A 121,896-nucleotide genomic window follows, 5' to 3' on the forward strand; every position below is an offset into this window, starting at 1 on the left:
GGAGCAGGACTGCTGTGCATTGGCTGTGCATAGCTGGGAGGTTGAATTAGGAAGCACAGACTCCACTGAGCCAGAGGAAGATTGTCCTTAACTAAGATGTGAAGGTGTAACCTATTTTTCCTGTTCTCTGTATTCATTTTTAGTCAAATCGTGTTGGGGTGCACTCAAATCAAGTAAAATACCCTTTGCTACAAATGGCAGAGCAGAGGAAATGCTGGGGTGGAGGAGGAAGCACCTGGCTGGTTCTGCACGTTTCCAATAAAATCTGTTCTCTGCTTTATTGAAGGAAAGCGTGGACCTGGGCGAGATCATGTTTTCCCTTTGTTATTTGCCAACTGCAGGTCGCCTCACCTTAACAGTCATTAAATGCAGGAATCTCAAAGCTATGGACATCACTGGTTACTCAGGTGGGTGTTTGGTGGCTGAGGAGGACCCCCCTGCAGCCACATCTCCTCCTCTTCCCTCGCTGTACCCTCAGTAGATGGTGGGTGAACCATCCCAGGAATACCTGAGAAAGCTTTGTCTGTGTTTCAAGTGCAAACACAATTGTTAAAGTAAGCAATTTGTCGCTCGTTCCCCATCCCACTGGAGGGTTTGCAGGGTCAGAGCTCTGATCCATCTCTTGGCCTGGACACTTAGATCTCTTGGAACCTTTTATAGCCAGAATCAACTCTTTCACCCCAAGATCAGGAAAGGATCATGACCCACCTGGATAAATCCCACTGGAATGTGCACTCCCCTGTGCAGTGGCCAGTAGTCAAACCTGAGGAGCACAGCCACCCAAAAACTGTTTGCATTTGCAGTTTCAAAGAGCTGACTTGCAAATTTAACATGCATAAATTCTGGTTTTCATCATAAAATCCAATTTCTTTTCCAGACACCAACTTCAGAGTATTTGAATTTCATTGTACAAAAAGCAGTAACAACAGAGACCTTTGCAGAAAATGTTTCTGCTCAGCTGGAGCTTAATGCCATATGAAATGTCTGAGAATTGAGACTTCAGGTGAAGCCAGCTCAGCCTTTCAGCAATAATAATAATAATGCAGTGCTGGTTCTCTAAGTGCTGGTGCCTGAAGTTCAGGTCACCACCCACACCAGTATGAGAAATGGAGGATTTTACTGGTCTGCAAATAAACTTTTTTCTAAAAGTCCATTTGAAGAGCACCTCTGGCTCATGGGAACTCACAGCCCATCCTCTGATAAAGCTGTTTCTATATTGCAAAAGTAACAAAACACATTTTCATCAACAAAAGGTCTTCTCTCTCTTCCTCCCTAGATCCATATGTCAAAGTGTCTTTGCTCTGTGACGGGCGAAGACTGAAAAAGAAGAAAACCACCATAAAGAAAAACACACTTAATCCCACCTACAATGAAGCAATAATCTTTGACATTCCCCCCGAGAACATGGATCAAGTCAGCCTCCTTATCTCTGTCATGGATTATGATCGGTAGGTGGGAGGCTTTGGAGAGCTGGAGGGGAGAGCATCCCATTGGGTGCAGATTTTCCAGCTCAAATGCAATTTTCCACAGTGTTTTCCACAGCCTCGATGGCAGAGCTCAGTGGTATCCACCTGTCTCTGCTGATATATTGCTACAGTGACATTGATATTTATGGTTATGGAAAAATAACGAGTTTGGCAAGGCTGGTCCTTGCTTTATGGCATTTCCTTGAGCAAGTGCCATTTCCCCTTGGTTATTTATTGTCCTGCAACCCATTTTAGAAAGCAAATAATGTCAGCCCGAGCAGCACTGGGTGTATGAATTATGAATTACTGAAGCTGGGGTTATTCTTGCTGTAGAGCACTGCTCACACCTCTGTGTCTGGGCTGACCTGCAGAAATAATTTAAAAGCTGCTGTAATTGCCTGTGGTGATGGCAGGGCTGGGGCACACACCACAGCCCAGGCTCACCAACAGCAGGGTCCAGGCTTTGCCTGGCCAGGTGTGGGCAGCCGGAGGGATGGATGGATGGATGGATGGATGGATGGATGGATGGATGGGGGATAGATGGATGGATGGATGGATGGATGGATGGATGGATGGATGGATGGGGGATAGATGGATGGAGGGATGGATGGATGGATGGATGGATGATAGATGGATGGATGGATGGATGGATGGAGGGATGGATGGATGGATGGATGGGTGGATGGACATCAGCAATAGGTAGGTGCATCCCTGCATCCATTCATTGGGTGGACAGATGGAAGGATGGATGAATGGAGGGAGAGAGGGAGGAAGGAAGGAAGGAAGGAAGGAAGGAAGGAAGGAAGGAAGGAAGGAAGGAAGGAAGGAAGGAAGGAAGGTAGGTGATGGTGCTCCTCCTCTGCCGTTCCTCAGGGTGGGCCACAACGAGATCATCGGGGTTTGCCGCGTGGGGGTCAACGCCGAGGGGCTGGGCAGAGACCACTGGAACGAGATGCTGGCCTACCCCCGCAAGCCCATCGCCCACTGGCACCCGCTGGTGGAGGTGAAGAAATCCTTCAAAGAGGTGTGTGGGGTGTCCTTCCCTCCCAGTGCCTGTGCTGGGCGGGACTGGGCTGGCTCCAGGCTTTCAGAGAGCTCCTGCTCTCGCCTGGGATTTTCTGAGCAGAGCTGAGGGAATTTTCTCACCAGAAATGAACTCTAGAAAACAAGCACTTCTGTATTGCCTCGAAATAGCTCCTTGAGCTTGCAAGCAAGACTGAGAAGAACTGTATTTACAGATGTGACTGTTACATTTTGGGTTTTTTATTTTCTTTTTCTTTTTTTTTTTCCTTTTCCTTTTTAAATTAGAAATTGAGAGCAGTAAGGAAAGAGAATGCTGCTCTGATTGCAGAACAAATTGTCCAGGGATATTGCCTATTTCAAGTTTCAATTTTTCATCCTAAAAGATTTTTCTGTTGACTCATCTCAGCCTTTGAGGGAGAATAAATAGAACAAATGTAATTGCTCTAAGCATCTCCAGAGAAAGAGATTGACTTGATGCAGCCCCAGATGATAAAATAGGGCTGAAATGCCTGGGTACCATTTTGACCATCTCTGGCATTTTCTTCCCCCTTGCACTCCAATTTCTCACGCTTCTGTGGAGCTCTTTGCCTTTGCCTGATTTAGGTCATAATTTCTGGAGGACAGAGATGTGGAAAAGGGCACACACGCCTTTGACACTTCAAGTATGAGAACAAAGCACCAGCATTTGAGGCCAGTGATACGATAATAAAGGCAATAAAGCCTCCCACTGTATCTGGGGCTGAGGAGGTATTTTCCCCTCAAAGCCACAGAATAAGTACTTAACAAAAAGCATCTCATTTTCCCCTTGAAGCTGAGTGCTGAGCTGTGCTGAAAGGCAGACATTGAGCTTGCTGACACTCCACAGTAGTGAATTAGTGTATAAACCCCGTCTTTCTTTGAAATCTGCCATTTTCTCCAAAAGGAAGGGGTGGGGAGGCTCTGGCACAAGGTGCCCAGAGCAGCTATGGCTGCCCCATCCCTGGGCCAGGCTGGATAGGACTTGGAGCAACCTGGGATAGTGGAAGGTGCCCCTGCCTGTGGCAGGGTGTTGGAACTGGATGATCTTTAAGTTCCTTCCCAACCCAAACCACTGCATGATTAAGAAGTCAGTTTGTGCTCAGTGCCCTCTGTCCCAGCCCAGGTTGGTTACACACAAAGGAAAACCTGGCAGTTGGTAATTTAGCTTAAGACACAGTGGAGGTGGATATATCAGACAATGGACACCTGAAAATTCACCCTCCCTTGTTTGAGGTGATCTGTGAGCTCACCTTGAATCAGCACAGGGATCAGCTGTGCAGGGCTGGGGTGAGTCAGAGCAGAATTAAACCCTTGTGCAATTTGTGTGCCGTGCCAGCTCAGCCTTTGGGTGTTGAGCAGCACCAGGACTTCATTCCCCTTCCCCTGCTGGCCCTGGGCAGGCTCTGTGTGTCACCTCCCACTGCCACGGGGAGCTGGGGACCAGCAGCCACAAGGTTCCAGCAGAAATGGAATTGATCTCTCATTTAGTCTCTTGGCATCTGTAGCACCTCACAGTGTGACACAGCTGCCGTGGCTGACCCAGGAGCAGGAGTTCCTTCTCCAGGCTCCAATTTTTATGGCTTTACTGCACTATTTTTCAGATGCAGGTGGGCTTTTGAAAGAAAAACTGTAAAGTTTTTGAAAATCACTAAGAAAAAAGTAAAAAAAAGGCATTATTGTTATGATGAAACACAAAGAAACCAAGGAAGACATGGAAGATGACTCACCTTCTAAAATATACTTTGAAAACCATGGCTGAGCCCCCAAGACTCTGGAAAAAAACTGAGTGAATCATTTCACCCCTCAATGCACAGGTCAGGAGCTCTGCTTAAAAGGAAAGAAAAAGCCCTCTGATCATCTCTTCTGGTATTTCTGCCACAAACTGGTGCAGAGGGCCAGTAAGCAAATGGTTCTTGTGTTTATTTGCCCTTTTAGGTTTTAGCACTGCTGTCTGCAAATCCCCAGTGCAGCCTAAAAGAAAAACCAAACAGAAAAGGCACAGGCTCCTGGAGAGAAATTAATGGGAAATGGTATTTGTTGGTTACAAGACATTGTATCATCTTTTCCATGTTGTTTTTGGGTATCTTTGAAAAGAAATCTGGGGTTTTGGTTCTGTAATCCCAGCTCTGGGTCTCTGTGCAGCTGCTCCATCCTGCTGCTGGCTGTCTGTCCATCTGTCCTGAGCATGCTGGGGGACAACTGCTGGCCCTTCGTGCCTTCCTCACCTTTGTGGGGGTGAACTTGGGCTGTGCTGGCATCCTGAGCCCTCATTTCCATCTTCCTCTTTGTCTTCTTCATCTTCCCCTTCATCTTCTTCCTCTCCCAGCCATTTGTGCCAGGCAGCAGCAAAGGGAGCGTTTGCTTCCCGGCTGATCCTCGTGATGGTCTCTGTGTGCTCTGACCATCAGTAACAGCCTCTGGCTCCATCCAAATCTTCCCTGATTGAGTGCTTGACCTCAAACCAAGGCGAGGGAGCTGGGATTGAATTGTCCCTCTGATGTCTAAATGGAGGGATGGTGACTGGAGCTGCTCCAGGCACTGCCATCTGCCCTTGCTGTGACTGGGGTCCCACCCCCCTCCCCACCCCTCAAGGGGGAGGAAAGTGTGGGAATATAGAATTTCTTTGCTAACCAACACCCTGCCTGGTGTGCCTTGGAAAAGCTTTGGCCAGGAGAATGAGCTCCCACCATATTTTGACTACAGCTCAGAGTCACAATTTCTGGTGCATTTACCAGGAAAATGTCACCAGAGCTGTGCTGCTTCAAGAGGATGGCCCAGCTCTGAGCCCTTACCCTGCCACAGCAGGGATGGATGGATGGATGGATGGATGGATGGATGGATGGATGGATGGATGTGTCTGTGGTGTTGGACCAACAGCCTTCTCTTGTGCTAGGCCACGATTCTTTGTCCACCATGAGGACCTGGGCAGCTCCAGCCTGTCCCAGCAGCCACAGTGCTGGGCTAACATGGCCCAGCCTCTCATTTCTGTGCCAACAGCCACTTGGGCCCTTCCTCCACGAGCTGGTGCCGCTCCCTCTTTTCTTTCACTGCTGGAAAAGGCTCCAGTGAAAAGGGAAACACTTCGGATGCACATCATGCCTTTGGTTGCTCCATATTTATCAACAGTGAATAACAAACCATAATGACTGCACTTCTCTAATGACCATCATCATTACAGAGGGAACATGGAGAACATGTGCAAATGAATCATTAATTACAGGCTTTTAAGCGCTATCCTCCTCACACAGATGTTCAGAAGGCGAGTTTCTGAGCAGGAAGGGAGAATCCCTCTTTGTGGGGTTATTCTGGCAGTCAGTTCTTCCCCTCAGCACAAGCTGTTCCCAGTGTTCAGCCCCGAGACCCCGCTGGCAGCTGATCCCTCCCCGGGTCCTTCAGCCACCCCCACCCGTGTTCCTCCTGCATTCCTCCACCCATCAGCCAGGTTCAGGGGTGTGTGCACAAAGGGAAACAGAAAATTCCAGCTCGTTATTCCAGGATTTAAAGGGAACTTCTGAAAATGGGGATTTTCCCTGGGATCTGTGAAAGACAAACCCTGGAATCGCGGAGTCGCGTCATCAGCGCGATGAAAAACGGGTCTTTGATGCTGCCAAGTGCCTCTGACATTCAACATTTATTTGTTTAAAACATTGCTCCAGATAAAAACTGGTAACTCTCCTGAGAACCAAGTCATGCCCATAATAAAGAATAATCATTTGTCTTTAAAGATAAGCCCTTCCAGATGTCTGGGCCTGTTTGATTTTGATTGAACTGGTCCCAGTTTCTGACTGTTGGCTACACAATGCATGGCTCACCTTTTCTAATTAAATGAAGGAAAAGTATCTCCAGGTTCTTCTTTGGTTATTTAGACCTATCCTTGGAAGAGTTTTGATCACATTTTTGGAGTAGCAATGCTGTCATTGTCATGCAGACAGCACGAGGCAAAGAGCATGGGGAAGGCTCTGCCAAAAGCCCATTTCTGTTCTAATTTCTGCAATCTGTTCACTGGCAATTCTCATGGGGAGGTTGTACCCATATTATCAATTCCTCAGGGATTTTAGACAATTTTTTCGACATGAGAAACATAGAGGGAAGTGTTTCCTTACCTTAAGGCAGCTTTTTGGCAGGACAAGTTTCTCATCGTCTTCTTTCATTAATTTCTGCTCGGCCCTTCTGAAATACAGGCAGTTCCATGCAAACCATGCAGTGAGTTACTTTACACTGACTGGTCTCTCTGGGGAAGGAAATTGGCCAAATTGGCCCAATTTTTGACCACTCCAAACCCATGGAGCATCTGCAAGGGCCTGCTTGCCCTGCTCAGCCTCCCTGTGGGCACCAGGCTGCTCTTGTTCTCTTGCTTTCATTCAAGATGGTTTTTCCAAGGCAAGGGTGAGGTCTGGTTCCCCAAGTGAGTTTTCACCCAGAAAAATGAAATCCATACATGCTTAAACATTAATATCAGGCAGCAAAGAGTTTCTGCTGAGGTGGGAGGGGAGGGAATTGATCCAGGCAGTGGAAATCCTGACTCCCGTTGTCCCTGGGAGATGTTTATCATTTGTCACTGGAATTTAATATAACAAGATGGTGAGATAGGCAAGTGCTCAAAAGCTTCAGGAATAATGGGTTTGAATTATGATAATAGCCCCCAAGGCAGATGACAAATAATTTATGATCCCCTAAGTATGGCAAAAAAAAAAAATGTTTGCTCCATCTACTGAGTCTCTGATCTGATTTTCCCTTTGAGAAATGTCTCTGGTGCTGTGGACAGAGCTGCTGTGGAGTAAAATTACCAGACTGGAAAGACTCAAGTACTTCTGAGCTTAGACAGTATTTTTAAACCAAAAAGACAACAGCAATAAAGCAGGGAAAAGCTGAGAGCACTTTGTCTTCACAGCACACACAGACACTGTTTATTTTCCTTTTTTTTTTTTTGTGAGGAATCCTCACAATTGGGAATTGATTTACAAAGCAATAAAGTAAATTGTTCAGCAATTCCTCCTGAGTGGTTAAACATGGGCATTGCATAAATTGGAACTTGTAGAGCAGAAGAGAGCACAGCAGGGCAGGAGCTGGGCAGGGGTGGGATGGATAGGATGGGAAGGGATGGGATGGGATGGGATGGGATGGGATCCATGGGATGGGATGGGATGGGATGGGATGGGATGGGATGGATGGATGGGATGGATGGATGGATGGATGGATGGATGGGATGGATGGATGGATGGATGGATGGATGGATGGATGGGAATCCTGAGGAAAAGGAGGTGGCCAACACAATGCAGGATTGGGAATAATCCCAGACAATCTCTCCTGTTGGATTAACTTGGTTTCTCCTTGTCCCCAGTGGCACGGCCGGGCAGCGAGCTTCGACAGCCAGGGCTCCTGTCCCTCCCCCAAACCACCCCCCACACCGTGATCCGGAGCAGGGACAGCAAAATGGGACTAAACCAAGTAATTTTTGCACTTGGCCTTCAGTCTCAGTGGTTGCTGAGGGGCGGTGGCAGCAGCGGGACTTTCCGGTCTAGTTGTTCCTGCGTAAGTAAAGGTAGAAACCCGTTTTGTGGTCAAATATGTTTTTGTCTAATATGTCTCCCAAGGTGATGTTATTTTTGTGGTTTTTGCTGCACGGATCTGTTTCCAGAAGGAGAAGGTGGACTGAGACATGTGCTGGGAGTTGGTCTGTAAAATAACGTGTAAAATAGTTTTTAGTGTGTGCAAAGGCTGGAAAGGGGTGAGGAGGTGTCTGCAGAGAGCAGAGGTGGCCAGGACAGGGGACAGGGGACAGTGGCCACTGGAAAGCTGTGGCAGAAGATGGAAGAGACTCTTCCAAGCCAGCAGCAGCTCCATCCTCGTGGTCAGCCCCAGCCCGGCAGAGTGTCCCCGGGTTTCCTGTTCATGTAGAGGTGTCCATGAGCTCTTAGAAGTTTGTGCAGTGTGTACCCCATAATTCCTTTTGTCATATATAAAAAAAATGCTGTTGATTCCTCAGGAGGTGAACCCTGGGTTTTTTCCCCTGTATCTGAAATCTCCCCAGAGCTATTTGCATGAACAGTTTCTTCAGCCCCCTTTGTAGCTGCTGCTCATCCCCCAGGACATCCCCACGTTATCTGGAGTGGAGGGAACGGCGTGGCCACAGGTGGGATTCAGAACAAAAAGGGGAAAATGTTACAAAAATGGGTGACAGCCCTGCATGAGCACGGGGTCTCTATTTCTTATCTCATCCAAGTAATGAAGGGTGACCCAAGGGGCAAAGGAAAATACAGAAACATGACTGATGCTAAAAAAAGCTTCCAAACTTTTTTTCTAAAGACTGTCAGCACTTTCTTAAAGAATAAAGTTTCTCAGCCCAAGCCCTGAAGGAAGGTCAAGTTCTGGAAAAAAAAAAATGAAGCTTTGCTGGTTCCTTGGCTGCAGAGGCCAAGAATGAAGTTAGAATATTCCAAGCACTGGCTTTACAGCTAAATCAGCTGATCTTTATCAGCCAGCTGTGGATTTTGGACATTTTCTCATCCTGGATTTTTCTCTGAGTTAAGAAGTGTGTTAGTGCTGTTTGTTCCACCCTAATTAAATTAGGCAAAAGCAAATATTTTGGTTTGGAGGTGGACTTTGTGAGTGAGGCAGCCGGCTCTCCTCCCCTCAGGTTAGCAGGACTGTGCTCATCAGCCACAATCCTCAGGTCAACTCCAGTTTCCATTTTCCCAAATGTCACCACGTCACCCCTGGCTGCACATCAGGGCTGGCACAGAGGGGTGTCTGCATTGCTCCTGGGTGGGATGAATCCTTTGTTCAGTGAAGGGTAAATACATCATTCCTCATCACACCTTGTGTCTTAATTCTCTTTATGTGCCACATGCTATAGGAGCAGAAACTCAATAAAATGATTTGATTTGTAAGTGCTGCCCTGTCTGGTGGAATATTTCCTCCTGTGGGAGCAGGAATTGTGTGTTGTGTGGTTTTGGATGGGTGCAGTGATCACGGTGGGTGCCATAAAACGTGACAATGGCAGAGCCTGGCATGGTGTGGGGCTGGGCAGGGGCACACGGTGGCATTTGGGGCAGACCTCAGCTCTGCAGCTCCTGCCTGGGCTGGGACAGCCACACCACCCCAGGGACAGCCCCTGAGCACCAGCTGCAGCAGCAAAAGTGTATTCCAAGCACACTGCCAAAAAAAAAAAAGTGGTAAAACTGCATTGGTTTCCCAGCACAGAGCGTTCTGAGAGCTTCTGCTGAGGAACAAGGGGAGGACAGCCTTCCTGAGCCCATCATCCTTTCTGGGAATGTCCCGTGGTTAATTAAGGGGATGAGTTTCTGGCCATTAAAACTGATTGACTGGGTGGGTCAAACACTGGCCACGAGCCCCTGGAACCCTGGCTGAGCTGGAGGAGCCTCAGGGGAGCAGGGCAATGAGCTGGCAGTGCCTCTGGCAGGTTGGCAAACCAAAGGACAAGACATCCCCAGAAGAAGCCACAGCAGTCCCAGCTGGTGGCACTTGACAATCATTAATTGCAGCAACCCACTCAAATCCTTTTCTTCTCTAATCCAGGCTTTTTTGGTTTTGGCTTTCTCTGTATAATCTCCATCTTTTATCCATTCTCCTTGTTATCGAGGATTTAGTCAAAACATACGTGGGGTTTGACACAAAGCTGCTATTTTTAATCCTTGCTTCACACAGATAATCAATTTCCACTCAATACTGGCTGTCACTTGCATTGCTGGAAAACTGGATCTCACGTTAGTGAATAACACCCACGCCTGCTTGGCCCAACCCCCCCTTCATATATTTTAAATGCTAAGATTTTGCCACATCCCTCAGCCAGGGGATAATCAGCCCATTGTGTGTGTGTCACTGGGGGGATTGGTCACACTCATGGGGACGAGCTCCACACACCAGAGCAAACACTTCCCTTCCATCCAGGGGGGAATTAGAGCCCTGGAAAGGAGCTGAGCCCAGCACAAGTGCCATGCCAAGATTTGTTGAGTTGTTTTCTTGCTCCTCACTTGCTGCTCTTGACCCTGTAATAGCAACTCATAGAGACATTTCAATTATTTCCAAGCAAAATAAGGAGGGTCACCCCAGGGCCACGTCCCACAGGAGGCTTGGCCATGCTGGGGCTCCTTTGGAAGTCCCTGCAAAGGGGAGGATGCTGCTGCAAGCAGCCACAAATGAATAGTCTGTTTTATTGAGTAGTGCAAGCAAAATAAACACATGGAGCATTCCCAGACCTTCCTTTCATTTTTTTTTTCCTCCTTTCTCTTCAGTTTTAGTCTCCCAGGCTCCATTTCCATCAAGGACTGGCTGGCTGCAGGGAGGGGAGGGGACACTGCAGGGAGGGTGGCCGGGGTTGGTTTAATGTGGGACTCAGGGGGAAGGGAAATCCCACGGGTCCAGCTCACTGCAAGGGCTCAGAGGGCTGGGAACTGTCCCAGCCTTGCTCCCTCCCACCAAATGGACAACAAAATAAGTTGTATCTGAGAAAAAAAGGTGGAATGCATCCAGGGGGAAGCGAGTTGCAGACATGGAATTCCAGAAAGTTTTGGGTTGGAAGGGACATTAAAATCCATCTCACTCCATTCCCTGCCATGGCAGGGACACCTTCCACTATCCCAGGGTGACCCAAGCCTCATCCAGCCTGGCCTTGGGCACTGCCAGGGATCCAAGGGCAGCCACAGCTCTGCCAGGGCCTCCCCACCCTCCCGGGGAGGAATTCCTGACCAATATCCAGCCTGGGTGATATTCTCCACTACTGCCTTCCCACTGATCACATTATTGTGTCGTGAGGGTTTTCTCATACATCAGCAACACATTTGTTTGGCAAAGTGAAGAATCTTGTCATAACAATTGATATTTAGTCTCCAAATGTGGCCTTTCATTGCTAATTACAGAATGCTACTCAAAGGTTGGCAAATCACACACACCAAAAAGAAAAAGCCAGCAAGGAAGAAAACAACTGGGGCTTTATAAGGGCTTAAGAAATAAACAAACGTGGTCTTTAATTATCTTAGGGGAAAAAATAGCAGCTGAGAAATAAATGTAACTTCAGTATTGATGTTGAAGGGGGGTATGTCACAGCTGCCACAGCAAGGCTGTCCCCATGCAGGGAATCCCTTATTCTACAGGAACCTTTTGGGAACAAGAGTGGCAAAGCCCACCTGGGTGCCAGGAGCTGCAGCCAGGGACTGACATCTGGGGGTCTGGGATCACAAAGCCAGCTTGGTGGGATGCTGGGAGCAGCAGGGAGGGCAGTGCAGGGACACCTGGGACATTCCTGGATCTCTCCACTCCCAAGGGGGACACAGTGGGGACAGACACAGCTTTGTGGGCACAGGGCAGCTCCAGCTGCCCTGCCCCTCCCTGGGCTCAGCTCTGTGGCAGGAGCAGCTTTGAGTGCTTTGATTTTTGTTTTATTTCTTCACAAACCTTTTATTTACACATAGTTCTTGATTAGCCTGTAAAGAGCATTCAGTCAATGGGCTCAGTCCCAAACACATCCCAGTCCTCCTTCAGTCTTTAGTTCAAGCAATGTCAGGCCAGATAATTTTATCTTTGCTAGCAAGATAATAAATTAGACAGCAAATTATATATAGCTCATTGGAGAAAATTACAGCCCTGATCCTCGAGATCCTGATCTCAGTCCTCTGTTTGTTCTTCACTTTTACTACTTCTGTTATTTGCCCTCCTAATTGTGTCTCTAATTAGGCAACCCCAGACTTCTCAATCTCATTTTGCCAGAGGTTTTCTCCCCCAGGGGTCTCGTTGTTCTTCCTGCCATTAAGATTATCCATCAGTACAGTTGTGCACTTATTTAAATGCCAGGTCAGGATCTCATCTCTGCTGCAAGTTCCTCACTCGAGGATGTTCTCCCTGGGCCTGCAAACCCTGGCTGCCATTTCCAGGGAATCTCAGCTCCTGCATCAACAAGCCCAGGGGGCACAGGGGCTGGGATGCTCCTCCCTGTGCTGGATATCCCAGGAGAGCTGGGCTGTCTCTGCACGGTGCAGGAGATGCCAGCTGGATTAGGACAAGGTGGAATAAACTAGAGGAGAGGGGATTTAGTTTAGATATTAGGAAGGAATTCTTTCCTGTGAGGGTGGGCAGGCCCCGGCACAGGGTGCCCAGAGCAGCTGTGGCTGCCCCTGGATCCCTGGCAGTGCCCAAGGCCAGGCTGGACAGGGTTTGGAGCACCTGGGACAGTGAAGGTGTCAGGGTTGAAACTGGATGAGCTTTAAGGTCCCTTCCAACCCAAACCAGTCTGTGATTCTGTGACTCATTTGGCAATGAGAAGTGATGCAGTTTGCTCCTTTGCTGGGGTGAGCATCACTCCAAAATCCACTTTGACAAGAAGCCAGAGCTGCAGGTGAGCCTGAGAGAAGTAGAATTTGTCTCCTCTTTGCAGATGCACAGGCTTGGATATTCTGGATTTCTGTCTAAGAGCCAGAGGCATCCCAGGAGACCAGCCTGGCTCTCAGCAGTGCTACTTAAAAGTACAAGAAACGTATTTTTTTTTTCCTGGACTTTTCCCAAAGATAATTTGTAATTATATTGTACAGCTTTATATATATATATATACATTTAAGACAGTGTGTTAGTCATGCAAATGTAATTATATATTTTACATTCCCGTGTCATTTTTAATTAAAAATGAGGTATTTAAAGCATGTACATCTCAAAAATCCAATGTAGGCTGCTATTAAAAATGCAGTTGGTTAAAGCTAATGAAGTACCTGGACGGGCCAGGACAAACAGATCCTGCTCTGTTGCCGTGGGAACAGCCGGCTCCAAAGCACCGCGCGCCCGAAATACCGGGAAAAAGGGATGAGGGGACAGAACCAGCCCCAGTCCCAGCAGTGTTTTCCTGCCTGAAAAAGGGATGAGGGGACAGAACCAGCCCCAATCCCAGCAGTGTTTTCCTGCCTGAAAAAGGGATGAGGGGACAGAACCAGCCCCAGTCCCAGCAGTGTTTTCCTGGCTGAAAATGGGATCAGGGGACAGAACCGACCCCAACCCCAATCCGAGTGGCTTTTTCCTGGCTGAAAATGGGATCAGGGGACAGAACCGACCCCAACCCCAATCCGAGTGGCTTTTTCCTGGCTGAAAAAGGGATGAGGGGACAGAACCAACCCCAGCCCCAATCCCAGTGGCCTTTTCCTGGCTGCAGTGCCAGATGTGGCACATCTGTGCCAGATCCCTTCTCCTGGGGCTGGAGGAGCTGTCGGGTGTGGAGGAGTGGAGATGCCAAGGCTGGAGCCCCATGGGAATGCAACATCAATATTGAAGTCACATTTATTTCTCAGCTGCTATTTTTTTCCCTAAGATAATTAAAGACCACGTTTGTAGCCACATTTCTCTTCACAGAAAAAAGCAAGGCACAACTTCCCAAGGATTTTCTGGGATTCACATTCTCTGAACCTCAGAGAAAGAAAAAAACAATTCTTATCTCATTTACTGCGCCTGCGTTTTGGAACAAGTGGAATGCATTGTGGAAGGTTTTGTGAAAGATTCCCCTTTACCTGAAGATAATTGGTGATTGGATCCTGGTGTGAGTGTTTTGATTCATTGACCAGTTGAATCCATGTGTGTGTGTCAGGACTCTTGGGACAGTCACAAGATTCTGGGCAGTGGAGTTGAGTTGGGTGCTTGTGCAGATTCAGCTTAGATGTAATGTAATATAGTGTAATATAGTATAGAATAAAATAGTGTAGTAAAGTAATTAATTAGCCTTCTGGTATCCTTGGAGTCCTCCTCATCATTCCTCCTGGACTTCGGGCAAAAATATCACCGATACACGTTTGTTTATTTCTTAAACCCTTTTAAACCCCCAATTGTTTTCTTCCTCACTGTTTTATTTTTTCTTTGTGGTGCATGTGATTTGCCAACCTGTGAGTAGCATTCTGTAATTAGCAATGAAAGGCCACATTTGGAGATTAAATATCAATTGTTATGACAAGATTCTTCACTTTGCCAAACAAATGTGTTGCTGATGTATGAGAAAACCCTCACGACACAATAATGTGATCAGTGGGAAGGCAGTAGTGGAGAATATCACCCAGGCTGGATATTGGGCAGGAATTCCTCCCTGGGAGGGTGGGGAGGTCCTGGCTGCCCTTGGATCCCTGGCAGTGCCCAAGGCCAGGTTGGATGAGGTTTGGGGCAGCCGGGGGGGATTTGGGCACTGGGCTTTGGCAGGGAACAGAGGACGGGAGTGCGACCCAGCCATCCAGTCCACACATGCAAATACTTTTTCTGGCTCGTTAATTGCTTCTAAAGTGGAAGATTTCTCCTAATCTCCCATTAGCAGCTGCACATCCCTCTCCATTTCAAATTGCCGTGCTTGAGGGTTTGTGGCTGTCGGCAGGGACTGAGTGGAGGAGCAGTAATTTTTTAATTACGTCGCTTTGCCAGCGCTCCTCTTGGATGTCTGAGAGAAACGAGGGAGGACTTTGCTGCTGATTTCCTGGAGACCCCCCTGCCCCACCAAGTGTCCCTTTTCTCTGCTCTGCACCAGCCCAGGGGGTCCCTGGTGCCACAGTTCCAGTCCTGGGCAGGGTGAAACCCCCTGAGCATCTCTGTTGCAAAGGCACCGGGAGCAGCTCCCACCTCCCAGAGATGAATTAAAGGGCTTTTTCTGGGACGTGATAGTTGTAGGAATCAGCAGCACCTTCATGACCTGGGCTTTACCTCTTGACCTCTAATTGCTGCTCTGCTGGCTCCGCAGGGATGCTCCACCTGCTCCCGGAGTGCTGAGGGAATTCTCCCCTCCTTCCCCAGGATCCCGCACGGATGTGGGGAATTCTCCTCCTGGGGCTGCTCATTGGGATCACCGGTGGTGCCTTGGGCTGCTCAGGTGCCACACTGGGAGTGCAGACCCAGCTGTGTGGGGCTCTCCAGACTAAAGGAGTGGTGCTGCTGTGGATCAGGATCTTCCCAAGCTCATCCCTCCAGGACAATGCCACTCGTGAGGGCTGTGCTGCCCCGGGGCTCTCATGGATGCAAACAAAAGTTCCTGGCAGCAGGAATGGAGCTGATGATGCAATTAAAATAATTATTTCCTAAACCTGCATGTCCTGGAAGCCTCTGGAAGTGGCTCTTGCAGTGGGGAGGAGAATGGAGGAGCAGGCTCAGAGCTGCCTGGTTTGCCAGCACACAGCTGAGCATCCCAGGGGATGATGACACTACACCCCAGCTGTGCAAAATTTCATGGCATTTATTGGTACTGATGTCTCTTGATTAAATTATACTTCTTTCTTCATTTATTCTCTAACAAGCTGAACATTTCAATTTCCCAGGCAAGCCCAGGTCAGCAATGGGAGGAGGTGGCAGCTGACACTGATACTGGAGGGGGCTCAGTTGGAGAGGAAAACTTCTCATTTAAAGCTCTGATTTCCTGAAAACCTGCACTCAGGGGAGAATTGACAATTCAGAGCTGAGCTGAGAGCTGCAATCTCCTGCAGGAGCTGCTCACAAAGCCAAGTGTGGCTCCATGGCCTGTGTGGTGCCAAGAATCCCCCAGGCTGCAAAGCTTGGAGCAATTTTAGGTTAAAAGGGAATCATAGAATCATGGAGTGGTTTGGGTTGGAAGGGACTGTAAAGATTATCCAGTTCCAGCCCCCCTGCCATGGGCAGGGAATCAGACCTTTCATTTTTCCTCCCCTGAGCAAATCCATGGAAGTGCTAATCTTTGCACCATTTTCATTTACAAGGGTTAGGAAGTAATTTAGGAGAAATCCATTTAGCCGAGCAATTAGCGAGTCAATAACACCCTTCCGCATTTTATTAGAAAGGGAAAAAATTGATAATTTCTGTTTGTTTTGACCCTACCTCTGCAGCAATGGCAGCAATTTTCCTGGATAATCCCAGTTTCCATGGTTATATCTCCCTCCAGGACCTCGGCCACCCGCAGCAGGAGGACACAGCAGCATGGGCAGAGCCAGGGCTGCTCTGCTGGGGGGAAACTGCTCCAGTCCCCCCCAAATTCTGCATCCCCGGCCACTCCAACCTCCCCTGTCCTGCCTGCACCATTCCCCCTTCCCAGCCAGCACGTGGGAAGTCAGGAGGGCTGTGAACCCCAAATTTTCTGCTGCCTCCCATATGGGAATGAGGGATTTAGGGGCAAAGAAATAAAAAAACCTCTGCCTGGTATTTCTGGGGGCTGACTCACGATCCCTGAGCTTCAGCACTGGGAAAGAGACCCCAACCCTCCTTTCCCAGGGAGAGTCACTTCACCCCTCAGCACTTTTGCCTCAGGAAGAGGGATTAAAGCAGAAAATTCAGATCCATTCCAAAAAGGCACTGGGGAGCTGGTTTTGAGAGGCAAGAAATTAAAGCACTGCTTAGCTGAATAGCTGAGCTGGTATTTTTCTGTCCTCAGGAAACAACTTTGATATAACAGCATTAGTAATAATAACACCCCAAAGAAAATCCTGGTGAAATCATGTAGAGGCTGCAGGATGTGTGAAATCCCTGGGATGGGGCGTGGGTCTTCCTCGTGTCAGCAAAATCCTTCCTGGAGGGGATGGAGACACATTACCACCAACGGGAGCAGCTCAGGGAGAATAATCCATCTTGATCAAAGAACCAAAATAGCAGAAAAATCTGTTAGTAAATGAAACTGTCCAGAAAAATCTTGAAACTTGGTGCGTCACAAGGCAGCGCTCCTGACAGGGCTGTGAGTCCCAGTTTGAAGGCTTTATTTTTATTCCTCCTTTCCAGTGGGAAGAAAGGAAGGAGTAGACAACACTGGGAAGGATGAGAGGAGCCTGGGCATCCCCAGGCTGGCTGGGACAGCGGGGATCCAGATCTGCAGGGCTCCTTTCAGTCTGCAAAATTCAACTTTTAAAAGGAAATTTCAGTTTGTGTCCCTCCCTTTGGGAAGGTGCAGCACATCTCTGCCCAAGGAAGAGGGGAGTGCAGGGGGTGTGAGTGCTCTGGAGGGTTTGGGGGGGCTGGGGAGGGAGCAGGGGAGCTGATGGTGACACTACACCCCAGCTGTGCAAAATTTCATGGCATTTATTGGTACTGATGTCTCTTGATTAAATGATATTTCTTTCTTAATTTATTCTCTAACAAACTGAACATTTCAATTTCCCAGGCAAGCCCAGGTCAGCAATGAGGGGAGGTGGCAGCTGACACTGCTATTGATATTGATGATATTGATATTGATATTGATATTGATACTGATATTGATACTGATATTGATACTGATATTGATATTGATGTTGATGTTGATGTTGATATTGAAGGGCTCAATCCTGCCACGGAGGATTTGGTAGGAGCTGGTTTGGGGTCTGAGGAGGAGAAGCGGGGCAGGAGGAGGTGGGGACAGGCTGGACCCAGCTGGGGCACAATGTGCCCATCCTCAGATCTCAGCAGAGCTCCAGGATCTCCACCAGGCTGTGGGTGAGGCCCCCAGGGCTCTGCCCCTGGCCAGGCCAGCTCCAGGTGAGGGGCACACGTGGCAGGAAACCTCCCCTGGCACCCCACAGTCCCTGGCACCCCACAGTCTGTCCCTGCACCCACAGCCCCGGGGCCCTCCTGTCCCCAAAGCCACAAAGTGCTCTGCAGCTCCCTGGGCTCACTGCCAGTGCCAAAAAGAGAAATATCAGGGCTGGGCTGGAGCCACACCCCAGCCCCTGTGCCCCATCACAGATCCCCTGCCAGAGGGACGATGCCCATGGCAGGAAGCGTTTTGGGTGAATCTGGTTTTGCTTCCTCTGCACTTCCATGAGGAGATGGCCAGGACTGGCAGGGAGCTGCTGCCTCTCTGTGTCCCTCCTGGTGTGTCCCCAAGCCCTGGTGGCCTCCCAGCCCTGCTGGGAACCCCTGGGATGAGGGGGGGGGGGACTTGCTGCCTCCCTTTGCTGCTGGTGTGTGATGAGTTACACCTCAGCCAGATGTTCCGTGGGCAGGAGAACCTATTTGGAGTTAAAAGCCAGTGATTAGAGTTGCCAACCAGTCATTAAGAAAGTATTAAATGGAGAATTATCCCCCTCTTCCTGTTTCAATACAATGGGAGCTTCATAATGCACTTGTTTAAGTTGCCTGGTTTTAATTTTAGTTCCCCCGTTTCCACCAGGACACACTGAGCCATTTCACTTTATCAATAGCTCCTGTGAGCTGGAAAAGAGTCAGGGAGGGAAATAAAGTCAATATCCTTGAGAATGAGACAAAGGAGAAAAAATTAGCCCAAAGATCTGAGTTTCTCTTTCCCACTGATAACACAACTTCTCAATTTACTTGACCAGATTGCCTTGCAAAGAGGAGTATTTTTCAAGAGGAGCAGAGATGAAAGGGATTATTACTTATAGAGGCTCTTCTCTAAAGAGATAAAATATTTGGCAATTAAAGCACGGGGAGCTGCAGACCCCGGGGAAGGCTGGAGCAGCCCCATTAGCATCTTTTCCACTCACCCCTCCTTTTGGAAAGGATGATCCCAGTGCCCCTGGCTGGGTGTGGGGCCAGCTCGTGCTGCAGCCCCGGGAGGGGACAGGAGCAATCCTGGCCCCGGAGCTGCCCCCACTGGGGGCTGAACAGAACCACGGGCAGGGGAATGAAGGAATGAAGGTTTTCCACGGCCTTCTGTGGGGAAGAGGCTGCCCATGCCAGCCCCAGGTAACCTGCACAGGAGCAGGCAGTCTCTGCCTCTGGTGACCCTGAGCCAAGGCTGAGTTTTCCTGAAAATCTGTCAGTGCAGCAGGAATGGCTGGGAGGGCAGAGGCAGGGCAGGGCAGCTGGGAACAGCCACAAAAATCCATTTCCACACAGGACAGAGGGAGCTGAGGCAGCCCTGCCAGGGTCCCTGCATCCCAGTTGGATCCCTGTGTCCCAACAGGGCTTCTGGCATCCTGCCATGGTCCCTGCATCCCACCAGGGATCCCTGGGACCTGCTGGAAGTCCCTGCATCCTTCTGGAGTCCCTGCATCCCACCAGGGTCCCTGCATCCCACCGTGGTCCCTGGGTCCCATGGGCAGGGCTGGAGGTGCTGCTGCTCCCACTGGGGCTCTTGGCTAGGTTTGAGCAGTGCCAGGGTGGCTGGTGGGGACAATCCACACCCCTGAGGGCACCAAGGGCTCTGACAACAACTCCCCCAGCTGTGGCACAACCTTTGCTTTCTCCTAATGGGGCCAATAAATACTTAAGTAAAAAGGAATCGATGACCCCAGTAGGAGATGAGGAGTTCTGGCATCTGCAGAGCCCGTGGGCATCCCATGGCAAGCAGGAACCTGTGGCCCTGCTGCTCCTCTCTCCCACCCCAGCAGAGTCACCCACACAGGTCTCTCTGAGGTCCCCACACTTTTCCATGGCACTGGAGGATGGCAGGGACTCAGCTCTGGTGGGATGAGAGGGGTGACCACATCCTGGAGGCAGCCTGGGGACAATCTCTGCTCTCTGTGAGCAAGGACAGGACCCAGGGAAGGGCTGGGGCTGTGTCAGGCAGGATGAGGTTGGATTTTGGGAAAGGTTCTTCCCCCAGAGGGTGCTGGGCACTGCCCAGGCTCCCCAGAGAATGGGCACACCTGCAGAGCTCCAGGAGAGTTTGGACAGTGCTCCAGGGATGCCCAGGGTGGGATTTGGGGATGTCTGTGCAGAGCAGGGGCTGGATTTGGATCCTTGTGGGTCCCCTCCAGCTCAGGACATTCCTGATTCCAGGAGCTGGGAGCACCCAGAGCTTGAAGGGCCCTGGTCCCCGGCCGGTGTCACGATGTGCCTCCAGCTCAGAGCTGAGCCACCCCTGCTGATCAAACACGTGGGGTTTGTCTCTTGTTTGCCAGCAGATGGAGATCAGGCTGTTCTGCTTGACGGGAGTTATTCCAAGGATTAATTAGTTGATGTTTCCTGAAGTACTTTGAAGATGTGGAGTGTGAGATAAGTGCTGTGCTCTGAGCCCATCGGGTGCTGCAGTTATTTTGTTCCTTTTCCTCCTCATTCCCAAAGAGTTTGTACAAAACAAATCCCACAGGAGCTGGTGGGGCTCTGACTGACCCGGTTCAGTGAGTGGCACCTCTGCCCAAGTGCTCAGCACAGGGAGGAGCTGCAGAGATTCCAGAGGAGCCACGGAGCTGCTCCAGGGCTGGAGCCCCTCTGGAGCCAGGCTGGGAGAGCTGGGGGTGCTCACCCGGAGCAGAGATGGCTCCAGGTGTCACAGGGAAGTGCAGGACATGTTCCAGGCTACGAGATGTTTCTGGTGCACAATCATTACTGCCCCATCAATTTTAATTCAAGCTGGAGAAATCATCGGTGTAATTATTTACTACTGTGAGATTTCTGAAACTTATATTTCTGTTACTGCTCTTATTGATCTTGAAAAGGGCCATAAATTAACTTGACAGTTCACAGAGTCCTTCACACTTGGATAATTTCTCTGCTTGACTTGCACTGTGTGTTGAACTTTCAGCACCAGCCAATTACAGTCATTCAAAGTGTGTATTTGAAGATTTTTCTTATGCAACAAATTTGATTTTAATATCAAAGAACTTGAGGCAAATACCAAGTGCCCTCCATGTCGCAGAACAGTTTGGCTTGAGCTGGGCCCAGCTGGATGGGATTTAGGGCGGCAGGGGGGTGGCATGGCCACTCCACAGCCTGGGAGAGCAGGTGGCCCCGCTCAGGTGCTTGGCAATGGTGCTCCCCACAGGGCTGGCACCTCCCCGGGGTGTTCAAAAAGCAGCTTGGCACTGGCACCAGCAGGATGCAACCCTCATCCAGCCAGCCTGGCACTGGCACCAGCAGGATGCAACCCTCATCCAGCCAGCCTGGCACTGGCACCAGCAGGATGCAATCCTCATCCAGCCAGCCTGGCACTGGCACCAGCAGGATGCAACCCTCATCCAGCCAGCCTGGCACTGGCACCAGCAGGACACAACCCTCACCCGGCCAGCCTGGCCAATGGCTTCACTGCTTGTCCCCAGAACTGGGGGAAAAGGGACGTACATGGCACCAAAACACCTCTTAATCCACCCTCTGTGCTCCCAGGATGTTGTGATGGGAACAAACTACAGCAATCCTGGGTTTCTAGGGACAGAAATGGGGCAAATCCTGCGCCCTGCAGGGGTGTGGGGTGAGGGAGAGCACGGGGGACAGTCTCTGCTGGGGCAGGAAGGACATGGTGTGGGGACAACTGGGGCTGTCCCCAGCCCCTGAGGGGCTCCCAGCACCTGCCCTGTCCTGCCCCATCCCTTCTGGGGCTGCTCTGTGCAGGAACTCAGTGCCAGAGGAAGAGGGAAGGGGATGGGGCAACCCAGGGCCTTACATAAAGTGGAGATTCTGCGGCTGCAGGGGGAACGGGCCTGTGCTTCATTAGAAACAAACTCAGTAAATCAGCAACATCTGCGGCCTGCTGGCTGGAGCACCGCCCCGGCAGGGGAGGGAAATCTCCTGTTGTCCTCCCAGATTAAAGGATTTTGCTGTTTGCTCACAGTTTTGTACATGTAAAACGAGCTGGCCCTGACCAGCAGCCTGCCCAAATCGTCGTGTTCCATCTCTGCCCTAAGCCCTTCCAAAACCCTCAACCCAAAGCCCCCAACACAAACCTCTGCCCAGGCACCCACCCAAGGTCTGTCTGTGCTCGCTGCTCTGAGCCCTGCAAGGACACCCCACCTTTGGGAAGTGTTTTTTGGGCCGTCTCAGGGGCAAGGTGGAGCTTGGGGCTCTGACAGCCCTGCCCAGCACCCCACGCTCCCCCAGGCAGGCGGCTGCACTTCGCTGCGTAGTATTTATTCATTATATCAGAAAAGAAAACCTCATTAAATTAGTCCAGGACTCTGCTGGCTGCTCCCAGGCGGGGTCACCCAGTGCCGGGGGGTGGCTGGGGTGGGGATCCAGCATTTCCTCATTTCACAGTGATGGGAGAAGGGGCAGAGACGCCGTCCTGCGGGCCGGGGCGGGCCGGGCCGGCAGCACCCCTCAGACCTCCACCTTCTTCTTCATCTCCATGCGGTAAATGATCTGGTAGCCATCATCCCAGGCGTAGATCTGCCTCTCGCGGGGGTTGTACTTGAGGCTGGCGTGGGAGCCGTAGCGCTTGGGGAAATAGACCAGGGAGGCGTCCTCGGGGGCCAGCGTGCCGCTGACGTCGAAGACGCACTGGACGCGGGCGCGGCTGGGCAGGCGCGTGTTGTACACCACGTGCAGCGCCCCGCACACCACGAAGGCGCCCTCGGCGTTCTCCCGCGGGCACGGCGTGTCCCACATCTGCTCGATGTCCAGCGAGGCGGGGTCCAGCTTGGCCAGGCACATGTTCTTCTCGTCCTCCTTGGTGGCGTAGATGGCCCAGAGGCCCTCCTCGTCCGCCGACACCTCAATGTAGGTGGAGGGGGAGAGGCCGAAGACGGGGATCTGCTCCTCGGCCGGGAACACCGAGCTGTCCACCACTGTCTTGTTGGCCAGGTTGAACTTGATCACCTGGAAGGACAGGCCCTGCTGGCGGATGTAGTAGAGGTGGCCATCGTAGACGAGGTGCCCGGTGCCCACCCAGGGGTAGGGCAGCTTGATGCGGGCGGCCTTGCGGGTGGCAGAGAAGAGGGTGAACTCCCGCATGCGGGGGAAGACGTAAACCGTGTCGTTGGCGGTGCCGTCGAACACGTAGATCTTCTCTGAGTTCCCCGCAGCGTCCTTGGTCCAGAGCCCCGAGGCACTGCCGAAACGCTTCAGGATCTTCATGGCCCTGACACTGGCGATGGTGTCACTGCAGTCTGCAAGAGAGGGGTGGCTGTGAGAGCCTGGGAACAGCCAGGGACTGCTGCTGCCCCGTGCTGGGTTCTCATCCTGTCCCACCCGGACCCTCAGGCAACTGCCTTAGAAATTCACTGAAGGGGTTTAGGTGCATCCCTGGTGGCATCGAGAAGTTCCCTAGTGCACCCATGCCAAGGGCAGGGGAGTCACCCTCACCCCAGCCCTGCACCAGAGGCTTTGGGGATGCACAGGGCTCCAGCCCGGGGCTTGGATGCAGCTCCCAGGCTGGGGAGGATGCAGGAGCTTGTGCCAGAGACATCTGAGATGCCCTGCTGGGACACAATGCCCCAGCCCATGGCTAGGGGACACCTGGACTGGGGTGGGCTGGGAAGGGTCAGGGTAACCCTCAGACAGGACCATCCCCCTGGGGAGCCACGGCAGCCCCTCACCTGTGAGCTTGGTGTACTTCTCGTTCTTCCTCTGCTTGGCTGTGGCCACCTGCTTGTCCATCAGCGTCTCATCCACCTCCACGCAGGGCGGGGCGGGGTTCTGTGTCTCCAGGTAGTCCACCTCCCGCTCCAGCCGGTCCACGCGCACGGCCGCGCTCTCGGCCTCCGCCCGCATCGCCTCCCGCTCCTTCTCGGCCGCCTCCAGCATCCCCAGCACCTGGTTCTTGAAGTCCCGCAGCTCCGTGGAGTAGCGGCTGCTCTGGTCATGCCACTGTGAGATCCTCTCCTGGGGTGGCCAAGGGGACACTGAGGTCTCCAAAGCTCACAGCCCACCAGTGGCAGCTGTCCCAGCCTGCCCAGGCTGGGGGAGACTGTGGAGCCACACGGGGCTCGTGGCTCTGGGTCCCATCCCACCCTTTCCCGCTCCTGTGGTGCTCCCAAACAATGCTCCTGTGCTGCTTCTGCAACATTCCCAGACCCGTGATGCCCATTCCTGCAATGTTCCAAGACCCACGATATCCCCATTCCTGTCCTGCCCCAGATCCACAAGGCCCTGCTCTCCTGTGACACACCCAAGATGCCCCCATGATGGTCCTGAACTCAGAGAGCACCCCAGTCTCCCATGATGCTCCCAGATCATTGATGCCTTCCTTGCTGTGATGACCCTGTGAAGCTCCCAGACCTGCAATGCCCCTGCTTTCCCATGATGTTGCCAGACCTGTGATGTTCCCGTTCCTGTGATGTCCCCATGGCTCTCCCAGACCCACAATGCCCCTGCTTTCCCATGATGTTCCAATTCCCACGATATCCCCATGGTTCTCAGACCTGCCACTGCTCCTTCTTCTGTGATGTTCCCATTCCTGTAATCTCCCCATGGTTCTCCCACACCCACAATGCCCCTTCTCCTGTGATGTCCCCATGGCTCTCCCAGACCCACAATGCCCCTGCTTTCCCATGATGTTGCCAGACCTGTGATGTTCCCATTCCTGTGATGTCCCCATGGCTCTTCCAGACCCACAATGCCCCTGCTTTCCCATGATGTTCCCAGGCCCGTGATGTTCCCGTTCCTGTGATGTCCCCATGGTTCTGATGTTCCCATTCCCGTGATGTCCCCACGGTTCTCCCAGACCCTGCTATCCCTATCCGCCTGTTCCTCAGTGCTCCCACACCCATCTTGCTCCCCTGTATCCACAGCTGGGCTGTGCAGGACCCCGGCAGGGGCTGCCAGGTCTCCCCACACCCTGCTCCGTCCCCACCCCAGCTCCTGCTCACCCACCCCGCTCCCAGCCCCGCCGGCCTCCACGGAGAAGGAGGAGGAGAAGGGTTGGGATCGCCGCCACGGGGCGATTGGGGGTGCGGGGCGGGTGCGGGGCCCCGCTCGGGGCTGTACCTCCAGGAGGGTGATGCGGCGCTCCACGTACTCCATGAACTGCTGCTGCTGGGCGCGCAGGGCCGGGGCGAGCAGCGGCAGCAGCAGCAGGCAGCGCCAGGGCCCCATGGCCGGCAGCGGAGCAGCCTCCAGCTCAGTGCTCAGGAATGCTCCGGCCTCCCCAGCCCTTATTGCATCCAGATGTGCACAGGGAGGGGAGGCTGCTCCTTCCCCGCAGACCAGCCCCGGGCTCTTTAACCCCTTCGTGCCCCGCCCGGCGCGCTGCCCCCGAGCCGCGGGGATGGGGCAGGAGGCTGGGGACGGGCTGGGGACAGGAATTTGGGGTGCGGGGAGCACCGCAGGAGCCCCGAGCGAGAGGACACGTCCTCATGAGCCGTACTGTGGGGACAGCGAGGGGACAGCCCTGGCTCTTTGTCCGCAGAGGTGCCCAAAGCCAGCGGCCAACCTGAGCCTCGGCCACGTCCAGGTCTGGGGACAGGGATATCCCTGGGGACAGGGAGGGTGCCAGGGCAGCGGGTTTGTCCCCTGGGCAGGGACAGTGCCGGCACAGTGGGTTTGTCCCATGGGAAAGGGACAGTGCCAGTGCAGCGGGTTTGTCCCCTGGGCAGGGACAGTGCCAGTGCAGCAGGTTTGTCCCCTGGGCAGGGACAGTGCCGGCACAGCGGGTTTGTTCCCTGGGTAGGGACAGTGCCAGTGCAGAGGGTTTGTCCCCTGGGCAGGGACAGAGCCAGCTCAGCGGATTTGTCCCTGGGGATAGGGAAGGTGCCAGGCAGCGGAAGGGACAGGGATGCTGCCCCGGGGCCGTGTTTCAGATATAAAGGAGGGTATTCACGGCCCGGCAGAGCTCGGGCAGCCTGGACCAGATGTCTCCGGGCAGGCACTCCACGGTGTCCGGCAGCCCCGGGATCCTGCGGGCAGATCTTGCAGGTGAAAGTCACCCTGGATCCCACCGGGAAGCTGATGGAGGGCCTGGAGTGGGTCATGGCAGGAGGGGGCCCACAGTCACCTGCGGCAGGAGAACACCTCCTCAGGTGAGGAGCCTCTTCTCTGGCCCCAGCTGTCACTCACAGGCTCCGGGAGAGCCCCCTGGTCCTCCTGCCCCAAGCTCCTTATTTGTGTTGCTGTGTTCCTGTTTTGTGCTGAGGCTGGCAGTGAGCACTGACCAACAATTATTGTTAGCATTTGCCCACCAAAAACTGGGATGTGGAAGATGACACCAGCTCGGATATTTGGCATGGCCAGGAACCTGTTTGAACCCAGGGATGAGGTGAGGCAGCCTTTACAATTCACTTCTTGTGAGCTGCCCTTACCCAGACAAACAGAAATCAGAGCTGGATGGACAGAAATCAGGTTTAACATTTATTGCCACCACTGTTTCCAGCAGAGTGCAAATGTACCCAAACCCCAGCTGGACCATGGCAGCAGCAGAACCTTCAGAGCCAACTCTGGGCTCATCTCAGCTTTTCTGGACTTCACTCCTTTTTGCTTCAGCTTACCACAGTTAAGACAGTTATTTTTAAAAGCTAAATTTAATTTCTTTCTATTCTTCCAAATATGAAACTTGAAACAACTTATTAGTAAAAGAGCAAATCAAGCTTGTAGGTTAGAGCAAAACCCACTCCCTGCTCTGGCATCCAGCACAGCAAAAGCAGCCTCCCATGTACTGGTGATTATTTTTCTGGCTCCAGGCATGCAAACATAAACCATAAAATCACCCAGAGCCTTTTTAGAGATGCTGTGACTGCACAAACTGTGAGCTCACCAAAGGAAAGGTGAGTGTTACAGGGATCCAGTTTCATTTCAGTTTTCTAGTTCCATCTCTAGTTTTTTAATCTCCAGGAACAGTTTCTGTATTTCCAGCAGACTTTTCACTTTTTCTACAGGCATGCCGCAATCAAAGGTCGATTTAATGTAATGAACCTCTTGACACACATCAGCATCACCTTCTTTCATCTGTTAAACAGGAAAACAAACCCCAGAAAAGCCTGTGAGGATGGACTGCAGCAGACACAGAGCCACCCACAGGGGCTGCATCCTCCTCGGGACCAGAAATGAAAAGCTTTTGAGAAGTTTAAGCAGTTTTCATGTTAGAAATCAGGCAGCATCCACTCAGAAACTCTGCCAGGCTCAGAAACCTGAGACTCTGAGCACCTGGGAAGGTTGAACCATGGCAGGGTGGAAGTGGATGATCTTTAAGACTCCCCCCAACCCAACCATTCTGTAATTTCGTGGTACTCACACACTTGGGCAGTGGTGTCCAGCTGCCATCAGGCAAGCACGTGGCTGTCCAAGCATTTTCCATCATTCCATCATCTGGAAACTGGTAGCCAGGAAGGCACTCCAAGGTGACAGTCTCGTTGATCTGGTACCACTTTTTGTCACCCAAAGGGCTCTTCAGCCTTCCAAAGGGCACACGTGGCTGTGGACACAGGACTGGAAGGAAAACCCAGGGCAGAAGGCAGCTCAGCTAGAGGTCAGAAAGTAGTTTGGGAAGGCTGAGCCAGTGCAGAGGAACTTAAAATTGTGGAGGTGTGAAATCAAAAATACTTCTCTTCAAGAAGAAGGTGAAGGTCAGAGCAGCCCCTGCGAGGGGCTGTGAATTCCTTATGGATTTGCTGGTTTTGGCACTGTCTCGATCCAGGCATCCCCACGGTGGGGATGGACATTTGGCAATAAGGGAAGGGAAAGTCAGTGAACTCCTGACCTGTCTTAGACCTCCTTTACACACAGCTGTCAATAAAAACTCAACTATTACCTGGAAAATTCCAGCTTTGGGAAGGTTCTTCTGCAAAGAGAAGAAGGACTCAGGAAGCCCCAAGGACAGACAGAAACACCCCAAGCCCTCTGCTGTGCCCCAGGGGCCACAGTCTGAGCAGGGAGATTTTGGAAGCACCCCTAAATGCCCATCACATTTGCAGTAGAAGGGCACAGCTTCATTCACCCATACCACAGCTTGTTAGTGAATCACTACATCCTCCTGCCGTGGGGGTTTGGGACACTGAACTGAAAGGAAAATGCACATTAAAAATCCAGGAACAGGAGGTGGAGGAGAAAATGCTCACTCACCTGGCTGGCAGGTGGGCACGGGCGGGTCCCAGGTGCCATCAGCCTGGCACTGGCTCTGGGTAGCACCACGCAGCCCAAAGCCTTCCTCACAGGAGAAGTGCAGGAGCAGCCCGTAGGGAAAGGTGAACATCTGTGGGGTCATCCTTCCCCTCTCCACCACGGGCTTGGGGCACCGAACCACTGCGGGACAGAGCAGAGCTGGCACTGGGGGCTGGGGACAGCAGAACCCGGGCAGGGCTGCTCCTCCCGACCCCCCGATGGCCCCCGGTGAGGAGAACCAGCGTCTGGCACTTCCACAGGGATCATCCCCCCTCCTGTGGAGGAAGCAGCATCTGCAAGCAGCCCTGCTCGCTTTGTTCTGAGTGCTGGCAGTGCCCCTAGGGCTGGCTCAGCCTGATGCCGTGCCCTGATGCCATGGTGACCCCAAAGCACTCACCCCTGCACTCCGGGGCAGGCCCACTCCAGGTCAGGTTCTCCCCATCCTCGGAGGTGCAGTAGAGGGACTTGTCCCCGATGAGGGACAGCCCCTCTGCACAGCTGTACTTCACTTCAGAGCCGTAGGTGAACTGCCTGAAGCCCATGCCAGAGTGCTGCCCGTTGCTGATGGTGGGAGGGGGACCACAGACTGTGAGAGTAAAGGGAAAAGTCAGGCTTTCCTCATTCCATGGGGGAGGCAGAACGCAGAGAGGTAACAGGAGAGGCAGGTTCTCTGTGTTCATGCCAAGTGTTGCTCTCCTCACAGTCCTCCTTTCCTCTGGCCAGCTTTGGCCATGGCTGTGCCAGTGCCCCCAGTGTGACCCAGCCGAGGAGCCCACCCTCGGCACAGCCCCAGCACTGCAGCGTCTGTCCCCTCCCCTTCAGCCCCGTCCTTATCCTCTCTCTTTTCCATCCTGCTCCTAAGCAAGGTCAGGGAATGGTAAACATCACAAACCCCTTGAAGAATCCTTTCAGAAATGCAAGTCCCATTAACCAACACATTTCACCAGTTTTGGTGGAAGATGGAAATGCCAAAGCCCTTCCCTGCTGTGGCTTGGGCACCTTCTCCTCACACCTCACACGGTTTTGTCCCTGCTGTCCCTCCCCACGGCCGGAATTCCCAGCCCTGCTGCCGCTGTCCCCACTCACCCCTGTCACAGTGGGGCACGGGGGGTCTCCACATCCCGTCAGAGGAGCACTGGACCCTGTCGCTGCCCCGGAGCATGAAGCCGTGGTCACACTGGAACTCCACCTGCACCCCAAAGGCGTACTCGGCTCTCCTGGGGCTGCTCTCTGTCCCGTGGGCGATGGCCGGGCTGGGACACTGCACCTCTGGGGGACAGCACAGCAGAGAGCAGAGCTTTGCACAGAGGCATTCCCAGCAGCCGTGCTTTCCCGAGCCAGCCGAGCTGCCAGACACCTCTAGGCAGAGCTGGCAGGCTCAGGGATGGCAATTACAGGGTAAGAAGCGCTTCTCTTGGAAGGCAGAAGGATGTGAGAGCCCTGGCATCAGCCAGAAATCGCGCTGGGGGATGGCTCGTCACTGGCTGCATCCCTGAATCCTTGTGGAGCCGCTAAATAACCGGGGGGAGCTGCAGCTTTTCCTATCCAGGCACGCCACCTTTTGAGCAGCGAAATTACTGCCAGGCAGAGCCGAAGGTGCCGCAGAAAGCCCGGCCGGGCCGGCACACGTCATTTATTAAAAAAATCCGGATATTGATCTAGTACCGATATCCGACTGTGACCGACAAAGACTCTCTAACAGTTTAAAGTTAGAAAGTGTGTGTTTATTGCGACGCCAGGCAGCGTGTGGGATAGCTCCCAAATACACACGGCAATTCACAGGTGATTAGAGTCCTTTTATCTGTACAAGGGTTGAATACCCAAAATATAAATACATATTCTTCATTTTGGCAGAGCAGGGACAGCACAGAGCCTCAGCATTGCCCCAGTGACAAAGCAGGGCACAACACAGACCCTCAGCATGGGGAGCTTTTTTTCCTTGGTGGAAAACTTCAAAAATAAGTGAGGGACAGCAGCACCCCTGAGCTTGGCTGTGCGGGTGAAGAGAAAGGGAAAAACAGTGAGGAAAATTCACTAGAGAATGTGAACTGAGTGGGAATCTTCCTTCTCGTGTGCTTTGGTACCTCGTGGGTGTACCCTGCAGGAAGGGACAGCCCTGCCACGTTCCCCAGGGTGATCCCAGAGGGAATTCACAGAATCACTGGGTTGGAAGAGACCTTCAAGATTATGGAATCCAGCCCAGCCCAACACCTCAACTGAACCCTGGCCCCCAGTGCCACATCCAGGCTTTGTTAAACACACCCAGGGGATGGTGACTGCACCACCTCCCCGGACAGCCATTCCAGAACTTTATCTATTAAAAACTTCTGTAAAAACTTTTCCTTTCTGTAAAAAATTTCTTCCTAACATCCACCCTATATTTCCCTTGGGGCAGCTTGAATCCCACCAGCCAGCAACACTCCTGGTGATGCCCACCCTCCAATCCCCTGGGACAGAGTGAAAATTTTCCAGAGTAGAAATCTATGTTGGTTTAGGTGAAATGCATATCTTTGAATTAAGTCTGTAGCTTGCAAACACAGCTGTTTAGTCTGTCTGTTCTCGCAAAAAGCCTTTGCTTGGAGAAACTGCTTCAGCCAAAAGACAGAGATGAGGGAGGGCCCCTTAAACTCTGAAATAGATGGAAATGCTGCTGCAGGAGGCAAGGCAGGATGACCTAGAAGTTCTTTTTGATAAAAAAAATTAGCAGCAAATATAATGCAAAATCAGTAAAATAAATATGTATGAACCTATTGTGCAATTGCATGTACATGTATTAGAGAGGGAGATAAGAAAGGATCTGGAGTTCCCAGAGGCACGCATGTCATTTTAAAGAGAACAATCCCTGTCAGAACCCAGGACACCCCTCTGGGTGCCCCTGGCAGGGGGCTGGGGAGTCCTGGCAGGAAGCCAAAGACACCTGGGATTTCCATCTTAACCCATGGAGCAAATGACCAACAATACCCACAGAGACAGAGCTGTGTAGTGACTGCAGCGACTGAGGCAGGGGTTTGGGGGTTGATAAACATCCTGAGCAGCCTTCAGTAGGACCCCAGACCTGTAGGGTTTCCTTTCCACACAATCAAAACCTTCCCTGCCCTTCCCTTGGACCCTTGCTCAGGCAGGGCACAAGTGACTCAGCTCAGGTGGGTGACTCCAGGTGCAACAGCCTGACAGAAAAAAAATTAGGCTCTACAACAACTGCATGGCCTCTGTCACACCTGCCCATCACCAGTGTCCCCACGAAAAACTCCTCTTTCCATGTCTCCCATGAGAAATATCTGGGGGCTTATCACAAATAACAGACAAAATGAAACTCCGGCAGCTCTAACTGGGGTTTCTTCATGCCTGGCAGGTCACCAAGACAGAGTTAAAAACGTGTCAGAACATCCTGGTCCACATCCAGGTGCTGCAGCATCCCACACCTGCACTGTGCCAGGGCAGTGCCACCCATGCTGCCTTTGGTGCCATCCCCATGGAGAATATCTTGGAAAATATCTTCTTTGTGTCTCCTCCACGTTAATTATTGGCACCTCATTAGCAATGTTTGGCTTTGGCCAATGGACTGAGAAGCATCAGGAAGTAAAAGCAATAAATATTAAGAATAAAAGCAGTGTGCACAGGCAGTGCTGGTGCAGGGCTGTGCACCCTGGAGAAGTTTCTGGAAAGGTTTGGGTTTAACTGAATCCCCAACTTCCAGACAGAAACTGCTGCTTATTCCCCTTCCCAGAGACATTCAGCACTCAGCAGATTTCCACTTCTCCAGTTCTGAGGTCAGCCTGGGGGACGCCGGGCCATGCCCCAGCTGCCTTGGGCAGCTGTGGAGGCTGCCCCAGGGCTGAGGCATCACAGAATCAGTCAGAGAATCAGGGAAGGACATTATGGAAGGGACATTAGAGTTGGAATTCAAGGGATATAAAAGCTGGAATGGAAGGGACATTAAAGTTGGAATGGAAGTGATATAAAAACTGGAATGGAAGGGACATTAAACCCCATCCTGGGCAGGGACACCTCCCACTGTCCCAGGCTGCTCCCAGCCCTGTCCAGCCTGGCCTTGGACACTTCCAGGGATCCAGGGGCAGCCCCAGCTGCTCTGAGCACCTGTGCCAGGGCCTGCCCACCCTCCCAGGGAACAATTCCTTCTTAACACCCACTCTAACCCTGCCCTAATTCACCCTAAACCCATTCCCCTTTCCCTGCCAGGCCATCCCTGGTGCAAAGCCCCTCTCCAGCCTTCCAGGAGCCCCTTCAGGCACTGAAGGCTCTACCAGCTCTTCCCAAAGCCCCTGTGAAAGGAAAGCAGAGCCCCAGAAGCTGAGGAGGGAGGGGGGGACACTCACCCTGAGTCCCCGTGGGCTGCAGCCCCAGAAGCAGCACTGCCAGGAGCTGCCCTGGCCCCAGGAGCCCGGGCATGGTGTGGGCTGGGAGCTGCCCTGGGAAGGAGAGATCCTCACCCCTGAGAGCCTGCCAGGGAAGGGGAAGCAGCAGTGGGAAGTTGGGGACGGGGACACGCCGCTGACACCACCCCCAGCCTGGGGTGTGCGTGCAGGGGATGTGCTCTGGGCACAGGGGGACTGAAGGTGGTTTACAGCTCAAACTGCTCTGCAGCAGCCTGGCCTCGTGTCTGAAGCAGGTTTACAGCCAGGGCTGCTGTGGAAACATCCCCCAAACGCCTGCACTCATGGAACAGCACCTAACTGAGCTGTTGATTTACATATACTATAAATAAACCTATTTGTTATAGACACTTTGTATATTATTTGTACTGCATACATATTACAAAAATACTTCCCTTTACTACAGTTAGGACAGATTATTAAAACCCAGACAGAGCTGCCTTTACAATATCAGGTTTATTTTAATCTCTGGTCCCATCACAAGACACGTGGCCTGCACAATGCTTCTCCTTTTCTGGATGGTGCAGGAAAAAAAGTTCAAAACCATTCATTTCTTTCTGTACACTGTTGTTTGTCCTTGGGGCACACACGGAGATGTGGCACTTCTATCCTGCTTGGGAGGAATACCTGGCATTTTTGCTTTGCTAGGACAGAGGCTTTGAAGTTTTCTTGGTGATAAGAAAAGTAATTAGGCAGTGAAGGGATTGTTCCCACTAATGAGTGCAGCCTGAACTGGGCAGCACTGGGATGGACTGGAGAGGTGCAGCAGCTGCAGTGAGTGGCTCTCACCACGTTCATGCCTGTTTCTACCACCAAAATTCACTTTCCACTCAGTTCCTTCCTATCTGTGCACTGCCACTGTAGCAAACAGATCTAAATGTGAAGCTTTGAAAGGTAAAGTGATCCACAAACTGAACCTGGTGAGCTCTAAAAACTGACTCACAAGTCATTGACTCCTTATGTGACCAAATCCATGGCCAATTGTTAAATTTTGTCCTGGCTACTTCAGCATTAGCACAAATTACAAAGCGATAAAAATCCTCAGTCAGCATCATGATCCAACACTCAGAGGATGGTTCTTACAATCCCAGTGCCATCAGTCAGCTTTAGGTGGTGATTTTTAGCTCCTTTTCAAGTTTCTGGATCTCCAGGAGGAGCTTCTGGATTTCCAGCTGGGTTTTCAGATCCGACAGAGGAATTCCACACTGGAAAGCTGCTTTGTTTCGAAGAACCCTCTCACACACCTCACTTTTCCTCTTAAAAAGAACCAAAACAAAAGGCAGAGTGAGACTCCAGCGCAGGGTGACAAAGCAACTACCCTCATGAAGCTGGACCAAAGCTATTCCAGGCTACAAATGGGGCAAGAAACAGGAAAAACGGGGCAGCTGGTGGTACTTACACACATGGGTCGTGGTGTCCAGGTGCCATCAGCTGAGCAGGTGGTTCTGGAAGGTGCCCTTGCGTGCCCATCACGTTTGCAGTAGAAGGGCACAGTTTCATTCACCTCATACCATAGCTTGTTGAAGTGAACCACCACGTCCTCCTGCCTCGGGAGGCTGGGGCACCGAACTGAGGGGGAAACACACACACAAAAAAACCAATAATGGGAGGAGATGGAGGAGAAGACACCCTGCAAACTCTCTCTGTGACCCAGCAGGGCAGGGCTGTGCAGGGCAGGGCTGGCACTCACCTGGCTGGCAGGTGGGCACGGGCGGGTCCCAGGTGCCATCAGCCTGGCACTGGCTCTGGGTAGCACCACGCAGCCCAAAGCCTTCCTCACAGGAGAAGTGCAGGAGCAGCCCGTAGGGAAAGGTGAACATCTGTGGGGTCATCCTTCCCCTCTCCACCACGGGCTTGGGGCACCGAACCACTGCGGGACAGAGCAGAGCTGGCACTGGGGGCTGGGGACAGCAGAACCCGGGCAGGGCTGCTCCTCCCGACCCCCCGATGGCCCCCGGTGAGGAGAACCAGCGTCTGGCACTTCCAGAGGGATCACATCCTGTAGCCCCACATTTCTCTTCACAGAGAAAAGCAAGGCCCAATTCTTCCCAAGAATATTTCTAGATTTCACATTCTCTGAACATCAGAGAAAGAAAATTATTTATATTTTTTATTTTATTTAAGTTCAGCCATAAGAAAACACAATTCTTATCATCTGCTGTGCCTGTGTTTGTGCAAAAGTAGAATGCAATATGGAGATTGTTCACCCAAAGTGATGGTGTTCTGTTTCCTTGGCCTAGCAGGGCCAAGAGTGTGTGTGTGTGTGGGGACTGTTGGGTGACAGTCACGAGATTCAGTGCAGCGTGAGCAGCTGTGTGCAGGGCTGAGTGCTTGGCAGGTTCAGTTTCAGATGTATAGAATAATACAATAAAGTAATTAATTAGCCTTTTGATAAGATGGAGTCCTCCTTATCATTCTGCCTCCCCCTCATCGGGGTTCCCAGCACAGCTGTAACCTCCCCTCCTGTGGGAAGCAGCATCTGCAGGCAGCCCTGCTTGCTTGAACCCCGTTGTTCTGAGTGCTGGCACTGCCCTCAGGGCCTAACACCTCATGTGTGGAGACACAAGGCTTGATTCCATTTTCTCAGAAGACTGATTTATTATGTTATATATGATACTAAAATGCTACATAAAAACTATACTAAAAGAACAGAGAGAAAAGATGATCAGAAGGCTACAAAGAACAAGAACAGAATAGGATGCATAACAAAAATCCTGTGACTGCTCACAGCCTCAGGTGGCTGTGATGGGTCATCAACTGAAAACAATCCATGTGGATCAATGGAAGATGCACCTGTTGATTCCATAGCAGCAGAGAGTTATTGTTTACATTTCTCTCCTGAGGCCCTCAGCTCTCAGGAGGGAAAAATCCTAGGAAAGGATTTTTAATAAAATGTCATAGCTACACCCTGATGCCACGGTGACCCCAAAGCACTCACCCCTGCACTCCGGGGCAGGCCCACTCCAGCTCAGGTTCCTGCCATCGTCCGAGGTGCAGTAGAGGGATTCGTCCCCCACCAGGGACAGCCCCTCTGCACAGCTGTAGGTCACCTTGGTGCCATAGGAGAACTCCTTGCCATCTCTGCCAGAGTGCTGCCCAAAGGGGATTTGTGGAGGGGGCCCACAGACTGCGGGAAAAAGGGAATTGAGGAAGAAAGACATGTGCAGTGCAGTTATCACCTTCAGGTGAGAGCCAAAAGCGTTTCTGTGAAATCAGCACAAAGTTCGTTTCATGGTTGGTGTGAGGCAAATTCACAAGGAGCTGCTGCCTGGATTCTGGCCTCTTACAGCAGCTCAGGGCCACAGAAATATCAGAATAGTTCCAGTGGTGGCCTCCCCAGTCCTGAAGTGTTCAAGAGACACATGGATGTGGCACTGGTGGGATTCACTCAAAGCCTGCACCTGATGATGTTGGAGGTCTTTTCCAACCTTAATGATTCTAATTGCAGCTCTGGGAGGGGACACCTGGCTGAGGTTGTGTCCTCAGGAGCAGGTGCTGCAGGCAGGTCACCCACTGGTGGCAGGAGATCTCTTGTCCCCTGTGTGTCACACGTACCTTTGTCACAGAAGGGCACCTCGGGCTCCCAGCTCAGATCAACCCCACAGGTGATGGACTCGGAGCCCCTGAGGGCAAAGCCCTCCTCACAGGCCAGCCTCACCTGGGCCCCCACTGTGTAGTCACTGCTGCTTTTATAAACCTCCTTTCCATGAGGGATGTCTGGCTTTGGGCAATGTGGTTCTAGAAATAATGGAAAAGAAAGGATGTTGTGTGATTCCAAAAAGAACTCCAGTCATGTTTTCTATGGAGAACAGCTACCAACAAATCTGAGCCGTGGCAGAAAGTGACCATCCCCCAGGTGCAGGTCTCAGGCTGCCTCCGTAACCCTGAAGGGTCAGTGCAGGGAGTTCTCCATGCTCTAATGCTCCCTGCCCTGGGAGGTGGAGCAGGTTTTTCCCTCCTGCCTAGGTTTTCCTGAGTTTTTGGGGATGTTGCTGTGGTGCTGGGTCAGGAGATGAGCAGTGTCAGCTATTTACTCATTTTCTCCTGAGAGGGGAAATGCCTTGGGAACATCCTCTGCTCCCCAGCCTCATGTCAGCAAGGCAGCCCCAAACACAAACCACATCCCCTTCCAGCTGGGTAAATGTCTCACAGGGTTCCTCAGGAACCTCCCAAGCCTCCAGAAGCTTCCAACACACCAGCCCTGCACCCTCCAGACACCAGCTCAGCCCTGCCAAAACCCTGCCCTTTTTCCACGGAGCCCATCTGGACCTTTTGCTGCCTGTATATTCCACATTAGCCCAGGAGAAATAAACCTGGGGCCACCTGGAGTGGGGGAAAATTCTCCATGGCTTCTGTCACGCTCATCCCTCCACCCTGTCCCACCTGGAATGCACTCTGGCACTGCTGGATCCCATCCACCATCGTTGCCACAGTGGAGGGTGACGCTGCTGCCACGGCCTTTGAAAGCAAATCCTTCATTGCACGCCACCTCCAGCCTGTCCCCGCTCTCATAAACCTCCTTCACTTGCCACAGGTGCAAGGGCCTGCCATTTGGGATGTGTGGATCTGGGCAAGGAATTCCTGGGAAATGCCAAACATCAGCGAGGGTGAAACCACAGCAAAGCCAAGCGGGTGACAGGAAAGTTGTTGAGAAGACAAGGATGGATGGACAGACACATCAGGGCATTAAATCTGCCCCAAAAGCATTCCTGGGCTTTCCTGGGGGGTGGAATGTTGGTGGTGCACCCTCAAGACCACAGTGGGTGTTTTCCAGAGGTTCAAGGGGCTGTAAAGCAGAGCTGGCAAATAAAGCAAAGCCAACTCTGCAGCTGGGGAATAAATCAAAGGAATTCCAGGGTCAGCAAAGACCAAGCTGGGCCCTGGAGCATCCCCCTGTCCCCCAGGCTGTCCCACCCCACATGCAGCTCCTTCACACGTTCTGGCAGTCACAAGCAAGCCCAGGCACTCACTTTCACATGGAGCTGGGGCTTCGCTCCACACAAAGTCCTGCAGGCAGCTGATGTTCCAGGTGGTTTTCCCTGCTCGGAACTGGTGGCCCTGCTGGCACTCGTAGGTGACCACGGTGCCCACAGGGAACAGATTGCCAGCCAGCCTGGTTTTCATGGCATTCCTCACATCTGGGGGGTCATCACAGCTGCCTGGGGGTGAGACAGCAGTTTAGGGACAGTGCTGCATCACAGGGCCTGGCATGGAGGGAATTTGGGTGAAAACCACAGGTTCCCATTGTTCATTCTGAGATGTATTGAATCATCCAGGTTCAGAAAGGGGAAAGAGGGAATGCAAAAGAGATAAATTAAGATATACATTTTTTTTTTTTTCCCCCTGGAGAGAGATTTTTCACAAGGGCATGGGCTGACTGGACAAGGGGGAAGGGCTTTAAGATGAAGGAGGTTGGGTTTAGATCAGATATTGGGAAGAAATTCTTCCCTTTGAGGGTGATGCCCAGAAAAGCTGTGGCTGCCCCAACCCTGGAAGTGTCCAAGGAGAGGCTGGACAGGGCATGGAGCAAACCTGGGCTAGTGAGAGGTGTCCCTGCCCATGGCAGGAGGTGGGTGGGATGGCCTTTAAGGTCTCTCCCAACCCAAACCATCCCAGGACTGCAAGTTTGTACCGCATGGTGATTTTCACTGTTATAACAATCTGTCATTTCCGATCAAGCCGACGCTCCCTGAGCATGGGGGGTCCCAGGGGTGCTGTCCCTGACACTCACTGCGCTGGCACAGGGGCAGGGGGGGCTCCCAGAGGCCGCTGTCCCTGCAGGTGGAGGCCGGGCTGCCGCTGAGGCTGTAGCGGAGGTCACAGTCGAACACCACCGTGTCCCCAAAGCTGTAGTCAGGCTGGTACCTGCTCAGCAGCTTCCCATTCTCCACTCTTGGCTGCTTGCAGGTCACCACTGTGCCAGGGGAAGCACACAGGGAAGGAGCAGTTAGGCTCCAGCTAGGAGATATGAGGGTTATGATATTGTCCCAGATTGCAAGGCAGGGTGTGTTCTATTTGCCATCTGTCAGAGGTGGGGCAGTTGTCTTCTGTTAATTGGGCAGGTTTTCTTCATCTCTTCCACAACCAATCCTCCCTCCAGAGAGACATCTGCTGATAACAGGCTATTGAATATCACTGCATGACTGATAAAAATTACAGAATCCCATTGGGAGATGTGAGCCCAGGGGAGGAGCCAAGCATTCCTACCTGGATAGAATCTGAGATTCTGGAACACCAGCACGGCTTCTCCACTGGATTTCCCAGAGGAACAGCAGCTGCCTCTTCCCCTGGATCTTCAGAGGAAGACTCCACCCTTCTACAGGATCCCTGCTCCAGCAGAACCACCCCTGACACTGCAGGAGGGCTGCAGCCACAATTCCAATGGGACTGCTGCCAACACCCTGACCCACAGGGTGTCAGGTTGTGTTCTGACTCTGTCAGTGTTGTTTTAATTTACTGCATTGTTTATTTTATTTTTTTTTCCCCTAACAAATAACTATTATTCTTGCTCCCATATTTTTGCCTGAGAGCCTTTAATTTCAAATTTATAACAATTTGGAGGGAGGGGGTTTACATTTCCCATTTCAGGGGAGGCTCCTGCCTTCCTTAGCACACGCCTGGCTTTCCAAACCGAGATATATGGGATATGAGGGTTTTGAAAAAGCCCCCATCACCTTTTCCAGAAGGACTTAAAAGGGCCAGGGCAGCAGCAGGGTGGTGTGGTGCTTTTGTACATCTTGCCCCATGTTACAGCACGGGTTTTTAAGGCAAAGCCTAAAGAGAACCCAGGGGAGCAGGTTTGGGAACTCTTTGCAGCTGTTCTCTTTCACAGCAGGGAGAGGGATCCCCTGCCCTGTGAGCACAGTAAAATCCCATCCCACCTCCCTGCTGACACCGTGACCGTGAGGGGAGACCCCAATTCCTGTCACACTCAGGGGGTCCCATCTGCAAGAGGTGATTCCACTCCAGCAGGATGAAGAGGAGAGGAGGTTCCAAGGGAGGAAACAGCAGAGCAGGAGCAGTCAGCAGTGCAGGGGATGGTGCTGGGCTGTGGGAGCAGCTCACCTTTGCATTCTGGAGCTGGGCTGCTCCACACACCGTTCAGGTTGTCCCTGCTGGTGCAGAAAATGGAGGCCTCTCCCAGCAGGGAGAAAGGTCTCTGTCCCCTCCTGGTCCTGTGGCACTGGTAGGTGACAGAGTCCCCATACTCAAAATGCTCCTTGTCCATCCCACTGTGCTGCCCATTCGCTATTTCTGGAGGGGGTGCACAGGGAATTGCTGTGGAAGGAGGGGAAGATCATCGTGGGAATGAGAAGAAGAGAAAAAATTAATTGATTAGTTTTAAACCAAAGATCTGGCCAGAAAAAGGTGGAAACAGGAGGTAGCAGGAGGGTCAGAAATCAAAGGCAGATCTTGAGGAGCAGCACCAGCCCCAAGCTCTGGCTGGCACTGAGAGGGTTTGGGATATCCCAGGCTCAAATGCAGCTGCTTCACTGCCAGAGAGTGAATGAACATTTCTGCAGGAAGGGAAACACAGATTAAAAATGTCTTTCTAGGCTCCACCATGCCAAAATCCTGAGCAGATGCCAAACTGCAGATGCCACTGAGATGTCAAAATCCTCAGCAGAGGAACACAACAGCCTCTTTATCCAGCCCCAGCCACATCCCAGATAATTAAAGAGTAGATAATTAAGAAACTCTGCTTACCCTGACAGGTGGGAATATTTCTGTTCCAAGTAAGAACCTCATTTCTGAGCACACATTCAATCTCAGAGTGTCCAATCAGTCTGTACCTGTGTGAGACGGGGAGAGGGAATTACTCCACAGACTCAGTCCTGATGTGTTACCCACATCACCACCAGCAAGGTTTGGGCTCCTTTGTCAGAATTCCAGCAGACCAGAGATTGGTCAGAAAGTGTCACTTTCTTGAGGACACCCTGGCTTTTGACAAAAACATTTTTTTTAAATTTAAAAAATGACACGTTTCTAAGTAAATTAATAAACTTCATCAACTACTTACAGCTCTAAGCTCAGTATTCACATTTTTCCTTCAAAAGGACACTGAAACATTAGGAATGGTTTGAAAAGAGCCAGGAGGCTGAACCTGAGTTTGGGAAGAACTGCCTCAAAGCAGGAGATTAAGACACTCACAGTCAGTCCTAAAGCTCCCAAAGGAAAGCTTAAAAGGTATTTCAGTCAGGGTCTGCAATTACCTACATGGGGGAGGCTCTGACAGTAAAGGGGGGAAAAAACTTTGGAAAACTGTCTGGAGAGGAAGAAGCCCTGTGGCCCAGGTGCTCCTGGCTTACCCAGTGTTGCAGGTGAAGTTCACTTTGGAACCAAAAGTGAACGCTCCAGGCAGGACCAGTCTGCCATTGGCCGGCTCCCCGGGGTAGCTGCACACCTTGGCTGGGGACAACAGGGCTCCAGTCAGCTCCCAGCTCAGTTCTTGGCAGGAGAGCCAAAGGGTCGCCCAGTTCTGAGCCAGGGGATGGAGCAGAGACCTCCAGATGTCCCCTCCAGCCCGAGGTTATTGTGTGACTGACGGTGCTGGGCAGACCTGCCTCGTGAGCTGCTGCCCCTGGGGTCTGCAGTGACCTGGGGCGGCGTCTCTTCCCAGCTCAAGGACTCTCCCTCTGCAGCTCCAATGCTTTTCTAGACACAGAGGCTCAAAATGCCTGAGCAGAAGGACATCCTCTGAGTCAGCAGTGAAGCACAGCCGGCACCAGGGGTGATTTCAGCTCCTGCCATCCCTGCCAGCACCCAGAGGAACAGAGCTGGTGCTTCCCTTCAGGGCACTCATTGTCACCATCCCCAGGGCTCACTTTGGGTTCTGCTCGACAGCAGGAGCTGGCTGCATCAGCAATCAGAACCAAAAGGCACAGAATCACAGAATGGTTGGGGTTGGGAGGGACCCTAGAGGTGATCTTGTACCTACCCAATGTCACTGTCATATTTTCTGGAAAATCTCTTTGCCCAGGATTCTTCTCCTGGGAAGCTGAGAAGCCTCAGAGAAAAATGAAAACAATAATGATCTGATTTGCTTCTCCAGTGTTTTGCTGCTTTGGAATGTAGTTTGGACATTGTTTACCAACAGGTGGTTGTTTCATTGGTTGCATGTGAATTGTTTTTATTTATTGGCCAATTATGGCCAGCTGTGTCAGGACTCTGAAGGGAGAGTCATGGGTTTTCATTATCATTCTTTGTAGCCTTCTGTCTGTATCCTTTCTCAATTCTTTAATATTCTTTTAGTATAGTTCTAGTATAGCATTCTTTAATATCATATAATATCATAAAATAACAAATTAGCCTTCTGAGAACATGGAGTCAGATTCCTTCCCTCCTCCTCCACCCGGGGACCCCGAAATCACCCCAGCCAAGGGCAGGGACCCCCAAACACACTCACGTGTGCAGATTTCACTCGATCCATGCCACACCCCGTTCGCCCCACAGGTGAGGACGTTTGGAGTGCGAGCATTTCTGCCATAGCCTGGCCTGCAGACAAACTCCATCGTGTAGCCATAGGGGAAGAGCTCGGTGCCCTCCAGGCTCTCCTTGGGCTCTGCTGACGGCGAGCGCGGCGGGGCGGCGCAGCGACCTGGGGACACAGAGCCCGCGTCACCTCGGGGTCTCCTCTTGTCCTTCTCTGGTTGGTGTGGTTGGGAGGATCCCGAGGTGTGTCTCTGTTAAAAGTCTCTTTTCCCCAACCCAGCAGCCGAAGAAGGAGTCGAGAAGTCTTCGGTTCATGTTCTCAAGGTTGTTTATTATTTCTTTGTCTCAAACATTTTCTGTCTGGCCTGCCAAGGTCTGTTCTGCAGGTCGGTCTGAGGCACACTCTCACCTCTCGGGCTGGTGCTATCTTGTATACTAAAAACTATGTATACTATGTTTACAATTATGTTCCAATTCCTATCACCTGTGTTAGACAGTGACTTTCTACTTAAGATACTGTAATATTGGCTTTTCACAGATATGAAAATGGCTTTATATGTGTAATGTCAAAGTAAGTTTATTATAAAGATATGGTTTTTGTTTCTGTTGTTAATTAAGCTTAGGCATAGTAGTGAAATAGCTGATACAAATGTGCTTGTGTTAAAATGCCTGCTTGGATGGGATAACATCCAATGAACACAGGACAAGGATACTGCTACAGATCTGCCAGCCATCAGCACTCCCTGTCTAAGGCAGTGAGGACCAAGGACCAAAAACTGGAGGTGATAACAAAGGACTAAAAACCACAACCAAAAAATCCACATGCTCTGAAAAGGTGGATCCAAGGAAGAACCAGGCTAAACAATTCTTGGAACATGTAAACTTCTTGGGGAAAAGTTTGCTATGCATAAGGGTCCATGAATATGCAACAGGCTGATGTAATTAAAAGGTATTTAAGGGGTATCCCCAAAGATAACAGGGTGCTCTTGGCTAAGTGCCAACCCTAATAACCTTTGCTCCATGGTCCTCATTTCCCATTGTCCTTTACTAAACTTTTTACATTTTCACAGGAGAGTGAAGGTGCTTTTCACACCCCATCAGAAACATGCTGCCAGCAAAGCCAGGGGGGGTTCAGGCCAGATTCACCCCAGAGTTCCAGGGGAGGACCCCTCAAAGACTCCTCAAACAAAGAGAAGTGCAGCTTGTGGATCTCCAGTCCTGCTCCCCACAGATTCAAAGGCTGGACACAGAGTCCAGATGAAGCTTTTCTAAAGTCCAGATGAAGCATTTCTTCTCCCCACTTAGTATAAATTATTGCACTTTTCCAGCTAAAATAGTTTTGTACTTGCTTCCCACAGAAAGGGGGGGGGGAAAAAGGCAAAGGAAGATCTGATCACAAAGATTTACAGAGACCTTGAAATGCACAGGCAATGAGGAAAACAGAAGGATCCAAGCCTGGTAAAACCCAGGAGAAAGTTTTCCTCCAGGGGGTCTTGGTTTATCCTGGTGGACTCGTTCACTTACTGTGGACAGTGGCAAGGAGAGCAGCAGTGAGGAGTGACCCAAGGACAGCTGCACAGCTCCTCTGCCTCCCCAGCTCCACAGCTGACATGTTTATCCCTGCCTGGAGGTCCCACAGATGTCACATTCCCTTCCTGTGAAGACAGCAGAGGGGTATTTGGGGGTATTTATACTCAGCTCTATGCACAGGTCTGATTTCTGCACCCCTGAGCAGTTCCTACAGTCAGGAGGAGCAGGAGCTGAATTTATTTTCTGGAAATTTAGGAGTAAACCACTTTAGTTGTAGTAATAAATCTCTTGGAAGGAAATTCCTAGTCAGGAGAAATCCTGCTGGGGTCACCAGAAGAGTTCCCTAACAATGAGTCACCCTCAGGGAGAGAGAGAAGTATCCAAGCAAAAAGTTCCATGTCTATGCAAAAATTCTCTGAATAAAGGGAATATTTCAAGCTGTAAAGCTCACGGGTCAATCAAAACAAACTGCTTTACAAAATGGAATTTAAGTGCAATTTGCACTCACCTGGCACCCTTAGGGAGCTGGAAGAGCCCCCTCTGTGATATCCAGGGTCATTCATGAGCCTGAACCCTCCCAAAGCTCCAGAATCTCCCAGTGCCTCCTGAGAATGAGGGTCCCCCTCGCTGCTCCCTGCCCTGACCCCAACACCTCCCATGCCTGCTTCCCTCCTCTGCCTTTCTTTCAGCCCTTCTCACACCTCCTGCTTTAATCTGGTTTAATTTCCTGACCTGGGTGCTCCCTGCCCTGACCCCAACACCTCCCATGCCTGCTTCCCTCCTCTGCCTTTCTTTCAGCCCTTCTCACACCTCCTGCTTTAATCTGGTTTAATTTCCTGGCCTGGGCTCCTGCTGGAGCTGCACAGGAGCTCCAGCCCAGCTCCCTGGAGCAGCCCTTGGAGCTGCCAGGCTGGGAATTGTCTTACCTGGAGCTGTGGAGGCAGAAGATGGAGAGCCCCGGCGTGTTCAGCACTCACAGGATGGAGCAGGGACTGCTCTCCTCCAGCCCCCCGGGCAAAGGAGGAGTTTTACAGAGCCCACATGATCAGATCTGGCCCCACAGAGAGAAACTTCAATTCTGCAGAAAGCAGAGCTGGCCCGTTGACCCATAAATCATTAACTCCTCCCGAGCAAGAAGGAAGGAGTTTATTCCACCCCCAGAGCAAAACACTACAAAACTGAATGCAACCCAAGCAGATGTTGAAATTGTTTGGTTTTTATGTGTGGAGGTGCCAAGTCTGAAATCATCCTTGCTGAGCTGCTCCATTGGGACCTCGGGCTCACTGAGGGATGTCCTCAGGTGTGGCAGTCAAATTTTCTGGAAAAATCCCTTTGCCCAGGATTCTTCTCCTGGGAAGCTGAGAAGCCCCAGAGAAAAAGGAAAACAGTATTACCTCATTTGCTTCTCCTGTGTTTTGCTGCTTTGGGACGTGGTTGGAGATTGTTTAATCTAATGTGGTTGGTGATTGTTTCATTGGTTTGGTGTGAATTGTTTTACATATTGGCCAATTGGGACCAAGCTGTGTCAGACTCTGGAAGGAGTCCCGAGTTTTCAATATTATCTTTTAGCCTCTCAGTATCCTTTAGTCTCTCAGTATCCTTTCTGTATTCTTTAGTATAGTTTAGTTTAGTATTCATTAATATAATATAGATCATAAAATAATAAATCAGCCTTCTGAGAACATGGAGTCAGATTCATCATTCCTTCCTTCATCTGGGAACCCTGCAAATACAAGACTCAGGGGAGCTGCTTCACCCCAGGGCAAGGCCACCCTGAGGTCATCCCCTGTGGCCTCAGGAAGCCATGGCCAGCATTCCAAAAGGGGTTTCTGCAGCCAGCCCCACCCAAGCCACGGGAGCAGCCCCAGCTGGAGCTCAGCAGCTCACGAGGGCCCGGGAGCACCGCTCGGAGCTGAACACGCAGAGAATTCCAGAATTTGCTTGGAAAGGACCTTAAAGCTCAGTTCCACGGAAACCCTGAGATCCTGACCTCCAGGAAAAACACCCTTAAAACTGAGGAGAGAAGGGGAACAGCAGTAGGGTTTAAGAGCTCCCATTTTCAACTCAGATTCCCAAAGCAGAGGACACCTGCCCACCCCTGCAGCCCCTCTTCCTCCAAACACATCCCAGAGACTCCCCGAGCTCCTCAGAAAACCAGCACACAGTGGAGAGTCAGAGCAAACAATGGAAAAGAACAGAGTACGTTATCTGTGTTTTTTTAAGTATTACCTCATTTGCTTCTCCTGTGTTTTGCTGCTTTGGGACGTGGTTGGAGATTGTTTAATCTAATGTGGTTGGTGATTGTTTCATTGGTTTCATGTAAATTGTTTTACATATTGGCCAATTGGGACCAAGCTGTGTCAGACTCTGGAAGGAGTCCCGAGTTTTCAATATTATCTTTTAGCCTCTCAGTATCCTTTAGTCTCTCAGTATCCTTTCTGTATTCTTTAGTATAGTTTAGTTTAGTATTCATTAATATAATATAGATCATAAAATAATAAATCAGCCTTCTGAGAACATGGAGTCAGATTCATCATTCCTTCCTTCATCTGGGAACCCTTAGGTGATTGGCTTCAGGGGAGCTGCTTCACCCCAGGGCAAGGCCACCCTGAGGTCATCCCCTGTGGCCTCAGGAAGCCATGGCCAGCATTCCAAAAGGGGTTTCTGCAGCCAGCCCCACCCAAGCCACGGGAGCAGCCCCAGCTGGAGCTCAGCAGCTCACGAGGGCCCGGGAGCACCGCTCGGAGCTGAACACGCAGAGAATTCCAGAATTTGCTTGGAAAGGACCTTAAAGCTCAGTTCCACGGAAACCCTGAGATCGTGACCTCCAGGAAAAACACCCTTAAAACTGAGGAGAGAAGGGGAAGAGCAGTAGGGTTTAAGAGCTCCCATTTTCAACTCAGATTCCCAAAGCAGAGGACACCTGCCCACCCCTGCAGCCCCTCTTCCTCCAAACACATCCCAGAGACTCCCCGAGCTCCTCAGAAAACCAGCACACAGTGGAGAGTCAGAGCAAACAATGGAAAAGAACAGAGTACGTTATCTGTGTTTTTTTAAAGTCTCTTTATTGTAAATAAACACTGACAGAGATTTATGCTCAAGTGCACAGAGCACACAACACACAGCACGAGCTGACAGACACTGCAGCTTTTAAACATAAAAAAAAACACTTAGAAGGCAGCAGAGCAGGAAAGTTCACAAGCAGCTGGGTAAGATCCCTCTCACCAAACACTCCAGGCAGAGCTGCAGTGCAAACAGAGCAGGGGGACAGCAGGGGTGGCACTGGCACTGCTCACCCAGAGCCCCTCAGAGGGGCACGGGGTGAGGCTTGGGGACACCCCAGGGTGGCTCTGGCCAGGCTGGTGCTGGTGCCTCTCCTCCCTCAGTTCCCCCTTGGCAGCCAGCCAGGCTGGGTTGAACTCTTGTCCCCCATTTTGCAGTTTTTCCCAGAGATGGAGCAGTTTTTAGCTCCTTTTTCTCTGCAGTGACACACAGGGGCAGGCAGGTCCCACTGGAGGGGACAGCAGCCAGCTCCACCTGTGCTGCTTGAAACAGGGGCACAGAAAGTCAGGGGGTCACAAAACCCCTCCAGTGCTGGGGAAATGCTCAGGAAGGTGCCAGGCTCACATCCACACCTCCAAATCTACCTCCAAACCCACCTCTGATCCCACTGACAGCACCAGCTGGGCAGGTGGAGGTGAGTTTGGAGGTGGATTTGGAGGTATGGAGGTGGATTTGGAGGTGTGGAGGTGGGTTTGGAGGTGTGGATGTGGATTTGGAGGTGGGGTTGGACGTTTGGAGGTGGATTTGGAGGTGTGGAAGTGGATTTGGAGGTGGGTTTGGAGGTGTGGATGTGGATTTGGAGGTGAGTTTGGAGGTTTGGAGGTGGGTTTGGAGGTGTGGATGTGGATTTGGAGGTGAGTTTGGAGGTTTGGAGGTAGATTTGGAGGTGTGGATGTGAGCCTGGCACCTTCCTGAGCATTTCCCCAGCACTGGAGGGGTTTTGTGACCCCCTGACTTTCTGTGCCCCTGTTTCAAGCAGCACAGGTGGAGCTGGCTGCTGTCCCCTCCAGTGGGACCTGCCTGCCCCTGTGTGTCAGCTGCTGAGCTGTCCCACCAAAACCACCTCAAAAACCCCGGTTGTGCAACGTTTGTTTGTTCTGGGGTGTTTGCACGGCCAGTGCCAAGGAAATCAGGTGGTTTCAAGGAAATCCCTGGCACAGGGAGCTGCCAGGAGATGCCCACTGGCATCACCCCAGCCCTGCAGCCCCGAGGGCTCAGCAGGACCCTCAGGGATCTGCTCCCAAATCTGCTGCTGCTCTGCCCCAGACGTGTTTGCTTTAAACCTTCTCAAGGCTAAAACGCAGGAGGAAAAAGCTTTAATTAAAGCACTGAGGCACAAACACTGCAGAGAAGGATTAAATTCCATCCCACAGCCCCAAAAGGGACCCCCAGCCACTGACCCAAACTGCAAAACACCTGATTTTCAGCAGTGATTAAAAAAAACCCTCACAACCACCAACAACACATCAACAGCAACATTCACAAATCCCAGCAGGTAAAAATATAGATTTTTGTCTCCTTACAATCATTTACTGCTCAGTGACATGAACTTCACGAACTCTTCAGCAAGTTATCCCAGCATTTTTGTGCGTAAACATCCTACAGTGCATTTTCCACTCCTTTTTCCACAGAGCAGGAGGGGTTTGGTCAGAGCAGCCAGCCTGACAAGGACGGGTTTGTGCGTTCAGAGCACTTTGGAGTGTGGCAGTGAGGACTGCCATGGAAATCTCTTCCTTCAACATTTTTTTTTTCTGGTTTATTTCTAAGCACAAAAAGATTTAAAACCGAAAACCAGACCTGGGTGGTGAAACCCTGAGGAGAAAAACTATTAAAAACTCAGTTTCTCACCACCAAATTTCACCCCTCTGTGGCACAATCGCTTTAGATCAACAGGTTTTTCTGCTCCTCAGAAATCCTGAGGGGTCCAGATTTGTGCCTTGGTCCTCTCCATCTCAGTTTTATCAAATTACAGCTCTGGGAGTGTTTAAAACAACCAAGTTTGAGCTCAAAATACCCAAGTTAAACTCAAGCTCTGGGGTTGCTGAGCTCCTCCACAGCCAGGGCACAGTTTCCCTGCTGTGGGTATATCCAGCATTTATTTACACATTTAAAATAAGCAACTTCTGGGGCCCAGAAATGCTCAGAGAAATCCTGGAGTCACCTGGAACAGCAGGTCCAGAACAGCCTCCTGCTCTGTACCCAAATGTTCCTTTCTTCACCCAACCTGAGGGTGCTGCCCTTATTGCAAGAACAGCTGGAGTGGGGTAAAATGGAGTTTGGCAAAATGCAAGTCAAGACTTGTGGGAGAGAACTGAAAATTTGGGGTTTGGTGGGGATTTAAGGGAAGGATTTAAGTTAAGACACAGAGCTGCACCATACTCTACAACAGCTTAAAACTATGAAAGGCAGCACTGGGAACATTCACAGCTTATTCATAGGCAAGTTAAAAGCTTCTTGTGGGCCTAAAATTTGATGTAAAATAAAGAAAACTTTTAAAAATCTTGTGCTTCCTACAAACCATGCCCCTGCTGGTCTCAGCCATGCTCCCATTTTCTGGGGTAAATGGATAAAACACCCCCAAAATGCAGGAAAAATGAGTGAGAGGATGGAGTTTAGGTAGGGAGGAGAAGGTAAAATAGGGCTTGAGGTGGGATTTAAAGCACTGGGAGCTGTGCTGCCTCCAGAGAGGGGCAGGAGGGTTAATTCCCTCACAGGAGGCAGCCCGTGGGATGGATGTGCTGACCTGGGTGTCACATCCAAGCAGAAGCCTGGAACAAGCATCCAAGCAAAAAGGAACTGGCTCAGATTGGGGGATTCACACCAGCACTCAAGGAGGGAAAATCAAGCCCTACCTGGAGCTCCCTGGGTGGCTGAAAACCAGAAAAAAATTGAGTTTGAACTTGGAAATAACTTGGAAACGGAGAAATAAAACCTCGGGGATTTGGCCTGGAAACGCCTTTTCCGAAGAAAAGCTGCCTCAGTGAGCAAAAACATGACTATTTTGTCCTCCCACTGTGGTTAATTTTGGCACCTGGCCAGGAGGAAAGACGTGGGACACTATTCCAACACCCGGCGATGCGCTGGCTTAGGAGCGTTCAAAGCAGCTTGGAAAAATCTCCACAGGGAATCTTCTCCAGCCCTGTGGACAGACATTGCAGCATTTGGAAAGAAAAGACACAGACAGGCTCTAAAATCACAGTTCAAGGCAAGTACTGGCCAGGGTGGCTCACGGCGCCCCAGGGATGCTCCAGTCCCGGAGTCCTGGAATTCCCGCTGGATCCAAGGGGAAAGCAGGAACCCCTACACTGCTCAAGCGGCCATTCTCTGCAGGGAAGAGAGGAACAGGACAGGTCACAGCAGGGAAGGCAGGAGAGGGTAAAGCTGGAGGCAGCTCAGCTCTTGGAGAGGCGAGTCCAGCCCCATGGAACTGCTGCCCATGGCAGGAACCACCTGAGGATTTGCTTCATCCCTTCCATCCCAGCACACCAATGTGGGAAATGGGTGTAGTGGGACCCACGAGGGGTAATTTTAGGTGATTGGCTTTAAGGCATTTACAGCATGGTGTGGCAAAAAGCTGATAAGCCAAAAAATGCTGGTTTTGTAATTAGGAAATAATTTACTTCTGATCGTGATGGTGTGAATTGTAACACCTGCATTGTCTCACCCTTCTCATGAGACTGAAAATGGAATAAAAGTTTTTAAAACACCCCTCAGTTGCCCCATCTCTAGGTCAGGAAAGGGCACTGTCTGACTCACAAAGACCTGTTTCACTCTTTACATCACCCTTCAGCCTCCTGCCAAGCCCCCCTGAAGGGTTTTCCCATCTCAGCCTGAGCCCACACAAGCTCAGAGAGGTGGAGAAGCTCAGGAGAAAGGAGGCAGGTTGGTTACTCAGCGTTGCTCACTTTTATTTACCTTCTCCATGGGGAATCACACTGCCAGAACCACCCAAGAAGCATCACAGTGACCACCTTGCAAATTAACCACAATAAATACTCAGAGCTTTGACAAAACTCCTTCCTCTGCCTCACTCAGGGCCCAACAGACACCAGGAACACACTCAGACAGTGAAAAACAAAGATAAATCCACGATGCAGTGACTCCTGAGAGCAGCAATGCCACCACACCTTGTCCTGGGACACAGCTGGGACCTGCCCTGCTCAGAGCCATCCCATGTCCCAGTCCAGGGATGGAGCAAGCTGGGCTAAAACCACAATTTGCATTAGCCAGCACAAGCACAAGCCCAGCTGGAGCCCCTGGATCAGCAGGCTCAGCCCCCACTGAGGTCCCCCAGAATGTCAGCACAAGATTCCTTCTGCTCCATGGCTTTGTGTTTGCCCAGAGTGGTTTCCATGCAACACAAATCAAGAGAAATCCGACTTACTAACCCCAAAGAGAGCACACCCAAGCTGCTTGCAGTGGTACTCAGAGGCAAGCATTTCCCTCTGGAGGCTGCAAAGGAAACAGAGAAGCACAGCAGGGCTCGTGGTGCATCTTAAAGGAGACTGAAATAGGAAAAGCAGCAAAGCAAATGAGGAGGAGTGAAGCAGCCCCGAAATTCCCTGTTAGCCCAGGGCAGGTTTGTGTCGCAGCAGGAGGTGACAGAAGGCAGGGACAGCACTTGGCTGCAGTAAAAGACTGGGACAAAGAGGGTATTTGTAACTTTTCCAATCAGGTTTTAGCCCAGAAGCAAACTCCTACCCAGAATGAAACCCCCTGCCAAATCCCTGTGGCACTGATGGAAACCTGCGTGGAGCCCGACTCTGACAGACTGGCACCACAACTCCAGCTGGATGGGGGGATTTTGGTGTGTTGGGGTTGGTTTTGAAGGGGCTTTCCAGCTGTTTTTTTGTCCTTAATCCAACCCAGGCTGGCTAATTTCCACGCAGAAACAGAGCCCCTGCTCAAGATCCTGGGCAGGGTCTGGATTTCGGAGAGGACCCCGGTGATGGTGGGGAGGGGGAGCAGAGGGAAGGTACCACCTGGACAGTGACTTCCAGCTGTGGCTGCTCAGCCCCTTCTCGAGCTTCCAGGGATGGGAAAGGCCCTCGAGCTTCCAGGGATGGGAGAGGCCCCAGCAGGTGGAGGGGTTTGCTGCCCAGGCTGTGGTGCCGCGGGCGCTTTACGGTGTCGGCGCTGGCCCGCGGGGTAAAGCTGTTCCTCCTCATCCTCACAGGGCTCTGCCTGCTGGGGAGGTCGTGCTGATCCCACACAGAGGGAATCACCAGGAATGAAAAGGGGGAACCACAGTTTAAAGCCACGTCACACACCTCCAGCACCCCACCCTGAGTGACCCCGCATCGGGCTGTGCCTTCCCCAGCCCTGCACCAGCTTGGGAAACAACTTCATCCATCTTGGAGACAACTGGAAAGTCATTTTTCAGCAGTTTTACTTCCCTTTGGGACTTTTGTTTTGCTTAGGTGGCTCTGTATGTTTTGGTTTTTTTTGGTGTTTTTTGTTTTGTTTTGTTTTTTTTCTCTCTGCACGATCAATTTAGGGGGAAAAAGGAAGAAGCAAATAGAAAACTCTCCATTCTTCCTGTTCCTTCTGCCCCAAAGCAGCTGTGTCACCCAAGAAAAGCAAAGAGAAGCAGCCTCCACGTGGGCAGCAGTGATTTCCATGCAGGGGTCACAGAGAAGTTGGAAAAGTGATAAATCCCAGAGTGGTTTGGGTTGGAAGAACCTTTAAACATCACCTAATCCAACCCCTGGTGAGCAGGGACATGCTGGACCCACACAAATCATGCCCAATGTCCTCAGTTTGGCATCTGGCAGCTCCACAAAGCCTCCAGCCACAGCTGCAGGTTCCCAGTTTCCCCAGTCCCTCAGCACAAAAGAATAACCAGATCCCAGCCCAAGGGATCTTCACAAACTACAACAGAAAGCCTAAATGGACAAAACCTAAAATCAGGTGCACTCAGAGCTCCTGTGAGCCAGCAGAGCTGGTCTGTGCTCTCTAATTGGGGGAATTAATTAGAGGCAGTCACTGAGGGTTTCCCTGGCAGTCCCTTTGGAAAACAGGGTTTGCAGATCAAGGCCCTCAGAGGTCAGCAGCTCCCCCAGACTCAGGAGGTGGTCACAAGGTGGATGGTCAACAGTAACTTAAATAATGGCAGAGAGAGGATTTCAGAAAGAGAAAACTTCATCAAGACAAGGAGAAAAATCCACTTTAACCCTTTTGCCAAGTCTTTTTGAAATTACCAATAAGCACCAGCAACAAACACTGCATTGAAAACTGAGAACAAGACCTGGAGTTTAAATCTTATGCCCAAAATTTTCCCGTTCTGCTCCCTACAACAGCTCTGAAAAACATCCCCCGTGGCCTGGGAAGCACCAATGCACCTTGAAATTAATTCTGCTTTTGGGTGTTATTTCTGAAGAGAATCCTTCTGCTCACTGAAAGGCACCAGGCAGTTCCAGCAAGTGTTTAAGAGGGTTTGTGACTTATTCTGGAAAAGGTGGAGCCAGAAAACTTATTCACAGGCAAGTCAAAAGCTTGTTGTGGCACTAAAATTTGGTGTAAAATAAAGAAAACTTGGGGTGCAGCAAAACTTACTAAGTTGTGAGAGGGTTTTTCCCGGTGGGTGTTCACTGCTTCCACATCCAGGGTAATTGTCTCCACTTTGCAGCCTTCACCCAAGAGAAAGAGAGGTTTATATGAATAATTTATTTAAAAAATAGCAGGGAAATGAACAGGAATAAATTTCTGATTTATAAAAATAACCCAGCTCATAAATCCACAGTTCCCCCCACAAACAGAATTTTACACTTGGTGGTTTTTAAGTGTGAGAGCACAGCCCTGAGTCCTTTGGGCTGCACAGAAAAGCCAGTTTTAACTGACTGCACCCCAAGTTTGGAGGCACAGCCTTCCTCACCCACAGGGAAAATCCAATTGTTTAAAAGAGAGGCCAGGGGAGAAGACCCTGCACCTCCAGAACCCTTTTCTGTGTTAACCCTTTGTATGTTAACCAGGAAATAACCTCTTTATGCATTACCAGAAGCTTCTAGAGCATGGCCAGGTGCTGCCACACACGGACCCAAACCTGCCCTAACATCCCCACACACAAACCAGGAGAGGAATTACAATTAAAAAATGAAAATAAAGCAGGTATTTACCATAGGCAACAGGTGTGAGCTTGAGGATGGTGTGGAGGGGGCAGCGCAGGTAGGGCAGCTCATCTAGGGCACAGAAAGGTGGTCTGGGGTCACCTGGGATGCCACAGCCCCCCTGCCCCCTCCCCAGCCCCACAACAGCAGTGGGATGTCCCCACTCCTCACAGAGGGGTTGGACTAAACCCTTTTAAGGGTCCTTTCAACCCAAACCGTGCCAGGATTGCATGGAATTGTCCTGGGAGTGAGAGCCTGGGGATGGCACCAGACAGTCACTGCTGGCAGCCTGAAAATACAGGAAACCAAACCACAGGAGCTGGAAATGGGAGTGGAGGCCAGGCTGGCTCAGGGCACTGCTGGGCTAGGGGTTGGACTCCACCCTCCAAAAGGGCTTTTCCAACCCCAATAATTCCATAATTCCATTTCCAGTGCTCAGGGCCAGCCAGAGGAAACCTCTCCAGTGGCACATGGCTGGGAAAGCACCTCAGCAACAGCTGCCATGGGCCCACAGGAGACTTATTCTGAGCTGTATGTAAAAGTTCATGAAGTTTGTTAGAAGTTTATTAATGCCATTAAAAGTTTTATGAAGCTCTAGTGCCACTCACTGGAGCTTGCAGCAGACTGGAACCTTCCAGGTGTGTGTGCTGTGCAAGAAATCAGCATTTCCCTGGGGTGGAGCACTCCTGCCAACCCTTCCAGGCCACTGAGGCTCTTTAATTCATCAGAAAATGATGAATTTTTATTTTTCTTTGCATTAAAAACCCGTCCTTTACACATTCTGTAAGCACTGCTGCTGAAAAGAGCTCCAAAACAACATCTGGGCAGCAAAACACATCCCCAGGGAGCTGCTTGCACTGCTGCAGTGCAAGGGTTAAAGCACTGCTGAAACATTTCCTTTCCTCCTTTTTTAAACAGCTTGCTAAAAAAACCACCTTGTTAAAAAAAAATTTTAAAAAAATCTACACAATCATTCCAAAGCACCCTCCCAAAAACCCCGTGAGGGGAAGCAGGGAGAGGAGCCATCATTTTATTTTTGTACCTGCACTCTTGTCAAGAAAATAAGCCACGAGACACCTCATAACAGCCTGGTGGGAGATAACCAGGACGTTGCCTTGCCTTTCCAGCTCCATAATTACTGGCTCCAGGCGCTGCACCAAGTCCTGGTAGGACTGGAAAACCAAACAGGAATTGGTCAAGGGGTTGTGTAAACACAGGGTTAAACAGAGGTGGCAATTAACAGCGTCACATTCAGGGAAATATCAGTTAAAAGCAGCAGAAAGTTAAAGGGGGTTATGGGTCATGTGGTAAAAATAGTAAAAAAAAGACCCAAAAAAAGGCAAGAGCAGAAAGTGAAATTCAGTGTCAGAACCTCAGACCGTGGGAGGGCTCAGAGTACTGGGAACTCAATGAGTGCAGTCAGGAAAAAACCAAATAAAATAGTAAATGATTCATTTAAACAGGTTGTGAGGCAAAGCCAGCAATGACTCCAGGCCACACCCAGGGTAATTTTGTTCCCCAGATGGTTTCTCAGTGACAATTCAGGCCTGGGATGCAGAAACCCCCTGATGGTGTCTGAGGGCAGCACCAGCAAGAGGCCAAATTAATGGATGGAAAAGCATCATCTGCACACCCCAATGAGGGAAATCAAGAAACATTTCCCCCAGAAGAGAACTGGGGATCCTAATGCTTTCATCAGGATGAAAATTTGCAATTGTGCATTCAAATACTGGCAGAATAACCTCAAAGTGAGTCAGTTTTAACTCAATCCCATAAATGTTTGTTTCACTGCACTGTGTGTTGTTGTTGTTTCTTAGGGTCCTCACCTCTCATCCAAGATAACAATGAAGAGATTTCTCCTGATCCCCAGTGAGGGAAATCAAGAAACATTTCCCTCAGAAGATAACTGGGGATCCTAATGCTTTAATAAGGATGAAAATTTGCAATTTTGCGTACAAATATTGGCAGAATAACCTCAAAGTGAGTCAGTTTTAACTCCAACCCCACACATAAATGATTGTTTCATTGCAGTGTGTGTTGCTGTTGTTTTTTAGGGTCCTCACCTCCCCTCCAGGATAACGATAAAGGTATTTCTCCTGATCCCTCATGGCAAACTCTTCTGGATACTTGGCTTCAATTTCTGCATAGGTCATTTCTTCACAGACCCCCTGAGGGAAGGAAAAACTGGTTACCACAAACCTCATTTCATCAGAGGGCAAACAGAGAGGGAAGGAAAAGCAGAGGCTGAGATCAGGGTTCCCTTTATGGCATGGAAATTTTAGGTGCTGCATCTGACCCAGCCCTGCCCCCAGCTGTGGCTCCAGGGTGGTTTGGAGAGGCTGGGCTTTGGTTTTATCTCAGAACTAAAAAGGATGACATCCCTGGTGTTTGCCAGGGATGAAAAATGAGCCCTTGCTTCCCCAGCAACCACCCTGCAATTTCCTGAGAGAATCAGAGTGGGAGCAGCAACCTTTGCCCAGCCAGGAGGGTGTGACAGATGTCTGGGATGTTCAGTGTTCTTTTCCTCCTCCACACCACCTGGAATGTCCCCAGCAAGACCTGGCAGCTCTGAACACTCCCAGCCCTTCACCCAACCATCCCAAACCCCATCCTGGAAGGTTGAGGTCTGTGACACAAAAACATGGCTGTAAATCAACAGAAATTGTGGGGGTTTTGTTTGTTTTTTGTACTTTTGTTGGGGTTAAGATTGAAGGCACTTGGGATGACAGTTCATGTTTAGACTTAGGTGTTTATCATTTCTTATTAGTGCTACAGCCTTACAGCCATGAGTTCTGTAGTCTTTTATTAGTAAGGTATAAAATAGTAAATTATTTTTTGTTATAAGGTTTTTTAAGGCTAAACTATTTAATTAAGAAATGATACCTAGATTATTTTCCTTTTTAATCAATAACTGATCTCTCAAAGCCCATATTTAATTATAAAATACCACCCAAACCCATGGAGAAGAAGGAAGAAGAAGGTAAAGAAGAACAACCTGTCTCTGCCCTAAAACCTCCATCTTGCTTCATATTTATTACTATATTCTAAAACTCTAAACTCTAAATTTTCCACCCTGTGATATTACCCACTTCTAACCAACTACACACCCATAATCCCAGTGCTGTTAATCAATTCTGGAAGCCTTCTCCACAGCCCCAGGTTAAATGTAGTGTTCTCTTGTGGGTCTGTGCTTTTCAGCACAGAAAGTTTAAAATTCTCAGCTCCAACATAAATCAGCTGGGTTTATGGTGATTAATTTGGCTTTAAACATTACTCCCCACCCAAACCCATGAAGAAGAAGGAAGAAGGTAAAGAAGAACAACCTGTCTCTGCCCTAAAACCTCCATCTTGCTTCATATTTATTACTATATTCTGAAACCCTAAACTTTAAGTTTTCTACTCCGTGACACTGCACACTTCTGACCAACTCCACACCCACAATCCTAGTGCTATTAATCAGTACTGGAAGCCTTCTCCACAGCCTCAGGTCAAATGCAGTGCTCTGCACAGAAGGCTGAAAATCCTCAGCATCCAGGATTTCAACATAAATCAGTATTTATGGGGATTAATTTGGTTTTAAACATCATTCCCCACCTAGAAAAGCTGAGGTTTTTAAGCAGCCTGTCACTCACAGCATCGATCTCGTTGAGGATCTTCCACTGCTCGTAGAGCACCCCCAGGGACTCTGCTGTCTGGATTGTCCTCTTCAGCTGGCTCGTCCACACCTTCAGGTCCACGATCTCCTGCTCCTCAATGAACTTCTTCAGTGCCTGGGAAAACTGGGCAGAAAAACCCCAGGGAGGTTAGGAGTCCCACAACAAGCACAGAACCTGAGAAACACCAAAGCTAAAGCTTAAGGCATCATCTGTATCAAGTAACCACTCCAAGGCATCAGCCCTGGCTCCCACGGCACAGGCAGAGCCCCCAGGGCTGCTGGGCACACACATACCTGCTTCCCCCTGGCTGAGAGCCCAGAGTCCCCACCAATCCTGCCCACGAGGTTGTACTCGCTCTCCCCGTGCCGGCAGAGGTAGATGGTGCGTGGCTGGACGTGGATGTTCATCAGGTAATAGACAATTTTACTCTGGATGTAGTCCTGCACTCGGTTGACCAGGAACCGCTGGCCCACGTTGATCACTTTAATGAAGGAAAGGTCTCTGGAGTGGACATAAAATAAGAACACCCACATGGGTGGTTTGAAAAACGAGGCACGAGCACCTGGGGGTGTCACCCAGCTACTGTTCCTCTAGGAAAGGCTCTGAACTGCTGGCTTTAAAAATCCTTCCCTGGGAGGGTGGGCACAGGGTGGCTGCCCCTGGATCCCTGGAAGTGACCAAGGCCAGGCTGGACTGGGCTTGGAGCAGCGTGGGATAGTGGAAGGTGTCCCTGCCCATGGCTCTTAGGGATGGGCTTTGAGATCCCTTCCAACCCAAACCATCCTGTGATTCTGCAGCACACAGAGAAAAACCCCTTCAAATCTCACTTGGGACCTGTGATTCACCTGCACACAGCCACACCTGGGGAGAGCAGAGGTGTTGGAGCATCCTGACAGCAAAGCAGCTCATGTGCCCAAGGACAAAGGGATTTGCTTACTTGTCATAAGCATCCGGGTCCAGAGGCTGGTAGGTGACCTTGTAGCACTCAATCCTCTTCAGGAAATCGTCCATCACATTCTCCCTGTGCCTCTCTGGGTAGTCAGGGCTGGAAACTTTCACCTCCTGCCCAACAGACATTGTGAGTTAAGCAAACTCAAGAGGGAACAAAAGATGAATAACATTCCCCCCCTTTTGAAACAGATCCGCATTGTTTAACGCTGCCCTGAGGAAAAACCTGCTCCTGGAGAGGAAACAAAGGGCGACTCTTAAGGCACTGAAGTGGCTGGCCCTGACAGACACCGCTGGCTCAGAGCTCTGCCCTCCCTCCCTCGCCAGGACAGCGCTCCAAGGTCACCCATTCCCGGCTCCACTCGATTTCCACATTCTCACGTAACGGCATCTCTGGCTTTTAATAAACCTGCAAATCCCAGCTGCTTATTCCACAGGTGAAACGTGAGAGGGAGGCGTTTGCAGAGATCCCCAGGAGCTCCCTGAGCCCATGACCTTGCAGCAAGAGCCCAAGCTGAGCCCGGGAAGGGCAGCACGCACCAGGATATTGGCAGCGATGACCTCTGGATCATCACAGACAGACTCCACGAAAAACACCTAGGGAGGAGGCAAGGAAGCACATTTCAGAGTCAAACTCCAGAGCTCCTGTGCCAGGGAGCCACAGTGACTGCAAACTAAACGCACAGTTAATCACACACACAATTAAAGCACTACCTTGAAAGCATTTTCCTTAGCAAAATTTAAGATCAGGTCCCGGCGCTCGCGAGTCGTGTTGGTCGCATCAAACACCTGGCAGAAAATGAGGAAGGAGCACTGAGCAAGTTTATCTTCGGACTTTTTAAACCCCAAATCAGGTCCCTGAACACTCCAGGCAGCTTTGAACTGCCCTGATATAAGACTATTTTTAGTGCAGAGGATCTTACAGCTATTTGCCCGCACTCCTCCAAGAGATAAGACTTCACATCTTCCAGAGCCACCAGGGCACAGCGTCTGCAGGACAGAAATAGGGATGGTCACAGCTGATGGAAAGCATTCCCACAGCAAAGCTTCTGAGCCAGCAGGGAGGGATTCAAACACCCCCCTCACGCCCCTGAATTGCCCTAAGAGCCCCAGAGATCTTGGGGCACCTCCACTGTGACGTGACCCTTGCAGCCCCTGAGCTTTGTGCCAGCCCCAAACTCCCACACAGGATCCCTGCACAGGCTGTGCTGTTCCTTCTCCCTTCCCCAGGGACTCGGGGTTATTTTCCGCTCCTCACACACACAGCCTGCCAAGACTGCAGTGCCCCCAGCCCTGCAGGGACCCACCCAGCCCGTGCCAGGGGCTCACTTGCGGATTTCCATGGCCTCCTTGTTGTCGTGCCTGAAGAAGTCGTAGGACTTGTAGGACTTCACCGCCTCGCGCCGATACACCCCTAAATTAAACACTTCACACGCAGGAGAGGAGGGGGTGAGGGCGTTCCACTGGCAGGTGTCACAGCACGGGGCAGGGATGTCCCCCCACACACACACCCACCTTTGGTGGGCACCCCGATCCAGTTGAGGTAGCGGGTGAGCTTTTTGGACATGTAGGTCTTGCCCCTCGCAGGCAGCCCGATCATCACGATCAGCGTCGGGGAGTTGGTCATGTAAGAAGCCCATGCTGCAAAAAACAACCAACAAAAAACAACCCAAAACCACCCCAAAACAGCATCAGGGGCGCTGCACAGCATGAAGTGAGACCCAGCACAGCGTCACCCCATCTCCCGGGGATAAAGCACCTCCGTGCATCCCAGGACGGGCTCGCCGTGTGTCCCTGTCGTTAATGAGCGGCTGTGATCACTCTGTGCTCTCCAGGTGTTTGCTAATGAGGCGGACCGGCAGCACCGCTGCCTAATGGGGCTTGCAGTGTTAACAGCACTCACCGCCCGGGCAGCGCCGTCAAGGGCGAACGAAAGATGTTTTTAACAAAACGGTCACGTTCTCTGAGCGAACAGCCCGAGCAAGCTCCCGAAACGCCCGCGGAGAGGCGGATTTGGGGCGAAAAGCACGGGAGGGGGATGGATGCAGCAGCCGGGGGTTGGGGACAGGGGAACGGCGGGAGGGGACAGGCAGTAGGACGGGGACCCGCCAGCTTCGGGGGGAACGCGCGCAGCCCCGTCCCCATCCCGTTACTGGCTCCGTTTCTCTGCGGGCACGGAGCGCGCCCCCCGCCCCGCAGCACCGCGCACCGGGGCTACTCACAGCACTGCTTCTCGCCGGCCCGGCCCCGCGGGGCCCCGCCGCAGCCCCGCAGCGCCACCGACATGGCTCCGCGCCCCGCCGCGCGCCGAGCATGCAAACCGGCGGAGCTCGCGCGCGGCGGAGCGGGGAACGGAAACCGCGTCCGGGCACCGCACACGCGGGAAAAGGGGAGCGGCGGGGCGGGAAAACGGGCCCGCGTCACGCGCGCGGCGGCGCGCGCTGTATGCAGATGAGAGCGGGAGGGAGGGGCAGCCGCGCGCTGTATGCAAATGAGGCGTTTGCAGAGATCCCCAGGAGCTCCCTGAGCCCATGACCTTGCAGCAAGAGCCCAAGCTGAGCCCGGGAAGGGCAGCACGCACCAGGATATTGGCAGCGATGACCTCTGGATCATCACAGACAGACTCCACGAAAAACACCTAGGGAAGAGGCAAGGAAGCACATTTCAGAGTCAAACTCCAGAGCTCCTGTGCCAGGGAGCCACAGTGACTGCAAACTAAACGCACAGTTAATCACACACACAATTAAAGCACTACCTTGAAAGCATTTTCCTTAGCAAAATTTAAGATCAGGTCCCGGCGCTCGCGAGTCGTGTTGGTCGCATCAAACACCTGGCAGAAAATGAGGAAGGAGCACTGAGCAAGTTTATCTTCAGACTTTTTAAACCCCAAATCAGGTCCCTGAACACTCCAGGCAGCTTTGAACTGCCCTGATATAAGACTATTTTTAGTGCAGAGGATCTTACAGCTATTTGCCCGCACTCCTCCAAGAGATAAGACTTCACATCTTCCAGAGCCACCAGGGCACAGCGTCTGCAGGACAGAAATAGGGATGGTCACAGCTGATGGAAAGCATTCCCACAGCAAAGCTTCTGAGCCAGCAGGGAGGGATTCAAACACCCCTGAATTGCCCTAAGAGCCCCAGAGATCTTGGGGCACCTCCACTGTGACGTGACCCTTGCAGCCCCTGAGCTTTGTGCCAGCCCCAAACTCCCACACAGGATCCCTGCACAGGCTGTGCTGTTCCTTCTCCCTTCCCCAGGGACTCGGGGTTATTTTCCGCTCCTCACACACACAGCCTGCCAAGACTGCAGTGCCCCCAGCCCTGCAGGGACCCACCCAGCCCGTGCCAGGGGCTCACTTGCGGATTTCCATGGCCTCCTTGTTGTCGTGCCTGAAGAAGTCGTAGGACTTGTAGGACTTCACCGCCTCGCGCCGATACACCCCTAAATTAAACACTTCACACGCAGGAGAGGAGGGGGTGAGGGCGTTCCACTGGCAGGTGTCACAGCACGGGGCAGGGATGTCCCCCCACACACACACCCACCTTTGGTGGGCACCCCGATCCAGTTGAGGTAGCGGGTGAGCTTTTTGGACATGTAGGTCTTGCCCCTCGCAGGCAGCCCGATCATCACGATCAGCGTCGGGGAGTTGGTCATGTAAGAAGCCCATGCTGCAAAAAACAACCAACAAAAAAACAACCCAAAACCACCCCAAAACAGCATCAGGGGCGCTGCACAGCATGAAGTGAGACCCAGCACAGCGTCACCCCATCTCCCGGGGATAAAGCACCTCCGTGCATCCCAGGACGGGCTCGCCGTGTGTCCCTGTCGTTAATGAGCGGCTGTGATCACTCTGTGCTCTCCAGGTGTTTGCTAATGAGGCGGACCGGCAGCACCGCTGCCTAATGGGGCTTGCAGTGTTAACAGCACTCACCGCCCGGGCAGCGCCGTCAAGGGCGAACGAAAGATGTTTTTAACAAAACGGTCACGTTCTCTGAGCGAACAGCCCGAGCAAGCTCCCGAAACGCCCGCGGAGAGGCGGATTTGGGGCGAAAAGCACGGGAGGGGGATGGATGCAGCAGCCGGGGGTTGGGGACAGGGGAACGGCGGGAGGGGACAGGCAGCAGGACGGGGACCCGCCAGCTTCGGGGGGAACGCGCGCAGCCCCGTCCCCCTCCCGTTTCTGGCTCCATTTCTCTGCGGGCACGGAGCGCGCCCCCCGCCCCGCAGCACCGCGCACCGGGGCTACTCACAGCACTGCTTCTCGCCGGCCCGGCCCCGCGGGGCCCCGCCGCAGCCCCGCAGCGCCACCGACATGGCTCCGCGCCGCCGCTCCGCGCCCCGCCGCGCGCCGAGCATGCAAACCGGCGGAGCTCGCGCGCGGCGGAGCGGGGAACGGAAACCGCGTCCGGGCACCGCACACGCGGGAAAAGGGGAGCGGCGGGGCGGGAAAACGGGCCCGCGTCACGCGCGCGGCGGCGCGCGCTGTATGCAGATGAGAGCGGGAGGGAGGGGCAGCCGCGTGCGGTATGCAAATGAGATCTGGAGGGCGGGGCAGCCGCGATCTGTATGCAAATAAGACCGGAGGGAGGGGCAGCCGCGCGCTGTATGCAAATGAGACCGGGAGGGAGGGAGAGCCGCGTGCTGTATGTAAATAAACTGGGAGGGCGGGGCAGCCGCGCGTTGTATGCAAATGAAACAGGGAGGGCAGAGCAACCGCGATCTGTATGCAAATGAGAGCGAAAGGGCGGTGGGCGGGCCGAGAGGGGAACGGGAGCACGCGCGCGATGCAAATGAGATGGGACGCACAGAGCTCGCGCCTCTATGCAAATTCAGGCGGGCTATGCAAATCAAATGGGAGGTAATCATCGGGGAAGGGAGGGGACGGGAACTCACGGCGACATCTCGCGTTATGCAAATGAGATAGCAGGAGGTGTCCGGCTGCTTGAAAATTAAGTGGGCGGAGCCACCTCCTATATGCAAATCAGACGCCCGGCATGCTGTACCGATGACACGGGCGCGGCGCCCGGCTCTATGCAAATGAGCCGCGCGCTATGCAAATAAGCGGGCGCCGCTCGCGCTCCGCCCCGCCCGCACTCTGATTGGCCGCCCGCTCGGGGGTGGGGGGGGCGGGATCGGCGTGCTCTCGCGAGAGCGGGGTGGGCACGGCCGGAAGCGGAAGCGGCGGCGGCCGGTGCGGCGGCGGCCCCGAGGATGCTGCGGCTGCGCTGCAAGGCCCGGAGCGGCTCGCACGCGCTGCCGGGGCTGTCGCCGCACTCCCGCCTCCGCGACATGCAGGCCGCGCTCGCCGCGCTCACCGGAGTGCCCGCGCCCGCTCAGCGCCTCCTGCACGGCTTCCCGCCGCGCAGCCTCGACCTCAGCGACGGCGAGCGGCGGCTCGGCGAGCTCGGCATCCACTCGGGTGAGGGCCCCGCGGGGAGGAGGGCGGCGGGCGGCGCTCTGCGGGCTCTGCTGCCCCGCCGGCCGCAATTACGTTAATTAAAGAGGCCGTGGCACACACGCCCCTCATCAACCGGCGGTCGGGCCGGTTCCTGCTCCCGGGGGAGGCGTCAGCGCCCGGCTCGGCAGCGCTGCCTGCTCGCTGCGAGCGCCGCCGGTGCTTTGGCTGCGTCCCGGGGGTGCCGAGGGAGAAGCGCGCGGGGCTGGAGGGGACGGGGTCCGGGCCACGCCAGGTGAGTCCCGCGGGGACCGTTGTGGTGCCAGCGGCTGTTGGCCGGGGCTGTTTCCCGGCGGGATACCGAGCTGGGGGAAACGGGCGGACGGGGCTTGGAGCAGCCTGGGCTGGTGCAAGGTGCCCCTGCCATGGCAGGGGTGGGACCGGGTGATGTTTAAGACCCCAGACCATTCCGTGATTCTCTGCCGTGACCTTCAGCAATGACAGCACGGCCGTGTTGTTGTGTTGGAGGAGCAGCAGCAGTTTTAATTCTCCCCTTTGTGTCCCTCCTCCCCTCTGGCAGGTGACACTCTCATAGTGGAAGAGGACACCTCCAAACCCGAGCCCGGCTCGCCGGTGGTCGCCAAAAAAGCGATGTCCCAGCCTGTGAGGGAAGCCGTGCCTGTGCTGGCCAGGAGGGTGGTGCCAGCAGACAATTCCTGCCTGTTCACCAGCGTGTTCTACGTGGTGGAGGGCGGCGTGTACGACCCGGGCTGCGCCCCGGAGATGCGCAACCTCATCGCCCAGATCGTGGCCAGCGACCCCGAGTCGTACTGCGAGGCCGTGCTGGGCAAAACCAACAGGGAATACTGTGACTGGATCCGCAGGGAGGAGACCTGGGGAGGAGCCATCGAGGTGTCCATCCTCTCCAAGTTCTACCAGTGCGAGATCTGCGTGGTGGACACGCAGACCGTGCGCATCGACCGCTTCGGCGAGGACGCGGGCTACAGCAAGCGCGTGCTGCTGATCTACGACGGCATCCACTACGACCCCCTGGAGCGCCGCCTGCCCGGCTCCGACCTTCCTCCCCAGACCATCTTCCCCAGCAGCGATGACGTGGTGCTGGCCCAGGCGCTGGAGCTGGCGGATGAAGCCCGCAGGAAGAGGCAGTTCACGGATGTGAATCGCTTCGCCCTGCGCTGCATGGTGTGCCAGAAGGGACTGACGGGGCAGCTGGAGGCCAGGGAGCACGCCAGGGAGACTGGACACACCAACTTCGGGGAGGTGTGAGCTCAGCAGCAGTAGGAGGGTGCCATCGACTACCTCAGCGCTCCGGAATCAGATTCTGGAGTCCCAGATAAGCTGTTTGTAATGATAAAATTCCGTTCGCAGAGCTTGAAAAGCGAATTAACTTCATGGTGGCCAACGCGCAGGTTTGGGAGTAGGGGATGGGGAATAGGGATGGCACTTGGGCTGGTGGTGGACAGTGGCAGCCACACCTTGATTTCATCACCTTCTGTGTGTGTGTGTGTGATCTGAGCAGACAGACACAGCCAGGCTTGTCCAACACTGCTGTAAAATCCACCTCTGAGGTGCTGAATGTACATTTTCAGGGTAATTCAATGAATCTGAGGCTTTGGGAAACACACACGTCAGCATCACTTACACTGAGAATTGGGCTCTGCACATATGTGCAGCTCTCAGAGGGGAAACTGCTTGTGTGGTGCATGATTGGTAATGGAAATACCAAGTACCATATCAAAATACAATTTGTAGTGGAAAGAGGATCTCCAAGCTGCCCTACACCATCAGGAATAGACTGTGTAGTTTGTGTGCAGAGAACTTTAGGGAAAGCAATGGCCTCTAAGCTTTAAGGTAGCCTTTAAATTAATGAGTAGATGGGTAAGTGTTGAATAAAACTTATTAATCCTCCGTAGGTAGTTTTTAGTTGCTTGAAAAATAACTCTGAACCCCCTGGTGTTTACACTGCATCAGAGCATAAGCATGTTTCCTGGAATACTTGGGATTCTTCTTCATAATAGCATTGGAAATTCCTGCAAGAGGGAAGTGAGTAGTTAGGGAAGTGACTTAATTTGCATCTGTTAAATACATTGAATATTTTACTTGAGTAGAGCCAATCACGGCCATGGTGTTACTAAGCTGTTCCAGTTTCCAAATACTGTGAATGAGCACTTTAAGGTTGAGTTCTCACTCTTTGCTGGTAAAATGTTTTGCCCTCTGAAGGCCAGAGCCAGAAGGGAGGCTTGAAATTCCATCTGCTTTCTGCCTTAATGTGTTTGATTTGTCACCACTGACTGTGGAGTAGCAAGACTTTCATTGTGATAATGAAATATCACAGCTGAATATTCACATGAAAATAAGCTGGGGAAAGTGCCCCACTCCTTGGACTGTTGAGAATCAGGGAAGGATGAAATTGGTTTAATTGGAATATTTTACCTCACAGGGGGGTTGTGAAGCTTAACAGCAGGTGCTTTTGAGGGCTTTTAAAAGGTGCTGTAAAGGTGCATATTACTGAAGGGGATTTATGTTGTTTTGTTTTTTTTTTCTTTGAAATGCCTGCAACATATCCTTGTTTCTTGAATTTTAAAATATCCTTTGCCTGCCATTCTTCTGTTACTGTTTTGAGTGACCTTCCTTGCACTTTTAGACTGGGGAACAAGAAGAGGCATCCTCAGACTGAGGCAGAAATAAACCCACTTTGCACGTGGGTTTAACCTAAAACCCAGTTTGAAAGGGCTCTGTTCCCTCAGGCACCTGACCAAACTGGTGCAGCAACACCACCTTTTCTGCAAAAATCATATTTCTGGTTCTCAGCAGAGGCTCCCAGTTGGATCTTGAAATACAGGAGGGTTTTACTGAAGAAAGAACGTAATTACTTAAGTGCTTTGCTGAATTAAGGCATGAATAATTAAACAGCCTAGGATCACCCAGAGCACTGTGGACCTGGGTTTGTTTTTAATTCAGTATTAAAACACACATTAGCACTGTTGGGAGTTCCCTATAGAAAGCCACTCAGCTTCCAGTGTTAAACCCCACTCTGCTTTTAGCCTGTCATTAGGAAAAGAAGATTAAACCCCCCCAAAACCCAACATTAAACCCAGCCCTGTAGAAGCTGATGCTTAAAAACCTCCAGAAATACCTGACAGTTCAAAGGAACTTGAAGATTACACTGTGTTGTAACTACTTGAGCTGAAATACTGGCTAGGAACGAGACCAAGAGACTGGCAAGCCCCAGGTGTGCTCAGCTCTCCCAGGGAAGCAGGGACGTGCCTGGGACAAGGAGCTGATCCTCCCCTTTGCCATCTGTCACATGGACACAATACCTACCTCAGAGAGGTGCACCAGGTGTCTTTGAAACACAAGTGGAAGATCCATATTTATTGTCTGCCTTGACTTTGGGGAGCAACCCTTAGATTTTAGCTTTGTGTCCTGGATGGATTTCTCAAAGTGTGTGAAACCTTTTCCTTTTCCTTTTTTTTTTTTTTTTTCCTGGTATTTCTCAGTTGCAGTATTGGAAAAATGAGCTTTATTTAATCCAGAGTGTTGAACTTTGCTAGATCATGTTTGCATTGGGAATCTGCTACCAGAGAATCAGTTCCCTTAGAGGGAGATGTGTCACTATCACTGCTTGGATGTTCTCTTTTGTTGCCTAGAAAATAAAATCTCTTTGGATAAAAAAGATATACCTGTAATTCGTGGTTGTAACACTTGATATTGTTACAGGCTGACAAACAACAACTCCTTGATTGCAAGAAAAATTTCTCCTTACTCTTCTAAACTTTCCCAAACAAAAAGTGTTTCCATTATTTAAAACGTAAAGTCTGGATAGATTTAAAGTACAACTATTTTCCTTTTAAAAAAATTCTTATTAGAGTGTTTTTTAGTATGTTTTAACTAGGATTTTCCTGCTCTTAATGACACAGTCAGGGAATTATCCCAAAAATGGCATCCTTCTAGTGTTGGATGAACTCTGAATATCATAATGGGATGAGATGAGCTTCAAGGTCATTTCCAAGCCAAACCACTCTGGGATCCTCTGAAATATGGTACCTGAGATACCAGGGCTCAGCTGTAAAGAGAGTTTTGCATCCCTCCAGAATCTTTTATGCATTGAAATATACAATTTATTAAGCTGACTTTACAAATATTTCTGTCCAGTAGTACACAGATCTCTTCCATGGATGCAATAGAAAGACCAGTCTGGGGAGAAAATCAGTAATACCTGGAATTTCTGAAGGACAAACCTAATTCTCAAGTTCTGAGCAAACTCCTATCAAAAGAGCAGTTTCTGGGGAGAGCACTGAGAAAAGGAACATCCTGTTCCATGGTACATCTCAAATCAGCACCTTTCCCTGAGCACAGTCACAGGGGGGCCATTGTGACACTTTGGGGACAGTGTCCTGTGCCCATCCTGCTCTCCTGGAGAACATCCAGCTCTGGAACTGGGATCTGTTCTGGGGCAGCCACCCGCAGTGAGGCTGAAACCTCTGTGACCCCGCAGTGTTGGGTTTGCCCTCCTCCTCTGGGGAGGGGCTGGGGCTGAAGAGGAGAGCAGGAGGAGGAGAACAAGGAGAGCAGGAGGAGGAGAACAAGGAGAGCAGAAGGAGGAGAACAAGGAGAGCAGAAGTTCTCTGCTGCTGCTGCCTGGGGCACAGAGAGCCCGGAGCTGGGGGAGGTTCTGAGCAATCAGACTGACACACCAGTGCTGAATCATCTGTGTGTGGCTGATTTCACTGCAGAACCCACCCATGGGCCAGCCCTGGGAGCCTCTCCCTGCCAAGGAAACTCTCCAGAAGAGGAACTAAAAAGTTGTCAGCTTGCTGTTTGGAAAATTGCAGCTGCCATGCAATTAAATGTCTGCTTGCATTTTAAATCAAACTTTGCGTCCAGCTTTAAAACTGCCGTCAGGTTTGCTCCAAATAAAATTCCTTCAAATTGGGTGAAATCACTCCTGCTGTTCCAGCTGTGTGAGCACCAACTCCCCCCTGAAACAGGAATACAACAGAGGAGTTAACAAAATCAGGCTGTCCAAGATCCCAGTGCCCTTGTCTATTATGTTTAATTAAAGTTTTGAGGAAAATGTTGGGGAACTATTAAAGCTTGAGAGCTGCCTTCTCACTTCTGGTGTTAATGGTAAGCAAGCTGTGGAACACTTCAGCTCCCTTCTCCAGCCCCTTTCTGTGAAACAGAGACAATAAATAAATACTATATAAATAATATATAATAAATATTTAATAAATAAATAGAACCTTCTTTGATCATAGGAAGGTTTAATGAGTGCTGTGCAGCAGGAGGCATTAACTACATGCTATTTTCCATAACTGATTTGTCAGCACACAGGCTGTGCCTGCAATTTGGGTGAAGGAAAGTGCCCAAGAGTCCCACAGAGTCAAAAAAACCTCCTTACCTTGACAGGAATCTTATCAGTGACGCCGTGTGGATGCTTTTCCTTCAGGGCCAGGCCTGAGTCACTTGTGCCCTCGTGTTTAGGAACAGGGTGAGGCTCAGCAGGGCCGTGAAGCTGCCAAAGTCCTTCCAGGGCACTGGGAAGTTTTCTCTGCATCATTTGACTCTTTGCATATCCTTCATGCCATCTGTGTGAAATCACACCTTATTTTGGGTTGCAGCTATTTATATTTGTTGGAGGGAGAGGAATGTGGAAAAAGAACAGGTTCTTTCTGGGCTCCTGATTCAGAGGAGCTGGAGATTTCTCCTGGTGGATCCTGACACTTTCCTGACCCACATGGGGCTGCAGGCAGCCAGCTCTGCCTGTTGGACTGCCCAGACCGGAGCCCTGCTGCTGTCAGGACACCCCTGCCCGCGCTGCTGCTCGCTCACACCCTGCTGGCAGTGCAAGAACAAAATTACCCCAGCTTTGGTCGCCTCCCTCTCTCAGAGCAGCCTCAGCACCGGGCACAACTCTTCAAAACCCGCACAGCTCTAAAGCTTCCACTTCAAATTAAAACGAATTCATTAATTTACAGTCAAACCCACTTCATTCATTAATACCACGTTTAAACTCTGTCAATGCTGTGCCATCCAGCACAGCTCCTGAAGCGCTGGCACCAATCCTGCCCTCAGTCCCTGGTTGTGACAAGGCTCCAGCAGCTCTGGCTGCATCTCCATCCCTCACCTGCTGCAGGCCAGTGTGGGACAGCAGGGAGGGCTGGGGCTGCCTGGGGCTCTCAGCAGCCTCTGCTTTGTTGATTTGCTCTCCAGCACATGTTCCCTTCTGGAGCAGCACTTGGCTGGGCTCAGCATTGCCAGCAGGAGCCTCTGGCTCATCTGCTCTCTCTCCATCTTCCCCTGCCTTTAATTAGCTGATGTTTCCACTTCCCTGTTCTGCGGAGCAGGGAACATGTGTGGCAACAAATCCTTTTGCTAAAAATACCAATTAAAAAAAAAAAAAATTCATTGGAGCGTGGAAATGTGAATGAATCCGGCAGCTGTGTCAGCCCTGGAAATTTCCTGCAGGGTGTTTGTAGATTTGCAGTGAGCAGCACCTTGTCAAGCAGGTACAAATCCATGCTGAGTGGGGAATGGCCAAAGCATTGTTGATCAGCAATTTTAGCTCCAATTTTAACAACAGAGCCCAAAGTCAGAGTAAGAAGGAGGCTCTGCTGTTCTCTGCCTGCCCCTGCAGCTCCACCCGGGCTGGGGGTCGGTGTCACCCTGCACAGGGTGGGGACACCCGGGCCCCTCTTTGAGGAGGCAGCAGAGGTGGCACCAGGGGCTCAGGGCAGGAGATGCTGCTGGAAAAATGGCCCAGCAGAGGTTCTGAGAAGGTGCCAGTGTGAGGATGAGCCTGATGGGCATCTTAGGAGCCTTCAGCTTTCACCAGAGCCCCAGGAGCTGCCTGGGGAAGGAGTCCCCAGCGCGGGGAAGGAGCTTGCAGGGGGTTTTGGTGCCAACTGGGGCAAAAGCAGCTGCAGGTCGGGACAGGCAGAGGAGCCTCGGAGCTGCCCAGACCTGGGCAGCCCTTCCTGCAGCACGTAAATAAATCTGTGCCGAAGCTTCCCTCCCAAAACACTTTCTGCCTGTCTTTACAACCTCCTTCCTCTGCAAGCAGCAAACTTTTGGCCTCTGGGAAGCCAGAGTGAAATGCAAGTAGCAACCTGTCTCAGGCCAGGCTGTTTGCAGAGCCGAGCTGCGGCATCCCGGACAAACCACCCGAGAGCAGAAACCTGCTGGGGTGACGCGCTCCTGGAATAATTATCGTGTGCAAGGCTGGGCTCAGGGCTCCGCTGTCAGCGAGCAGCTATGCTGCAGAACAGGATGTCGGATTAAGGAGTCTGCGGCCAAAGCCGTGCCCAGGACAGCAGGGGACAGCAGGGAAGTGAAGGAGCTGGGTGGCACCGAGCAGAGCTGCCCGCAGCTGCCAGCTCACACCCAGCGCTCCGGGGCACGGCACCGAGCGGGTTTGGGGGCTCAGCCACGCCGGGACCGGGCAGGAAAGGTGCCTGGCAGGATGAATTGCGCTCGTCCTGGCTGCAGGTGAGGGGCCAGGGATCACCTGCCAAGCACCCACCTGGGCAGCGCAGCCTTATCTGCAGCGGAGAGGAGTTAATGTGTAACCCGGCTGTGTTTGGTTAGCCCAGAAAAGCAAAGAAGTCCTGGGATAGGCACGGCCGGGACGAGGAATTGGGCAGCACGCAACAACGGACAGCCTGGTAAAACAACGAAATAGATTTAACAGTAATTTCTGTTCCTGCTTGCTCTGTGCTGTCTGTGCTTTTCCTGCTGGGTGGGCTGGGGGGCTCCGGGTGCCTGCAGGGCTCTGCTTTGCAAGGGTGAAATGTGGTGGGGGATTCACCAGCGAAGCTGGACCAGGTGGTTTGGAAGCGGTGGTGGTGGGAGGAAAGCTGGGGAAACCTGTGCTCGGGACAGCAAACAGCTCAGGCAGCTGCTTCATTTACCTGTTGAGATAGGAGGAAATTCAGATCTGCCCCCGACCCCTTCCCCGTGAGCTGGGATCCATCCCCTGGGCTGCTCAGAGCTGGGATGGTGCCTGCAGAGGGGGGTTTGTTTGGGGCTGTGTTTGGGGCTGGCCAGGACAAAGCCTTTCCCAAGCAGGAGGCGTCTGGCTGCTGTTCCCCAGACAGCAAAACCGAGGTGTTCTAAGCCGGGATGAAGAGCTTGGAGTGGTGCTGGTTGAAAGAAAGTAGCCTCTTCTCTAAAGCAATTAGCATTAATTGCTACCCGGCTCCTCTTTGATGGCTCCGTGGGCTTTTAAAGGACAGTTATGGCAACGGCCACAAGAGCTGAGGGATCTGGCTTTTGGATTTTGGTAAAAAATAGCTTCTTCCAAATATGTTTTTAGTTGGGGAAGAGAGCTACACCACTGAAACCCAGCTATAAAACAGCTTTTTGAGTACTGTGTCTTTTAAATCAAATGCTCAGTCACGTTTTTAGTTTGTAGCTGTTACCACAAAGAAGGAACTAAAATCCTTCTGAATCATTAAAACTGGGGGTTTCAACACTGATTTTTCCCCTTTCCTGAGCTGGATGAGTGTGCTGGAGCCGTAATCACATCAGAGAACCAATGGGCAGGAAAAGGAACTTCTTGTTTCGGTGCAGATCCTCTGCAGTTCCCGGCGGGCTCGGGCTGGACTTTGCCTCCCATGAGCTGGGGCTCGCTGGGTGCCAAAGCCTTGGCAGCTGCTTGAGGTCCCTGCAAATGCTGGTTTTGAATGAGAGAAAATTATTTCTTTAGTGGGCTGGTGGTGGGGGGCATCCTCACGGAGAAAATGCCTCCCTGCTGGCCCCAAGCAGCTGCACACTCAAGTTCCAGCAAGGCTTTCACTTCCCCAGGAGGGTTTTGCTGTCTGAAATTTGGGAGGGAGACAGCCAGGAGCAGCACAACAACCATGGCCAAGCCTCCTGCTGCTGAGGAGTCGATGTAAACCTACAGATCTGCATCTCTAGTTTTGATATAAATCTAAATTTCACGTTGTGGATGTTCCAGTGCACAGCAAAACCCTGCAGAGGCCTGAAGACCCCCAAGCTCAGCTCTGCTTCCTGACAACTCAAATCCCTGGCTATGAAGAGATCTGAATTCACAGAATCCAGGGAATTGCTGTTCCAGAGCCACCACTTACTTCAACGTCACTTAAGCAGTAAATAATGCAAAGCTGAGACTGAAATATTGAACTCCTCCTGCGTGGAAGGATTAGGCCTGTCAGGGCGTGGGTGTTGAAATCTGATTTTTGCGGCGTATTCCAATTACAAAGGAATTCTTTCAGGGTCTAAGGCTCTGAACAAGCAGCCAGTTCTGCTCACTTATCGCTGGATCTAATTCCCTGATCCTGCTACAAGGGGAAAAAAAAGCAGCAGTGTGTTCCTGCCTGCAGGTTACAGCACAATGGGCTCCTCTGTCTCCTGAGGAGCAAATCCTCTCGCGTGGCTCCGTGTGTCTTGCAGGGGCTGTTGGTGTTTGTTTTGCTGCTCCGTGTGTCTTGCAGGGGCTGTTGGTGTTTGTTTTGCTGCTCCCTCTCGCCCCCACAGCCCAGTTCCCTCCCCAAGAACAGGGTGGTGCCAGGAATTCCCTCCCCAAGAACAGGAGACTCATTGGTGGTGCCAGGAATTTTGGAAGCTCGGTGCTTTGCATCCCTTCTGTGGGTGCTCAGCAGAGCTCTGGGCAGGGATAGCTGTCCCCTCTGCCACCCTGTCCCAGTGTGGGAAACCCAAATCCAGGCTGTTTGTGGGGCAGCTGCTGCCACGCCGGGCTCCCACTGGTGATGGGAGGTCTGGGCTGCATCAGGGGGACGCTGCTGTGAGCAGAGGGGACATTGGGGTGCTGCTTGAACCCCCCTGGGCACAGCCCCAGCCTGCCCTGCTCCCCACAGGCTGTGCCAGCCGTGTGCCCAAACACACCCAGGCGTGCCCCAAAGGCCCGGGGACACCTCCCTGGGGACACCTCCCTGGGGACACCTCCCCAGGGCCCCCAAGGAAGGGTGGCAGAGGCAGCTCTGTGCCAGGAGGAAGCTCCTGACAGAGCAAGGATGTGAGTAACCAGCAGCATTTTGGGCCAGCACGTTCACAAGTTCAAGCTGCAGGGCTGGCACAGGGTGTGGCAGAGGAAAGAGGTCCCATGAGTCCGGGCTGGGGCTGTGCTGGGATTTCTAAGCCAGGCTTACAGCTTTTCTTGTGCCTTACCCACCCCTCTGAGGTGAGCAGAGAGCCACTAACACGAGCTGGCTGTGCAGAGGTTACCCCATTCCCAATTATTTTGAGGAAAACTTCAAGGATGATTTTTAAAAGTCCAGCTGTGCCTTCTCCTGGAGACAGCAGCTGAAGATGGAGCACCATTCCTCCATCCAGCAGCTTCAGAGCCTGCCTGCCCTCCCTCCCAGCGCGTTTGAGTCACCCCTGGGGGAACCTCACAACTTAATGCTTCTCCTTTCTCCTGCTCCAGCCGGGATATTCCCGCCGTGCCAGCCTCCAGGGCAGCCCAGGCTATGCCTAGGAAGGAGCTGGGGATGGCTGGCTACAACTCTGGCAGCTGTGACAGCATGGTCAGCACGGCCTCCAACCACTCACAGAGGGTGAGTAACCCTGGGTGCCCAGCCCAGCTCGCCCCTCTGGGCTGGGCAAGGATTTTGGGCAGATCTCAGCCCAAATCTGCTCTCTGTTGGTGCTTTGGGGGCAGCTGGAGGCCCTGAGACAGCAGCAGGAACAGGTGGATTCCTGAATTCCTGCTCCAGAGCACTCCCAGCCTTCCCACCCTGCCAAGTGTGTGGGGAGCCCTCGGTGCTGCAGGGGCTGCTCTGGGCCAGGACAGATCCCTGGAGAGGGGATCCCTGGAGAGGGGATCCTGTCCCTGGAGAGGGGATCCTTGGAGGGAGGATCCTGTCCCTGGAGGGGTGATCCCTGCAGAGGGGATCTTGTCCCTGGAGGGGAGATCCTGTCCCTGGAGAGGGGATCCCTGGAGAGGGGATCCTGTCCCGGGAGAGGGGATCCCTGGAGAGGGGGATCCCTGGAGAGGGGATCCCTGGAGAGGGGATCCTGTCCCTGGAGAGGGGATCCCCGGAGGGGGGATCCTGTCCCTGGAGTGGGGAACCCTGGAGTGGGGATTCTCTCCCTGCAGAGGGGATCCTGTCCCTGGAGAGGGGATCCCTGGAGGGGGGATCCTGTCTCCGGAGAGGGGATCCTGTCCCTGGAGAGGGTAACCCTGGAGTGGGGATCCTCTCCCTGTAGAGGGGATCTTGTCCCTGGAGGGGGGATCCTGTCCCTGCAGAGGCTCCTGTGCTGGCAGGGGTGCAGGGGTCAGAGCAGTTGGGGAACTGGGTCACACTGGCTCCAAGCAGTGACAGCACCTGCAGGAGACAGCGAGCTGAGCTCCTCCTGCCCGGCACCAGATGAATTCCCAGTTAAGGCAGGGATGAGTTTGGATCATGGGTGTAGATGTGTAATTTTTCACTATCTGTCCATTAAAGCCTGTTTGTCTCCCAACACTGATCCCAAGATTGATGGGCTAATTACATCCTGCCTGGCTTGGAGCATAATTGATACGTGTGAGAGCAGCTCAGCCCTGGCAGCTTTTCCATTTGATGTATTGCAAACCAGAACCAAACCCTCTGAGTTTAATGGGGATGGAAGAACTGGTTGTGATACTGCATGGTAAAAGATTTGGATAAGGTGTCTCTGCAAAACAACTCCACCTGGGATAATTCCTGCCCCGTGCTTGTTGATCTGATGCACATTCCATCCTGTCCTGTGCCTCATTTTGTTCATGACAGATTGCAGGAATCACCCTGATATCTGATATTGCAGTAACATCTCCTGGTGCTCAAAATACAACAAAAATTAAACAACTCAGGCTCAGGAATGGATGGGAGAGCAAGGAGAGTTCATCACCTGCACAGAACCCTTCGGTGTTGTGGTGTTTTCTGAGGTTCAGCATTGCTGAGCAGTGCAGGTGTCTGTACCTACAGATTTGTTACCCATCTGCTCACATTTCAGTTTAAAGAACTGAAAATTAGAGGCCAAGTTCCCAAGTTCAGAATAACCCACCTTCTGACCCACAGAGGAGTCTTTTATATTAAAAAAGGCTTTAAGTATTTTTCTTATTTTTAGAGTTTGGCTAGTTTTCTGGAGCTGTAAATGCTCATAATTAAACAGCCACTGGCCAAGCAGCTGTCACAGGCTCTCTAAACCCCCCTGGAAATTAAATATAAATATATAAAATATTAAAATAATATATATGATATTAAAACATATATAATATTTATATATATGTATATAAAGTTATATATATGTGTAACATAATGTAAACCTCTCATATATAGTAAAAAGTAAACCTCTCTTTCTTATATATATATTTATATACACATATATTATAAATATATACATATATAAATATATATTTATATATACTACATATATATTTATATATGTATGTATATTATATATATATACTAGAAAGTAAACCTATTTCTTAAATATATTTTTATATATAATAAATATATACATATATATTTATATTTATATATTAATATTTACTATATATACTACATATATTTTTTATTTGTATATATATGTAGTATAAAGTAAACCTCTCATATATATTTCTATATATTTCTACATATATTTATATACACATATATATTATAAATATATGCATATATTTATAGATTTTATATGTATACATAACAAATATATACATTTATATTTATATTCACTATATATACGCACTACGTATATATTTATATATGTATATATAATTTTTTTAAAAAAACATATCTATGTAGTATAAAGTAAACCTCTTTTTCTTACTTGCTCTGCTTTATCTTCATTTTTTCCAGAGTGACAACAGCTATGACTATTTATCTGTGGAAGAGAAAGAGTGTTTGATGTTCCTGGAGGAAACCATTGGCTCCCTGGATGCAGAGGGAGACAGTGGGGTGTCCACGGATGACACGGACTACGGGGAGCCCTCCAAGCCCAGGAAAGGCCTTGTGCCCCGGGGTAAGCTGGAAACCCTTCTGCAGATAGGATTTTAATATAAAACATAAAAATCTATTTATTTCTTCCTCAAAATACTTTCATACAGGCCTTATTCTCAAGTAGATATATGTACTATACACATCTTATCTAGACATGAATATTTTGCAGAATTTTCTGATACCACAACTCAATGGCTTCAAAATTCAACAATATATAAATATCTTGCAGGGATCCTGCTCAGTGTCAGTAACCACATAGAATAACAAGGCCCAAAGAATCCAATTTCCCCAGCACTGATGGATCAGAGTGTGGGGGTACAAGCTGTTGGTTTCTCTGGGTCTGGATTGAAGGCATTTGAGATGATAGTTCATGTTCAGACTCAGGTGTTTATTGTTTCTCATCAGTAAAACAGTCTCGCTACTGTGAGTTCTGCAGCTTTTCCTTAGAAGTCACAAAATGGCCAAAAATCTCTTGTTACAAGGTCTTTTAAGGCTAAACTGTCCAATTAAGAACTGACACCTAGATTGTTTTCCCTTTTATCCCAATAACTGATCCCACAGAGCCCACAATGCAGACTTTTCTGCCCAATTACAAAATGCCACCCAAACCCAAGAAGAAGAAGGAAGAAGCAGCATGAAGAAGAAACCCAGGACAGCACCCTGTGCCCTCCATCTTGCTTCCATCCACAACATACTAAAAATCCCAAAACCTCAATTTCTCACCAAGTGACACACCTACACCACTCTCTGTAATCAATTTCACACTTTTGTGGATTCCAGTCTGTCTTGGAGTCTGGGAAACTTTCTCCATGAATGAGGGTCAAAGTCAGTGCTGCCCTGGGGGTCAGGGCACCCCAGAGGAGGCAGAGAAATATTCCCTGTGCCCTGGGTTTCCACATCAGAGGAGCTGGGGGAGCCCTGGGAGCCTGTGCTGGCCCACAAGGGGTGAGGGGTGTTCTGTGTCCAGAGAATGACTCCAGCTCCCTCTCTTCCCAGATTTGGGGAACAGGACTCCCCCTGCAAGCAGAGATCAGCAGCGTGGGGCTGAACAGAGGAGTGGTAAGAGCATCTCTGCCCCGTCCAGCTCGGCCCCAGCAGCTGCTCCAGGCCCAGGTTATTCCAGCCTTCCCAGGAACATCCCTGCAGCCAATGGAGCTTCTGGCAGCAAAGGAGGTGTCCACACGGTGCCAGCAGGTAAACCTGCCCAGGAGGTGCCCAGGGAGGGCAGGCTGGACCATGCCAGCGCAGGAAGCCACACCAAGTCCGTGATTATCCAACCTCCAGACCCCTTCCAGGAGGACCTGGAGTGGTCACGCAGCCATCACTCAGATGCCAAGGGGGAGGCGGCCAAGGAGACCAAGATTCGGACTTCCTGGGGCCACCTGGAGAAATCCACTCTGGAAGAGGCCCCTCAGGATCCCGATGCCAAGCGTGGGCCTCCAACCGCCCCCAAACCGCGGAAATTGCCACCAAACATCATCCTGAAAACCAGCAGGAACAGCCCCGTGCCGGAGCACAACCAGAAGGTAAAAGCAGCGCCTCCACCCCCAGCCAGCTCCCAGCCCAGCCCTGCCAGCGACAGCACTGCTGAGAAGGGGAATTCAGGCCACCTCGACCCCAAGGAGAAGGAGAAAGCCCGAAGGGAGGCCCTGGAGAAGCTGGGACTCTCCCAGGACAGGAGGGAGCCCAGCGCCCACCTCCATCCTCACCCTGGGGAGCCACCACTCCCCATCCCTGGGCAGCCTGGGCAGGGCTCCGTGCCGGGGATCCGCCAGATCCCCTTCAAATCCAACACCCTGGAGCGCTCTGGGGTGGGGCTGGGCAGCTCCATGGGCAGCGCCAAGGAGCAGAACGGGCGCGGCAGCAGCAGCTCCCTGGGCAAGATGTCCTTCATCGAGCGCCTGGCGCCCAGCTTCCTCCGCAGCCGCGCCCGGCCCGCCTCCCTGGCGGCAGGGAAGGACTTCGGCGGCCTGAAGGAGCAGGAGGAGAAGGACAAGAGCAGCAAGAGGAGATCCCACCCTCTGCCCAGCTTCCCCAGGCCGCCGCGCTCCGCCGTCAGCGTCAAGATCTCGCCCAAGGGCGCGGCCGACGAGAACCGGCGCGAGGCGCTCAAGAAGTTGGGGCTGCTGAAGGAATAGCTCGTGGGGCTGGTGGAGAAGGGGATTTGCACCCCAAATCCAGCGGCCTGCACTGCCTTGGGCATGAGAATCTGCTGCCAGCTCCTGCCCCAGCAGTTCGGGAGAGCTTCACACCAAATAAAGGAAGGCGGCCTGTACAGAATATTTTGTATATAGCAGATGTACATGAGCTATTTATACCAAGCATCTCTCAGCGTGGATGGGGTGTGTTCTTCTGCAAGGGCTTTACTGCATTTGGGGATTCATCAAAACAGGGAAGCCGTGGAATTCGGGGTTTGGCTTGTTTTCAGAGGGGTTGCCTGTGGATAAAGCGTCTCTGGGAAGAACTGCTGGACTTTGCTGCTCCATTAGGACTTTTTGGGGGTTTTTAAATTAATTTTATCACAGCCTCTGAGGCCTGAGCACTCACCTGCCATGTGAAAGTGCCTTGCAAAACCATCACTGCCTGCTGGGTGGGCTGGAGGGCTGCCCACACATCCACTGCCTTCCTGCCACACTCTGCTCTCCCACCCAGCCCTGACCGCCTGCATCCAGCACCTGGAGGAGGCTTGAACTGCAGGAGGACACAGCTGAGGAGGCCAGAGGCTGTGCTGGTGTCAGATCCAGAAGTGCTGCCCAAAATGGGGCAGAGGCAAGGCTGGGTCAGCTCCAGCTCATCCTTTCCGAGCTGTCCTGGCACCTCTGAGGCCCAGCTGATGCTGCCAACACCTTGCTGCTCACCTTGGGGAACAGAGGTGGCTGATGTCCCTAATAAACCTGTGTGTGATCAGACAGTGCCATGTGGTACAGATTTATGTCACAGTCAGGTAAATAATAAATGCCCCTAAACAGTGAGGTTTAAAACAAAGAGTTCTGAGAGAAAGGATGAGCCAGGTCAGGTCTGTCCCACCTAGAAAATGGAATTATTTGATCAGCACAGGCAGAGTCTTCCATGGAGCAACCTGGGATGGTGGAAGGTGGCCCTGCCTGTGACAAGGGGAGGAACAAGGAGAGCTTTAAGGTCCCTTCCAACCCAAAGTGTTCCATGGTTCTGTAATTGCCAGCTCTCCCTGCAGGCACAAAGAGGGAAGATGGAATTCCTGCCAGCCCCAGAGGTTCCCCCAGCCCCAGCTGCTCGGGCTGAGCACTTCCACCTGCAAATGTTTGACTTTAAAGGCAGCAAGAGCACTGTGAGGGGAGGAGGGGGAGATAAAAGGGTCAGCCAAGCCCCTGCCTGGGTTAAAGTTGTGTTTTCATCCCTGTGCTCCTCTCCTCTGACCACTGTTTACTGCTCTGACTGCTCAGCCCCTGCATGGTGCAAGCCCCGAGGGAAACCTCACCTTGTTCATCTAATGAGAAAGGAGGAGAGCATTAAGGACTCTCTCCAAGCATTTTTGCCCTGAAACAGAACCTAAACATCTCTTAAAACCAGGTTGTTTTGGAAACAAAAGGCTTCTCTTCCAATCCTTGGCTTTAGTCAGAGCCATTGTGTGCTGGTGTCATGAAGGCTGAGTTTTGTTCAGATTTCCAAGGAGAACTCTCACTCCCAAAGATCCCTTACCAGTCTGTGACGTGGTGATGCTCACAAACAGGAGCTGGTATGAAGTGGGAACAAAAGAGAACAAATTAAAGCAACAGCCAGAGAGCAGCAGGGTCATTCCTCTGGGCATGAGCTCCACATTTCTGTGCCTTCCCTGGAGCTGCCAGATGCTCTGGGCTGAATCACTCACCACAGGCAAGCCCCATTCCACGAGCTGCTTAATCCTGCCAGGGGAATATGGAATTTTACCTGCTGGATCTGTTTGTAGCCCTTTGAAACTGAGCTGTTTGTGCCCCAGGGCTGGGGCCTTATGCAAGAGCAGGCCCATGACTGTGCCTGGTGCCACCCAGAGCTGAGCCCTGCTGCTGGCAGAGGGATCCTGCTCCTGCTCCTGCTTCTGTTCCTATTCCTGGCAGAGGGATCCTGCTCCTTCTTCTGCTCCTGTTCCTGCTCCTGGCAGAGGGATCCTGCTCCTGCTCCCACTCCTTCTCTTGCTCCTGCTCCTTCCCCTGCTCCTTCTTCTTCTCCTTCTCCTGCTCCTACTCTACTCGTGCCCTGCTCCTGCTCCTGGTAGAGGGATCCTGCTCCTGTTCCTACTCCTTCTCCTGCCCTACTCCTGCTCCTACTCCTTCTCCTGCCCCTGTTCCTATTCCTGCTCCTGCTCCTGCAGGGATCGAGGCCACCTCAGCTCCCCCTGGAGCCCCTGCAGGTGCCTCCTGCCTGCTGCTGCTGAGGAGTTTTCTCCTGCTGGTGCAGGGGTTGGCATCAGGCTGGCCAGCCCCAGAATGACTGGATTCATTGCTCAGCCACAATCCAGCATTTCCCTGCTCCTTCCCCTGCCTCATTGCCTCGCATTCCTTGGATTCTTTCCGAGGGTCAGCACCCTGTGCACACCTTTGGCGTGGTGCAGCTCTTCAGGAGGATGCCCTGCCCTTTTCTCCTTGCAGAGCAGCTCCAGGGATGTTTGCAGAGGCACTGAGAGCCTGGCTGTGGGCTGTGCAGCCTCAGCCTGTTTGGTATTCACAGCCTGGCCTGGAAAGGTGCTGCTGCTGCAAGGTCAGGGATGGCAAGGATTGAGTGCAGCTCAGTGCTGCAAGCAGTTCATTAGCAGCAGTTAATTGTTCAGTGCAATTGCCTCCACGGGTCAGCCCCTCTCTCTAAAGAAAGCCTGCATTAGTTTGGAAATTAAATTGACTGTAAGGAACAAAGGCTCTTGCTTTGTCATCATCATAAAATCATGGAATGGTTTGGGTTGGAAGAGACCTTAAAGCTCCTCCAGTTTCATTCCCCTTTCACTATCCCAGCCTGCTCCAAGTCTGGAGCAAACAAAATCTCCCCCCAGGTTGAGGCAGAGCCCAGCAGAAACCCTGGGGTCTTGTCTGGAGACCCCTGAAATCAAAATCAGGCTTCTTACTCTGGCAGGGGGTGGAATGAGATGAGCTTTAATGGCCCTTCCAACCCAAGCCATTCTGTGGTTCTGGAAATCTAATTCTGGGCATATTTAACTTGATTTGTGCCTGGAAGGCAAAATCCCAGCAGAGCCCAGACACAAAACAGCCACGAGGACAGATCACAGCCTTGCAGAAGAAACAAGTCTCAGAAGGGTTGGTAAATGTACCCTCAGTGTCTTCAGGCAGATTATCCAGACTGAGTTTGTGTGTTAACAATGTTAAAAACAACAAAGAAAACACCCAGCTTTGCATTTTGCACAGAATATTCATCTAATTCCCAACCATCCGTCCCACCCTGGCTCAGACCTGTCATTTCCATGTCTACATGAGCCTGTCAAGACCTCCTGTCCCAATTAAAAACATCCTTGTGCACATCTTTCATGACAAAGATCAGACTCGGGAGCAGTGGCTGGTGGGATTCTGGCAGCGTCAGCGAGCAGCTGCACCAGGCCCCAGCAGCAATAATTTGTGTTAATTACAGTTAATTACAGCCCCTCTGGGGCTGCATCGGGGGAGCCTCGGGGCTGAGAGTGAGGCTTGGATGCTGCTGAGCCAAGGTGGGGAACACCAAACCTGGCTCCAGGATCCAGCTGGGATCACTGTTCCAGGATCCAGCTGGGCTCTCTCCAGGATCCAGCTGGGATCACTCCAGGATGGAGCTGGAATCACTCCAGGATCCAGCTGGGTTCACTGCAGGATCCAGCTGGGATCACTCCAAGATGGAGCTGGGATCACTTCAGGATCAGTTTTGGTTCCCTGTGTGATCCAGCTGGTCTCTCCCCAGGATCCAGCTGGGATCTCTCCAGCCCTGTGGGAGATGCTGGAGGTGTCTGAGGCTTTTTAACCCCATTCCAGCACGGTTTGGGCAATAACCAGGAGCTGAGGCTCTGCCCTTTCCCTGCCCACAGGGAGACAACGACCCTCTCCAACCCCACCATGCTTCTCGCCATTGTATTTTTTTTCCTTTTTTGCCCCTGTTCTTTGTTTCTGATGGAACTGTAAATGAAAAAGGCCCTTCCTCATCACTGCAGCTCCCACCCAAGCTGTGCTTGGCCCCACAGGACCAAGAGCCTGCAAAGAGGAGCCCCACCAGGGGCACTGCAGCCTTTTGCTGCTGTGTTAGAGCAACCAGATTTTATTGGCTTGGGTTTTGCTTTCCTCCATTTGTCAGTGATGCAAATTTACCTGATAATATCTTAAACCAGAGCTAGCATTGTTCCTGCTCTTAAATCCTGGTGGGTCTGGGGTCACCCTGCAGGGCAGGGGTGAGGGTCTCCACCTCCCCAAGATCTCTTTTCTTCCCAACACCACTGGACTTGGAAGTCCAGGAGGAGACAGACAGGGGCAGTGTTGTTCCTTGCAGAGAGGTTTATGTGCAGCAGAACCATCCCTGGCTGGCTCCAAGCAGGAGTTTAATCATTAACTGGGCACTGAGGAGCAGCCAGGGGTTGTTCTCATTAATTAATTACAGCTCTGAGCACAGGCAGGTGGGGCTGAGGTGCTGGCAGAGACCTCCACATCTGCCCAGGGATGGAGCTGGTGGGATGGAGCCTCTGCCTGTCCTGGTGCTGCTCCCAGGGAGGAGATTCCCCCTCCAGCACCTCTGTCAGAGGAAGGAATTTCCTTTACAAGCACAGCCCAGAAGAATTTAACTCTCCTTTAATTATCTGAATTAGTTTAGCTTTAAATTTAAACTTTAAATTTGAGTTTTTAAAATTAAATATAATTTTTAAACTTTTAAAACTTAAATTTAATTAAATTAATGGTCCTTTAGCAGTGGAAGGTGCAAGGCAGTGGTTCTGCCCCAGGAGGGTCTCCTGGAATTCCTTGATTTTATGATTCTCTGAAATAACAGATTATTCCCAGGGGCTTCCCACTAGCACCTTTATCCCATTTTATTGCTCCTACAAAGCCAATCCTGGTGTTTTGCTGCTCTCAAGGCAATAAATGCCCTCAGTTCTGCTGGAGCCCAGCCAAGAGTGGGGAATTTATGGCACAGGTTTGGTACAAAACACAACAATTACTGCAATACAAGATTAATCATATCACAATTAACAGCTCAGTGGAAATTTATCCCCAGCCAGGGAGATTCCAAAGTGCCTCAGGGATTGTCTCACACAGAAAACAGTCTGGCTGACCCCAGAGGGGGAGATCAAGGCCCTGGACCCCACAGGACTGAGAAGAAAAGAATTCCTCTAAATCTCCCTCTGAGCCCTTCCCACTCCTCACCCAGGTGTAGGAATGTGCTCCCTGTTGATGGAGTGACCAAATTATTTTGTGTCTGCTTAAAAAGGTGAAAAGCCCAGAAGTTTCTCTCCTTAATTTGGCACAAAGACACCTCATAGGACCTTTGGGACTTCACCTCAGACCTGGGGCTGCCCATTGGGCAGAGGCCAAGAGGTCCAGCCTAGGTAATTCACCAGAAAAAGGAGAGAATAAAGGAAATAATAATAAAGGAAATAATTTTGTGGGGCGTTTTAGCAGGAGCAAGGACCTCTTGCCCCTGGCTCAGTTTTTCTCTGTAAAAGCTTTGTTATTTTACCTTTTATTAAAGCTTTTTTCTTTAGTGTTTCCAACACTACCTCAGAAGCCATCCTGCTGATTTTGTGCTATTTGGAGAAGCAGAGCTGTCTCAGGTGGGATGGGTTCCTTTGAGCTCGGGAGTCAGACATCACCCAGGGAATGCTGTCCTGCAGGTCCTGGGGACACTCCGGGTGCTGGAGCCAGCCCAGAGGTGCCACAGCTGGGGCATTTGTAACTTTTAATCAATTTTTAATGGGAGGCGAAGCAGCCCCAAGTCCCTGGAAATAAATGGAATGCCTCTGTGGCTTTGGAGCTATCAGCACATCCAAAGTCCTCTCAGTCTTTGGCTGGTGCAAAAGAGGAGTTGTGCTTCTGGAACAAACTGCCCTGAGTTTGTTCTTCACCCCCCGTTTGTTCTGCAGAGCTTCACACCCCGTGGTCTGAACCCACCTTGTTCACATTTCAGGGACTGGTTTAGGGCAAAAATGGAAGCAGAAATCTGCTTTTTGACCCCAAAACAGGATGAAAACACAGACATGAGCTCAGTGAAGGGCCAGCCAAACCACAGGTGTCTGAGGAACCTTTCACAAAGTTCTTGATGGGAACTTCTGCCTGGAAGTGGCTCACAGCAAACAGCATTTTGTGACACACTACATGTTTAATATTAAAGCATTTTGTCTGTAGAGCAGGGGAATTCCTCCCAAATCTGCAATTTCTGCTCCTGGCCTCTTCATCTTTTTTCCGCCCCCCCCTTCCATGGTGTCATCACATCCCTAGATAGCTAAAAAAGACCATTTTGGGTCTTTTTGAGACATCTCTGCCACTCTCTGAGCATTTTGACCGTCTCCACTTTGCTCAGCAATGCACATCAAGACCTCAGAAGATTTTTAGTGCACCCATTTGAAGACCTACACATCAATATACGAAAAAATATAATTACACATCAAGAGAAAAGCAAATACTAACAGCTGCAAGCTGCAAAAACAACTTTATTAAACAAAATCTGAGCTGGAGGTGGAGGAAGAAAAAATTTCCAGCAGCAGAAGCATCACAATCAAAGGTAGGTGAGTCTCAATTTGCCCTTAAAATACTGGTTTTTGGAGAACAGTGCTGTTGTAGAGTGATTATAGGAGAGAGATTTCACCTACAGCATGTAACAGTTCTGAAATTCAACATAATTATTTCTATAAAAATAAAGGTAGTGACTTACGATGATTTTTCTCCCCACTGTGCCCTTATTTCTTTTCCTTTTAAAGCTATAAATTGAATTACTGCCCTTTTGGCCAAGAACAACTAAAAAAATTATATGGACCAGGTAAAACTGGGGGGACTGGAGCTATGCCCAGTGCCCAAAACCAGTACAAATTGGGGGGATGGAGCTGTGCCAGTGCCCAAAACCAGTACAAATTGGGGGGATGGAGCTGTGCCAGTGCCCAAAACCAGTACAAATTGGGGGGATGGAGCTGTGCCAGTGCCCAAAACCAGTACAAATTGGGGGGATGGAGCTGTGCCCAGTGCCCAAAACCAGCACAAACTGGGAGGATGGAGCTGTGCCCTCTGCCCCAAAACCAGCACAGACTGGGGGCACTGGAGCTGTGCCCCAAAACCAGCACAGACTGGGGGCACTGGAGCTGTGCCCCAAAACCAGCACAGACTGGGGGCACTGGAGCTGTGCCCCAAAACCAGCACAGACTGGGGGGACAGCACAGGGTTCAGAGCAGGAGTGTGAGATCTGCAGAGCACCATTAGCTCTTTTTTTCCTTTTAAAATTCCCTTATTTTCGGCCCAGCACAGGTGAGAGCCTCGGGGCCAGCAGGGGGGCAGTGCCCTGCCCTGAGCGGCCACCAGAGCATTCCAGAGGTTGCCACAACCTCTCTCTTCTGTCTGATAACACAGAAATCAGCAAAACCCCCTCCCCACGGTGAGGATTGCCCAGGGAACACTCGGGAGGACTGGACATGGAGCTTCTCCTCCTTCTAGCAGCCCTGCTGCCAGGTGAGTCAGCAAGGCACGAGTGGCAGCCCCTGCCAGGAGCAGGTAAAGCTGGAACTGGGGACCAGGCTGGATCCTCCCTGGGATCCCAGCATCTCCACCTGGGCTGGAATCATGGATGCTGAGAATTTTAAATTTTAAAATTTTTATTTTAAATTTTTAATGTTTAATTTTAAAAATAATAAAAATTATTAAAATAAAATTATTATTATTATTATTATTATTATTATTATTATTATTATTATCATCATGCTGAAAGGCACAGACTCACCAGAGAACACTACAATTGACCTGAGACTGTGAAGAAAACTTCCAGAATTGATTAATAGCACTGGGATTGCAGGTGTGGAGTTGGTTAGAAGTGTGTAATGTCTAACCAAGTAACTTTAATTTTTGTACTTCAAGTTAGTAGAAAGAGTAGAAAACTTAAAGGCTAGGGCTTTAGAATATAGTAATAAATATGAAGGAAGAGAGGTTTTAGGGCAGAAGCAAGTTGTTCTTCTTTACCTTCTTCCTTCTTCTTTACCTTTTATTCCTTCTTCTTTACCTTTTTCTTCCTTCTTCACCTTCTTCTTCCTTCTTCATAAGTTTGAGTGATGTTTTGCAATTAGAAAAGTCTGCATTGTGGGATTCCAGGGATCAGTTATTGAGTTAAAAGAAAAAATAATCTAAATGTAATTTCTTAATTGGATGGTTTAGTCTTAAAATACCTTGTAACAAGAGATTGTTGGCAATTTTGTGCCTCGGTAATGAAAAGCTGCAGAACTCATGGCGGTGAGGCTGTTTCACTAATAAGAAATAATAAACACCCGAGTCCAAACATGAACTATCATCTCAAACACCTTCAATGCCAACCTCGAGAAACCAATCCAGTGTGGCATTACAAGAAAGCAGAGTTTGCAGATACAAATCAGGCAGAATTTGCAAATGCCAAAAGGTTTTCCAATTATTTCTGCCCTTCACCTTTAACTCCAGGGCTGGGGGTTCCTGGAAGGGGCATTGAGGGTCCCCCCATCTGTGCCAGGGCTCTGTGGCTCCAGGGGCACTCAGGGGGGAAACTCCACATCCAAAGCAGATCTTTTGGGCACTCAGGGAGAGGAAACATCACATCCAAAATAGATTTTTTGTGACACCAGGGGCACTCAGGTCAGACCAGGAAAGGGGCAGCAACAATCTGTGCAAAGATAAATGGCAGGGAATAAAAATTTAAAAAAATTTTTAAAAATAAAAAAAGAAATTAAAAAGGAGGTGATTGGATGTGGCAGGAGATGTTTAAGGGTGTTGGAAACACCACATCCAAAATAGATTTTCTGTGACACCAGGGACACTCAGGTCAGACCTGGAAAGGGGCAGCAACAATCTGTGCAAAGATAAATGGCAGAGAATAGAAATAAAAAATTAAAAATTAAAAATTAAAAATTTAAAAATATAAAATGGAGATTATTGGAGGTGGCAGGAAATATTTAAGGGTGTTGGAAACACCACATCCAAAACAGGTTTTCTGTGACACCAGGGGCACTCAGGTCAGATCTGGAAAGGGGCAGCAACAATCTGTGCAAAGATAAATGGCAGAGAATAGAAATAAAAAATTAAAAATTAAAAATTTAAAAATATAAAATGGAGATTATTGGAGGTGGCAGGAGACGTTCAAGGGTGTTGGAAACACCACATCCAAAACAGGTTTTCTGTGACACCAGGGGCATTCAGGTCAGATCTGGAAAGGGGCAGTCTGTGCAAAGATAAATGGCAGGGAATAAAAATAAATTAAAAAAAAAAATTAAAAAAAATTAAAGGTTAAAAATATAAAATGGAGATTATTGGAGGTGTCAGGAGACGTTCAAGAGTGTTGGAAACACCACATCCAAAGTAGACTTTCTGTGACACCAGGGGCACTCAGGGAGAGGAAACACCACCTCCAGAATAGATCTTTTGTGACACCAGGGGCACTCAGGTCAGACCTGGAAAGGGGCAGCAACAATCTGTGCAAAGATAAATGGCAGAGAATAGAAATAAAAAATTAAAAATTAAAAAAAATTAAAGGTTAAAAATATAAAATGGAGATTATTGGAGGTGGCAGGAGATGTTAAAGGGTGTTGGAAATGCCACATCCAAGGCAGATTTGCTGAGCCCTGTGTGCCCTGGTGCCCCTCAGACCCCAGCCCTGCCTGGAAGGAGCCGTGCTGGGCTCTGCTGGCAGGCAGTAACCAAACCCTTGTGTGCTGTCTGTCTGTCTGTCTGTCTGTCCCCCAGAGCCCGTGGCCAGCAGCCTGCACAGCTCCAGGGTTTTGGCAGGAGGCCTGGGAGGCTCCATCACCCACCAGTGCTTCTACTCGCCCAGCCCGGCCAACCGGCACCAGCGGAAATATTGGTGCAAGGTCGCAGCCAGCGGGCTCTGCCCCACCATCGTCTCCAGCAGCTTCACCTCCAGCCTCTACCAGGGCAGGGTGGCCCTGCGGGACGTCCCCCACAGTGGCACCCTCACGGTGACAATGGCAGGGCTGAGGAGCAGCGACTCGGGCACCTACAGGTGTGGCATTGGCAGCACCAACCGAGGGCTCTACGCCAGCCTCAACCTGACTGTTCTGGCAGGTGGGGTTTTGTCTTGGCTCCTGGGAGAGGTTTGGGATCAGCTTTCCTTTTCCTTTTTTTTTTTTTTTTTTCTTTTTCTTTTTTTTTCAGGTGCCTCAGCTTTTTGCTGCTAGCCAGTCTCATATTTGCAGGGTTCCCAGACGAAGGGAGGAATGATGAATCTGACTGCAAGTTCTCAGGAGGCTGATTTATTATTTTATGATCTGTATTATATTAAAGAATACTAAACTGAATGATACTAAACAATACAGAAAGGATACAGACGGAAGGCTAAAAAGACAATAATGAAAACTCGTGACTCTTTCCAGAGCCTCAATACAGCTTGGCTGTAATTGGCCAATAACTCAAAACAATTCACATTTTTTTTTCAGGTGCCTCAGCTTTTTGCTGCTAGCCAGTCTCATATTTGCAGGGCTCCCAGATGAAGGGAGGAATGATGAATCTGACTGCAAGTTCTCAGGAGGCTGATTTATTATTTTATGATCTGTATTATATTAAAGAATACTAAACTGAACGATACTAAACAATACAGAAAGGATACTGACAGAAGGCTAAAAAGACAATAATGAAAACTTGTGACTCTTTCCAGAGCCTCAATACAGCTTGGCTGTAATTGGCCAATAACTCAAAACAATTCACATGAAACCAATAAAGCAATCACATGTTGGTAAACAATGTCCAAACACATTCCAAAGCAGCAAAACACAGGAGAAACAAATGAGATAATATTGTTTTCCTTTTTCTCTGAGGGTTCTCAACTTCCCAAGAGAGAAATCCTGGCAAATGGATTTTTACAGAAAATATGATGGCGACAAACCAGATAACAGGGTTTTATAATACATTTTTATATAAAGTTATAGAATAACTTTATAATTTTGGGGTGTAAGAGCACCCAGGTTTGGCAAAATCAGCTGTTCAGAAATGTGAAAGGATTCTCCTTCTCCTGCCTGTTGGAAAGACAGGTTTGGAGGTTCTGGGGAAGGGCACAGGGGAAAGGTCTGAGTGAACAGGTTTTGGAGAAGTAAAGGAAATAACTGATGGAGTTGCAGGGTGTGAACCATGTGTGTGTGGATATTTTTTGAGATACTATATTATGAATTCTATGATATTATATTTTGAGATATTACATTATAAGCTAAAGAGATGAATATTTGTGATCCTAGAGCAGAGCTCAGCAGCATGGCCTGAGGTAAGTTGCAGAGCCAAAAGGACGGGGCAGGTTTGGGGGCTCTGTGCTGACAGTGCCTGTTGCTCTCTCCCTGCAGATGCCACGGTGTCAAAGCCAGCCCAGCTCATCCGAGGGCAGCTCCACGGCTCTGTCACAGTCCTGTGCCACTCTGGGGACACCCAAAGCGACCAGAAGAGGTTCTGGTGCAAAGTGGGCAGAAGCAGCTGCACTCCCATCGCCAGCTCTGACGGCTTTGTGCACAGGAGGTACCGAGGACGCGTCGTTATCACCCCTCAGGAGAGCTCTGGAGCTTTCAAGGTCCTGATCAATGACTTAAAGGAGGAAGATTCGGGGCTGTATCTCTGTGGGACACGAGGACTGAGGGGTCAGGACAGCCCACAGGAGGTGCTCCTGCAGGTGGCCACAGGTAGGACAGGGCATGGGGGGGCTCAGTGCTGGGTGAAGCACATGAAATTCTAACTCTGCGCCCTCCCCTGCAGCCTCCCCCCTTCCCAGGAGCCCCAAACTGCTCAGCGGCGCAGTCGGGGGCTCGCTGTCCTTCCAGTGCCACCACGACCCCCGGGGCACCTACGAGAGGAAGTACCTGTGCAGGTGGAGGGCAGGGAGCTGCCAGGTGCTGCTGGACACCGAGGGCTTCGTGCTGGAGTCCCTCCGAGGGCGGGCTCGCATGGCCAGCAGCCCCCCCGGGCTCGGCAGCTCCACCGTGCTGCTGGGGCGGCTGAGGGAGGAGGATGCAGGCTGGTACTGGTGTGGGGCCAGCAGTGGGGACGCTGAGCTCACTGCCCCCCTGAGGCTGCTCATCCGCAAGGGTAGGTGCTGTGCTGTGCTGTGCTGTGCTGTGGTGTGGTATGGTGTGGTGTTTTCTTTGGGTCACTCGACTAAGGGAGGAGATGGTGAATCTGATTTTTTTTGTTCTTGGAAGGATATATTATATTATATTATATTATATTATATTATATTAATTTTATTATATTATATTATACTAAATAATAGAGCAAAGATACAGACAGAAGGCTAAAAGATAATGAAGAAAAACTCATTACTCTTTCCAGAGCCTCGATGCAGCTGGACTGTGGTTGGTCAATAAGTCAAAACAATTCACATGTTGGATAAACAATCTCCAACCACATTCCAAAGCAGCAAAGCACAGGAGAAGCAAACGAGACAATATAGTTTTCCTTTTTCTCTGAGGCTTCTCAGCTTCCCAGGAGAAAAACCCTGGGCAAAGGGATTTTTCAGAAAATATGAATACGACATCCAGGAATTCATCAGTGCTTTTACAGCACTCTCAGTAGAACAGGAATGCCTGAGTCTGGTGTTTTCTCACACGAGATACCAAGTGAAATGTGTAAATCTGTGGCAAATCTAACAAACACACTGCCCCTGCCAAAGGCTGGGTACTAAAGCTTTAAAATAATGTTCTCTGTAGGAACCTGCTCCTCCTGGGACCCAGGAACAGCCACTCCTGAGAGAGCCACAGCACCACGTCCTGCTGGCCACAGCACAGCCAGGCACAGCAGCAGGGCACACGGGATGGGCACTGCCACCCCGGGCACCTTGGGCACTGTCCCCTATGGCAGCACCTTGGGCACTGCCACCCAGGGCACCATGTCCCTGCTGCCCACTGGCACCTCTGCAGCCTCCCCAGGTGACACCTTCCCGGAGAGGTGAGTCCACAGCCACATCCTTGGTGTTTTGCAGCCTGTCTGCCCCATTCCAGGGCCCTGTGGAAGTTGTGCACAGCTGAAAACGCCTCCAGGGACACCAGGAGGGAGAGAAGGCAGCGAGGTTATTGTATTTGTGGGGTGCCCCAACAAAGGCAGGAATGATGAATCTGACTCCGTGTTCTCAGAAGGCTAATTTATTATTTTATGATCTATATTATATTAAAGAATGCTATACTAAGCTATACTAAAGAATACAGAAAAGATACTTAGAAAATGCTAAAAAGACAATAATGAAAACTCGTGACTCTTTCCAGAGTCCCAACAGAGCTTGGCACTGATCAGCCAAAGAGTGAAAATAATTCACTGCAGAGCCCAACGAAACAATCACCTGTGGGTAAACAATCTCCAAACACATTCCAAATGAACAAAACACAAGAAAATCAAACGAGATAATAATTGTTTCCCTTTTCTCTGAAGCTTCTCAGCTTCCCAGTAGAAAAAACCTGAGCCAAGGGATTTTTCCAGAGAATGTGAATGCCCCACGAGGCCACCTCATGTCCGTGCACACTCTGAAGCTGCCTCTGACCCTGCTGGTGCTGGCTGCTGCCCTGGAGCAGATGCCAGAGTCAACAGCCGTGCTGCTGCCTGTTTCCCTGTGCTCAGGGCACTGACAGGACCTTGGGGAACGAACGGTGCTGAGGTTTGAGCAACAGCCCTGGGGAGCGTGTGGCTGCTGCACAGCCCAGGGCAGCCCCCGAGCCCTGCAGGTACTGCAGCAGGATAGCTCTTAGTTAGGGAATAACATGTAAGGACTCTGAGATTGCAGAAGGTTGGAGAAATGCTTTATGAAGCTATACTAAGAGCTTAATAAAGATTATGTTATATTATATTAATTATATTATATTATACTATATTATATATTAATGCTTTATTAAGCTATACTAAGATCATATAAACATTTATTTATTTATTATATTTATTATATTTATTTATTATATTTATTATATTATAAAATTATAATATATACTAATGCTTTATTAAGCTATGCTAAGAGATTAATAAAACATTTATTATATTTTTTCTATTATAAAATTATAATATATATTAATACTTTATTAAGCTGTATGAAGAGCTTAATAAAACATTATATTATACTATACTAAAACTATTTAATATTAAAGAAAAAATCGTGACCCTTTTAGACCGTCATGACTCAGCTTTGATTTAATTGGTCAACCAATCTAAAACAATTATCACTAGTGGCCAATTAAGAAATCACTCTTTGGTAAACAATTTCCATAACACATTCCGCATGTGCTAAACAACAGGCGTAGCAAATGGAGATAAGAGTTGTTTTCTTCTTTCTCTGACCTTTCTCCCAGACTTTCACAGCTTCCTAGGAAAATCCTGGGAGAGAGAATTATTCTCTCTTTGTCAGAGAATGTGAATACCACACCAGGAGCCCACGGGCAGTGCTGGGAGCTCGCTGGTGAGCCAGGAGTGAGCTTTGGGCTTTGGGCAAGGTTCATCCAAAGGCTGGCAGGGTTTTGGGCAGGAATTATTCCCCGCTCGTTCTCCACACCAGCTCCTGTGTCTCACCCCAGTGCAAGCTGCTTCCCGGTGGATTTCCCTCCTGTGAGCAGCTCCAGCTTCTCCCCCAGCCCTGCAGGAGGGATCCTGCAGCTGCACCAGGAATTGCAGGGCCAGCCAGAACCCAGCTGGGCAAAGTCCACAAATCCACTTCAGTACCGAGATGGGCACCTGGGATCCTCATCCAGCCCCATCCTCCCCATCCCCAGCTTCCCCCAAGCCACATCACCCTGGCACAAAGAGGGAAGACAGCTTCCAAAAATGTGAGGGTTGTAACAGCTTCCAAAAAGGAGGTATTGCTCGTGAATTGGGGTTGTGCTTGTGAATTTGTGTTGTGTAAACAGCTCATTTACCCTTTGGAGGGGCTAATTCAGCTGGCAGCACAAACCCCACGCAGCAGATGAAAAATCACTTCCTCATAAGCCCAACTCCAGATCAAATGATTGCACCTCTCCTTGGCTGTTGACTTTGCTTTGATTCAGAGTTTACAGCTCCTTGGTACTCTTTAGTGTGACAACAACCACCTGTATGAGCTGCAAAGGTGACTCCAAACCTCATTTAATCCTGGTGCTTCATCTTCCCAGCTCCTCAGGGCAACCACAGCTGCTCCCAGTCGTGTTATCAGCTCTGCTTTTGCTGATTTGCATCACCATCATCATCCTCACCCTGGCCAAAATCAAGCTTCAAAAGCAGACAGGTAAATTGGCCCCAAACACGTTTTGGGGCTGCAGTGGTTGTTTTGCAAGGGCTTTGCTTGTGATTTCCAGGGGCTGGAGTCTGACCCGTGGAATATTTCCATCTCCCAGACACGTGTCTGCTCTGCAGGCCCAGAACGTGGCTGCACCTGCAAGCAAAGTCCTTGAGAAGTTGTTTGGTTTTGTTAGAAACGTGCTCAAACACAAAGCAAATGAAGGAAATGGAAATGCTGGAGCTAAAAGCGAGGCTGGGTTTTTGTGGGTAGAGGATTTGTGGCTCTGTGGGTGACAGAAAATCCTGGAGGGACGGAACCGTGTGGTGGGACTGCTTCACTCTGGGCAGCTTCTGGGGCCAAATCCAGCTCATTCCGTGCAAAGTTGACAAAGAAAGGCCCAAAAAATCCTTTCTAAGAACTGATTTGCAAAGATAGGAGCGTCTATCTCAATCCAGACCGTGTTATATCCATAGAAATAAATTTAGGGACAGAAAACCTTCGGCGATGACAGTGGTGAGGGGAAACGTAGTTCACAAGAAGGCAACTGTGAAATAATGGCCTAAAATTGACCTAATTTGGTGTCTGACACGCTGGAATACTTCAAGAGGTGCTGGTGGGGGTGTTCCCTGCAGTGCATCCGTGTGTTTTGTTTTACAGGAGGAGGAAGAAGCAGCACAGGGAGCCTGGAGCCAGCTTGTGCTGGGCTGAGCCCTGGAAAGGAGGAAAGGATGGAGGAGAACCCGAGCCCAGGAGAGCAGCAGGAACTCAGGATGAGCTTTGTAGGCAAATGTAGGTGGGTGTTTGCTGAAACTGGCACTGCAAGTGTCCTCTCCCTTGATAAAAGAGAATAAACTGACATTTCAAGCAGGGGATTTGTGGCTTAGTAAGGAAAAGCAGGTTTGCAGTCCAGGAATCACAACCCACAGCCCAAGAATCACATTCTGCTGCCAAACTCCTGCCTTTACTACTTCCCAAGAAACCTTAAGGCAGGGATTTCATAAGACTTGGATTAAATCCTGCATCAAGTTTATATATTTATTGTAGGGTTTATTATAATTTTTGATTGCAAGCAGTAAAGCTGTTATCTCACTTCCTGCCTCTTTCAGTAAATTCTGATTTCATATCTCCTTTCTCAGCATTAGACAAAAGTAATTATTGTTCTCAGTGTTGCAACCATGTCATTCTCTTTTGTTCTGTTGTGCAGGACAATCTCTGCTATCCTTGGAAATATCAGGATGACCAGCTTCTATGTAAGAGTCTCAGATTGTTGATGCTTTTTAGAGAAAAGCTCCTGTAAAAATCATCTCAGAAAATATTTTAAAGTGTATCTAATCTGGAGGAATTTGTACCAGTGAGAAGGACTCCACTGAAACAAAATTAGTGGAATAGTGGCTCAGAAATTTGGTGATTTCATGTTCTCACTCCAGTGCACTCAGAGCCAACAGGGGTCTTCTGGTCCTAAATATAAATAATAGAAAGAAAAATTACACTTCCACTATAACCTTGAAAATCAACTAAACTATCAATATTCTGTGAAAAACTCCTAAATGGGATAATAGAACCCAGAAATTATTTGTGCCTTTTCTTCCCAGATGTCTGAGCTGGGGTAAGCCTGGGATAATTCTCTAAACCCAGCAGGAGGTTGACTCCAGAAGTCCCCTCTGACCTGGGTTTTTCCACCTTTCTGTTCTCAAAACTCCTTAAAATATCATTTTAAATACCAAGTTTGGCATAAACCCAGAAATACCTATGAAATTACTTCTACAAATACCAGAGAGAAGCAATGTCAGATCACAGCTTCTCTTCTGTTTCATTATTTTACAGTTACCCTATGGGGAAAAATTACTTTTCAAGGTGCCTGATGAAGACTTGAGCGAAAACCTTCTGTGAAAGCTCCTGGGTACCTGAGCTGGGAATTTTCTCTGTGGAAAGCCAAGCCCCAACACCTCCCCCTGCACTCCTCAGAACCCAAATCCCCTTTGCTGAGAGCTGAACCCCCCACACTGCCCAAATTGCTCTGTGTTTTGCAGAAGAGAGAATAAAATAACGCCCTGAAACCAGCTATTTGTGGGTTGTTTCTCTGAGGGAAAGGTAAAACTGGGGAGGGGTGGGGAAGGAAGGACCTTTGTGGCTTCAGGGTTGCTCATATCAGAGAATCACAGAATTGGAAAGGATCAGGCTGCTCAAAAAAATAAGGATTTTTTGTGTTTTTTTAAAAAATCCCGATCCACAGAGTCATTTTCCAAGACGTCTCGTTTCAGTTTCTCAGACACCCACGTTCCCAAAGTGCTGGTTTTCCTTCACCTCTCCTGCAGGGATATCCACAGCTTCAGACCCAGCTGAAATTCAGCCCAACCACAGCCCAGCCCCGAGCAGCAGCGTTGGTTTCACGCTCAGATCGGGGCTCATGCTGCAATCTGCACTCCCCAAATAAAAGCAATCCGAAGGTTGTTTGTTTTCTGGAGATGCCAAAATGCTTTGGAACCTGGGGCTTGGCAGGGAAATGCTTCCTCATGTGCTAAAGCAAGGAAATAAGTTTCAAATATATTTGCATGAGGCAAGGGGTTGGTTTTACTGGAAACCTTGAGGGTGAAAAGGGGGGTTTGGTTTAAAAAAACCTCTTCATTCACCTTAGATTAATTTTTGGTCCTTTAGATGCACCAGCAGGTAGAGGTTCCCATATTTCTGCCAGGTTTTCCTCTGCCCATGGCCATCCCACTGTCCTCTGCAAGGTGTTAAAAGCACATTTCCATCCCTCTGCAGGGTCCAGCAGGGAAGCTGATCCCGAGGGATCCGTGCCTGGGAGAGTGGGAGCTCCAGGAGAGCAAACACAGCTGTGTCCACCGTGGTCCAGCCGGCACAAGTGGTGGCCACGAGGCAAAAAAAGTCATGCCAGCATGACCTGGGGAATGTTTGGAATGCCCAGGGAAGCAGCACTGGTGGGAAGCTTGGAGGGGATCAGGGTTTGTTCCCATCGAGGTGCTGGTGCTGCTGGCTGCTCCCTCAGTCCATGATCCCCACCAAGCACAGCCACAGCCAAGAGCTCCTTCCTTGCCTCAAGAGCTCCTTCCTCACCCCAAAAGCTTCTTCCTCACCCCAAAAGTTTCTTCCTCACCCCAAGAGCTCCTTCCTCACCCCAAAAGATTCTTCCTTGCTCCAAGAGCTCCTTCCTCATCCCAAAAGCTTCTTCCTCACCCCAAGAGTTCCTTCCTCACCCCAAAAGATCCTTCCTCACCCCAAAAGCTGCACATTCATAGAAAAAATGGAGCTCAACACACATCAGCTGGGCTGGGCATTGGCTGGGCATTGGCAGGGCATGGGCTGGGCTTTGGCTGGGCTTTGGCCGAGCTTTGGCTGGGCTTTGGCTGGGCTTTGGCCAAGCTTTGGCTGGGCTTTGGCTGGGCAGTGGCTGGGCAATGGCTGGACAGTGACTGGGCTTTGGTTGGGCATTGTCAGGGGAATGTGTGGTCATTGACTGGGCTTTGGCTGGGCATTGTCAGGGCAATGTCTGGGCTTTGGCTGGGCTTTGGTTGGGCATTGTCAGGGCAATGTCTGGTCTTTGGCTCCCAGCCCCAAGAGGGCAGAGCTCACCTGGCAGCGCTGCTGGATGTTGTTCCTTTAAGGCACAACAGGTGGAAACGCAGGGCGAAAGGTGCAGGGAGTATTTAAAGCAGGTTGGCACTGCCACAGCCCCACGGGGACACAGGACACAGGACACTCACAGCAGCTCCCAGGTCAGCCTGAGAGGGAAAAAGAGAAGTGCCAGGAGGAGCCTGGAGTGTAAGTAATGCTGCTTTGGCATCTTTGGGAATGCATAATCTTTTATAGGGCCGTGCTGGGATGGGGAAGGAGAAGAACATGAGTCTTGAGCCACTTTTGAGGAGCCATCCTCACACAGGAGGGACGCAGCGATTTGGAGCCATTTCATGTTCAGAGCTCGCTGGTGGGAGGCTGATTTCTTCTGAAATAACCACAGGAACAGGCTTATGGCAGTTATGGTTTCTTCTCTGCTGCAGATTTTTAATATTTCATTTCTGGAAGAAAAAAACCCCAACATTAATTATCATTACAATATTTGCATTAAGTTTTAACATAGGAAAGAAAAGTCAGTAATTATTACTGTAATAATCTAAATTTTGTGACTCAGCCTGAGGTCATTACTGGCTTTTGAACCCCAACAGGAACATTTTGAAATTTTAGAAGAGAATTACTGCAGTTGTGTCCTAAAGCAGCTGCTTTGGAAGCTCTCTGAGAAGTTTGTACAGTTACAGGAGGATAAGTAGAACCTGAAGCTTAAATGAATGGCCTGGATGTGGTGTCCTAAAAGTGAAATCAGAGGAGTCTGACAGAGCCCTGTCCCACTCAGACCCATGAAGCTGTGGGTCCTACACACCTGAATTCCTACTCTGCAAAGGGAACATTCCTATAGATGTCATAAATTTCTGAAGTACAAATAAACATCACCTAATTGCAATTGTTAATGAACCCACAGTGGCAGCATCCATCCCTCCAGACTGAGGTGAACGTGTGCTCTTGGGCCATGGGATGTTCCTGCTCCTTGCAGGCAGAGGAGAATTAAACTAAAATAATTTACTAGCGCTGAAGTTGGTTTCAATTTCCAGCCCAAGAAACAAATGAACCATGAAGGTCTGATCTGAAAAGCAACAAGTGGGTGCATGGAGGATCTGAAAGGAGCAAAAAATCAGTCTCAGATTAGTGTAGAGTGGATCCAACAGCTGAAAGGAACATAAAATTGGCCAACAGCACAACCTCAGCTGGGTTTGCAGTCACTGCCATGACAGCTGCCTGTTTATTCTATTTTATTTCTTTTCTGAAATAAGGTGCTCATATTTTTATCTGACACAAATATTCTTAGTTCAGAGTGTCCCAAGCACTGCAGGCATTCCTAAAAACTGCTGATTTCTTGGTAAATCCTGATAATCTTCAGCAAGTTCTACCTAAGTGTTTCTGCTCACCGCATCACCAAACAAACCCCTCTTATTTATTCTCTCAATATTGTAAAGGAGGCATCTGCTTGGAACTGGAAAAGTTTGTTTTCTTCACATGTTTGGGTCAGCTCGATCTTATATCTGGAAGTTGATTGCTCATTCTTAACCCCGGGGAAAAGAGGTGGATTGGTGGCTTTTCCCCATTCCACTGCAGCAAATAAAACCCATGGCAAGGCAAGATCAGCAGTGACCTTGATGGGCAGTTGAAGATGTGAATAATCCAAATGAAATTTGTTGCTGTGCCCCTTTTTCTGGGCACAGAAGCCTCCAGCACCTCCTCACAGCACAACTCTCTCTACAACAACTTGCATCTGCACAGCTTCCCTGTAGGTGAAAAGGATTGAGGGGCAAAATATTACCTATATATAAAATATATAGAATATATGCAATATATTACATCTCTGTTATTATTTCTCAACTATTTGAATAGCAGCAAACAAAAAGCCAGAAGGGATCCCAGGCTGAAGTGACAAATGTCACAATTAAACCTTCATGTTTTGTCAATGCCATGGCATGGCCTTGACACTGGTCATTGTCAGGAGCAATAGTTAATATCTAATGGGCTGGACTGGGCTGATCCCTGGCAATCCCTCCAGCAGGAATTCAGCAGAATTTGGGAATTGGACTCTGGTGTTCCATACCCAGACAGAGCAGCTCCTGGCTCAGGTTTGCACAGCTTGGGGGTCAGGTCCTGGTCTCTCCCAAATCATCATAAATCTGAAGATAATTGTCCCCAGGACTGACAGAATCCCAAAAGCACAACAGAAACATGGGGAAAGTCTTGTAACAGAGGAGATTTGGAAGAGCCAGCCTGGCCAGAGAGCACTGCTGCTGGAAATCTGGAAAATATCAAAATTTAGGCATAAAATAGCACTGGGGAGGAAGATTATGGTCCCAACCCACATCCAGAAAAGTGTCCTGGAAATGACCATCAGCCAGTTTTAAGGGTAAAGACACTAAAAACACACCTATAAAGAGGGACTGGCTGAGGGGGGTTTGCCCTTCCCAGGGCTTTACACACAGCACTAAAATGTCCTTGTCACCCAGTGGAGCTGCAGCGAGGTTTAGAGCCCAGCACGAAATCAAAACAGAAAGTGTTATTCCTTCTCAGAACCACATGAAAACAACAACAACAACAAAATTATCTGTCCTGAGTTGGAAAGCAAGAGGAAAGGCCATTCAGTTGCAATTTTTCCATTTACATTTTAATGATATCTGAGAAAACAGGGCTGGGGACAGCTCAGAGCTGTAGGTGTTGGTGGTGCACGAGCACAGGAACCACTGGTTTGGGTGGGCACAGATCTTGGTAACCCTTCCAGACCTGACAGAACATCGTGGGCTGTACCCCAAAACCAGCCGAACTTTTAGAAGAAATGAGAATAAGAGATTATTTCAACTTTGCCCAAATGGGCAAGGCTGAGCTGGGTGCTGCTTGCAGCACAGGCTGGAGGGCAGTGAGGTGACCATCAGGCAGAGCTGCTGTCAGCCATTGGGGCAAACATCAAGGCCCTCTTTGTGCCACGTTGTTTGCTTTGTGCAGAATTTGTTATGTTTGCCTTGCTGGCTACTTCTGGGACGTGTTTGAAAGAGAATTTTTCATGCTCAATGAGTTAATTATTAGCCATGGACAAGTGGCCATTGAGCAAGGAGAAATCACAATACAAGGAAGAGGCACAACAGAACACCTTTCATCTTAACAGGGAAATAAAAGCTTTTTTCTCCTGCCGGGAATTACCCTTAATAAAATTGTGTCACTTGATGCCCTGAAATCAAATTCCTCTGATTGTTTATAAGGGTTTTCCTTGGCATCTCTCATCAGTTTCTGTGGGTGCCTTCTATGAACTTGGAACAGGCAGGTGGATCAAGAGGTGTGCTCAGGAAATGCATATAAAATCTGATTTTTGGAGCAGCAGAGCTGAGGTAAATCCCTACAGCTCACTCAATTCCTCAGCAGCTGAGGAAAGAATTAAAAAGCAGAGGTGAAAATATCATCCTTTTTCTCTTTTGTGTGTCCTTGGAGAGACCAGGGAAACAAAGAGAGTCACTAAATATTGGTTCCAGTCAGGAATTCTGTGACAGAGGGAATATTGGGGTGCTGGGATGAGATCCATGGGTCCTGTTCCTGTGCAGCAACCCAGGCAAGAACAGAAATATCATTAACTCCCTTTTTCCCGTCCAATTCCTCAACAGGAGCAATTAAAAATATAAAAATATTTCTCTCTACTTCACATAGCCACAACCCCATATCCTTCAAGCACAAAGATTATTAGATGATAAACACTTTGCAAACGCGATTGCTCAATATCTTCAATGTCTTTTCCAGGGAATGCAAGAAAAATGACTTTACTGGCGTTCCTCCTCCTGCTCGCCTTGGTCCCAGCTGGGTCTGCAAGAGGCAGACACCTCCCCAAGGCAGCCAGTGAGTGTCACCTGCCTGGGGCACAGGTTTTGGGGCGCCCAGGGACCAGAGGTGGCACTGGGAAGGGAGGAGGAGGGTCTGGGTGATGCCTGCAACAGGCTTAAAAAGATAAAAAGATAAAAGTGGATATATTTAATGAAAGGCCTTCAGGTACATTGAGGACAGACGAAGCCTCCCACGAGGCTACACCCAAAATGGATGATGGTCATGAGTTTCTTGAAACAGAGGCCAGACAAAAAGTTAAAAAGACAAAAGTGGATGTATTTAATGAAGGGCCTTCAGGTACACTGAGGGCAGATGAAGCCTCCCACGAGGCTACACCCAAAATGGACAATGTTTCTTGAAAACAGTTTTTGGAGTTTCTTGAAACAGAGGCCAGACAAAAAGTTAAAAAGACAAAAGTGGATGTATTTAATGAAGGGCCTTCAGGTACACTGAGGGCAGATGAAGCCTCCCACGAGGCTACACCCAAAATGGACAATGTTTCTCGAAAACAGTTTTTGGAGTTTCTCGAAACTGAGGCCAGACAAAAAGTTAAAAAGATAAAGGTGGATGTATTTAGTGAAGGGCCCTGAAGTGAGGGCAGACGAAGCCTCCCACAAGGCTACACCCAAAATGGACAATGGTTACGAGTTGCTCAGAGTGAAATAAGTTTGGTCCGTTTGCACATTCTGCAATTCCAGCTTCAGGTAATGAAGGCAGATACCCCCAGTTTGCTCCCCCAAAACTCACTTTTGTATATATTTTTGGGGCCTGAGGCAGAGGGCATCCTCAAGCTGCAGGCCCAGAGGGATTTTTGTCTGACCAAAATGTGAAGGGAGCTTCTAACACTCCATATGCCGCTCAGAGCTCTACATTAATGCAGTACGGGATCTGAAAAATATAAAAGCTAAAATCCGAAGGCGCCACGGGGAGCACCTTTATCTCCCGGGTGCCCCGCGCTGCCGCAGGGCCTCGTGGGCCCTGGTGGCACGCACAGCCCCGGGGGCACACAGGGCACTGACCCCAGCCTGCTCTCCCCGCAGTCTCCAGCCCCGTGTTCGGCCCCCGGCAGGTGTACGGCGTGCTGGGCGGCTCGGTCACCGTGAAATGCTTCTACCCACCCACGCCGATGAACAGACACGACAGGAAATACTGGTGCAGGCAGAAGGGCTCCAGCTGCCTCACCGTGGTGTCCACTGACTACGTGGCTGCCGGCTACCAGGGCAGAATCACCCTCACTGACCACCCCGAGGCAGAACATTTCCTGGTCAACATCTCCGCGCTGGAGCTGAAGGATGCTGGCGCCTTCCAGTGTGGCGTGGGGGTCAATGGCAGGGGACTCTCCTACAGAGTCACTCTCAGTGTTGCTGAAGGTAATTACAACCTTGGGATTCCCTAAAATATCATTTTCTTGGTATTTTACCAATGTTAGGACTCCCCCAAATACCATTTTCTTGGTCTTTTACAGATATTAGGACTCTCCCAAATACGATTTTTGTGGTATTTTACCAATATTAGGACTCCCTCAAAAACCATTTTCTTGGTCTTTTACCAATATTAGGACTCCCCCTAATACCATTTTTGTGGTATTTTACCAATATTAGGACTCCCTCAAACACCATTTTCTTGGTCTTTTACCAATATTAGGACTCCCCCAAATACCATTTTTTTGGTCTTTTACCAATATTAGGTCTCCCCCTAATACCATTCTCGTGGTATTTTACTGATATTAGGCCTCCCTCAAATACCATTTTCTTGGTATTTTGCCAATTTTTTTGCCAATATATTGCCTGAAATACCATTTTCTTTGAGTTTTTCCCCCTCTCCCTCTTAAACAAGACTCCACCTCTGGCCTGCCCGGTGTGTGAGAGCTGCAGGTGCTTTCAGGGAGGGTTTATTTCAGCCCCTGAGTGTCTCTGTGCACAGCCCCACCTGTTCCTGAGGCACCTGAGCTCTTCTACGTGAAGCTCCGCAGCACCTGGACCGCGACCTGCGGCTTTGGGAAGGACACTGCCGAGCAGAGGAGATACCTGTGCAAGAAGGAGAAGGAGGGCTGCCGGAACATTATTAACACCGAACAGGACAAAGATATCCCAGAGAGAGTTCAGCTGACTTATGAGGACCCTCCAGGCTCCTTCCGTGTCACCATGACTCAGATGGACTGGGAGGACGCAGGCTTGTACTACTGTGGGGCTGGTGAATATGGGAAGGACAACACAAGCAAGGAGCTGGACGTGTTCATCTACGAGGGTGAGCTGTTTCCCTTCCTTTCTCCTGCTTTTCAGAAGCACCACCATTCACTTTATTTAGCAAGAACTTGAATTTCTCTTTGCTATTATCCCATTCTCTCATCTACATACTTATTTCTATTCATTTAACCACCTGTAACGTACTGAACCATCACTAAATGAAGCTTGCATCCAGACTTCACATTCCCAGAAGTGGATAGCTCTGTTCCCCAGCCCAAGACTCCAGGAGACAAATTCCACCCCCCAAGTCTGAGGCAGGCAAGCTGTCTCTTCAAGCCCCAGTTCCTTAAATCTCAAACTGACAGATGTAGATGGTCCCTCTAGCAAAGGGAGCAAGGCTTTGGAATGTCTGTCCACAAAGCCAACAACGCTCAGTGAATTTGGGAAAAAGCAAGGCCTGACTGACCCTTTAGGATGAATTCCCACCAGTGCCAGGGCAATCTCCTGATATTTGTACCCCTGAGCTTTGCCTGGCCTTCTCTTAGCCATAGTAGCTTTGTTTGATTTGATAACGTTGATTTTCTTGAGAGGGTGCCCCATGGACACAAGTGAGACTCTTATAACTGCTCATTTCATTCTTACCAACAGACAAAAATTTCCCTCACCTAAAGACCGACATAACTGCAAAGAATGGAAGTTCAGCAAGCTTCGAGTGCCTCTATGACCCTCTAATAAATTCCTCCACGAGGTTCTGGTGCAAGCGGAAAGGCAGGGGCTGTGACACGATCATAGACAACACTGGCTATGTGAAGAAGAGCTATGAAGGAAGAGTGGCCATGTTTGAGAACCCCCAAAATAAAACTGTCACCATCATCCTGAACCAGCTGCAGGAGAAGGACAACGGCAGTTACTGGTGCATGTCAAATGAACTGAGGGATCTGCAATCATCAACAGAACTGAGTGTCATACCAGGTAAGAGCCGTGCCCTGGCAGTTCTCTGCCCGCTCAGGAGGTACAGAACCACCCCAAGTGAGCAATCTGGCTTTTTGGGGAGAAACGGGAGCTCCAAGCCTGAACTCACCCCAGCAGCTTTAAAACTGAGGCAGAAAGTTTCAGTTTTGTGGGGATGTGTTCGCAGAAAATTCCCATGAAATATTTCTTAATCCTTGCAAGAAGAGAACCATAAACAGCATCTTTAATGTTAATTTAGCAACACAAGGAGCACTTTCCCTCCAGGCTCCATCCCCAGCAGCACCTGCATCCCCCACCCCTGAAACCTCTCCCAGCAGCCCTGATGTCCCGTTTGCCCTCGCAGGAGAACCTACACTGACGGGAAAGAAGAACGTGGAGGCACAGGCAGGCTCGCGGGTGAATTTAACCTGCTGTTACCCCTGCAAGTACTACTCCTTCGAGAAGTACTGGTGCAAGTGGAGCAACACGGGCTGTGCCATGCTGCCGGCGCAGCAGCAGGGGCTGCCGGAGCCGGGTGACACCTGTAACCGCTCCATCAGGACGGCGGTGCTGAGCCTGGACCCGCTGGCCAAGGAAGATGAAGGCTGGTACTGGTGCGGGGTGAAGCGCAACGGGGTCTTCGGGGAAACCATGGCCGTGAAGCTGCTGGTGAGCACAGGTGAGCTCCGGGCGGGCGCAGGTGAGCTCTAGGTGAGCTCCGGTGAGCTCCGGGCGGGCGCAGGTGAGGGCAGGTGAGCTCCGGGCGGGCGCAGGTGAGCTGCGGGTGAGTGCAGGTGAGCTCCGGGGGAGCACAGGTGAGCTCTGGGCAGGCGCAGGTGAGCGCAGGTGAGCTCCAGGCGGGCGCAGGTGAGCTGCGGGTGAGCGCAGGTGAGCTCCGGGGGAGCACAGGTGAGCTCTGGGCAGGCGCAGGTGAGCGCAGGTGAGCTCCAGGCGGGCGCAGGTGAGCTCCGGGTGAGCGCAGGTGAGCTCTGGGCAGGCGCAGGTGGGCGCAGGTGAGCGCAGGTGAGCGCAGGTGAGCTCTGGGGGAGCACAGGTGAGCTCTGGGTGAGTGCAGGTGAGCTCCGGGCGGGCGCAGGTGAGCTCCGGGTGAGCGCAGGTGAGCTCTGGGCAGGCGCAGTGGGGCGCAGGTGAGCGCAGGTGAGCGCAGGTGAGCTCCGGTCGGGCGCAGGTGAGCTCCGGGTAAGCGCAGGTGAGCTCTGGGTGAGCGCAGGTGAGCGCAGGTGAGCTCCGGGCGGATGCAGGTGAGCGCAGGTGAGCTCCGGGCGGGCGCAGGTGAGCTGCGGGCGAGCGCAGGTGAGCTCTGGGCGCAGGTGAGCGCAGGTGAGCTCTGGGCGCAGGTGAGCGCAGGTGAGCTCTGGGCGAGCGCAGGTGAGCTCCGGGTGGGCGCAGGTGAGCTCCGGGCGGATGCAGGTGAGTGCAGGTGAGCTCCGGGCGGGCGCAGGTGAGCTCCGGGTGAGTGCAGGTGAGCTCCGGGTAAGCGCAGGTGAGCTCTGGGTGAGCGCAGGTGAGCGCAGGTGAGCTCCGGTCGGGCGCAGGTGAGCTCCGGGTAAGCGCAGGTGAGCTCTGGGTGAGCGCAGGTGAGCGCAGGTTGAGCTCCGGGTGAGGGCAGCTGAGCTCCGGGCTGGCGCAGGTGAGCTCCGGGCGGATGCAGGTGAGCGCAGGTGAGCTCCGGGCGCAGGTGAGCGCAGGTGAGCTCTGGGTGAGCGCAGGTGAGCTCCGGTTGAGCTCCGGGTGAGGGCAGCTGAGCTCCGGGCTGGCGCAGGTGAGCTCCGGGCGGATGCAGGTGAGCGCAGGTGAGCTCCGGGCGCAGGTGAGCTCCGGGTGAGCTCTGGGCGCAGGTGAGCTCCGGGCTGGCGCAGGTGAGCTCCGGGCGGATGCAGGTGAGCGCAGGTGAGCTCCGGGAGGGCGCAGGTGAGCGCAGGTGAGCTCCGGGCGGATGCAGGTGAGTGCAGGTGAGCTCTGGGTGAGCGCAGGTGAGCTCCGGGCTGGCGCAGGGGAGCTCCGGGCGCGCTGGCGCTGCCCGTGCCCCGTGCCGGCGGAGGGCTCTCCGTCACCGCTAGGCTGCAGCAGCTCGAAAGAGAAGCGCTGGCACCCCGCAGCCTCCCGGCCGGGGGCCAGCAGCGCCCTGCTTCGCACGGCTCGCTTTCGGGGTTTTTGTCTCTCAGTTTTGACTTCCCAGCCATAAAAAAACCTCTTTCAGTCTAAAACTCACCTCTTTCCACAGCAATTGTACTTTTAACCCCGTGTTGATTAATTGTTCGTATTACAATGTAATATTTTATTTTAAAATATTTTATTTTCATTTTTAAGAAATAGTATTATTGTATTATTATACATAATTATATATTACTATTATATTTATATATTACTATTATATTATTATATTAATTATATAACAATTCTATTATTATATAATTAATTATAACAAATAATAAATAATTATAAATAATAATCTATACTTTTATAATTATATGTATTATTATATTATTATTTAATAATAATTATTGTTATTATTTAATAATAATATAATATATTATTTTCTAACAATATTTTAATTTATTTTTAATATATTTATTTCGTTTTATATTTAATTATATATGTAGTATTATATTATTATTGAATACTGATGATTATTATTATTTTATAATAATGTAATATATTACTATAATATTTTAGAATAGTATTTTATTTATTTTATAATTTATTTATTTAGTTTAGGCAGCATCTGGCACCTTTCAGGTGAAGAACTGCTCAAGTTCACAGACCTTGTTCCAGGGAATTTCTTATCTTAATAAAGATGAAGCCAGGAAGGAGCAGGAGAGGCTGACACCAACAGCAAGGGCCTTAGTCTCAGTTTTGGTGGAGTATTTTGGAATTGAAATGGTTTTGGGGGAGGAATAGTGTTAGAAGCAAAGACTAAAGCCCTGGGTATCTGATATTTACCCACCCTGAGTGGGTGATGGCCAAAGTGAAAACAGAGTAAACCAGCCCCATTTCATTGCTTTTCGTGGGCAAAGAGCCAGGAATAAAAGCAAAGCAAGGAGGTAAAATTTGATCTGGAAATATTAGAGGCAAAGCCCAGAAATGCAAGACTTTTCAAAAGTTCATAGGCAGAGATAGCCTACTTGAGATTTTTGCAGTAAATTACTTGATGTGAGAGCATTTCAGGCCTCAAACCCCCTTCTGAAGAGCCTCTCACAGAAAGCCAAAACCCACAGCAGCAGCTCCGTGCCCACCAAACACATCCCAGTAGTTTCTGTGTCCAGCTCTCCTGCTGCTGCTCTCTAACCACCCTCCTTCCCTGGGACACACAGGGAGAGATGCCAAGCTCAGCCCAGAGCTCCTGGATGTTGATTCCAGCCACGAGGCCGGAGCTGTTCCCCCAGGAGGAGCCCTCAGCGATGCTGAGGTGCGAAAAGGAGCTGCCCCAGAAAGGTTGGTACTCTCCATCCCCTGCCATTTATCTTTTTTGTGGGGTTTATAGGAACCCGTTGTGTTTGTACACCCTGTGTGTGTTGTTTAGCAACGCACAAAAAAATCTTGTCCCCAAAGAACTTTGCTCTAAATGTCAGAGAAGATAAAAAGTGACAGCAAAGGGCAAGATGACTCACAATTAATCTCTAATTTGAGAAAATAGTATCAGAAGGAAATTATTAGAAATTCCAGGTACAAAGTACTTCTGTTAATATTAGAGAATTTTCCTTCATGTATTTATAACCCAGCTGCTGATGTAGCTGTTTCAGCCTGACCTCAAGCCTATATTTTTATTTGGGTTTTGTTTTATTCTGTGTGCTAGAATTCAGTTCATTGATTGAATTGCACCATGCTCACTCAGAATTACCATCCTACCCAAATTTAGCCTGCTGGATTTTCACATGCATCATTCTCAGTGAGATCTCTCTCTCTCTGTTCCAGCTCTGATGAAAGCCATGGCTCCAACACTCTGGCCTTAGTGCTGGGCCCTCTTGCTGGCCTGATCCTGATTGTTGTGACAGCTTTTGCCATCGTCAAATACAGGCAGCTGAAGAGATCTGGTGAGTCCCTGCCTCTCTGGGCTCTCAAGAAACAGCAGCAGCACTGAGATAAAGGTGCTGGGCTGAGCTGCTCTCCTGGTACCACACCAGGATGGGCAGGAAGGTCCCTGCTCCTCCTGTGACCCATCCAGAGAGCTCCAACTGACCCCATCCAGAGAGCTCCAACCCCCTGCTCCTCCAACTGACCCATCTAGAGAGCTCCAACACCCTGCTCTGACCCATGCAGACAGTTCCAACCCCCTGCTCCTCACACTGATCCATCCATAGAGCTCCAACTGACCCCATCCAGAGAGTTCCAACCCCCTGCTCCTCACACTGGCCCATCCAGGGAGCTCCAGCTCCCAGAGTGTCCAGGCTGGGACAGAGCCCAGCCCTCCGTGGGCTTTGCCCATTGTGCCACAGCATCACCTGACACAGAGGGTTTGGCTCTTCATGTGCTCCCACCCACTCTGAGCGAGCCCTGAGGGATTTTCCTCCTCCTTCTCACCAGACCTGGTGTCCGTGGGGAGCTACAGGACCAACATCAGCATGTCAGACTTTGAGAGCGTGAGGGACTTCAGTGCCAGCAACAGCGTGAAGGAGAGCCAGGAGACCCCCATGGGAGGGGACGGTGAGTGACCCCAGCCCAGCCCCGGGCTCGGGGCAGCCCTTCCTTGCTGAAATAGCCCACAAAAGCCACAGAAACACCTGCCAGCCACTGCCCCCTCCCCAACACTTCTTTTCTCTCCCTGCAGAGTTCATCACCACCATGGACACTCCAGAAAGCGCTGCCAACACAACAAAGGCAAAAAGGGTAAGGGGAGGCAGGAGAGAGGCCACTGACCTGGGAGATGTGGCCACAGCCCTGCAGTCTGTCCCAAAGGGGCTGTCTCCTCCCAGGGGCTTTATTTATACCCAGGTGCTCTCCATTTTACCCAGATCCAGCCCCTGCTGCAGATCAGCCCCTGTGGGTGGAGGGGGGTCTCACCCCGTCCTCACTCCCTGTTTTAGCAGAGACATTAACAGCAGCCACTCTGCTTCAAGAAATAAACCAAGGCAGCCCCAGGCAGCATCAGGAAGGTTGGGTTTGTTACCAGAAATATGAATCACTGGGATTAGCAGATGGCTGGAAACCATCACATCCCACTTCTCAGTGGTTCAGGGGACACAGGGAGGCAGGGAGGGCTCTGCCATTGCAAGGGCTGAGATTTGCTGTGATCTCTGCCTTTCCCCAGTTTTCTGTGCCTCACCTCCCCTCCCCTTGGGTAAGATCATGGTGCAGTGGCCCCATTTGTCAGTGGCTGCAGGTGCCAGATTCAAGCCTGTGCTTTTCAAAATCCCTACCAACAGGAGAGGCGTGGGTGCTGTAAGTGCCAGGAACTGAACTGGAGCAATCAAGGAAACTGTCAGGACACCAGTAAAGCCCAGCAGCTTTAGGACAGGGGAGCTGGATGCCAACACCCAGGGGCAGGCTTGCCAAGGAATCCCAAACCTAAAAGCTTTCAGGGTTGATGCTCACATCAGCACCAGTGTGAGCCACTGGATTATCCCACTCCTGCAGTGTCCCCGTGTTATCCTGGGATATCCACAAAGTGCTGCCCATCCCCATCTCCTGACTGTGTCCTCCTGTCCTTCCCAGAGCTCCAAGGAGGACGCTGACCTCGCCTACTCCTCCTTCCTCGCCACCTCCAGCAGCATCGCCCAGGGCAGCGCCGGGGGGGACAGCGCTGCTCTGGACGTGTCCCCACCCCAGGACCGGGTCTGAGGGGAGGTGGCAGCGCCTGGGACTGCCTCTGCCTTGAGGATCACAGTGTCAGCAAACAACTGTTCATTTCTCCCACAATTTGCTATAGCTTGACCCGTTTTTTGCTTAAATTCAGCTTCGAGTGGTGATTTAGGAGGAATGGTTTGATGCCAAGGGGTGCTGGAAGTGCAGGTCTGAGTGAGAAGGTTGGGCTGGGAAACAGCAGGAATTCGAGTGACTCATCCCACCAGCAGCACCAGTTCCTACACTGGGCTCTCACAGGCTAGAAGGAGCATTGTGAAAAAAAAAAAAAAAAAAAGGGAAAAAAAAGCACCAGTTCCTACACTGGGCTCTCACAGGCCAGAAGGAGCATTGTGGAAAAAAAAAAAAAGGGGGAAAAAAATCCCATTTTCTTTTAAAGGTAGCTGGAAAACTCTTTAGAGCAGCGTCTGATGCTTTTGGTTCCTCTGAGCTTTCCTGACCTGAGGGCAGCACCTGCAGGCCAGACACGTCTGGAGTGTTTGTGTGCACGAGCAATAAAGAATCCAGTGGCTTTCAGCAGACTGGGGCACTCAGCGTCTGTGGGATATCACAGGAGAGCCCACCCAGAGAGGCACAGAAAGGGTGGGAAAAGCTGAATATTCCACAGATAAAGCAGTGCAGGAAGAGGTGACAATGGCAGGCTGGGTTATCTGGCCGACACTGAATTTCATTGAGGATAAACACAAATTATTCCTGAATTGTGGATTCCAGAATTTCCCTGAGGGTGAAACACAATTCCTGAACTGTGGATTTTCGGTGCTGGGATGAGCAGGGCAGCATCTCCCTCCTGCTCAGCAGCTCTCACATCCACATTGCCCCTTCCTGCCAGCCCTCAAAGGGAGGCGAGGGCTCACCCGCCGCCTCCCCGGGGCTGCATCTCCTCAGCAGCGCCGTGGGAAGGGGTTGGGGTCTCGGGACAGGCGGGGAGGGGTCGGGACAGGCCCGTGAGGGACCGGGACAGGTCTGTGAGGGACCGGGATGGGTCCGTGAGGGACCGGGACAGGTCAGTGGGGGAGCCAGGACAGGTTCTTGAAAGGGACCGGGACAGGTCCGTGCTGGGACCGGGACAGGTCCGTGCTGGGACAGGGACAGGTCTGTGAAAAGGACCGGGACAGGTCCGTGCTGGGACCGGGACAGGTCCGCGCCCGCCCGGGCCCGGGAAGGGAGGGAATGCCTGGCTCAGGTGCAACAGGAAAGGCGTGATCCTGGAAAGCATCCCCGGCGGGCAGCAGCGGCAGGAGAACGCTCGGGTTTGGAAACTTCTGAGAGGAGAAAACCCCTTTCGCTCTCCCTTTGCAAATCCTCTTCCTCCTCAGCCTGCCCCACGGCGTCCTCTCCCCAGCTCCGCTCCTCCCTCGCTGCCCTGGGAGCAGCCGGCAGCAGCTGAACTCCGGGAGAGGAGCAGGGGCTGGCAGAAGGGATGGGCTGAGCATCCTGCAGCCCTCAGCTGCCTGCCGTGCCCCCTGCTCCTTCCCACTGCCGGCATTTAGTTAATTGTTCTTATTACAATGTGTAGCATCATTTAGTTTAGGCAGCATCTGGCACCTTTCAGGTGAAGAACTGAGCAAGTTCAGAGATCTTGTTCCACAGAACTTCATGTCTTAATAAACATGAAGCCAGGAAGGAGCAGGAGAGGCTGACACCAACAGGTGACTAAGGGGCTTAGTCTCAGCTTTGGTGGAGTATTTTGGAATTGAAATGGGTTTTTGGGGAGGAATATTGTTAGAAGCAGAGAAAGAATAGAGCCCTGGGTATCTGATATTTACCCATCCTGAGTGGATGATGGCCCTGGGTGCTGCCGTGCTCTGCTGTGGGGACAAAAGTGTAAAATCCCTGGTTTAGGTGAAAGTACTGAGCCAGACATGGGCTGAGGGGTGCAGCACACAGGGTGTGATGGATGGGATGAGCTGTAATGATTGTGAAGCTGAGGGAATAAAACCCTCAAGCTGTGATCCAGAGCCCACAAAGATCCCTGAGGAACTCACCAAGCATCTCCTGCTCCTTCAGCAGGTGCCAGCTGATTTCCTGGGGTCAGGGACGAGCTGTGGCACCTCACTGCATCCCAGCATCATTCCCAGGGGTTGTCCTTCAACAGAGAACCATGGAATGTTCCAGACACCTGTCATTCCTAAAAGAGTGATGGAGCTGAACCATCAGCTCTCCTGAGCACTGCCAGAGCACGGCGAGATGTGTTCACCTGCTCGTGCCCTGACACCTGGACAAATGAAACCCATGGGAATGGGAATTAACAGAATCAAAGCCCTGAGAAGCTTTCCTTTGGCATCAGCAAATATCTGAGGGAGGACAGGGAGCAGCCAGAGATCTTTCCTTTGAAAGGGAATCACCAAACATCACCCAGCCTGACACTTGTGCCACAGGGAAATGCTGGTGCTGTCCCCCAGCTGGGATTTAGGGCACGCACTGGGTACCAGCAACACCAAAATGGGAGAGAACACACCAGAGCTCTAAATAATGCACAGCTTTGGGGACAAACTGCAGGGATTTAGCAGCACCAAGGTCTGAGTTTGGTGTTTTCTGGCGTGCCCAGAAGGATGCATCAGCCCTGGCATGGTGGAGTGACAGCATCTGCTGTAGGAGGACACCACAGAGAATTCAGAAAGTTTCACCAGCAAGAATCTTATAATTCCTCAGAATTTTGACAAACAGACTCAGCACAGTTTCAAGTTGGGTTTATTTATGGTCATCACAACCGATTTCCACAAAACTCACTACTGAGTGTCAGTAAATTGCTCAATACACTCAAAAACCTTTTTCTATTCAGCAACCACATATCTTGCACAGAAACTTTTTTACTGATAAGGCAAAAAATATCATCTCAAAAGGAAACACAGATTTCTAAGGCCTGACATACCTGCTACTACCTATTCTTGGAAGCATTTCCCACATTGTACTTCTCATTTCTGCCAGATCCATCAGTGGCAGCAGCCCTGAGACCAAGCCCAAGTTTATGCAACATCAGCTGCACCAGAGTCCTCCCAGCCAGCTCTCAGCACTCATTCCCCTCATTCCCTAGGCAAAATATCTGTCATTTAAACAAGAATTTTATGACATGATCACAGCTTATGTCTGCCAGCAAGAGAAACCCTTGTGGGTTTTCCCTGGGAGCATCCTTTGGTAGCAGCGAGGGCGATGCTGATTTAATTAATCTCGTTATTTCGGTCTTAATGAAGACTCTGCTGATGTCCCTGGCTGGCAAAGCTCTCCATGTTTGCCTGAATGCAGCTGGAACCACTGGGGAGCTGCACTGATACAATGATTTATTGTCCCACTCATCTCTGCAAAGCCCCTGCAGCTCCCCAGCCCCAGCCCGTGGGTAATTAACACCGCCCGCTAACGAGATTTCTCCATCCAGTCCAGGAGGATGTCCAGCTCCCCCAGGGATTTCATGGCTGCAGATGTGACATTCAGCTGAAATGATATTTAAAGGAATGAGCTGTAAGCAGGCACCATCAGCAGCCCAACATAAAGAGAATTTAAATATCTGTGTTAATAATAATATCCAGAATAATACAAATAATAATAATAATAATAATAATATGTGAGACCAGACTCAGTCACCAACTCACCCCTTCATAGTTTGCAAGTATTTGCTTGAATTTCTCCGTGGATTCCTCCCCACACAGGCAATTGTTCTGCTCACGCTGAGAAAAACAAAATTAATTCATTAGTCTGGGTAGTTCATTTTTTAAAATAAGATTTCAGTTTCTGATTTTGCTGGGCATCATAGACTGAGACACTGTGGAACTGTAGGAAAGGCTGCAGGTCCCTAAATCAGGCTTTAGCCCACTTGACAGACACGAGGACAGGATAAATTTTGGCCTTTGGGACCAACAGTGGAGTTTGCTGGTGAGTGGGGAAATACAAAAATCTCCCAGTGGACAGAACACTCTTCACACCACACACTTCGTATTCTCATTAAAAACCATTTATACAAACAGAGACTTTGCAGCTTTATTAATCTCCCAGGTTAGTTTATAGATTAAATATTAAAAGATGCACATTGGAGCAGAAGCCAGGACTTACACACTGCCCGAGCTTCCTCCTCGTGCTGAGGAAGGAGTTGGCAATGCTGCTGATTTTCCTGTTCACAAACGAGTCCTCAGTCCTGCAGTGCTTGAAAACTTTGTCCACATAGAAGGTGAAGAGCTGATAAGTGATGCAGCATCTGTCTGAAGACTTAGAAAATTAATTTAATGACTAAAAGTTCTTCCAAAGGGGTGTAACCTGCAGTCGCTCTCTGGGATAAAGCAACTCTGACAGGAAACTCGTGGTAGCTGAGCACAGCAGGACAGTTTGACTCAGAGAAAGCTTCTTCAGTGGCGCTCGATTGAAGCTGATAAAATAGATGGGAAATCATTTTAGGCTGATTTTCCAGGAGATCCATCCTCAGCAAGTCTCACAAAATGAAACCAGCTGATTTTGTATCAGAGGCTGAGACCCGGACAGTGGCTCCTGCCCGGGGCTTTGGGGTGTGAGAAAGCTGAAAATCACTGATTTGTGATGGATTGCACTTCCCAAGGTCACATTCACCTGCTTTTGGATCCTGTAAGGGCTCCCCAGCCAGGGCCACCTACCTTAACCTTGTGGAGGGAGTGAGGGTGGGACAGGATGCTCAGGGTCCGGATGGGGTCTCTGGATTGCTGCGGAGAGAACGGAGATGGGCACGGAGCTGCTGGCTCCAGAGGGGCTCCAGGAGCTGCCAGGAGCTCCCCCAGCCCCCCAAGAGCCTGGGAAATACTCACAATATTGGCTTTAATTGCCGTGAAGCCAGCCCTGATCTCTGTCATGCTCATGGAAACCCTGCAGGCTCCAAAGTGGAAGATTTTGTCCCCAGCTGTCGGCATCAAATTCATCCAGCAGGACACGGAGAAGAAGCAGAGGAACAGGGGGGATCCCCTCATGTCAACTGCCTGGCAGACCTGCCCAAGGAAGAGAATATTCCTCCTTATTTTTCTAGATAACACAACAGTGATCCATATGAAAAGACACACATTTTATTTCAAACTTGTACACCTGTATGAAAACCCCCATACTCATCTCCCCATACTATATCTTACTCATTTCTTTTTGCTCCCCATGAGCAAGAGAAAAAAAAATCTAATATTTAACTGAAGAGCTCAAAAAGGAAAGGGAAAATGAATAAAATATCAATTAAAAATGTATCTAAATAAACATTAGACTGTAATAACTAATAACATTAGTTATTCTGAAAAGATTTTTTCAGAAAAATAAATACAGTGAAATTAAATTTTTAAGTCTAATGACACAGAAGCAACAGGAGGTAACTGACTGAAAGTAACAGATCCCAAAGTCTGATCCCAAAAGAAACCAGTTTCCCTCTGGAACAGCATAAGTCAAACACAAGTTTTGTTAGCACTGAAAATTAAGGTTTTTAATGAAAAAAAATATTTCAGAGATAGGAACACAAGGAAATTCCCAAAAGGACATAGAGCAAAAGGATAAATTCAGTTTCTTACCTTGCTCTTTGGTGTGGGCTCACCTCTCTCACTGACATCTGGCCTGGAGAGCTCCAAAGGAGGCGTTTTTATCCCGGTACCAGGAGGAAATAACTCTTGGATTAACTTTTGGGATTTTTCTTGCTTTTCCCAGCACGTATTTCCCTTTGTAATTTGCTGAATTAATGAGCTCGTGCAAGGGACCAGCTCTCTCTCCCACAGGTGTTTCCCTCACCTGCAGAGGCGGGAACTCTGGCATCACTGCGTGGGTTTTCTTTTGGGAAGAGGGATGTGAAATCCCAAAATTAGGGACCATCCTTGGGGGTCATATCCCTAAAATGCCCCAACATGGAGCAATGCTGGCAATCCCCTCCTGGAGAGGGGCAATTCCCAGCTCCCCTCAGCTGGGATGTGGGAATGTGGGAAGCTCAGGGGCATCACCCTGGGATGTGGGAAGCTCAGGAGCATCACCCCACACAGGATGCCAGTGGTCCCAACACTCCAGGACTTCTGGCAGTGGACCTGGTGAAACTGGTGAAACTCAAGTCCAGGGTTTTCTCCACCATTGTCCAGGCACAAGTGGCCTTCCTCTGCCACTTTCAGGGAATCCTGGTCCCAGATTCAAGGAATCCTACTACCAGGCTCAGGGAATGCTGTCCCCAATCTCCTCAGCTCCTGGACACTTCTCCATCCTGTGTCCGTGGTGTTGGAGATGCACAGAAACACAAGGTCAGGGGTTTTGGAGGACACAGTTCCCACCCTGCTGGCAGAAGTGGTTTCCAGAGTCAGAGGGGATTTGGGTGATCAGTCTAAATCTGTCACCCTGCAGGACAGAAATGCCACTGACACCTTCCCAAGCCCCCCAGCCCTGTGGCACAGTGACATCCGTGATCATCTCACCATGAGCTTTCCCTGCTGAGCAAAAGGAGCAGACATTCTCCTCCCAGCATTTCAGCCCCAGGCTGTCCCCAGGGGACCCCAGGGTTTGTCAGCTGGGGCACGTTGTCACATGGATGTGGCAGTGCTGCTGCAGACCCTGGGCTCCTGTGCTGTTGGCTCCGAGGTTGCTTTGGACATTCCTGCAGCCCCTTTGGAGAGAGCTCCATTCAGTCTGCAAACAAAAATGTGCAGCTAAATAAACTCCCTGCAGTTTCTGGGACCAGGAGGGATGGTCAGCTGGACTTGGAGGGCACTGGGGTGGCAAAGTCACCCCTCCAATGCCAGAGGCAGCCTCTGGAGCAGGCTCCTGCTGGGAGCAGCAGCCCCAGCATGTCCCTGTCGCAGTGCAGGTCTGTGGGCTGGGGCTGTCCTGCACAGATCTGCTGGGTGACTAATTAATTTATTGATCACCAAGCTCAGATCTGTCACTAGGCAAATGGATTTTCTGCCCAGGCTAGTCAGGCTATTGCACACAGGTTGCTGGAAGTGCCCCAGATGTGCCCACCGTGCCTCCCTCACCCGCTGGAAATCAGCCAGAGGGCAGGGCCCAGGCTGCAGCAGGTTGGATTTGCCCTGGCTGAGGTGTTGGAGGGATCTGGGCTGTTAATCCTCCCCCAAATCCCTGCTGCTGCCTGGAATTGCAGCAAAAGTTTTTCTGGAAGCAGAGGAAGTGGCAGCATTCCCGGGAGCCCGGTGCACACCCAGCCCGGGTGAGGAAACAATGGAAGAGGCAGTGAGTTCTTACTTCATTATGTAAATGGAAGATGACATGAAAGGATTTCTTTCTTTCGGTTTTTTTTCCTTTTGGTAACTGAACTGCCGCCCAGGATGGGTCAGCCAAGTGCCAGAAGGCAAGGAGGAGACGTGGCTGTGGGGGAGGTGGAGGAGAGATGCTGGGCTGACACAGGAACAGCAGGGAAACGTTGGATTTTTGGGGTCCAGGGCCTAGTACAGGTCTCTGCATGTGTCCCTCAGCCTCCCTATTCTGTCATCGACCTTCTGCAAAGCAAAAGAAACAGCAGGACCCTCAGCACAAGGGCAAGAAGGAGGAAAACCCCACCGGGGTGGGGAACAACCCAGAGAGATTTTCATTTTGGGGTTTTACTGGGTGTGAAGTGGTGGTGGTGGAGCACCCCAAGTGCTGGACGTGGGGGATGTCCAAAAGCCTCTCGTTTCAGAGCAGAGGGGGTGGAATCTGGGAATTCAGCAGGGTTCCCAGAATGGTTTGAGTTGGGAGGGACCTCACAGACCATCTCGTGTTCCACGGCAGGGACACCTCCCACTGTCCCAGGCTGCTCCAAGCCTGTCCAGCCTGGCCTTGGACACTTCCAGGGATGCAGGGGCAGCCACAGCTGCTCTGGGCACCTGTGCCAGGGCCTGCCCACCCTCACTCCTCAAATTTGGGCAGAATTTCTTCCCAAAATCCCATCCATAGCTTCCCTCTGGCAGTTTGAAGCCATCAGCACAAGTTGGACCAAACCCAGATGGAAGCAGATCCCCACAGTGTGGCTCTCCCCACGCTGTCATCAACCCACCAGCTCCAGCAGCATGAAAACACCCTCAATAAAACAGCAAATCATCCCTTTTTCTCTGGGAAGAGGGAAAGAAAGAACAGGGATTTCTGAAACTCAGCGCTGTGACGCTGCAGATGAGCTCAGTAAAATGGGAAGGGATCCCCACAGGCACTCTGGGCATGGTTAATTAAACCTTTGGGGCACTGCAGGGCTGGGAATGGGGCAGGGAAGGCACTCCTCTCCCCAGGAACACTTCCAGCTAACAGGGGAGGGCTCCTCCCTCGGGATTTTATGGCAGGCACGTTGTGACAGGGCACTCCAAGGGTAGTGATGGCCCAACTAACAAGCAAAGGCAGCAGAGAGGGTTGTGAGCCAGCTGCCCTGGTGCTCAGGAATTAAAACTCAGCCCTGGGTGTCATTAACTCATCTGAGAAATCATTTATGCAAAGCCCATGGCAAGCAGCACATCCCACATCACACAGGCACAGAGGGGGATGAGCTGGGATCAGAGGGAATATCCCCAGAGCAGGTGGAAAATAATGCTGAATTAATCCCCAAACATCAGGGGTTGATGTCCAAAAAGGATACAGAGGAGTCCTTTCACTTTATTTGCACAAAGGGAGAGGCCATGAGGCATTCCCCTGGGGTCTCTGCAATTTTTTGAGGATGCAGCCTCCTTTTTATCCCAATTTCCCAACCATATTTTCCTCTCTCTTTCCCCATTGCCTGAGTTACTTGAGAGGTTCAGACTTCCCAAAACACCTGATACCAGAGATTCCCCTCTAATGTACAACTCTCCCTTTTAATTTTTAATTCTTACAGAATTTAGGGTTTTTCCCCATTGTTTCTTTCATCTTTCAATGTCCAGTTTCATTTCTCAGCAAACTTAAAGTTAATTTGTAAAAGCAAATATCTTTTTCCATTCATCAATCAGCGGAATCCTTCCCACTGTTTATCACTCAGTGCTGGTTTTATCTACCAGCAGACCCACAGAGCAGGGACAATGCCCAGCCCTGCCCAGCGCTGCTGTCACCGTCACTGCCGTGGTGACAAAACATCTCCAGGGTGGCAGAAAGCACCAGGCTGCTGCAGACACAGGGCTTGGGGCAGTGACTAACACAGGACACGGTCCTGGAGAGCCCTGGAGCGTGACAAGGACCAGACTCAGAGGGGACAAGTCACTGACTCACCCCTGGCTGGTTGAATTGGGAAACTCAGCCCTGCTCCATCCCCTGTGCACTGGGAGTTACTGGGAATCATCCCACTGACGTTACTGGGAGTTACTGCACTCCTCACCCAGCTTAATTAATTCCCAATAATTCATTTCAAACCATTTCATCCTAAAAAAAAAAAAAAATCCTTCAAGAAATTGTCATTGAGCTGTTCTGATCCGAAGGCGCCCCGCTCTCAAGGGCTGGTCCCAGATCAGTTTAACATCAGGTTTCCAGTAAAGTGTCTGGGGGTGATAAGGCAGTTTCAATAGTGCCTTTCAAGGCGCTTTTTGTGCTCTAAGAAGTTCTGATAACACTCAACAGCCCAGCTTTGGTTTGACATTCTTTGTCATCGCTCCTATTTCACAGCAGCTTTAGGTAAACCATCATTTCAGATATGAGCCTGATAATGGTTTTTCTCAGGTCCCCAGCGCCAGAGAACGTGAGAGAAATGCTCCCAGAAATTTTCATAAAGGAAGAATTGAGCCTTAATAACAACATCCAGCAACAATATCTGGGCTTAGGAGCCCTTCCTGATCTCCTTCAGGAAAAGAGCTGCAAAAACCAACCCACAAAAATGATTCTGGAGTGTTACACCTTCCATGATAATGCTGTAGCTCACCAAAACCCCTGTCAAATTTTGTTTTCAGCAGCAGAAGAAAATGTTTCTCTGTGGTTTTTCTGTACTGGAGTAATTTCTTTGACACCTGAAGTGATGTAATTTGTGAGCCAGCCCTTCCCTCTGCGTAGCTGGGCGTCAATGGAAAGGTGAATCAGTTCTCAGCTCCTTAAAAATCAATATTTAATTGTCAAGTAATCCCTGTCCCTCCAATCCAAAGCCAAACCCTCGTTTGAAGGAGTGCTAATGTGGCACTGTCCTCCTGAGCCAGGCAGCACCCTGCAGGTGCCACCCCGATGTCACTCTTTCCATGAGCCTGGCATCTCTGTCATGGAATCACCCTCAGCCAGCCCTGATGATCAGCTCTTCCCTCTCTTAATTAGTGCAGCTCGTTATGGGCAGAAAGCCTGGCCAGGGCCAGCTCCAGCCCTGCCCTTGCCCAGCCCCAGCTCTGCAGTGCTGCTGACAGAAGTAAAAAAAAAAAAAAAAATTGTTTTTCTCGGTAAACTCGACAAATGAGTCAGAAAACACTGAGTGAGGAGGTGCTGCCAGAGAGGCACATCGTGTTCCCTCTCCTCAGTCACGTTTTGAGCCACAATCCCCTGAATAATTCTGAAAATCAAACACTGGTGCTGCCTCGTAGGGAGCAACAGGCTGAGCGTGGCTCAGGGAAACGCGGATTTATTCAGCCGAGCTCCAAGAGACATCCAGAGCAAAGGCTCAGCTGCTTTCCAGGGTTCTTCCCGAGAGCTGCACAGTGCCCGGGGCTCTCAGCAGCTTTAGGATGGGCAGAGCAGCTCCTTTCCCAGCTCTGGGGGCTCAGGGACCTTTGGAGAGCCTGGGACAGTGTCCCTCACCCCAAAATAATGTCCCTCATCCAAAACAATGTCCCTGACCCCAAAACTATGTCTCTCATCCAAGACAATGTCCTTCTTTTAGGTCAATGCCCCTCATCCCAAAACAATATCCCTCATCCAGAACAATGTCCCTCACCCCAAGACAATGTCCCTCATCCCAAAACTATATCCCTCATTCAAGACAATGTCCCTCATCCAGGACAATGTCCCTCACCCCAAAACAATGTCCCTCATCCAAGACAATGTCCTTTTAGGTCAATGCCCCTCATCCCAAAACAGTATCCCTCATCCAAGAAAATGTCCTCATCCAGGACAATGTCCCTCACCCCAAGACAATGTCCCTCACCCCAAAACAATGTCCCTCATCCAAGACTATGTCCCTCATCCAAGACAATGTCCTTCTTTTAGGACAATGCCCCTCATCCCAAAACAATATCCCTCATCCAGAACAATGTCCCTCACCCCAAGACAATGTCCCTCATCCCAAAACAATATCCCTCATCCAGAACAATGTCCCTCACCCCAAGACAATGTCCCTCATCCCAAAACTATATCCCTCATTCAAGACAATGTCCCTCATCCAGGACAATGTCCCTCACCCCAAAACAATGTCCCTCATCCAAGACAATGTCCTTTTAGGTCAATGCCCCTCATCCCAAAACAGTATCCCTCATCCAAGAAAATGTCCTCATCCAGGACAATGTCCCTCACCCCAAAACAATGTCCCTCATCCAAGACTATGTCCCTCATCCAAGACAATGTCCCTCATCCAGGACAATGCCTGTCACCTCAAGACAGTGCCTGAATCCTCCTGATTTAGGGCATCACCCATGGTTGTCCCTCTGGGGCTCTTCCTGCCATCATCAGACACCAACAGCCCAACCCAGGGTGTCCCCAGGTGCAGCAGGAAGGGGACAGTGCCACGTCCCCCAGGGAGCATCACCCCAGTGCTGGGGGTG

At 50.6% G+C, this 121,896-nt stretch overlaps 8 protein-coding genes across 16 annotated transcripts in view; 4 read left to right on the top strand and 4 right to left on the bottom strand.

Annotated features, from left to right (window-relative positions):
* SYT6 (synaptotagmin 6) overlaps positions 1-7,920 on the top strand; it is a 34,173-nt gene extending 26,253 nt beyond the window's left edge. The window contains exons 4-7 of the mRNA XM_041460512.1: positions 287-407; positions 1,277-1,448; positions 2,340-2,490; positions 7,849-7,920. Of these exons, the coding sequence (XP_041316446.1) occupies positions 287-407; positions 1,277-1,448; positions 2,340-2,490; positions 7,849-7,920 (516 nt within the window). The remainder of the gene's footprint in view (positions 1-286; positions 408-1,276; positions 1,449-2,339; positions 2,491-7,848) is intronic.
* A 14,278-nt stretch (positions 7,921-22,198) lies between these two features.
* Positions 22,199-25,155, bottom strand: OLFML3 (olfactomedin like 3). The gene is made up of 3 exons (XM_041460544.1): positions 25,008-25,155; positions 23,618-23,903; positions 22,199-23,188 (listed from the first exon to the last, which is right to left on the bottom strand). Exons 1-3 carry the CDS (start codon positions 25,113-25,115, stop codon positions 22,401-22,403), a joined length of 1,182 nt encoding a protein of 393 aa, XP_041316478.1. The 5' UTR covers positions 25,116-25,155; the 3' UTR covers positions 22,199-22,400.
* Positions 25,156-26,353: 1,198 nt separating this feature from the next.
* LOC121349763 (complement component receptor 1-like protein) lies at positions 26,354-44,600 on the bottom strand. The gene is made up of 19 exons (XM_041460503.1): positions 44,395-44,600; positions 43,463-43,593; positions 41,913-42,104; positions 40,816-40,915; positions 40,214-40,299; positions 39,572-39,784; positions 38,238-38,420; positions 37,477-37,665; positions 36,890-37,087; positions 36,062-36,244; positions 35,445-35,633; positions 34,197-34,376; positions 33,906-34,075; positions 33,618-33,762; positions 29,199-29,381; positions 28,510-28,698; positions 28,074-28,253; positions 27,247-27,440; positions 26,354-26,960 (listed from the first exon to the last, which is right to left on the bottom strand). Exons 2-19 carry the CDS (start codon positions 43,548-43,550, stop codon positions 26,808-26,810), a joined length of 3,015 nt encoding a protein of 1,004 aa, XP_041316437.1. The 5' UTR covers positions 43,551-43,593; positions 44,395-44,600; the 3' UTR covers positions 26,354-26,807.
* Positions 44,601-47,568: 2,968 nt separating this feature from the next.
* PFKFB2 (6-phosphofructo-2-kinase/fructose-2,6-biphosphatase 2) lies at positions 47,569-62,715 on the bottom strand. Of its 9 annotated transcripts, none has more exons than XM_041460462.1 (16): positions 62,495-62,715; positions 61,787-61,912; positions 61,601-61,697; positions 61,206-61,272; positions 60,997-61,071; positions 60,823-60,879; positions 58,231-58,355; positions 57,587-57,794; positions 57,270-57,416; positions 55,701-55,805; positions 54,680-54,809; positions 53,647-53,709; positions 53,087-53,160; positions 51,514-51,732; positions 50,920-51,036; positions 47,569-49,855 (listed from the first exon to the last, which is right to left on the bottom strand). In XM_041460462.1, exons 1-16 carry the CDS (start codon positions 62,598-62,600, stop codon positions 49,841-49,843), a joined length of 1,731 nt encoding a protein of 576 aa, XP_041316396.1. In that variant the 5' UTR covers positions 62,601-62,715; the 3' UTR covers positions 47,569-49,840. The 9 variants fall into 9 exon arrangements, with proteins under 9 accessions (XP_041316396.1, XP_041316401.1, XP_041316395.1 ...); XM_041460467.1 differs by having other exon boundaries at positions 50,920-50,983; positions 51,514-51,756; XM_041460461.1 differs by having other exon boundaries at positions 51,514-51,756.
* Positions 62,716-63,408: 693 nt separating this feature from the next.
* YOD1 (YOD1 deubiquitinase) lies at positions 63,409-67,338 on the top strand. The gene is made up of 2 exons (XM_041460470.1): positions 63,409-63,663; positions 64,220-67,338. The coding sequence occupies exons 1-2, from the start codon at positions 63,456-63,458 to the stop codon at positions 64,924-64,926; spliced, it is 915 nt and encodes a 304-aa protein (XP_041316404.1). The 5' UTR covers positions 63,409-63,455; the 3' UTR covers positions 64,927-67,338.
* Positions 67,339-70,974: 3,636 nt separating this feature from the next.
* Positions 70,975-79,494, top strand: CUNH1orf116 (chromosome unknown C1orf116 homolog). Its single transcript, XM_041460499.1, has 4 exons — positions 70,975-71,327; positions 74,072-74,201; positions 76,461-76,623; positions 77,598-79,494. The coding sequence occupies exons 2-4, from the start codon at positions 74,115-74,117 to the stop codon at positions 78,737-78,739; spliced, it is 1,392 nt and encodes a 463-aa protein (XP_041316433.1). The 5' UTR covers positions 70,975-71,327; positions 74,072-74,114; the 3' UTR covers positions 78,740-79,494.
* An 18,174-nt stretch (positions 79,495-97,668) lies between these two features.
* Positions 97,669-110,586, top strand: LOC121349773 (polymeric immunoglobulin receptor-like). Its single transcript, XM_041460514.1, has 11 exons — positions 97,669-97,730; positions 101,283-101,378; positions 102,404-102,733; positions 103,287-103,610; positions 104,198-104,521; positions 104,865-105,179; positions 107,836-107,956; positions 108,437-108,555; positions 109,046-109,165; positions 109,290-109,348; positions 110,174-110,586. The coding sequence occupies exons 2-11, from the start codon at positions 101,297-101,299 to the stop codon at positions 110,297-110,299; spliced, it is 1,920 nt and encodes a 639-aa protein (XP_041316448.1). The 5' UTR covers positions 97,669-97,730; positions 101,283-101,296; the 3' UTR covers positions 110,300-110,586.
* Positions 110,587-113,671: 3,085 nt separating this feature from the next.
* Positions 113,672-115,242, bottom strand: LOC121349765 (interleukin-20-like). Its single transcript, XM_041460504.1, has 5 exons — positions 115,084-115,242; positions 114,916-114,981; positions 114,365-114,517; positions 113,908-113,982; positions 113,672-113,749 (listed from the first exon to the last, which is right to left on the bottom strand). Exons 1-5 carry the CDS (start codon positions 115,240-115,242, stop codon positions 113,672-113,674), a joined length of 531 nt encoding a protein of 176 aa, XP_041316438.1.
* Positions 115,243-121,896: the final 6,654 nt, after the last annotated feature.

This window comes from Pyrgilauda ruficollis, unplaced genomic scaffold (assembly GCF_017590135.1).
Source record: "Pyrgilauda ruficollis isolate IOZ18807 unplaced genomic scaffold, ASM1759013v1 scaffold144, whole genome shotgun sequence".
NCBI classification, from domain to species: Eukaryota; Metazoa; Chordata; class Aves; order Passeriformes; family Passeridae; genus Pyrgilauda; species Pyrgilauda ruficollis.

What these genes read in the sequence shown, in the direction of transcription:
- OLFML3 (XM_041460544.1), bottom strand. Translation starts at nt 25,115, where the DNA reads ATGGGGCCCTGGCGCTGCCTGCTGCTGCTGCCGCTGCTCGCCCCGGCC. An exon ending in GCCGCATCACCCTCCTGGAG is followed by an intron (nt 23,904 to 25,007) that starts GTACAGCCCCGA and finishes TGGCCACCCCAG; the next exon opens with GAGAGGATCTCACAGTGGCA. An exon ending in GAAGTACACCAAGCTCACAG is followed by an intron (nt 23,189 to 23,617) that starts GTGAGGGGCTGC and finishes CCTCTCTTGCAG; the next exon opens with ACTGCAGTGACACCATCGCC.
- CUNH1orf116 (XM_041460499.1), top strand. Translation starts at nt 74,115, where the DNA reads ATGCCTAGGAAGGAGCTGGGGATGGCTGGCTACAACTCTGGCAGCTGT. An exon ending in CCTCCAACCACTCACAGAGG is followed by an intron (nt 74,202 to 76,460) that starts GTGAGTAACCCT and finishes CATTTTTTCCAG; the next exon opens with AGTGACAACAGCTATGACTA. An exon ending in GAAAGGCCTTGTGCCCCGGG is followed by an intron (nt 76,624 to 77,597) that starts GTAAGCTGGAAA and finishes CTCTCTTCCCAG; the next exon opens with ATTTGGGGAACAGGACTCCC.
- YOD1 (XM_041460470.1), top strand. Translation starts at nt 63,456, where the DNA reads ATGCTGCGGCTGCGCTGCAAGGCCCGGAGCGGCTCGCACGCGCTGCCG. An exon ending in CGAGCTCGGCATCCACTCGG is followed by an intron (nt 63,664 to 64,219) that starts GTGAGGGCCCCG and finishes CCCCTCTGGCAG; the next exon opens with GTGACACTCTCATAGTGGAA.
- PFKFB2 (XM_041460461.1), bottom strand. Translation starts at nt 62,600, where the DNA reads ATGCTCGGCGCGCGGCGGGGCGCGGAGCGGCGGCGCGGAGCCATGTCG. An exon ending in GATCGGGGTGCCCACCAAAG is followed by an intron (nt 61,698 to 61,786) that starts GTGGGTGTGTGT and finishes CTGCGTGTGAAG; the next exon opens with TGTTTAATTTAGGGGTGTAT. An exon ending in GAGGCCATGGAAATCCGCAA is followed by an intron (nt 61,273 to 61,600) that starts GTGAGCCCCTGG and finishes TCTGTCCTGCAG; the next exon opens with ACGCTGTGCCCTGGTGGCTC.
- LOC121349773 (XM_041460514.1), top strand. Translation starts at nt 101,297, where the DNA reads ATGACTTTACTGGCGTTCCTCCTCCTGCTCGCCTTGGTCCCAGCTGGG. An exon ending in GACCCCCATGGGAGGGGACG is followed by an intron (nt 109,166 to 109,289) that starts GTGAGTGACCCC and finishes CTCTCCCTGCAG; the next exon opens with AGTTCATCACCACCATGGAC. An exon ending in ACACAACAAAGGCAAAAAGG is followed by an intron (nt 109,349 to 110,173) that starts GTAAGGGGAGGC and finishes TGTCCTTCCCAG; the next exon opens with AGCTCCAAGGAGGACGCTGA.
- LOC121349765 (XM_041460504.1), bottom strand. Translation starts at nt 115,242, where the DNA reads ATGAGGGGATCCCCCCTGTTCCTCTGCTTCTTCTCCGTGTCCTGCTGG. An exon ending in ACTCCCTCCACAAGGTTAAG is followed by an intron (nt 114,518 to 114,915) that starts GTAGGTGGCCCT and finishes TAATTTTCTAAG; the next exon opens with TCTTCAGACAGATGCTGCAT. An exon ending in GGAGGAAGCTCGGGCAGTGT is followed by an intron (nt 113,983 to 114,364) that starts GTAAGTCCTGGC and finishes TGTTTTTCTCAG; the next exon opens with CGTGAGCAGAACAATTGCCT.
- LOC121349763 (XM_041460503.1), bottom strand. Translation starts at nt 43,550, where the DNA reads ATGTCAGCTGTGGAGCTGGGGAGGCAGAGGAGCTGTGCAGCTGTCCTT. An exon ending in GCCTGCCCCGGAGTGCAGGG is followed by an intron (nt 34,377 to 35,444) that starts GTGAGTGCTTTG and finishes TCTGTCCCGCAG; the next exon opens with TGGTTCGGTGCCCCAAGCCC. An exon ending in CGTGCCCACCTGCCAGCCAG is followed by an intron (nt 34,076 to 34,196) that starts GTGAGTGCCAGC and finishes TTTCCCCCTCAG; the next exon opens with TTCGGTGCCCCAGCCTCCCG.